The sequence below is a fragment of the Drosophila ficusphila genome, unplaced genomic scaffold (assembly GCF_018152265.1).
Source record: "Drosophila ficusphila isolate 14025-0441.05 unplaced genomic scaffold, ASM1815226v1 contig_771, whole genome shotgun sequence".
Lineage (NCBI taxonomy): Eukaryota > Metazoa > Arthropoda > Insecta > Diptera > Drosophilidae > Drosophila > Drosophila ficusphila.
The window spans coordinates 1-112,972 of NW_025064715.1; the positions used below are offsets into that span (position 1 = coordinate 1).

The 112,972-nt window shown below is 38.7% G+C and overlaps 3 protein-coding genes and 1 long non-coding RNA gene across 5 annotated transcripts; 2 read left to right on the top strand and 2 right to left on the bottom strand.

The window, feature by feature from the left end:
- The first annotated feature begins 225 nt into the window (after positions 1–225).
- Positions 226–1,544, top strand: LOC108098734 (putative gustatory receptor 36a). Its single transcript, XM_043208885.1, has 3 exons — positions 226–493; positions 576–1,330; positions 1,392–1,544. The coding sequence occupies exons 1-3, from the start codon at positions 226–228 to the stop codon at positions 1,542–1,544; spliced, it is 1,176 nt and encodes a 391-aa protein (XP_043064820.1).
- Positions 1,545–23,262: 21,718 nt separating this feature from the next.
- Positions 23,263–96,285, bottom strand: LOC108090587. 2 transcript variants are annotated; one of them, XM_043208884.1, is made up of 7 exons: positions 96,063–96,285; positions 87,347–87,460; positions 32,644–32,855; positions 29,192–29,327; positions 26,426–26,691; positions 25,938–26,073; positions 23,263–25,871 (listed from the first exon to the last, which is right to left on the bottom strand). In XM_043208884.1, exons 2-7 carry the CDS (start codon positions 87,399–87,401, stop codon positions 25,600–25,602), a joined length of 1,077 nt encoding a protein of 358 aa, XP_043064819.1. In that variant the 5' UTR covers positions 87,402–87,460; positions 96,063–96,285; the 3' UTR covers positions 23,263–25,599. The 2 variants fall into 2 exon arrangements, with proteins under 2 accessions (XP_043064819.1, XP_043064818.1); XM_043208883.1 differs by having other exon boundaries at positions 23,263–26,073.
- LOC122320709 lies at positions 59,518–59,819 on the top strand. Its single transcript, XR_006245777.1, has 3 exons — positions 59,518–59,530; positions 59,596–59,634; positions 59,703–59,819. It is a non-coding gene; the product is annotated as an uncharacterized LOC122320709 (long non-coding RNA).
- A 6,919-nt stretch (positions 96,286–103,204) lies between the features above and the next one.
- LOC108090595 lies at positions 103,205–104,924 on the bottom strand. Its single transcript, XM_017189347.1, has one exon. The coding sequence runs from the start codon at positions 104,772–104,774 to the stop codon at positions 103,224–103,226; it is 1,551 nt and encodes a 516-aa protein (XP_017044836.1). The 5' UTR covers positions 104,775–104,924; the 3' UTR covers positions 103,205–103,223.
- Between the last annotated feature and the right edge of the window lie 8,048 nt (positions 104,925–112,972).

Sequence of the window (112,972 nt, forward strand, 5' to 3'; positions counted from 1 at the left end):
AGTTAAAATTAGAAGCTTTGTATATAGTAATTAATTATGTAATTAGGCTTGTTTTCTTGTGAAGTATAAAAATAGTTTTTTTATTTCCATTCTGATTACGCACAATTCGTAATTGAATCTTATCAGTCGATATGTGTCTGCAATCAATACATTAGGTACATTCAATTGGGGAAAATTAACTACCCATAGCGGAGCCAACTCAAGAAGCCATTTTAGTTTGCCAAAATGGTCGAGTGGATCGGTTGGTTATTGAAGGTTGTCTATTTGTATGGACACCTAATCGGGGTTAGGAACTTCGAGTTCGACTGGCGGACAGGACGTGTCTACAAATCCATAAGAAGCACGTTCTATGCCAGCGGCATCCACGCCATAATATTAATTAGCTTAGCTATGATGACATTTAGGCATCTTAATATATGGATGATCTTCGGCAAGTCAAATATGTTGCTAAAATATGTCCTCACCCTTGTTTTCGGATTGAGGATATTAGCAGGTTGGATTATTTGCTTATGTCGTTTTGAATCCTGAAATCCAGAGACTCAAGAAGTAGTAGTAGTACATCTATTTTGTTTCAGGGCTCTCTACAGTTCTCATCAGATGGCCCCAGAGAACCCTGATGATGCAGTTCGCCAGAACAGTTCTTCGTCTGTTTCTGCAAAGACCGCAGGTGATGCAGATGTCCCGCTGGGGAGTTCTGTTCAAGATAATCATTACATCCGTCACTGACTTGTTGCAAGTGATTTCCATCTGGATCGCATGGGATCGTAGGAGATCCGATCAAACCCTGGGGATATTTCTACAGTACTGGATGTCAGCAATTGTGAATTTGGCTATAGCGGAACACTATCTGGCAATCCTTTTCGTTAGGGCTTATTATAATCTCCTTAACACGGAGCTGCGACAGGTGATGGAAGAGTGCCAGAAGTTGAGTAACCATCCCCAGCGAAGGGGTGCTTTCATGACCAGATGTTGCGATCTGGCCGATCAGTTGGACGACATAGCTCAGCTTCAAAGTGAGCTGATCTCAATGGTGACCCAGTTGGGTGAGGCCCTCGGCATTCAGGGGCTAATGGTTTATGGGGGATACTATATATTCTCGATAGCCACTGTTTACCTTTCGTACAGTATCTTTAAAACTGGATATGATAATTTGGATATGACCGTGACATCAATGATTTTGACCTTCATTTGGTGCTCCTTTTACTACCTTGATGCCTTGCTCAATCTGTTTATCACCCTTAATCTGCTTGACGACCACAAGGATATAAAACGTCTATTGGAAGAGCGAACCCTCTTTGCCTCTCGTTTGGATATTCGTCTGGAGGAATCTGTAAGATTCTTTAAGTCACAAACTTAAAATTAACTCAATATATTACTATTTTTAAAAACAGTTTGACAGAATGCAGCTGCAGTTGATACAAAACCCGCTGAAAACCGACATACTCAAAACATTTTCCATCACTCGCGAGTCTTCAATGGCCATGTTGGGATCAGTAATAATGCATTCTATAATACTTATTCAATTTGACTTGGAATTCTTTTAAGTTGTATTTACTTTTTTATTTGCTTCGAAGGAGAAACTAATCTTATTAACGATTTTAAATAGTCATCAGACATTTATACATATTGATACACACAATATTTTTTGTGCAACCTCGAAGGTATATATATAATCAAGAAACCAGTAAATAAAGTCCTTTCGAATCTGATGGGAAAAATTCTGCCATATTTCAATGTCAGTCATCGCAATTTAATTTACTATTCGCTTCACTTAGGTACAGTAACAAAGTCTTTTATAGTCATTTGATCGGCTTAAACAACTTTGTGTTCGACAGCAGAACAGGTCGTGCCTTTTCAACATGGATTAGCACTCTCTATGCCATCACGATCAACGTCTCGATTATTTCTAGTTTTGCCTACTGTTTAACTCAATTCGATTTTAATTGTTTAAGTGGGGAAAACTACTAGACACGTTTGTCTTCATCACTTTGACACTTTTAAGGATAATTGCAGGTATTAAAAACAGATCTAAAGCAGACTTAAATTAATCAAGTTTCAGGTTTCTTTACGATGCTTAATAGATGGGGCCAGCGCAAGGAACTGATGCAGCTCGTTAGAAATCTTCTTCGACTTCATCTCGCTCATCCGAAAGTAAACAGGTTATCCCGCTTCTTGCTTATTTCAAAGATCTTAACAAGCTTTGCTACTGACTTTTCGCGATTCTTACTGGCCCTGATTGTAATACCTGCCCTAAACAGCGATCTAACTATGAATTTACATATAACTATGTGTACTATTTTATACTTCTGGTCGTTGGCCTTTATCAATATGGCCATGATGCACTATCATCTGCTAATGCTCTTTATAAAGGTACAATATCAGCGTTTAAACAAAAAAACTGCGACAAATTATTCTGGAATGTGAGACCCTGAGTTACCTTCCCCAGAGAAGGGGTATTGTTATGACAAGATGCTGCGATCTTTCGGATCAGTTGGAGGATATTGCTAGAACCCAGAGTCAGCTGCAGTATGTTTTCACGCGCTTTACTGAATTGCTAGGAATACAGAATGCAGTGCTCATATGCGTATCCTACATAACCTCCGCAGTTAGCATATATTTTATGTCCTATGATCTCAAATATAATCAATGGACTCTTACATTGATTTAAAAATTTGCGGCTGTGGCGTATACATCTACCTTTTATTATTCTTGGATATCTCAATGAATATGTGTATTACTTGTTCTCTCCTTGATGAGCACGAAGAGATGAAAAATCTGTTGGGGAAACGAACCTTGTTTGCTTCTCGATTGGATGAACGCCTTGATCAATCTGTAAGCCTCAACATCTAATCTGTTCCTATTATTTAATATTTAATTTTTGTTTTGGTTCGAGAGCTTCGAGTTACAGCTGGTACGAAACCCACTAAAAGTTGAAGTTTGAAGCTCCACATTTGCCATGTTTGGCTCTGCTATAATTCATTCAACACTCCTCTTTCAATATGATTTGGAACACATGGACAACAAGTGAATGTAACAACTTATTTACTTGATCAAAAACAAGCTGAAGCTTATATACCCTTGCAGTCACTAAATATGTCGAGCAAAATATATAAAGGCTAAACAACATCGAAGCTGCGAGGATATTTCTATTAATTTTTCATACTTTCGACTATTTTTATGAAGTTCAATTCGTTATTCAAGAGTCGTTAGAAAACTCTATATTCCAAAATCATGATTTTCTGATGAGAAATAACGATGTTATCATTTTATTTCCGTTAATTCTATATAGATTTTTCGATCTTTCCTATGGCAGCTATATGATATAGTTGTCCGATTTTTATGAAATTTAACCCGAAGTTCAATAGTAACTAGAAAACGCCATGTGGAAGAAATCAAGACGATCTGATCAAAAACAACGGCGTTAGAATTTTGTATTTCAATCTCTTGTATGGGAGCTATCCTATATAGTCGCCCGATCCGGCCCGTTCCGACTTATATACTGCGTGCAATAACTACACACCTTTTGGAAAAGTTTCAGCAAGATAGCTTTAAAACTGAGAGACTAGTTTGGGCAGAAACGGACAGGAGGACAGACGGACAGACGTACAGACGTATTTCGATTCAGATGGTGATGCTGATCAAGAACATATATACTTATTGGGGTGTGAGTTGTCTCCTTCACTGCGTTGCAAAGTTCTGACTGAAATTATTATACCCTTTTGCTCTGCAAGGGTATAATAAAGCGAACTTTTTAAGCGTTAAATTTCATAAATGATTACTAAAGTTTTTAATCTATAGAGGACAACGAACGCTTCTTTGAGATTGAACTGGGGTTATGCCATATGGGATATGTGTTTAAAGGAATCTGTGGGATGCTTTCAACCAAACTCATCCCAAGCCAGCTCCCAACCGAGATATCTTGAAATCGGCAATAACGATTTCCAACATCCTTAACTATATGAAACTTAAATTCTAAAAAGCCTCATTTTATTTGCAGATATTCAGGAATTAGATGCATTAAATAATTAAAGCCTGTACGATTTATTTGTCATCGCGCACATGCATTTTATGCCTCATATGGTTGCAGCGACCACAAAAAGCCTGGGAACGTCGATGGAAGAATGGAGTGATGGCATCGACTGGCTGGATAGCGGTTGAGATTAAGGAAGCGAGATATATTACAAAAGCAAGCCTTAATAATTATCTAAGATATATGTATTCTTTTTATCAATAAACGTAATGGCAAATACATCTTCGCCATAAACTGATGCAACTTACTAGTCAAATCATTCGGCTTACAATGGCAGACCCCCGGTGACAGAGTTATCCCGCTTCTGGCTTATTTCAAAGATCTTCGTCGGCTTTGCTGCTGTTCTCTCCCATCTCATGCTAGCCGTGATTGTATTCGGTGGTGTGAGAAGAAATCTAATTATGAATTGATATGTGTATTTCTGGTCTTTGGCCATTAACAACATGGCCATAATGCAATTTCACATTTTTGTGCTCTTCTTAGACAATATGGAAAATTGATATGTATTTTGTTCGACATATTTAATGACTACCAGGGTATAAAAGCTTTGGCTTGCCAATTTATTTTTGGTTTCACATTGAAATTAGCATATAACTGCTAATCAAGTAATTAAATTTTGTAATTAGGCTTGTTTTCTAGTGAAGTATATAAATAGTTTGTTTATTATTTTCTGCCTCTCTGTTTTATTGTCCTCCACCTTATTGATTTGCATTCTGATTACGTACAATTCGAAATTTAATCTTATCGGTAGATCTATGCCTGCAATCAATACATTAGGTAAATACATTCGATTGAGCCAAATTAATTACCCACAACGGAGCTGACATTACACATTCAACAAGGCTTTTTAGTTAGCCAAAATGGTCGAATGGATCGGTTGGTTATTAAAGGTTGTCTACTTATATGGACACCTAATCGGAATTAGGAACTTCGAGTTCGACTGGCGGAAAGGTCGCGTTTTCACATCCACAAGAAGCACATTCTATGCCAGTGGCATTCACGCCATAATATTAATTATCTTGATTATAATGTCATTAAAGCAACTTAATGTATGGACGTTTTTCGGCAAGTCAAATATGTTGCTAAAATATGTTCTCGTCATTGTTTTCGGACTGAGGATATTAGCAGGTTGGATTATGCGTATCTTGACAATGTTTTGAATTTGGAAATCCAGAGATTCTAAAGAAATTAAGTAGTACATCTGTTTTGTTTCAGGGCTCTCTACAGTTCTCATCAGATGGCCCCAGAGAACCCTGATGATGCAGTTCGCCAGAACAGTTCTTCATCTGCTTCTGCAAAGACCGCAGGTGATGCAGATGTCCCGCTGGGGAGTTCTGTTCAAGATAATCATTACATCTGTCACTGACTTGTTGCAAATGATATCCATCTGGATTGAATGGGAACGAAGGAAGCCCGATCAAGCTTTGGGGATGTTTCTACAGTTCTGGATGTCAGCAATTCTTAATCTGGCCATAACGGAACATTATCTGGCAGTCCTTTTCGTTAGGGCTTATTATAATCTCCTTAATACGGAGCTGCGACAGGTGATCGAGGAGTGCAAAAAGTTGAGTAACCATCCCCAGCGAAGGGGTGCTTTCATGACCAGATGTTGCGATCTGGCCGATCAGTTGGACGACATAGCTCAGCTTCAAAGTGAGCTGATCTCAATGGTGACCCAGTTGGGTGAGGCCCTCGGCATTCAAGGACTAATGGTTTATGGGGGATACTATATATTCTCTATAGCTACCGTTTACCTTTCGTACAGTATCTTTAAAACTGGATATGATAATCTGGATATGTCCCTGCCGACAATGATCATGGCCTGCATTTGGTGTTTTTTTTTTTACTTTGATGCCTTTCTCAATCTATTTATTACTCTTAATCTACTTGACGACCACAAAAAGCTAAAACGTCTATTGGGGGAGCGAACCGTCTTTGCCTCTCGTTTGGACATTCGTCTGGAAGAATCTGTAAGATGCTCTAAGTCACAATCGAAATTTAAACCACAATTTAATTTTTTTATATAAACAGTTTGAGAAAATGCAGCTGCAGTTGATACGAAACCCGCTTAAAATCGACATACTCAAGACATATTCCATCACTCGCGAGACTTCAACGGCGATGTTCGGATCAATAGTATTGCATTCTATAATACTTATTCAATTTGACTTGGAATTCTTTTGAGTTGTATTTACTATTTTTATTTACTTCGAAAGAGAAACTAATGTTAATAATGAGCTTACAAAGTCACCCGCCATTTATTACACATATTGATACACGCAATATTTTTTGTGCAACCTCGAAGGTATATATATCTAAACAAGAAACCTGTAAATAAAGTCCGTTCGAATCTGATGGGAAAAATTCTGCCATATTTCAATGTCAGTCCTCGCAATTTAATTTACTATTCGCTTCACATAGGTACAGTAACAAAGTCTGTTTTAGTTCTACAAAATGGTCGATTGTGTTCGTTTGCTGCTGAGGACAGTCAACTTTTATAGTCATTTGATCGGCTTAAACAACTTTGTGTTCGACAGTAGAACAGGTCGCGTTTTCACGTCATGGATTAGTACTCTTTATGCTATGACCATCAATATCGCGGTTATTACTAGCTTTACTTATTTTTGCACCCATCAATTTGACTTCGATATCCTATTTGAAAATGAAAACAAACTACGCGCGTTTGTAGTCGTCGCTATGACACTTCTGGCGAATATTACAGGTATTAAAAACGAAGCAAGAGACAAACTATAATAAAATTAATTTTAGGCCTTCTTACGATATTCAATAGATGGCGCCAGCGCAAGCAACTGATGCAGCTCATTAAAAAAATCATTCGCTTTTATCTGGCCCATCCGACAGTAACTAATATATCTCCCTTTTGGGTTACTTCAAAAATCTTCGCCAGCTTTGCTACTGACCTCATTCGTCTCCTAATAATCATGTTTGTATGGGGTCGCACAAGGAGCGAGCTTGTTATGAAGTCATATGCGCACATGTGGTGTTTGGCCATTGGGAATCTGGCTATATTGCAATATCATCTTTTGGTGCTCTTCGTACAGGCACAATATCAGCTCTTAAATAACAAACTCCGACAAATAATAGAAGAAAGTGAGATGCTGAGTTACCTTTCTCCGAAAAGGGGTACTGTGATTACCAGATGCTGCGACCTTTCGGATCAGTTGGAGGATATTGCTAAAACCCAGAGCCAGCTGCAATTTGTGATCACGCGTTTCGGTGAAGTGCTTGGAATACAGAATGCAGTGGTCTTTTGCCAAAACTTTATTATATCCGTGGTCAGCATTTATCTCTTTTACTATGATCTCAAATATGGTCAATGGATTATGGGCATATCAATTAGAACCATTTGTGTCTTCTTTTTCCTCTTGGATGCCTCAATCAATACGTTTATTATTTTTTCCTTCATTGATGAGCACAAGGATATGAAAAATCTGTTGGAGAAACGAACCTTGTTTGCCCCTCGATTAGATGAACGCCTCGAGCAATCTGTGAGCTCAATTAAGCTAATATAGATTTATTATTCTGATTTTTTTTTTTTTAGTTCGAAAGCCTACAGTTGCAGCTGGTACGAAACCCTCTAAAAGTTGAAATCATGGGAGTATTCGAGTTCTGTCCTAACTCATTTTTTACCATGATTGGCTCTATTATGATGCATGTAATACTCCTTATTCAGTATGACTTGGAACACTTTTAAGAATATTTATTGTAAATACTTATGTAATTTGTTAATAAAGCACAAACAAATAAAAAATTAAACTGAGCTTCGAAACCTGGAACCATATTTAAAAACGTTTTTTTGTTAAATTTGAATACTTTTAAGAAACATTTTAATTTTAAGAATTTTAATAATTAAAATAATAAATTATTTAGTAACTTAAATTGACTGGGTAATCGAAGCCATTTAATTACGCAAAAAGAGTTTGATAACATATTTGTATACCCGTTTAGTTATTTCCTCGACCATTTTTTGTTATCTATCCGTTTGCAACAAGAAAATTAAACAATTGTTGGAAGCAAACTGTTTCTGCCCATTGAAAATATATTTGTTTGAAGGAATTATCAAGTTAACTCAGACTAAAAAATTTTCAATAGGGTTAAGGAGCAAAATCGAAATACTTAAAACATCGTCTAACACTAAATAGTCTTCATCGCCTGGTTGGGATCGCCAATAACGCATTCAACAATTCTTAATCAAGTTGACATTGATTACCTAAAATTAACATTTTTATTTAAATAACTGCAGTAATTCGAAGAAAAAATATTCCAATGGATTGGGCGAATCACTTAGTCATGAGCAAATGTTTTACCCCCGGAACGTTTAGCGGTTATCGTAATATGCATATATTTAAGCCCGTTATAATGTTTTTGCAACCCCAGAAGGTACAGCTATTCAAAAATACAAACAGCACAGCCCATTAAAAAATTATGGGAATACTTTCGGAATTGGTGCCATATTTCAATGTCAGTCCCCGCAATTTAATTAAAAGTTCGCTTCGCTCAGGAAATGAAACGAAGTCTCTTTCAGTTTTACAAAATGGTCGATTGTGGTCGATTTCTGCTGAGCGCGGTTAACTCATATAGTTATTTGATCGGCTTAAATAACTTTGTGTACGACACGAGAACAGGTCGCGTTTTCACAACATGGTTTGGCACTCTCTACGCAATCGCGATCAACGTCGTGATTTTTATTAGCTTCATCTATTGTTTAGCTCAATTCGATTTTGTTGTTTTCTTTAAAAGCGCAAATAAACTGTACGTGTTGGTCCTCACCACTTTGGTTTTTATTTGTGTAATTGCAGGTATTAGCAGAAAATTAAGCTTGTTTCGGCTAGCCGAAGCTTATATACACTTGCAGTTGGAACTTAAGTTGATAAGATTATTTGACTAATAACAAATCGATAGTATCACAGTTTTCCTATTGTAAGTCCGATCCATAAAAAGTAGAAATAGGGTGTTAAGTATTCCGATCTTTACGCAATACACTCGTATACATTCCACCACCAATAGCTTCAAGGCTTTTGCAGAATTTTCAGCGGGATAGTTTTCCGGATGAGCGACTACTTTGGGCCACCGACTTAGACAGTGAATAAATATATTTATATATAATATTCTGCAAGGGTATACAAATAATTTAAAACAAAGACTTATAAAAAGCAATTTTCAGGGTTCCTTACGGTTATCAATAAATGGCGCCAGCGCAAGCAACTGATGCAGCTCACTAGAAAACTTATCTGCCTTCATTTGGCTCTTCCGCAAGTAAAGGGATTACAATGCTTCTGGCTTTTATCAAAAATCTCCGTCGGCTTGGCTTCGGACTTCTTTCGTCTCTTACTAGCCATGAATATTTTGGGTCACGTAAGCCGCGAACACATTATGAAAGTTTTTCTGTTTTCGTGGTCTGTGGCCATTTTAAATCTGGCCATAATGCACTTTCATCTGTTGATTCTCTACATACAGGCACAGTATCAGCATTTAAACAAGAAATTGCGACAAATAATTCTGGAATGTGAGACCTTGAGTTACCTACCCCAGAGAAGGGGTACTGTTATGACAAGATGCTGCGATCTTTCGGATCAGTTGGAGGACATTGCTAGAACCCAGAGCCAGCTGCAATATGTTTTCATGCGTTTCAGTGAATTGCTGGGCATACAGAGTGCAGTGGTCATATGCGTATCCTATATATCCTTCGTGCTCAACATATACCTCTTCTACTATGATATTAAATATGGGCAATGGACTCTAAGTACAACATTTAAATTTATGGCTTTGGCGTATACCTGTCGATTTTTACAATTTTTGGAGTTCTCTATTAACTTGTTCAGTACTTTTTCCTTCATTGATGAGCACAAGAAGATGAAAAATCTATTGGAGAAACGAACATTAATTGCTTCTCGATTGGATGAACGGCTCGAGCAATCTGTAAGCATTAATAAGCTCAATAATTTTCCTTAATCAAAAAATAAATATTTTCCCTAGTTCGAGAGTATGCAGTTGCAGCTTGTACAAAACCCCCCTAAAATTTGAGGTCATGGGATTGTTCGACATCTGTCGCAGCTCTACCTTTGAAATGTTCGGCTCAGTTATAATGCATTCAATACTCCTTATTCAATGTGACTTGGAATACTTTTAATAAAAATTAATGTAAAATTTATCTTATTTACGGCGAGCACAAACCGATCAAAATATTATATTAAACCGAACTTTCGTTTTGTTTAATATCAGCAAAATCGCTAAAGTAAATTTAATTGGTAGGTACTGCATTTTGATTTTTGGGCTTAACAAACTCTTTTGAATAGTAGAAAGTTTAAGGGTGAACGTTGAAACTGTTCATCTTAGTAGCGCTTATCTGATAGTCGAGGCACTCTACTAAAATGACCCCATAGTTTAAATTTATTCCCTATCAAGATCCTTTCCCAAACAACATGAAACTCTTCCCCTCACAAGTCTAATCGAAAGAATTAAGTAAGTGCCATATTTCAAAGTCAGTCGCTGCAATTTAATTTAATTTTCGCTTCGGTGAGGAAACGAAACGAGTTTTTTTTCAGCTCTACAAAATGGACGAATGTGTTCATTTGCTGCTGAGGGTAATCTACTTATATAGTCATTTAATCGGCTTAAGCAACTTTGTGCTCGAAAGAACAGGTCGCATTTTCACAACGTGGATTAGTACTCTCTACACCATGACGATCAACGTCGTTGTTATGACTAGCTGTGTCTATTGTTTAACTCAATTCGATTTTGATATTTCCTTTAAAAGAGGAAATCAAGTACACACGTTTGTCCTCATCAGTTTGACAATTTTAAGGATAATTGCAGGTATTAAGAAAATATTGAAGCCAGACAAAACTAATACAAGTTCCAGGTTTTTTTACCATGCTTAATAGATGGCGCCACTGCATGGAACTGATGCAGCTCATTAAAAATCTCCTTCGACTTAATCTGGCTCATCCGAAAGTAAACAGATTATCACACGGCTGGCTTATTTCAAAGGTCGTAACAAGCTTAGTTACTGACTTTTTACGATTATTTCTGGCCCTGATTGTAGTAACGGCCGTTAACACCGATCTAACTATGAATTTACTTATAATTATGTGTTCTATTTTGTATTTCTGGTCTTTGGCCTCTATCAATATGGCCATAATGCACTATCATCTGCTAATGCTCTTTATAAAGGTACAATATCAGCATTTAAACAAGAAACTTCGACAAATTATTCTGGAATGTGAGACCCTGAGTTACCTTCCCCAGAGAAGGGGTACTGTTATGACAAGTTGCTGCGACCTTTCGGATCAGTTGGAGGATATTGCTAGAACCCAGAGCCAGTTGCAATATGTTTTCATGCGTATCACTGAATTGCTTCGAATACAGAATGCAGTGGTCATATGCGTATCCTTCATAACCTCCATAGCCGCCATATTTCTTATATTCTATGATCTCAAATATGGTCAATGGACTCTTACAGTGATATTAAAATATTCGGCTCTGGCGTATATTACTACCTTTTATACTACTTGGATATGTCTACGAATCATTTTATTTCTTTTTCTTTCCTTGATGAGCACGAAGAGATGAAAAATCTGTTGGGGAAACGAACCTTGTTTGCTTCTCGATTGGATGAACGCCTTGAACAATCTGTAAGCTTCAATAATCTAATATGTTCCTATAAATTAAAATTTTATATTTTTTTAGTTTGAAAGCGTGCAGTTGCAGCTGATACGAAACCCTTTAAAAATTGAAATCCTGGGATTGTTCGATTTTTGTCACAGCTCCACCTTTGCCTCGTTTGGCTCAATTATAATGCACTCTATACTCCTAATTCAATATGACTTAAAACACTATTAAACAAAAATTAAGGTTTAATGTAGCACAAACAGATTTATATATTAAACGCACCTTTCATTTATTTAATACCAGTAAAATTACTTATCTACTAGACGATAACAAAAAGATTAAACGCTTTTCGGACGTGAAATCTCTACTTAATGGGATTATTTGTTTAAAGGAATTATCAAGTTAACACTTATTGAAAAATTTTCAATTGAATTTGAGAGTATACAACTGGTGGTTATTAGAAAACGTTCCCAAAATAGAAATACCTAAAACATAGTCTGTCACTCGTCCGTCTTCAACGGCCATATTGGGATTGATAGTAATGCATTCGACAATTCTTAATCAATTTTACTTTAAATATTTTACAATCACATTTTAAATTTAATAAGCACGGTAATTCAAACCATAAATATTTCAATATATTGGAGCCTGTACAAATCATAAGTCATCAGTATTTTTTTAACAGAACAAGCTTAAAGGGATATACTTATATTAGGTGCAGCTATCAAAAAACACAAAACTGTAGCCCATTAAAATCTGTTGGGAATACACCGGGAATTGGTGTCATATTTCAATGTCATAACTGCAATTTAATTAAATTTTCCCTTCGTTGCGGCACTGAAACGAAGTCTTTTTCAGTTTTACAAAATGGTCGATTGTGTTCGTTTGCTGCTAAGGGCAGTTAACTTATATAGTCATTTCATCGGCTTAAACAACTTTGTGTTCGACGCCAGAACAGGTCGCTCCTTCACGACATGGTTTGGTACTCTCTACGCAATCGCGATCAACGTCGTGATTTTTACTAGCTTTGTCTATTGTTTAATTGAATTTGATTCCGACTTTTTTATGAAAAGTCCAAATAAACTGCACGCGTTCGTCCTCACCGCTATGATACTATTATGGATAGTGACAGGTATTATAAATAAATTAAAAGCAGACTGAAATAAAACAATTTTCAGGGTTTCTTACGATAATCAATAGATGGCTCCAGCGCAAACAACTGATGCAGCTTACTAGAAAAGTCATTCGGCTTCAACTGGCTTTCCCCCAGGTGACAGAGTTATCCCGCTTCTGGCTTATTTCAAAGATCTTCGTCGGCTTTGCTGCTGACCTCTCCCATCTCATACTAGCTATGATTGTATTAGGTGGTGTGAGCAGAAATCTGGTTATGAATTTGTATGTGTATATTTGGTGTTTAGCCGTTAACAACATGGCCCAAATTCAATTTCACATTTTGGTGCTCTTCGTAAAGGCACACTATCAGATCTTAAATCAAAAACTGCAACAAATTATTCAGGAAAGTGAGACCTTGAGTTACCTTCCCCAGAGAAGGGGTACTGTTATGACAAGATGCTGTGACCTTTCGGATCAAGTGGACGAAATTGCTAAAACCCAGAGCCAGTTGCAATATGTTTTCACACGTTTCATTGCATCGCTTGGCATACAGGGTGCAGTGATCATATGCGTATCCTACATATCCTCCGTGATCAGTATATATCTCTTCTACTATGACCTTAAATATGGGCAATGGAGTCTGCGGACAACATTTAAACATACAGTTCTGGTTTATACTTGTATTTTTGTTCACTTCTTGGATGGCTCTTTTAAGCTGTTCAGTACTTTATCTTTCATTGATGAGCACAAGAAGACGATAAAACTACTGAAAAACAGAACATTATTTGCTTCTCAACTGGATGGGCGCCTCGAGCAAACTGTAAGCTTTAAAAAGCCCATGTATTTATTTTTAATTTTAATAAATTTGAATTTTTTTAGTTGGAGAGCCTCCAGTTGCAGTTGGTTCGTAACCCTCTAAAAGTTGAAGTCGTAGGGATGTTCCACATCTGTCGCAGCTCAATTTTTTACCATGGCTGGCTCTATAATAATGCATTCATTAATCCTCATTCAATATGACTTGGAACACTTTTAAAAAGAATATATGTCAATACTTATGTTTTGTATTTTAGCACAATAAAATAATAAACTGAACTTCAATATCGTTAATTTTAATTAATAACAGTGGATTATTTGGTGAAATCTACATCTAAAATATTAATGTAGAGGTTGTTTAGCATTTTAAACATGGTTCTAAGAACTTCAAGGGTTGGTGGAAGAGGACGTTTGAAAAAATTGTCTAAACTTTTGAAATTGTTCATCCTAGTTGCGCGTATCTGATGGTCGCGGCACTCCACTAAAGAGATCCCATAAGGTAAATTTATTATTTATCAAGATGCACTTCCAATTAATATGAAACTCTACCCCTTTCAAAATTGTATCGAGCTAATTTCAGAATTAGGGCCACATTTCAATGTCAGTCCCCGCAATTTAATTTAAATTTCGCTTCGTTGGAGGAAAAAATGACTTATCTTTCAGTTCTACAAAATGGTGGATTGGGTTCGTTTGCTGCTGAGGACAGTCAACTTATATAGTCATTTTATAGGCCTAAACAACTTTGTGTTCGACGGCAGAACAGGTCGCGTCTTAACAACATGGATTACTACTCTCTTTGCCATAACGATCAACGTCGTGATTTTTATTAGCTTTATCTATTCTTTAACTCAATTCGATTTTGATTTTTTCATTAAAAGTGGAAAACAACTAAACACGATTGTCCTCATCACTTTGACATTTTTAAGGATAATTGCAGGTATTAAGAAAAGATTTAAAGCAGACTAAAATTAATAAGGTTTCAGGCTTTTTACGATGATTAATAGATGGCGCCACCGCAAGGAACTGATGCAGCTCGTTAAAAATCTCCTTCGCCTTTATCTCGCTCATCCGGAAGCAAACCGACTGTCCCGCTTCTGGCTTATTTCAAAAATTTTAACCAGCTTTGCTGCTGACTTATCACGATTCTTAGTAGCCATGGTTTTTTTAAGTGGCCTAAGAAACGATCTAACTATGAATTTATATGTAGTTATGTTTATGATTTTGTATTTCTGGTCGTTGGCATTCACCAATATGGCCATAATGCACTATCATCTGTTGATGCTCTTCGAAAAGGTACAATACCAGCTTTTAAACAAGAAATTCCGACAAATTATTCTGGAATGTGAGACCTTGAGTTACCTTCCTCAGAGAAGGGGTACTGTTATGACAAGATGCTGCGATCTTTCGGATCAGTTAGAGGATATTGCTAGAACCCAGAGCCAGCTGCAATATGTTTTTACGCGTCTCACTGAATTGCTTGGAATACAGAATGCACTTATCTTTTGCGTATCGTACATAAATTCCGTAGCCATCTTATATTTTTTGTACTATGATCTCAAATATGGTCAATGGATGATATTTAAATTTGCGGCTCTGGCGTATATCTCTAGAATTTTATACTGCCTGGATAACTCTTTGAATATGTTTATTACTTTTTTTCTTCTTGATGAGCACAATGAGTTGAAAAGTCTGCTGGGGAAACGAACCCTGTTTGCTTCTCGATTGGATGAACGCCTTGAGCAATCTGTAAGCTGCGATAATATAATATTTTTTTATAAATTAAAATTTGATATTTTTTATAGTTTGAAAGCTTCCAGTTACAGCTGGTACGAAACCCTCTAAAACTTGAAGTCATGGGAATTTTTGAGGTCTGTCGCAGCTCAATGATTACCATGCTTGGCTCTATTATAATGCATTCAATACTCCTCATTCAGTATGACTTGGAACACGTTTAAGAAAAATTAAAGTAAAAACTTATCATATATACCTTATTTATTACGAGTACAAACACTTTTAAAAATTAACCGAACCTTGAAAACGGTAAATTTTATAAAATATTACTTAAGACAAAGTCTATTTCGGTTAATACTTATAAACATCATTTTATTTCAAAGGTTAAAAAATAGATGTTGGAATAAATTAAAGCTGTACGAATCACTAAGTCATCAGCACATATTTTTACAACGGGCAATGCACTTGTGGCAATATTAAGCAACAATTAATCTTGTATCGAAGGGAGATTTTCCGTTAAAATGTACATATTATTTATCCGATATGTAATAAATTCTTCCTACCCACCTAAGCTACAAAATTAGATATATTTTAGTCAACTCCGTAAGGAATTGGTACCATATGTTAATGTCAGGAAAATGTAGATATAGCTGTGTCCTCTAAGCTTTAGATCCGAATATAGAACACTTTCAGTTGTACAAAATGAAGGACGTGGTCGGGTCATCGTTGAGGGCCGTCTACTTATATAATCACCTTATCGGGTTAAACAACTTTGAATATGACCCGCGAACTGGTCGCGTCTTTAAAACCTGGAGGAGTACTTTGTTCGCCTCCACAATCAGTGTATTGGCTTTTGGTGGCCTTATCTATATGTACTCTTTGCATTTTGACTTTGATACGATTTTGGAAAGGCATAACAAGATGCGCTTATATTTTTTATCACTATAAGCAATTTCAGAATATTTGCAGGTAGGACATATGTATACCAAAAAAAAAAAAAAAATCTAAAATAAAGCTTTTTTCAGGGTTTACCACTGTGCTCAACAGATGGCTCCAGCGGAAGAAGCTAATGCAGCTCGTCCAGAAATTACTCCAACTGCTGTCGGCCAATGGGCAGGTGAAAAGAATATCCCGTCGGTTGATTCTCGTCAAGATATTGAGTAGTTTTGGGACTGACCTCTTTTATTTTATATTGACATTATCCTTATTGCATCAACACAGCTCCAGAATAGCTATTGGTTTATTTTTGGAGTTTTGGACTATGTCCATTACAAACCAAGCCTTGTTGCAATATTTTTTGGCGACGGTTTGCTTTCGGTCGCAATATCAGCTTTTAAACGAGGAGCTGCGAGAAATTGTCAAGGAGTGCGAGCAGTTGAGTTACCTTCCTCAGCGAAAAGGAGCTTTCATGACCAGATGTTGCTCTTTGTCGGATCAGTTGGACCTTATTGCCCAAAGGCAGAGCGACATGCAGACGATTGTCGCACTGGCCAATGAGGTAGTCGGTATCCAGGGGGTGCTGTTCGTCAGCGGGCACTACTTGACCTCACTGAGCAGCTTGTATTTTACCTACTGTTATATTGAATATGGTTCCAAACATTTGATATTGAATATGAAACTAATAGCCACATTCTACATATGGATCTTCTTGTACTTGTTTGATGCCTTGATCACTATGATAGTTATGTTTTCAGCTTTTGATGATTACCAGAATATGAAACGTCTTTTGGAAAAGAGAACACAGTTTGCTTCTAGTTTGGATATACGCCTCGAGCAATCTGTAAGTTTCATTATGATTAATTATGCCAAATCTTGTAATATTTTTTTCCAGTTTGAAAGCTTTCAGCTGCAACTTCTACGAAACCCTTTGAAATTGGAGTTCTTGGGGCTATTCCGAGTCGATCGGGGCTTACCCGCTGCTTTGTTTGGCTCTGTTATAATGCATTTTCTTTTTCTTGTTCAATTGGACTTGGAGTTATTATTCGAATTGGATTTTTAAACTTCCTTAAAAAAGGCAAGCATGAATAGTGCTAATAAAAAAATTGTTCTTAAATGTAATACTCAAATATAATATAACTAATTTAAATGTCCCAAGTAAAACACGTTGAGAAATTCTTTTACTAATGCAATATTTTTAATTCAATATGACATCTTTAACTCCTGAATCTAAATACTCAATGAATAAATATTTTTGCTCCTATAATAATATAAATTTCTCATTTAAATTTAAAACTACAATTTTTATTCTAATTTTTTTTACAATTTTTATAAAGTATTTTCTGAATAAATTATTGTTGTATTCCAAATTCTTGTTTTTGCATAGTTCTCAGTGAGTGTGTTGCATTTACTCAATGAAATACCTTTCGGGAGGAACACGATACAAAACAATCTAAACAGATAATCTACTTCCGAAATTAGCTTTGATACTGGCCACTCGTTAAGTCATAATGAGCCTTGCCAGGAAAGCAGCAGCGGCAGCAGTTTCAGTTTAATAAAATGGCCAATTGGGTCGGATTGCTGCTTACAGCGGTTAATTTTTACTGTCATTTGATCGGCTTAAGCAACTTTGAATATGACTGGCGAACAGGACAAGTCTTCACTTCTTGGAAAAAAACTCTTTACGCGGCTACAATCAATGCGATGGCTTTTATTTTCCTATGTCTTTTTCTCAGAGATGCCATGAATTTTGGTACGGTCTTTGGAAGTGCAAACAAACTTACCGTTTATGTTAATATAACTCTGACCAGTCTAAGGATAATCGCAGGTAGGAATACATGTTTCAAAGGCACAATATAACAAATAAAATTTCAGGTCTTTTAACAGCGTTAAGTAGATGGAGCAAACGCAAACGGATAATGAACTTCGTCAAAAAGTTTTCCCTCATTTTTCTCGCTAACTACAAAGACACCAAAGTATCCAGCTGGTGGTTTTTCATAAAGATTCTTTCCAGTTTTTGCGTTGACCTCTTCCATTTTGCATTGTCCATAAATATTTTGGGTAGCGTGAACTCCTCATTTGCTCTGGGCTTATGTTTACAGTTTTGGACTTTGTCCATCACAAATCTGGCCATCTTGCAATATTGCCTGACAGTGCTTTCCGTTCGGGCGCAATATAAACGTTTAAGTACGGAGCTACGGCAAATAATGAAAGAATGCGAGGAATTGAGCTTAGTTACCCAGCGAAATGGTGTTTTCATGACCAGATGTTGCTATCTATCGGATCGATTGGAAGAAATGGCTCTACACCAGGATCAACTGCAGTCAATTGTGGTCGAGTTAAATAAAACAATTGGGTCCCAGGGGGTACTGGTTTATAGCGGATACTACATATCAATGGTGTTCTGCTCGTACCTGACCTACAGTCTTATTAAAAATGGCAGGGAGTATTTCAGTTTGTCACTTAAACATGTCATTCTGTCCTACGCTTGGAATTTTTTCTACTACTTCGACGCCTTGATCAACTTTTCTCTAATACTTTCCTTTTTGGATGATCACAAGGAGGTGATTCGTCTTTTGGAGAATAGAACATTGTTTGCTTCTCGATTGGACAATCGCCTGGAAGAATCTGTGAGTAAAACCTATTTAAAGTTCTCTTATTAGCTTCAAATTTTTTGCAGCTTGAAAAGTTTCAATTGCAACTGATCCGAAACCCGTTGAAATTGACCATCATGAACTTGTTTCCCATCAGTCGTAATTGTACGGCTGCCATGTGTGGATCTATTGTAACGCATACAATAGTCCTCATTCAATATGACTTGGAACATTTTTTAAAAATGCAATGATGTAAATGATTATTGCCATAGTTGTAAGCCATTTGAATGAGTTTTATAAATAAACATAAATTACACATTTTTCAATTCCGTACATGCACATGGATAACAATATTTCCTATAAAAATGTTACAGCACACAATTGTATTTGCCACAAATTGCCTTTGGCTAAAATAAAGTAAATTTAATTGCATTGTGATTTATATTTGAATAGGAACGACAATCAAATTATGTAATGCAAAAACAGAGAGAAAGGCGAATTGAATTTATTTTTTGGTCTTTAAATGCGAGATGAGCTAACCAGTCGGGATGCCAATGTCAGAAAAAGTTTATCATTTTCATTGCCCTTTTTTGGATTTGTTTGTTTGAGCTTGAGCTGTGGCCAGCGCACATAAATTTCAATTAACATAAATTTAATGCCAGCACACAAAGTTGGGCCAACAAACTCGGCCAACACGCACACACACAAAAACACACAGACACCAAGCATTTTCAATTATTGTCTGGTGCAGAAAAGTTAGCTTTTCGATCCCTCTGCCCGCCAATAAAGTCTCCGCTTTTCACCCTTCGAGTGCAGCTTTCCCGGATCTAATGCACTTGACTCTGAAGAGGTTAAGGGGTACGGAGTGCTGCTTTAAGCCGCATATAGCAAATGGTCAGAGGCAAAGCAAATTGCTGAAAGGCGCTTATGCAAAGCGATCAAAATGCGAGGCGACATAAACACAGAGCGAAAGGAGAAAATCCAACCTCCAGGCAGTAAAACCAATTTGAAATTGTTATTTTAAGCGAAAGTAAATCGCAAAGAAAGGATTCTGTGTGTGGGAGTAGTCGTAAAAAATCAAATATCGGCTGAGTCTGCCGCTGCTTAAGATGGCATCAGCCATTTGTGGCCAGATAAGCCGGAAACGAGAAAGTTTCCCTTTGTTTAGATATATGAAAATTGCCAAAACACATCTCAACACACCCCCGTGTTTTCGACCATAAAAATTCCAGGTAACGAAATGTATTTCCTGATGAAATCAGCACAAGATGAGGATGCGTGTGCGGGCTCTTGTTTTAAGGTTCGCATCTGAGAGTTGGGTCCGAGCTGCAAATCGTTGGAAGCCAATAAAAATGGCCAATATAATGAGCCCAAGAACTGCCTTCTCGATAAAATGTAAATTGGGAGAACTGATTTTATGGGTTGCCTACATTTTGGGGTCCACCTGGTGGGGTTTTAAGTAGAATTGGAAACAAGGCGGTCAGACTTTAAAGCCTTAAATTGCTGGCAAAAGTTTGGGATTTTAATTTGTTATCTAAATATCGAAAAGCACTTGATTTATTAAGTGTTTTTTATTCTGAATTAACATATATTTACATAAATAATATTTAACATTTGACTTCAACGAATACCCGAAGATTCTGTCAAAAATTAAAGCTGACATGCCGCAATGACATTTCTATATTTTTATTCTGCTTCCGGACTTGCGTTGGTAACACGTAACTGCAATGACACGAAATCATTTCCATTTCCCCGAGCAAAATGGCTTTTAATGGGACAGACCGACGAGCATCTAAAGCCTGCTGTTGCCTGCATGCCAGAAGTGTAGAAATGCTGCCCAGAATCTATATAATTTACGGCGCCAGCAATGTCGAATGATGTGCCAGAAATTGCAGCCGGACCAAGGACGGGCCAACACAGATACCGATGGGGAAGCAGGAATTTATTATTTATTTTTATGAGTAATTTGTTCGTTGCCACGCATTTTTATGGCAATGCAAGAAAGATGATTGTAGCCGTGGCCGCCCCGTCTATGTTTGTTGGGAAAATCACTAGTCAAGAGCGGGACCCTGTATAAAAGGTAAAATGCCAAGGGTACAATGATAAAAAAAAAAAAAACTATTATATATTTCATGAATTATAATTATAAAAAATCTGCTCATAATAATAATAATTATAGGTTTCTGGTAATACTTTTGGATCTGTTGCAGTAAGGAAATCTGACCAGTTTAATTTTTAAAATTGAAAACAAAAATGTAATGTTAAGAAACCTCTTTTGTTGGTGCGCAACTGAAAAATGCGTAAAAATCAAAATGCCAAGGTGTACGAAGATTCGCTGGGATATGAAACCAGAGTAAACAAAAGGCAATTACGTGACTCTGGAAAGGACAATGACGGTGGCAACTCATCCGACAAAGCTAAGGATAAGCTTGGCCAACAAACCCCACACCAAGGACAACAACAACAACAACAAGGACAGCAGCTGAAGTGGCACGTAATCTTCCAATGGGGCGTGGCCAATGGACAGTGGCAGACACTTTTATTGCAAATCATTTCAAATGCTGCAAATGCTAACAACAATACAAGACGACAACAACGAACGGCAGCAAATAATGGCAGCCGGCGACATGGCATTGTGTGAATTGAGTTGCCCCCCATATTTCCCTCGGTTGCCTCGAGTTGCATGGAAATCGATTCAAGGTGCAATCATCCTGTCTGTCTGACACCGATAATTCAACCTGATCGGGTAATGGATAAAGCATGCAGACAGCTGGGGAAAAGATTGGAGATGATTTGGGGAATCTTCACTGATTGAGGCATATTTCAACGATTTCGTATTGGAGTTCCACAATCGTTTTAAATCTTAAAGCCTTACTCAATGTTACTCCCTTTAAGCAAATTGACTGTGCCGAATATCTTTGCAAAAACAATTAGACCAACAAGTCCACCCATTATACCTCTCCCCAGAACCCTTTCAACCAAGAACACCAGCCAACAAAATGTCTCTCAAGCTCACAGTCCAAATGGCATATTCCTTCCAACTGAACGAGCCCAATTAAACTTTCGGGCATATCGGCATAAGTTTTTAACAGCTTTTCCTCTCCCACTTGAGTAACTCAACACCCCCGATTTGTATGAGCAGCTTAACTTATCATTGTGTGTGGGTGTGTGTGTATGTGTGGTGGGCGTGGGGGCAATCAAAAAGTTTACCTGTGCCGCAAATTGATGCCTTCTTATCTGTGCGAAATCAAACATGAAACTTTTAAGCCCCAGACAATTGGGCTTAATATGCTGAAAGTATCTTCCAGATACCAGGCGATGACATCCCGAACTACAGATTAAGTGGAACTGGAATCAAGGTATCCAAAGTAGGGAACTTTTCTGGGTCCTCTATTAGTGTTTCTGTACCAACAAAAAAAATTCCTGGGAAATCCGGCTGTTGTTTTCATTAGGTGACAAATCTGATTTATGTGACATCTGATGGCGAAGATAGCAGGTGGGCCACTTCTTTCCTCGACTCATTTGTGGCTATTTGTCGGCTGGCCAATAAATCTGTGGAGTCATCCTCTGCTGTCCCTGCAGCCCAGCATCCCAGGCACTTATAATTTGTTTGGCTTTGTCCCCGGTATTTATCAAATGTTCTTATTTCGTTGGCAGCTTATTAGTGAAGTCCGACGAGAACGAAGCTAAGGTGTGACTTACGGATAAGCCCGCAGATATTTTCTATTTATTTTCCGGCTTTGTTGGCGGTGAGGAAAAGCGCTTGTCTTGGGGCTTGAGTTTTCGGTTTTGAGGGAAATATAATATGAAAAGAAAAATCTTCAACATTTAAAACTTGCTGAAATGCTTAAATCTTTTTCGCTGAAGTTTTATATTTTTCGTCCAGGGTTTTTTTCTTTTCAGCTCCCAACATAATTTGTTCTTTTCACTGCATTTTCACACCTTTTATAAAGCATGTACGCATATCTCCACTCCACACTGCTACTTTTGTCCATTTTTTTGTTGATTTCTTTTTCTGGTAACTGCTTCTTTTTTACTGCTAAATGTTTTGTGCCCTGCTCGCTCTCTGTCTCGATTACTTTTTTATTTGTCGTCGAAGGTTGTTGTCACGTTCTGCGAGAACATTTTCACGTATTTGAAATATTTTCTTAAAATTACCCAATTTTCTTTGTGTTGCATCTAACAAAAATAAAAAGAACACAGAACAAGTATCTCCCTGCAACTGGACAGGTTAACTTGCCCTAGCTTTTCTATATAATTGAAGTTGGCTTAACGTCGGTGAACATAAATAAGAAGACAAATTTTGGCGGAAGTAAGATAATTTTACTGTCAACAATAAAGTGTAAAAACATTACGTTCTTTAAAAGAATATTCTAACCGTTCTTTAAGACACAAAGAAAAGAAAACAGCTTGTTGATTTTGAAACAAATATGTTTTATTAATGAATTTCCGCTCTTTTACTTCACAATTCTTCGTTTCTTTTTGGATCGCCTGCGAATAAGGTTCGCACATTGAATGAGGCTTAAAGATATTTACAGAGACTTCTCCTCTTCGTCTGGCATTTAAATTCTGTTGAAGTTACTTTATGGCATTTGATTTGAGTTGAGTTGTAAATAATTCCTATTTTCTTAGGTTTGAATTGTTTACGGTTTCACATAAAGTTTATCGTATAGATTCGAATGCATTTCGCTTTTTATTTGCTTGCCGTTTTATACATCTAAAAGTTGTTATTTAAATACACAAATAATTTACACTTACAATTACCACACATTTATGTTTTGTTTTTCGAATTAACTTTAATGCAATTTATAGTTTTTTTTTTTAGTACTTTTGCATTGTTTTATGTTTTTGTATTTAGTAATTTTCCTGTTAATTGCAGTTAATGGCATCGATATTAAATAAGACTTAAAAAACAGTTACAGTTGACAACAATGCAGATTTATATATGTGTGTGTTTAAATTTATACTACATCTATGCTTAAATTCCCATTCGCACACGCAATCACCCTGTCACGCTTTCACAATTGTACTCAATTAGCATTTGAATGTCCGCTCATCGATATTTAAATGTATAATTAATATTTTTTTCTTTGTTTTTCGCTTAATGGTAAAATTGGCTCTGGCTTTTTGTTTTGTTTATGTGATTTTTGTTTTACTGCTACTGCCATCTTAACTTTAATTTAGTTAGCTCATTAATCATATATACACACAGAAATTATGGACACCAATGGGAAAAACAGAATGGAATTCATGGACAAAACGTCGTTCTATTTACACAATAAAATCCATTTCATTTGATTTGATTTTGTTTCATTCCACTTAATTTCATATCTGAATTGAGTTCAACTTTGTTATAAGGCTTCGTCACAATCATTTAGCTATTGTTTAAATTTGTTTTCATTATTTATCCTCTTTTGACTTTTGCTATTTGCTTTAACAATTTGCTAACTAAACGGTTTACATTTCCTTCTGGATGATGGCTAATTCGAACCCGGAATGTTATTTGTTTTTTAGGATGGATCAAACACACACAGAAGCACGCACTCGCTTTTATTTAATACCCATTAAGACTTTGGCAATTCATATAAATGTACGATATGTTTTTGTTAGTTTTAAGACTTTTCCAACAGTCACCAAGTTGTAATTTCTAGCTTTGATTAGTTTTTCTCTCTTTCCATTTCATTTTTTTTTTTTTGTTTTAATTTTAAATTAAGTGCTTTTTGGTTTGCTTTTAATGTGAATTCTTATCCTTAGCATTATTAAAGATTACCTAATTACAATTTCACATTATTAAATGCATGCTCAACGAACAACGAAAGTTTGTAGATAAATCATAGTAGATTAAAATCAACTACAATCATCATTTGTAGTTATTTGTGATGAATTTGTGTATTAGCTTTGCAGTGCATAACAAAAGTATTTATAGGTCCAACCAATTTTATATAGGCCAGACAAGGAAATCGAAATAATTTGATAAGTATCCAAAAAATTTAAATTGATTTGATGCACTTTCCTTATACTGTGGATATAGTTCAGACATACACGTATATCAATTGGTATTAAAATATTTAGAGGTTCATACTTTCGCTACGCACTGTACACACCTCACCTATTTAAGCATGTATATCTGCTTAAAATTGTTTTAACTTTACTCGGCTAGCACAAACTTAGAAGTACTGTTTCTATTATATTTATCCATATTTCTTTCTGTTAAACTCGTATTTTGCATTGACCAACTCTTGTTGTTTTTCATGGTTTTTTTCTTTATTTTTGTGATATTTAAATTCTGTTTCTTTTTTTGTGTGTGAGTGAGCTTAACAATTAATAACATACAATACAGTTACATAAATATATATATATATTAAACATTAACTATTTACAGTTGCTTTTTTGTTTTGACACGGGACTTAACATTTCCGTAGAGAGCTAAAACATTTGCACGCTTTCTCACATCTTTCACAATTTTTCTCGTTTTCACACAATTAAGTTTTAGTATTTGTAATTTATGCTCTAGATAGTTTATGATTTTTGTTAAAAATTAAATTTATGAAAGCTTTTGTTAACGACATAAATAAATTGGCTGCATTCTATTCGTTTTGCTTGATTTACATTTTCTTTTATTAATTGTTTCCTGTTTTTGATTTTTTGTGAGTTTCTTTGTTTGTAATTCTATGCGAAGCGAAGACGGAAAAATCGGTGAAAAGTATGTGTGTTTGTGGAGGGAAAACGCCGTTTTGTGGCTTAATGGAGCTACCGTACAGCAATGGAGCTTTTTGCCAGCTGCGTCGCGGATTCTCCGTTTCTCGTCCTGCAAATTTCCTCCTCGCGGTCGGCCAGCAACTCACTCGCCTGCGGAGTTCCTTTCGCCATTCCTTCAGTGGCGGTCCTCGGATCCATCGATATCTTATCTATATCTACTTCTGTTGCGATCCCTTCCGCCAGGGTTGCCACCACCACCGCCAGCGCCACCAGCAGGAGGACGAAGGGCGCGGATGTTGAAGGAGGCGGGGCCGTGGAACTGGCTGCGTTTGGATGGACGAACAAGAGCGATAAGATTTTGGTCACAAATAATTCCCGGTAAGACGTACCTTGGACGGGATCGGCGCGCGAGTTGCTGGCGTAGACCGTTTCCCTTGACTCGAGCACGGGCGCCTTTTGCGGCCGGTCGCCCTCCACGGACTCCTCGTTGCTCCTCCAGTACAAGGACGACAACTCGGCTATGCACTGCAATATCCAAACGATTTCGGTTAGCTAACTCGAGCTTCAGCGGGTCGAAGTTGGCCAAAAACAATTTCAAAGTCTGACTTAAAACCCTACACAAGCACTCTGATTATTCATATCCAATTAATATGAAGCTTACTTATAAAAAATTAAAACTAATTTAACTGGAAACAAGAAAATATTTTTGCAAAACAAAGATATAAAAAGTTTATTTTTTTAATTTTTTGAAATTAATTAAACTTGTACATATTCAATTGAGTTTTATATCATAATAAACTCTTACTTTATTTAAGTTTGTTTTTTGAAATTGTTTTGAGCCAAAACAGTTCGACGGTGAAATGTACTTTGCACTCACCTTAAGTTTCATGTCACCGTTGCGGAAGTGTTTCTGCTCCACCCGGAATTGCAGTCCCAGCACAGAGGTCTCAAGACCTTCCCGTCCCGATACAATATTGTCATATTTGCGGAGTTTCTGCAGGTCAACGGGCTCTCCATTCACTTGCCAAGATAGCTTTACGGCGGGCTTGGAGCGTCCAGCGGTACAGTTCACTCGAACATAGTCTCCGATTTGGTAACGCGGACGTCCGCCTATGATTTTTGGTGGTCCTTGGTCCGGAAGAGCTAGAAGTCAAATGGAAATAAGTGAAAAAAAAACATCAGTTTTAAGGCTGACAACGAAATCGGACCAGAGAAACTTTCATTTACAGCCGCAGACATTTGGCGGTGACTGTGGAGGGCGAGAGACTGTAACTGAATTTTGCAATAAACCTAATCCACCACAAAAACAACAAGGAAGAAGCCACCGCTCCAAAGGGACAACAAACTCAACGGAGCGCAACCGGAAATTCAATAAAAGTTCCAGCCGCTGATGCACTGTCGGACTTGGGATAAAATTGCAAATGGCTAAAAATAAAAAAATAGTATACAAATAGGATAACCCAATAAAAACTGTCTAGAACTGAAGTGTCAACACCCTGAAATAGGGCTGCAAGATGGATTGAAATTAATTTTCCTTAGGATTAAAGAAAAATGCCTTCAAAAAATGTTTATAAAAAATAGCAGTTTAATTTAAAGTCTAAAGTTTTTAAGTAGATTATGTTCGGTAACCACTTTAAAAGCATAGATTTTTGTTGTTATTAAGAAAATTGAATCTTGTACATTTTTAACCGAATTTTCTTGTTAAACTCAAACACCACGGAGACTCTAGCCCAAAACAAATCTAAGTCTGACCGACCATTTAAAATGGGCATAACGAGGGATCGCTAGGAATCTCTCTGGATATCTGGACTCTGGAAGCGGAAACGGAAATGGTTTCGACTGGCTGTTGCTGGTAGCTTGGCTGTTGTTGTTTGCCAAAGGGACCCCGAAAAATAGCATCTGTGGGTGAATTCCAAAGTGGGTGGACGGTGGGCGGTGAGTTGGGAGCCGTGGGCAGTGGCATATGCCCGACTCGTTCTGCTGCCGAAGCTTTTAAAAACTTTGATTGAAAGCCAAACAGAACCAGTCGGGATGGGACCGCAGTATGAGCAGCAACAAAACAACCGAAAGCCAGAAAACAAAAGCACAACAAAAGCCCCCGGTTAGAACAAAGACACAGTCCACGTTAAACAATAACAGGGAGACAGCCATGGAGAATGGAGGTCGGTGGGTGGTGGGCGTAAGAGGGCGTGTTGGCACGCCCACGCAAAAGTTTTATAATTGAACAAACGAAATGTCAACGCCAGTTCAAAGCGCACCCGCTCCACGTGTAGTTGTAAGTGGGGGCAGAGCAAATGTGTGGTGCACTGCACAAAATTATTTTAAATTAACTCTTAATTAAAAAAAAGAGGTATTTCACCTTAAAATTAGTTATCAATCATTAACTTATTATGTATTTCCGTTACAATCATTATACAAATACATATATTTTGATACTTAAAAAAGTATAAATAATTTTCTATTATACCGATTAATTGTTCTCTGTGCAGAAAAAAGGGTGAGTGGATTATAACTTGCACTTTAAAGTACTCCTCCATTAGTTGTTGTTGTGTTTCAGTTTTGCGGAGGCGTCTTGAGTAAATTTTTGGCATTGCCCCGAAGAAAATTTGGCCAAGACAAGAGCCCATGGACAGACAACTTCCAAAATTGAGTTAAACTGTTAAGCTTTGGCAAGTTTTGCCCGGGGTGAAAATGTAAGTCCGGAGGAAGTTCAGTAAGCTTATTTGGCATTAGAAGCATGAAATCAAATGAAGCCTGTCAAATGCACTGCAAATGCTTTTTGACTAAGTAAACACGATTCCGATAGAATGAAGCTGATTGGGTCGGGCTGCTGGAATCAGGTGAACAGACTACAGTTCGGGGCGAAAATAAATGAACGCGGCCAAGGCCAAGCTCAAGTCAGCGAAATCCTTTGGGTGGCGATTAACGGGGTTAGTGTGTTTACCTGATTAGTTTCTTTGCTTAAAGGAGAACTTTCTCTAAGATTTAACGGCCAATGTGTTAAATGAAGCGAGAAGTTTTCAACTGCGATTTCGTGTAATCCAATTTGTGCAGCTCAGTTTATAAATTAAAGTTTTCCTTTCTTGATTTCAATCAACAGTAACCTACTCTACGCTTTTTAATTACTTTTCTTTTGCCGGATTAACCTTGGATTGACCCTTGCTTCTACAGTTTTTCCAACTTCCTTCAATATTAAAAGATTCTAGAAAGAACATTTTTTTGTAAGCGTGAATCTTCTAAGAACTTAATTAAGTTTTGCTTTACTTTAATTTAAAAACGAATTCCCATTTTTTCATAGTCAGTAAATAAAAAAGCTAACAATGCGTGCAGCACAATTATTAAAATCCGGGAAAGCAAATGTAAATTTGTATTTATAGGGTTAACCCATCACCCGGCAACCCAAGACAAGTTTCAGGAGTGGAAGTCAAAGTCAGCGTCAGTTACCCACCGACACCGACACCACCCCTTTCCCCCTCTCTTAGCCACAGCATCTGGGCCAACAGCAGTCAACGCCAAATGGCCGCAATTTCTAATTAGAGTTATAAGTTTTCGCCCGACTCCCAGTTGGCTATATACATATAGAAGCCGTGGTTGTGGGGTTTGTGGAGTTGGGGATGTATATATATATATGTATGCTACTTACACACAACAATCATGTCGCCGTGCTCGGTGACCGTTTGAAAGGAGGGCGCCTCGCCAGAAACCTCGCACCGGAAGCGGCCCGCCGACTGCAGATTGACGTTCCGCAGCGTAACAATCGCGTCGCTCGAGTTGTGCAACTGCAATTAAAAACGAGAGGGAAAATAACGGTTAAAATGGGGGAAATATCGGATGAGAAATTGTTTTTGGGGGTCGAAGAAATAAGTGCCCTATTCTGAGCATAAAAACCATGAACGTCCTTAGAAAAGTAAACAAGTAAATATTAAAATATTTTTGTTTTACAAAATCAAAAAAAAAAGGAAATAACGAAATTAAAACTAAAAACTTAGGTCTGAATCACAGTAGCTAAAATACTTTAAAGACAATTTTCCCAACCCAGAATTAAATACAAATAAATGCTGGGACGTTTTCCTAATAAAATAAAAATACCTTTAATTAGGGTACAAAAGGAAAGACTTTGTTGAGTCCGAGCGAAATTGTTGAATGATGGCGACGCAGGAGATGGCTGGTTAAAATTAATGTAACGAAAAGTGGGCAAAAAGTTGCAGTGCCCCGAACAAACCCCCCCTTTGCTGTAACTCTTGGCGTTGTCATTGGCAGTTTCAATACCATCAGCCATGGGCGTTGGCAGCGGGGATCGAGGGTATTGAGGGGAATTAGCTCCTGCAGCCACTTTGGACGTTAATGTAACGTAATTGCTTTTGAAAACTGCCGCAGCTTCGCTTGTTTTTCGAGCTGTCCTCCTTTTTCTTGCCCTTCTTGTTTTCGCATTTTTTTTGTTTTGTTTTCCGTAAATGCCTTTTAAATGTCCGAGATGTCCAACGCCTCCTGCTCCTTGAAAGAGCCCCTCGAAGGGTCAGCGAAAAGGGTTAGGCAAATATTTCACTTGAACTTTAAGCCATTAAATCCGAGTCTAAATGGGGCCGGGGATTTGGGGAGGGTTAAGGAGATCAGATGCCTGTTGTTTAACCCTCGGAATCCCCACACCACCCACACTTTGTTATCTGGCCAAGCAGAAAAGTGCACTTTGTTATCTTTTATTGCGCATTCTTTGCCGGCTCAGCCCCTCTCCTTGTTGTTTTAACCTAATTTATAGTTTACCACACAAACACACGGACATCGGAGGGAGTTGGGCCCAGGTAAACCGCACGTCTAAGTCCTGAGTTGGCTGAAGTTACAGCCAACTATTGGCCAACTGCAATAAAACAAGCCAAAACAGCAACAGAGCCCTCTTTCCCACACACATATATCTCCCCGCCGCAGTCACTCAAATCGATTATGCTAAAACAATATCCAGCAAATGGAGCCGGCACACACTCCCAATTGGTTATCGCTAACTGGCATCTCCTGTAACTCCCATCGTACTCCCTCCTCATGCCCAACATCAAAAAGTTTTCCGCCAAGCAGCGAAAAGAACAGCGCACAGTGGGCTATGAAAGTAAATTAAGTACTTAAAATCTGTGTGTTTTTCAAAAGAAGTTAAGAGCTACAGTAAAAAGCTACATAAAGATATTATGTTCTTAAAGCTTTTTTGTCTCAACGCATTGGTAATTTTTTTCTATTGCGACACATTACTATAAAAACTACAATAAATTCCGCTTAATAAGTTTTTCGCTTTTGCTATTTGTATCCAATTTAATCCAATGTATAACAGTTAACGGATTAGCTTTTATTATAACTCCTTTTGAATTTTCAAGTGTAAATCTCATTATCTATCATTCATTTTTTTATCCCACTGTACTCCCGAGCGGAAATCGTTTAGCGGTAACGTGGAGCGTGGATCGTCGAGTGAGGAATCCACTGCGGCAAGGGTAACGCGTTTTATGGACACTCCGTCGACCACGCCCACTACCGCCAGCAAACGCAAAAGCGCAACTTGAAATATTTATTGCACTTAACGAGCGACAGAGACGGACTGAGTTCGAGCGAAATGCATGCATGGGAGAGCAGATTTCACTTTTTCGGTAGCCGATTAGAGGAAAATGCAGGGAAAATGGGGAAGTACTGGGGAAGGAAGAGCGAGCGTGGCATGTCGAATGTAACCATCAACTGACTGCGATTGTCTGCTCACGTGCTTATCTGGAACTGGTTTTTCCACTTCCCCCTTTTCACATTCACCCACAGCATTCCTTTTTCCGCTTTTCCAGCGGTTTGGGGGTTTCGGTGGGTTAACGTCTAGTGCATTGTTACGTGCCAAAGTTTTGGTGGCTAAAATAATGGAGCCACGCCAGAAGAAGTGCCCTACACCCATTCTATTTTTGCGGCCGATTAAGCAGTTCGATCTGCGAATGTTTTATCTTTCTTGGCATATGTTTGACATGCCATCTGTATCTGCTCTTAAAACTCTTATCTTGGCTTGAAGCGTTTTAGGGAGTAAAATAAGACGGAGAGAAACTAAGCCAAAGCGATTTTCTAGCTTAATATCTGAAAACTTTGATGGGTTCCATGAAGTGCATACCTGGCTTATGTGTTGTGTGTTTAGTTAAGAATTGCGACCACAAAAAAAAGCAAGAAGCGGTACGCAGATACCTGAAGATGAAGTTTTGGCATTGAAAAGTTTAAAAACTATTATCTTATGTTCTACGGAAAATAACTGAGCTCCAGGCAGTTTTAAAGACACTGTTGACTTTTAAGTTCTTAACCATTATTATTCTGTTCTTTTCAAATGTGTTGTAAATTCCTGAAAAATTAACTGGATTAATTATATACAAGTTTTATTTTTTTTTAATTTAACCCCTTAGATAATCCAAAGTCTTTCCACTTCACTTAAGGAACTCATTTAGAGTAAGTTTTGTTTTTAAGATCCCAGATTAAGGAAAAGTTTCTTGCGTTGCTAACCAAACTTTAAACTAAGAGGACCCGAAGCTTTGGCTAGAACTTCTTTTGTGTTTTAGTTCATGTCTCGCAGTCTCCACTCAAAAGATATCCCATTGTATACGAGGACAAGGACTCACCTATCCTTGCCCCTGTCTTTCCTTCCTCTCGTAAAACCACCTTTACCCCAGCACAAAACAACTCGACTTTCTTCCCAACATACACGCAAGTCATAAAAGAATGGGGAGGCATAATAATGGGAGGTGTACACTGTACAAATTAACTGTTATAATTCAAAACCAAATTATCTGATAATTAATAACGCAAAGGGTAGATATTTATTTTCTTTAAGGCTTACGAAATATATTTATAGTGAACCTAAAACGTGTGTAAATTGCTTTTGTTAATGTGTAAGTACTTGTTGTTCAAAAAGGGTTTCTTTCTGTGCAGTTATAAAAAGACCTTAAGAGAGTAAGCTGGCGCAATGCATTGTTGTTTCGGCTGGCACCACAAAAGTATGCAACGTTGTTTTTAATGTTTAGTTTTAGTGCGACGCCAACACCAGCGTAAACTTTGCTTTGTTCTTATGCTCGGCTATAAGGAGATATATGCGGTACTCACATCGACGTTAACGCCGGGCAGCAGGAAGGTCTGGGCCGGCGGCATGTCCCGCGGCACATAGCGGTAGAACTCGTTGCCGTCCTTATACCATTTCACCGAGTAGAGGGCCTCCCCGTCCAGATCGTACAGACACTCCAACTGTGCCGCGGAGCCCTTCATCACGTGCATCGGAATGCGAACCTCGGTCAGTTTTAGCCCAGCTACGCTGAAATCTGCAATAAAATTAACGAAAGAAAGATAAACCGATTAAAGCGAAGCTTAACCAAGGAATTGTTCAAGCTTAAGATGTATTGGTATTAAGAACAAGTTTTGTTAGTAAGTTGTTTTAGACTCATTATATCCTTGGAGAAGGCATTTTAATTTCAGTCAGAAGTTCAACTTTTATGACACAACGTTATTGAAGTGTAAAATCTTTGGTATACAAGATTAATTTATATGCACTCACTTATTCTCTTTTAATTCGAGTACCAGTCACTTTGATCATTTTTGATCACATGAAAGTTGTATGACTCAATTAAATATTAATGCCCTCTGGGAAAGTAAATCAAATAAAATTGTACGGATAATCTGGTAAGCGAACAAATCGAAAAATGTAAACCTTTTAAATTTTCGCTTTGTTTTGTTTTTTGCAGGTGCTTAAAAACCGTAATTGAAGGTGGGTGGTCAGATGGTGGCGCCTGATTGATTTATGTAACTGGAAATTTTTAATTAATTACCAAAGTTTATTTTCACTAAAGCCAGTGTCAACCAACCAGCAAAATGAACGATGGACTCGGCCCAAACCCTTCAATGCATAATGTATACTTTTTATAATTTATAAAAAACAATTTACCACTCTCAGCAACTCTTTTCGTTTAACATGTTAAAGTGCTGGTGTGGTTATGTGTTTTATACTTTATTATATAGATTAATAAGTCAATTGCGTTGACAGGAAATGATGTTTTGCTTTGGCAACATGATTGAGGGTATTCGATTCATATATTAAGTTGGCCGGGGTGGACAACTTCTGGTGCTCAATGTGGCTTTGCCCACTTGGCCCGACTCGTCTCGAGTCTTGTAACATTTTATGGCAAACTTGTTTATTGTCAATATTGACAATGATACAAGCTCACACACTGAGGGCGGGCCAGGAATTTAGTGGAGGGATATGGGGGCCATGCACACTTACGCCCACCCACTCTTTTCGGCGTGTCCCACATTATTACACCGCCCGAGGATGAATGCTCTCTTGGCTTTTCCAGACCAGTGTTCTCGTCTGCCTCTGCCACCAATCGTTGCACATTACAAGTGTAATAAAATGTGAGAGGATATTATTGTTCACACAGGCAGGGAAAAGGCAGGACACACACAGGCTCATATCAATCTCTATGGCTACAAATGTATCTATATCCTTATCTTTATCCATATCCTTCGCTATGACTTGCAATTTTTGTCGCTCCAGCTGAGTTAACTTGAGTTGAGTGCAATGTCATGTCCAGTCGGAGGCAGAATATTTTGTGGACCAAAATATCTCATCATACATTTTGACAACACGTGCTTCAGAGATTTTCAATTTCATTATGGATAAGCTTTTTGAAGTGATTGAATTGCTGTAAAATGGCAAACAAAATGCCAGAAGGTTAAAGGTCAGCAAAAAAACGTCTGTAAGAAATCAATTATTGATTGAAATTTATAAAAAAGAGGGGGAGGCTTACAGGAAGAAGAAGATAAAAAATGCCTGCCTTCACATTTTCCTTTCATTTTCAATACTTAATTAAATCATAAATATCCCAAATAAAATGATAGGAAGTATTGATGTTGTGTAATATTTACATTTCATTGTATTAAAGAGATTAGGACCGAAAACTAATTGAGTATTAAATGGATAACAATTAAAAAAAATAAAATGAGCTTTAATTTAAGTTGAAGTTTGCGAGTGGGTTTAAAACAGGACAAAAGGATTACAGGTGTAAGAAGGCTTAAACTAAGTCCAGAAACAAATACCAAAATCAAGATTGCCAATGACACAAGTTGCTTATGTGCCACAATATTCAAACGTATGTATATCTGTATATGTACTTTTATAAATATATCCTTGTTTCCATGGAGAGGCACATACAAACACCCACAGGTGAGAGAGTTAGAAGTACTTTAAGCAGCCACTTGCAGCAAGTACCTTGCCACAATTTGCAGGTAAAGTTGCAACAAATGACAGTCAGCTGGGGAAGAGAAGCCGAGGCAAGGCTGTGAAAGAAGAAATGGGGAACTAAGGGACATTAATGAGACTGCATGGGTGAAGTTTTCGGTAGAGATTCCCCCACAAGCATCATGTCCTCTATGCGAAATGAACTCCTTTGCCGCACTGGCTGGCTGGCCAGCATCCAGAACAAAGAAAAATGTGCACGAGAATACGTAGGTAAAATAAATACAGAAAAACGGAAAACAAACAGAAAAACTTTCATTTTATTTGGTTTTCCAGTGAATTTAGGTTACTGGCTCCCCTCCTTCGTGTGCCGCTCTCATTAATTCTGCTTAAGAGTCGAACTGCAAATGGAACTGTGACGCAGGAGCAGTAGCATAGCCAACTAAAATTTATTACAGTAACGCTCTGATACACAAGAATTACTAATTATGGTATATGACTAAAATAGTCCCGCGCAACTTCAAAATATTTGTATTTCCTGGAGTAATTTTGAACTTACAGAAGTTATTGCTGATAACCTTATGTATATTTAGGCAAGGGTCGGGTATCTCTAAAAAAATGATATTTTAATGCGAAGCTTTACTGTAACCGTCAGTTGGAGCATCTGAGCAGCTGAAGCATCAATAGAGGCAGCAGCAGTTTCACCGAAAGTTTCGCTTTTGGGTAATTTCAGTAACTTTGTCATTTGGGCGCCTTGACACACTCACAAACACACTTAATATACGTTCACACACACACACCAATACCCGCAGCGTACATGCAGAATGTCAACAGGGCACACAATAGCTGTTCTTGTATCCTTTGGCTCTTGCCGAAGTTGAGGTTCGGGTTTGAGTGGAATTAATATGCTCAGGCTGCGACCTTTGCCAAGTCAAAAATCAATTTTCCCATCACACACACTTTGCAAAAAAAGTGTATCCACGCTAATTTGATAAAAATTATATCGTTTGCAAAATGCTTCCCATAAAAAAACTTCCAGCGAAAAATGTCTGTAAGAGATAATCTGTTTATCATTAAATGTACCGATTGATAATATTATGCTTGTCCATAAAATGGAGATCTTGATTATTTTCTCTGCATCTGCTTTGAGAAAAGTGAACTTCGTTTTTCTTCTGCTGCCGCTTTTTTTCTGTCAACTTTTTTGGTGGGCGACAAAAGTTTTCTTTCATACTTCATTGGGGTTAAGTGATTAAATTTGCAAAGGACACAAAAATACCCAGAAATATTCGCCAAAGAAGTAACTAAAAGAGGGTGCGTAACGTGGAGTGGGAAAAAAGACTAAGCGTAGTAAAAGTAAAACAAACTTTTGCACATATGACACAAAAAATATGCGGGATCTACCTCCTCTATGATCACATTCCCTCTTTTTACAGAATGCTGCACGTGCATAATTGCTTACAGGAAACTTTTGGTTGAAAATGGTTTTACTCAAGGCGTTTCAAGACTTTATGTCCGCCCTTTGCTTAAAGCAAGTTTAGTAGACAAGTTTTATCTGAATAACGAAATATTAAATAAGCTCATAGGTTGAACAACAAGGGTAAGCTAAATTTGTTAAATACTTAAAAAAAAAAACATTTTTTTATAATAAATTAATAACTATATAATCTTTTTCTTGTTTTTTTCTTGTAAAAATCAATTTTGATTCCAAACAATAAGACTTTATTTTAAATGTAACCATTAAACCATTTCATAAAATATATTTTATATTTCAAATAATATAGTGTTAAATTTAACAGCAAATATAGTTAACCTCTCCCACTGTGCCTGTTAATAGGCGACAAATCATGTTCGATTCCGTTTCGCCTCCGGGGATTCCCTCAAAAATGTCCCTATCTCAACTGTTGCTGCAGCGCCCCTGGCGGTGCTTGTTTAAGCTGTCATCGGTTTTGGAGGTCCTGAATTTTCCTGACGGCTGATGGGTGAGGGAGGAATGTATGTTGCTTGGGGCAGGTCGCTGTATCGTTACTCTATTGCCGGACATCTTTAATCTTTGGCAAAAGTTAGCCTCGTTAGGGAGTTGGCTTTTTTTCTAAGGCCCAGCCGATTTTTTCCTCCCAGTTTTGCTGCCTTTTCCAGGCCCCTAGGATTCCCTACTATCTTCTTTTTTTTGGATCCTCGGGGCCGGTTCAGGCTTAATATCCGCTGCCAGCGCCATTGTTGTTGCTGGTCGTCTTTGGTTTATTAGTAGTTCGTGCCAGGACACCAAGGATGCCAGGATATGAGGGCAGTAGATGAAAGGAGCCGGCAGCCGAAGCTGTTTGCCTATGTAAATGTCTGCACATGAGCCCGGACTGTGGACCATCCGCATCCGCATTTCCATGCCCCCATTCCCCATTCCCCGTTCCCCATCCTGCGACCCATCCTCTGGCAACCAGGACAAACAATGGCAGTGCGTGTGCATGGTCCTAGCTTGACTCCTCCGTTTTTCCGACTGCGGCCAGTGCCCGAGGTAGCAATATTTGCTTTCTCCGCTCTCATCATTTGCATATAATGGCTCTGTAAAAGTTCATAAGGATCTGGAAGGATACGGCAGTCGGGGATGCGGGGCTATGCCTGCAATTCGATTGCGGAATTTAATAAAAACCCTTGCAGGCTATGCATTCCCTCGGATTGAAAAAATACTACAGTCGATGCCCTGCTGGAGTGAAAATATTTGTTGGATTTGCTATGGATTCGAATTCAATGAAGCAAACTTTTGTTTTGCTTAAAATTTTTATTAAGAATTTTGGACAACCAAAATACTCTTTGAACATCCTTTTTTAAACAATATTTAGAAGACACACAAAACCTAGCTAATGATAATTTATTTGGGATTAATTCTTATTAACGTACGGTTCTAATCGCTGCGTTTCAATTTATGTTACCTATAAAACTTACCATTTAAGGAGTTTTTCTAGAACCCTAAAAAGAGTACTCCGCATACTTGTTCTAAGCTAAATAAGCCGAATCAGAAATAGAAAAGGATTAAACGCCAACAGCAACCAACAATTTTTGCAGCTCAAATATTTTGACCAGCTCAGATTCTGAGTCAGCCATGCTATCTGTTACTGGACCCTCTGGGGATGGGCAAATATTCGCGATTCTCGCTTGGCCTGACTTTAATGTGCCTGGGGGCCGAGGGGCGGTGTCTGCCTTGGGGGCGTGGCAGGCAGCGCAACAATTACTTCAGCCCTCCCCGGGGCAACATCAAAAACTGGGTGGGGCTTGAAAAAAAGCAGAGGCAAAAATTGTATGGAAAATGAAAAGAAAACAAGGCGAAATGATGATTAGGGGGAGGATATCGGGCAAACTGGACCCGGAGCAGGGATTGGGATTCCGCAGGGCCTCGGTGCAAATGGAGGTTAAACTGGACCATGACTGTAAGCCCCATTCCACCCAGTATTCCCCAGCCCCTCGGCTGCAGAATTATTAAATTGCTGAGACAATAAGATAAGAATACGGTCTGGACTTGATTAGGGCCAGAAAATAAAAAGGAAAGGGGCGTGCCGTTCTAAATCCATAATTTCTGAGGAGGAATGGCTTTTAAAATTGCCTACATTTTCGCCGGCTTCTGTTTTTTGACTTTTTTGAAGGTATGAGGAATAGTAGGTAACTATAATTAGTTTGGTATAGAAATCATTCCACCTTTTGTTTTCCTCTTGTATAGGTTATTTCTCGGTAATCCTTGGGTTTTTTTCTTACCTATTGCCCCAGAAAGCCAATCTCATTTCATGGTATAAGTGTCCTGTTCTCCATCATCATTTTTATGCACATCCTCCTCATGAATTTCAATAAACCTAACGCAACACATGAACAACCTATATATTCTTGCCTTTGTCCATATTTATCGATAAACCATGATTTACGCTCATTCTTTGCTTTACCCGCCCACACGTACGGACTGAAAGGACGAGTCTATTTGCAATTGTGTTGGTGCTAAGCAATTTTCTCACACATCAATGCCAACAGCAACTGAATGAGTAGAAGCAACAGAATCAACAAGGAGAACAGCAACTGAAACTGGCCGTCATTTGAGTAACGCCATTATATTCATTAGCAACACACACAATCGCACTGTAGTGCACTGAAAAAATGTAAGGATAGATACATAATATATAACAAAGCAGCAATTAAAATGTAGTTAAAATGTTTTAGTTATGTTAACATTCTTATCAAAATTTTTTAAAATTTCTTGGGTAGGTAAACTATTTTTCCCGCAGTGTATCCAGCTTCTCGATAACCAAATTGTTGCTATTGTCATGCATTGCACATTCCTCTTTCTATATGCCATCTTAGCTCCCCTCTTCCATGAGCGATTATATTTATACACATGTGTGTGAGATGGTTTTTCCTTCCTTTGGCTGTGTTTATTTTGGTGCTTTTCCCTTCCCGAATTTCCCAGCTATCCCATCGCTCAGTTGCTGAAGTTTGTTTGCTGTACTGTGTTTTCCTTTTTTTGTTGCTGTTGTTGTGCTATTTTCGCTGACTGGCGTCAGTAATTTGCTCCTTATTGAGATGTTTGTTTATTTACCGAGCAATTTGTATTCATTGTGCGGCTCAAAGGGGCAGGAGAATTATCCAAGAAAGAGGCGGAGCAGCGGGGGGTTTGTATCCCTCAAGTTTACGATGTGCTTTTGTGTTGGCCTTGGTAAGTTATAGTTTCCGCAACTCATTTGGCCGCTTTGGTTAGCTGGAATTGATTTTTATGCCGCCATCAGCTGGCCGGCAGTCCTTCCTCGTTCCTTTTGGCCAATTTAATTGTTTATTTTGGTGGTTTCTGTGGCCAGAGAGATTTGGTCTGACTACGACCATTAGCCGTCTGAGTTAATTTATTTGCAATTAGTATGATTTTTTCAGGATTTGCTCTGGATGAGCAAATTGGAGTGGTGTGTTGCCCACGAATTACCTACCCGGTATTAGAGATTTAGAAGTTGGGCCTGCAGAATTTATATTATCTAATGTACATATTTTTGCAAGCCATGTCTTATATACACAAATGAGCTTTGAGCCTTGAGGTGAGCTAAAAGTTTTTACTCGAAAGTGACCAACAAAACGGGTTGCAACTCCATGTAATATGCAATTCACATAATACAACACCCAAAACTTTTGTTGCACTTGAACTTTGGTTGGTGTGGGAAAGGGACAGCATTACGGTGCCGAAAGAGAAAGGGATGGTGGAGCATATGTAGAGGGGGAGGGGAATGCTGCACACGTCGCCTCTGGGCTGAAACTGAAACATTTTGCTAATGGAGCTTAAAATTTATGTAAGCTATTGTCGAGCTACAGCCCAGCATCCTCCGATAAACCCCCCGTTGCCCACCGTCCATGTCATGCATGCATAAGTGCAGTGGAGCAGTGAGAGGGTCGGAAAAGGGGGTCAGCAAAAACATATTGCATACTTTTGTGCATGCAAGCTGAAAATTAAAAGCGCTTACGGTGGCAAAAAAAACAAGAAAGGGTTTTCGGGGGGAGAAAGCCAAAGGAACAGGATGAAACCGAATAACGACAAACGAGAAGCAAATGAAACGAATGCGTAGCCAATGCATCACCCCCTCTTTTTTCACCCCCTTTGCCCCCTTAACAGTAAATGAAGCTGTCTCGCAATGCGATTTTCCACTATCAACCGCTTTTTCCGTTCATCAGGGAAACCGCAGTGGCTGCGAAAAAGGAGAGAATTATAATTCGAGGTTATTAATGTCGGACACCAAGTCAAACCGAAAGGAACCACAGTGATCACTCGATATACTTTAACCGATTAATACAACTAATAGAATATATTTTTTTAAGCCCATCAATTTTGTAGAAATGTTTAACAGATACTCTTCCAACAACTCGCCACTTAACTTAAACTTTGGCTTTACTATTTTCTTACAAAACGAATAATCACAAATTAATTAGAAAATGCGAAAACTTTAATTCTAACGTCCCTTTCCTTTAATGAGCTTATAAAAATTGTAATTAATGTTTGTGAAAATAAGTTCTTGCCTTTAGTGATGAAGCTGTTATAATGAGGGCATCCAGCACAATAAAAACTGAGAAAGATAAATGCAGACTTATAGCAGCTTTTGACTTTGGTCTGTTTTTTCTTCGCCTTTCTGTTTTTCTTATGACTTTTGGCACGAACTGCAGCTGTTGGTGCTGATGATACTGATGCTGATGACGATGCTGACGATAATGCCGCCGATTTGCCACATGAATACAAATACAACAAAGGAGCCGGGGAGACACTGAGCTCATCCCATTTTTCTCAAAGGGCAGGAATAATATAGTGCTTTGTTGGATAAATGTTTCAGTTAAATTTAAGCAATTCGTTGCAGATACAAGAGAAAAATCAAGAGAAGGAGGAAAAAGAAGTCAGCAGCTCGAGACCAGGGAAATTGTTGAATTTTTCATCCCGCTATTCCACTCACACACATACACACACACAGTTACAGATGGACTCACACAAACAAACCTTGGTTATTCCGACATCTCTCTTTTGTTCTGGCTTCTTGTTGTAATTACTCTCCGGATCTGGCTTAAGCCATTTGTTTGACTTAAAATTTATCTGGATATTTGCCTGTTACATTCTTTCCCTCACTCACTTTCCTCTTTTTTTGGCTTGCACAAAAGTTGTGTCTTATTTCAGTTGGGAATTGAATTAAAAGAAGATGCCAAAGAGACGAGAAACAATTATTAATCTATCGGAAGCGACTAATCTGACAGTTCGAAATCGATAAACACTGGAGCGTAAAATTGGGAAGTCAAAATAGTTTTGGTTTTTATTTGATCAATGCGAAATAGTACATTTTGTGAACAACTTGAAATACCTTGAATCTTTCGTTACCCTAATTTAAATTGCACACGCTTTATTTCCTTCTCTATTCAATTTCCGCTGCCTAAACTTTATTAATCTCGATAAAAACTTGTTTGCTCACATAAAACCACTTGGAATTCCATTAAACACAAAACAATCAGAATTGTTGAATCAACTAGATGCGATTAGGATTCCTGTTGCTCAGTGTAAGTGGAGGGCATTTTGCGGTAACCTCATGGCCCCCAGATAGCCATCAGGACTCGGAAAATGGGGCGGGGGCCATCGAGGAAGTGCGTCTTGTCGCTGCCTGCTTATTGAGGCTTAGATCCGATTTGCCAAAAGACAAGCCGCCCATGAAATTGTTTGTTTATTGAAAAATGATTGTAAGGGGAGTCGCAGAAGGACACATTGGGCGGAGAAGGGGGTTTTAGCAGAAGGAGGATTTGTGAAGGAGCCAAAGACAAGAAACCGAAACCAAAACAGAGAACAAAGGCAACAGTAGCAGGAGTCACAGCAACAACAAACAAACGATACATTGCGAGAAATTTACTTTACTACAAATTAATGCTTTTTTGTGTCACACTATAAAATAATGGAATGTTGTGAACTTATACTATTCTGGATAAAATAAATTATAAAATTATAAAATAATGGAATGTTGTGAACTTATACTATTCTGGATAAAATAAATTATAAAATTATAAAATAATGGAATGTTGTAAACTTATACTATTCTGGATAAAATAAATTCCATTTAAAAGATTATATATTTTTTGAACGGACCTCTACTTCACTTATTTAACTCTTATCGGCTTTTGTAGTTATCTTAGTACGCAGACTTGAATATTTTTTTTTGCAGTGCAAGAAGCTCGGTGGCTGGCAAGCGATGCGATTAAACGATAACCCGACAGCGAACCTTAAGCCGCCAAATGGTCTGTGAATGTTGGAATGCTGCCCAGGTCCCCCGATTTCCGATATCCCGCAACGCCCTCTGCTCCTCCAGTTTTTGGCTCTGGGCTTTTGTCGGCTTCTGGGGCCCATTATCATTTTTGAAATCAATCTGTTTACAAGGCATAAAAGTGTATGCCTACAGATGTATATTTCACTCTGGTTCTCTTGCCTTCTGATTGTATTCTGATTGCTTTGTCGCTGTTTGAAAAATCGTTTGTTGATTTTTCCATTTCGGCCTTAGCTGCTTTTTAGTGTTTCTTTGTGTGTGTGAGCTTGTGTTTTTTTTTTGCCCACTTTATCTGTCGCACTATAAATTTGTATTTTTTTTCAGCTGATGAGTGCTTTATGTGTGTGCGTACTGGCGAGAGTATCTGTGTGTTTGAGTCGAGTGTTTGCGGCACAAAAGGCGGCGACTGTTGCTGTTTGTGTGCATTGATTGAGTGCATTGAGTTGTTGAAGTTTGTTGCCAACAGTTTTCCCCCGACCATACCCCTCGGCCCCTCATAAACAACTGTTGGCCAAAAGAGTTTTCTGCCTTTTGCGGTTTTGTGATATGGCCAACAAACAAAAGCACGCAAAAATAGAAAAACCCAGAAATCGAGAGGAGTGGGAAAAAATGTTGACAACAGATTGCACTGGGCTATGTTTAAATGGCTCAAACGAAAATAAAAAGGAGCGGGGAAAGCGATGGAAAAATAGGGCAGAGGAGAAGGGATGAGGTAAATTTCTGCCTGTTGAACATCTGCCTGAAAACTTTGACGAGGGTCGTTAAAAAGTTTTCGTTTCGCAGGAAATACCTACTTATTTATTAGATCGAATCCAAACTTAATTTTGGCAAAAAAATTGATAACCAATTGATTTTTCTTTTTATTTGAAATATGAACTTTACCACTTCTTACGAATTGTTATTTGCTGCAATGTTAAACTTTACTGCTGAACCTCTTCAGTTAAACTTCTCTATGAATATTTCACAAACAAATGCAAGAGAAGTTCTCTTCAAATGTTTGAAACTGTTTCTATAATCGCCAATCCATTTTTCCTGGTTTTTTCCGACAGGTAAGTGTTCAAAATGGTTCAATTGAAATGTTTTCCGCTGTTAATTAAAAAATAACAAAAAGGGAGTTGGGAACACCTACTGAGCTGTAAATACACACCCACCGTCATAAAAAACAAAGGTCACACCCAATGGCAACGACTCTTCCGAAGTCACTCCACCACAATTTGCATCAAAAGTTGAAAAGTCGTGGAAATAAAAGCCCTTAAGGGAGCCCACAGTGTCGGACATTAGGGTAAATGCGTCGCCAAGAGTCTACGATTACCGCAACCCAACTCTGAACCCCTGACCCTCCGATTCCCTTTTTCCTTCCAAAATGACACTCGCTCACCTCTTGACTAATTGTATTAGATAAATTGTGAAACCTTAATCATGTGGACGCCTCCGTCTTTACTTAGCTTTCATCCATCCCCCGATTCTTGTCATCAAGAAAAAGCGAATGGGAGATATATATTTTTATGTGGAATGAATATACATATATACAAGAGGGAAAGGAAGAACAAAGGTTGACTGGCATTATTCCCCAAGAGGTGTTTTGGCTGAAATTGCCGTGTGCATTGAAAATTATATGTCTTTGGGTCTTTTACTAGGAAGGCTTCTTTTTCAACTTAATTCACTTCTGTCTCGTTTTGCCTTTGCCCTTTTGCTGAGAAAGAATGTTTTAGTGGGAAGTTAAAGTGTTCATTACCTATAAACATGTTTAGGAAATAGTTATTGTTAGTCCTCATAATTTAAATTTTATATAAAACAGTAAAAACATTTTCAACAATTCATAACTTTATTATCCATAATGAAATACTTTTCATTATTTTGTTTTATGTCTATCTTTTCTTTCATCCTTTCATAATTTTCTCTTATTTCTGATTCATTTGAGAGGTATCAATGAGTTCTTTTTCTATAATTTATAGCTCCCTGGATCTCTTTGTTTAAAGCTTGTCTTGGTTTTATATTGGAGTCGTCTTGCCTTTGTCCCGTTTTCCACCTGTCCCCCCACCTCCTGCCACGCCCCCCTGCTCCTTTTTCCGCCCATGTTGTGGGCTTTATTCAATTTCAAGTTTCATTTTACTGCTCTCTTCTCCCCATTTCGCTTTGGTTTGGTTCTGGGTTTGTCTTTTCCTGTTTTATATTTAACTTCTCGGTTTACCTTTTTTCTTATTTATTTAATTTCACTGTCTGTCTGTGTGTGAGTGGGCGGTGAGTGGGTGGGTGAGTGGGTCTGCGTGGGTGACAGCGTGTTGGAATGGAAATGGCCAGAAGCCCTTTGGTCTGTACCTGGGAACTCTCTGCTGCGGGTCAAACATTTTATTTAAGCAGTCTCCATTTTTTACTGTCTCTGCGTTCGTCCCTTAATTTTGTACTCTTTAAAATATGTATGTATCTCATAGTTTTCAATTATAGTTTACGTCACCATTCTCCCACATGCGGCAAAATTTTAATTATGAAATAATATTGTCATAAAATCTTATGTAAATTAGTGTAGATGTTTTTTTTACCAGAACCCCTCATTTATCATTAATCGTCAAAAGCTTCGCTTGCGAATATTCAATTTTATGAAATGTAACAGCAAAAACGGCATAAATTATGGAAATTTTTAATGAGCACTAAGAAAAGGATTACGAGTGAGGAGGAGAGGACTTTTCACTGCCAATTAGAGAGTGTCTCAAGGCTTCCGGCTGTCGCAGCTGTGTGGCAGTCGACATCCGCCCACCATTTTGGGGCCACAATTAAAACATAAAAGTCACTCATACGTCATGTTGGCCACCCGCCCATCAACTGCGACAACTTGCGTGTGTGGGTGTGTTTTGTGAGCATTTATGGCATTTGTGCACAGCAGGATACCCGCTGATATGGCACTCCCCCCTTCGTTTCCGCCCCTTCACCAAACAGCGGCCACAGGCGTAACAGAAATTGTTGCCTACTTTTGTGGGCTGCTCACCGTGGAGAAATGGATAGAAAAAACGCAATGCTTGAAAAACGCAACAAATGTCGAATGCAAATAAAGGGGGAGGATACTTAAACAATAAAATTTATGGGTATTTATCCTGCACAAATACTCGCATTTGTATCGTTATATCAACGTGAATTCTAGTGAATGTCATTAGAATTAAAAGTACTTTTTCACTCTGCTAAGATATAATTTTTGTATAACATTTCATGATCCCTCTGCCTTATATACACACCTAATTATTTGTAATTATGCAGTTGAAAAATGTATAGTATTCTAATTAAAAGTCTAACCTTTAAAGTAAAAACTGTTTAAATTATAAGCGGGAATAAGTGTAGCTTTAAATGCATTTACAAGCGAAATGCTTAATAATATAAAAAGTTAATTTTTTTAAACAAACTTGTTACAAACACATGATTACAAATTTTTATAAAATTAATCATTTTTTTTTGTGTCTAACCCGAAAGCCATTTCAATTATACAATTGGGCTTTGTGGGTTTTTAATGCATAATTTAGACTGCTCTCCCATGGTGCCTGTCCCACATTACGATATTTTATTTATATGCCAGCAATTTTTCGTCATTTTTGTTTGTTTATTTGTAATAGCAGCACACGCATGCCCCGCCCCTTCTGTTTTTTTTTTACCCCTCTCACCATTTGTTTGCCTTTGCCTTACAACGAAATATAATTTGCGCATTTCTCTTCCCCTTTCTTCCCTTTTTGTTTGTTGCTGGGGAGCAACAACTTCTTTCACTTCCGCTATGCGACGACACTTTTCCTTGGGAAATGGAAAACGGAGAGCGGGTGTAGTGTGTGTTTTACTATGTAAATGTGTGAAATTGCTACGCGCCGTATGAAAATTCCCACATGAGGCGCCACACGAGACTTGGCTGCCAGTCGGCTCCGCTCGCTCTGTTTGCCTTTTGTTATTATTATTTCTCTTTGCCTTCAACCTTTTCACCTCCCATTGTGGGAGTCGCTGGTTAAAAACCTTCACTGCACTCTAAAAAAAATTCTAACACTAATTTATGATAAGGATAGTTCATACGATTGGATAGCAATACTGTTTGCTACCTGTTTGTTAAATGAGAGCTTTAATAGTTTTTATAGGGAATTGTAAAATTAAGGGCTTGTCCATTAGATTGGTTTAAAGAATTAACTCACTTGTAATTCTCTCTGCAGCGTCGTTAGTTTTATTTCATATTTTTTTCGCTTCCTTGTTCACCTCGCTTCTGCTTTCTTTGCTTTATGATTATTATTGTTGGCGCTGCTTTTGCACAGAAGTAAATATGAACGTCTCGCCCCCGAGCTAAATATGTTGTAACTATAAAAATGGTCGTTGTTGTCTCACTGCTGTGTTGCTGTTGTTTGTGTGTGAATTATTACTAAGGCAAACTTTTTGCAGTCACTGTGCCATGGGGGTAAACATCGAAATGCGTTTATGTCGACTGAACGTTGTCCCCGAGCTTCTTAGATCTTAACTCCTTCGCTGGATTATTTTGCCCGTGCAACTGCTTCGAATCCCTTATTTAGTGCATTCTGCTGTAACTTTCAAGCCCTTTTTCCTTGGTTAATGCTCCTTTTTGCTGATCCTGTTCGCCATGGCAGCAGTATAAGCTGTTTAGGTTACAACTGTGGCATTCAAATGAAAGCTGACAACTCGCGACGAGTCAAAGTTCAACAGACTGGGGGGTGGCATGCAGTAGTTTGGGGGCGTGGCGCACTTGCCAGCTCTCACATTACAGCAGGGCAAACAAAAGATGAGGATGAGCAGACACTGCAAATCCCTCAGGAATGTCGCATGGAGCCCAGCGCCAGCCACGCCCACTTGATATCCAGAAAACAGGGGCGACAGTGTCTCAAATACTTTCCCAACAATTCACCCAATGTGTGCGGAGCAACATCAGCTCATCAAGTGTCTAAAAGAGAGCAGAGTGAAGTGCCGGAGCCAAAAACAAAAAGCAAAGAATACAGAATAAAGGAAAAGATGGGCGAGCTGGGAGCACAAAACGCTGCAGGGCGGCATGAAAATGTTCAAGTGTGTAAAATGTTGAAATTGCATAATATTTTTTCATACACACACACTCGTAAAAACAAACGAAAGGATAGACAAGGATCTGGCTGCCTTATTGTCGCCAGGCGCTTATCGGGTTAAGAAAAGTAATCCCATCGTGTTCTATGTAAGGAATCTGGAATATTTGATACCCTGAGAACTTCTATTACAATTAGTGAAGCTATTATTTACGGAAAGCAATGTAATCCTAAACAAAACTAGAAAATGTGTTAATCAAAAGGTTATATAAAATAGTATAATACTTCCTTGAAGAAATCAATTACTTTAACTAAAGTAGGATGTTTACGACTTTATCTAGATATTGTTTCCTTTAATATCTTGCCAATACCTTTAATAAATTGATTGCTCTAATTTAAGGTTTTGTTGTATAGGATCCACTTGTTTACCCATATACCCTTTAGTTCCTTCAAGTGACAATGGATGACTGAGGGGAAAGCAAAACAACTTGCCAGATCCAAGTATCGCTGCGAGCAGTGCGACATAATCAGACGACGCCGACAAAGGGGCGGGATCAAGGGGGGCAGCAAAGTACTGGGCGAGGGGAAAGTGGAGGGGCAGCTGGAGCTCAAGAGCGAAATTGCAGTAAAAAGGCAACTCAAGTGCGCAGCCCTTAAATGAGGAAAGTTTAATGCTTTCATAAGCACAACAAATCCTAAAACAAACCCCCCGCTAACTCGCTTTTTAAACCCCCTTCCCTCCACACCTCTGAGCTCTAGGCTTCAAGCTCCCTAGTTTTTTTTCCCCCAGAACCGACAAAGTGAAAAATAGTCGAACGCTGCGTGGCGCCTTTTTCCAGGCATATCTTGGCGTTTTATGAGCCAGCTATATCCTTTTAGCTCCGTCTATTTCCCAGTCTCCCCTCTCATTTCCACTTTATTTTTTCACTTGCGGCTGCTGCAGGTATAAAAATCAAGAGTTTGTTGTCTTTGGCTGCGGGGCAATAATTTTTCCTCCGTTTTTGCATTTCTTGCCTCCTTCGAGTCTGTTCCCTCCGTCTTTATTTCACTCCTAGCCCTTGTCTTCATCCTTTTGCAATGAAAGTGCACAAGTTTTGCGCTTAATGGGTCATTTGTCTTTTTTATAGGGCTTACGGGTGGATTTTTGGGGTGGTGAGGTAACGTTAATAGAACGGGGGAGAAGGAATTATTCTTAGGGCACACTGGTTCCGCTCTTCACATCAACCAATTATACATTATGGCTTTCTAAGAAAAATTAGATAGGCATACTTTTAGGATGCGTTCAAATGTATTGTCTGATTGGATTAGTTTCAATACTGAAAGTTTTGAAAACAAATTTTTGGTAAATCATTCATACTTTTGTTAATCATTCTATCATTCTATAAATCATACCGAATGAATAAATTTTTATACCACCAAAAACATAATTTCTCCGCTATATGCTATCAATTAGTTGAACAAGTAAACTTTGTTTTTGGTATATTTTATTTTTGGCATTCATCAGCATACGTTTGCTAGATATTTAATCCATTCACGCTTCAGCGGTTCTATTTCATGGATTTCAATATGGTGGAAAAACAGAAAGCCAAATCAATTAGAATCCAGAGCTCGCCCACCTAGCCACAAACAATTTGGCCACTCTTAATGACCGAAAAGGCGTGGCATTGGCGGTGGGTTGAGTGGGGAGGTTCACTTCCACTCCCCTCAACCACAATTAAACGCACGCAAATTGCGGGGCACACACATAAAACAAAAAATGCTGAGCAGAAATTATGGTCTCAAGTAAAAATTAAAGGCGAGCTTAACGAGCTCTCCTTCCATTTTTTTTTTTTTCTGGCCAAGCTGGAAAATTGATGCAGCTGACAGCACAAGAAAAAGAAGAAACCGAAGAGCACCATTAAAATGCAGGAGAAGGAAAAGTCGGCGGAAGGAAAAGCGGGAAAGACCGAAGTGGTTATTAAAAGTACACGCAGCAAAGAGCAAACGAAATAATCATAATTTCTGCTAATAAATTTTATATATTGCCTCCTTTCCGTAACCCCCGAACAACTGACCAGCTTGAAGTAGGGATACACTTATACTCATATTTATACATATATATCCACAACCTGCTGAATCGGCTCGAATGCCGCCGCTTATGTGGCCATAAAACTTGAAGAGTTTTCCTTCTTTTCCCTCGACATGTGTGTATGTGTCTGAGTCTAAGCTGGGAAAAATGCTAACTGAAAAATTTAAACATTTTTCGTTGGTCTTTTGGTGCAAAATTAACTGCCATGAACAAAAAAATTGGCTGGGAAACAAAAACATTGTACGAAAAAAGCGTCGAAAAAATTAAGAGCAAATAGGACACAAAATAAGAAGAACAGGGAACTGGAAAGAAGTTTATGCGGCTGAAAACCTTGTAAATGTTGGGTTCTTAAAATATTTCTGTAGGAAAAATGAAAAATTAAAAGTTAGTTTTGAAAATCCAATACCTAATAAACCAATCTCACATTAATTAGGATTAAAAATATTCAAGTAAACCAAGATTGAATCTTTAATTTATAGTTCATAATTAAATATATTATATTTTTTTTTGTTCTTTATTTAGGAATATTTCCATGACATGATAGTCAGAGCTCATCTTTCTGCTACTGACAGTGATCGACACATTGTTTTAGAACTGCCAGAGTTTAAACTTTCCGAACTTGTTGGTGGGCTAGTGTGCTAGTATGTGTTTATGCTAATGTATTTGTGTACATCGGTGTGCGTTGTGCCTTGGTGCACGCCCAAATGCAAAATGTTACGTTTCATAAATTCCGTTGCTTTAATTACAAAATTTGACTTTGGCTGCTGCTGTTGCACAGATCTCCCATCTCCTGTCTCCCCGCCCCTTAAAAAAAAGCAGGGAATCCCACGCAGACAGCGGCTCGAGGGGGAAAGGAGGGGGGTGCTGGGGGGGTTAGAGACTCCTCGGCACTTGGCTGGGCATTCACTCTAACGGCATGTAATTAGTGTGGCTCTATTAAAAGGCACCGCCTGTGCAGCAGCAGAAAAGGAGGGATATACTACGTTTTTGCTTCGTTTCATGGAAATTAGTGTTTTAATGTATGCTAAATGCGGCCATTATCCTGTCATGTCCTCCGCCAGCAATCCTCAACAACAACTGGCTAGCAGTTCCAATGACATTGGGGATTCCGAGGGAATATTGCAAATCCCAGTAACATTATAAATCCACTAGATGGGCCTCTAGTTATCCTGCACTAAGAGAGCATTAATCCCAGCACTCATTATAAATAATTTTCAATTAGCAGGTACTTCTCCATCGCTCTCGAAGGCAATTGCCTGGTAATTGACTAAGGTGGGCGTGGCATCTACTAATTAACTCAGCCATTGTTGGGGGCCAATTGTCTATTGATTAGGCCGCCAAAGTCAAGAGTCACCGCTTCTTGTGGCTTAATGCCGCAACTCAATGTGGTTACTACGGCCCAAGCTGTGGTTTAGCTATGAAGCGCATATCCTAACAGGCAATCATTACGTTTTATGAAATTTTCAACATGTTCGAGCTTAATTCCATAATTTTAGCTTAAAAGCTAATTTGCCTTTGGCACATTCTTTAGTAATACAAACTCAATGATTATGCAAATCAATTTAAATTGAAGCACGTGTTTTTTGTTGCATTGCTTAATCCCCTGAAAATCTCAATGGAATTCCCGTTGAATGTCAATGCACATTGCAAATTCAGTGAATTCCGAATTATCTCTGAGTCTGTTGCTCTATGAAAATGTCACAAAAGAATTTCTCTCTTATTTTATGCCAACGTATGACAAGTTGCAAGCCCGCAACAAGCTGCAACAATTGGAGAAGGAATTCGGATAGAGGTCCTCCAAGGATTCAGAGGGAAATTGTTCTCTCAATGGGATCCGACGAGTCGAGGATGAAAATAGAGGACACACTGTCTGAGCTTGGAAGATGCCCAACTAGCGATAAGCCAGAAAAATCAAGAGGAAAAGCAGGATAGTAGGAAAAGTGTGCAGCGTGGTGGCGGTTGTGCTAAATGAAATATTTATGGAAATGGCCAAAGCAGGAGCGAATGAGGAATGTGTGTGTCTCCAGCAAAATCGAGATATCCACTGCAGTGTGCAGTGGCTCCCTATTTATGGGCAGTGCCATGCCACACAGATGCTGCCACAACAAAATGCCGAGCAACAATTTTATTTATGAGCCAAAAGTGCCAAACAAAATTATGGACACTTGGCAGAGCGCTTCTGAGACGAGGCAATTGGCCAATAGCTGTCAATATTTAAATGCGACGGGGGTGCAGAAATAGACTGCTGAGAATAGCTGCACTGAAAACAAAACCACAACTTAACGATACTTGATAAAACCTATGTATTCATAAGAATTATTATTCAGCAGTTGAACTGATTTAGGTAGCTAACAAAAGTAAATACGAATTCTTCTTACCTTTAAAATATTTATTTTATTATTTTGAAATACTAAAATACATAAATTTATTTATGAATATATTTCAGTGCAATAACAATGCACTTGCGACCCTGGCTTTTCCTCTGATTCCGATTCCGCCTCCGAATTTTCAGTTCTCCGTTCCGAATTCTCCGTTCTTCGCCTTTCATGCTCCGTTTGACTGCCTCGCTGTCTGCTGCAGATAAGATACACTGCACACACACAGATACACACGCACACACATCAGGATTTGGGGGCATCAACTGCGTTCCCTAAGTAGCAAAAACTTCAGCTCGGATCATTTCCAGCTACTTCATTCATTACGGGTAAATACATATTTTTGCGCTGTCTTTTGTCAGTCGAAGAATATCAAGGGAAAAAACGAGAGAAAGAGGAATGAGAGGCAGCCAATTTCTCTTCTTTTTTTTTGTGTTTGTGAAATCAATTTTAATTGATTTATGGCTTAGAGTGTTTTTTTCGACTCGGGTCAGAGTCAAGTGCTTGGCACCGATTGGGGCACTGCAACTGTGGTTCCTTGATTGACAGGCTTCTCTGTGGGGTCCGCGGTCACTTGCTCCACTCACGCACTTCCTCAAGCCCCCGCAGAAAAACCGCCAGAACCCCCCTTCGAACCCCCTTCTCGTACACCCTTGACAGCTGGCTTCCACCGGAGATTAGTGACGCATAAAGTTGCATCTTAATTGCACTCGAGCAGTACGGGTGTTTATACTTGACCTAGGAACGCAGTCGGGGGAAAGATATAGCGACTGCCAGAGATATCGCTTTGAGTCTTAAGTGCTCATCGGCTTGTATCTCCTCAAGTTCAAAAGTGTAAAGAGTCCATTATGATAAGAAAATGTTGAGAATGCTCTTGAGCTTGATTTGGAATCAATCAGATGAGTAAATTTAAAAAGATTGGTGTCTTACAAAAATATAACCATAAACAGTTCAGATAAGAGAAGAGCCAGTTTATTTGCATAATTAGAAACCTTCTCAAGATAGATGTCCGTGTTCTTTACTTTATCTTTACTTTTTCTCTGCTATAACTTCACACTTCCGAAGAGAAATACCGAAAGGTAAAATCTTAATCCCAGGAAAAATTCCAAGGACGAATAATCCCTCAAATTCCTAGCACTTAGTTAGCAAATCTCTCTGACTGGCCTTTTAGCCACCTCTTTCTTTTTCCGGCATTGTATCCTCCCCAAGTTGTCTTAACCCATGTTGGCAGTCAGTTCCATAACTTGCCATTGTCTAGGTAAAAAAACACAGATAGAAATAAGAAAGGAATGGAGAAAAGAAAAGTCGGACATTTCGTCGCATGTTAACTTTGTTGACAACACAAATTAACACTCATAAAAGTTTTTCTCAGCCTGCAAACCAACATAAACAACAAAGAACAACGAGAATTTATGTGAATACTTTTTTGTGCAAAGCAACAAAAGCTTGGGGGAAAACGAAGAACAAGGAAAAGTGGAAAAGGCGTTGCAGCTCTTGCACTTTCCTACATTGCAATTTCGTCTAATTGACGCATTTCGTGGCCTGACAAGCATCCACAAGATACTCGCACACACACGAGCACAAGCACACACACACACACACAAACTGGCACGCAACTTGATTTGGGAAATGTCGGAAAAACTGGGCGAAAAAGGGCTGCGGGAAAGTGTAAGAGGACTGGTGGAAACGGAGGCTGGTTAGCGGTCATGCTGGCAACTGTAATTGAAAATGTCTTACGCTTGTCGAACCGCAAGACAGAATACGCATACAAACACAAACACACACAGACAAGTGAAACGGATAAACACGGATACAAGGCACACACACACATGTAGATACACTCAGGCAAATACAGCTGCACGTACTTGCTTCAGCCATTTGGGGCTTTTGTCGTAAGCCGAGAGAAAAAAATCAAAGAATGGTAAATGGACTCAAGAACTGAAACTTCAAATACCCTGGAACTCTTACTTAGTATTTAACATCCTGAATAACAACCATATAAGTTCTGTCTTAAATCAAAGAGCCTGCAATTCTATGAAAGTTATAATTATTTATCATTCAAGTTTTGAACTATACAATTAAGTAAAATAAAATTTCACTCATAACGTTGTTAGGTAAATCAGGATCAGGAAAAATTGTAAAGTCAATTACAACAAAGTAAAAGATGTAACACAAATTCCTCGGCGAAACCACTCCCTAAAATAACAAAGACCTAATGAAAGGCGAAAATGAGCGTAAAGCTCCAAAATGACAGGTCAGAGGCGGAGATGAGAGGGGAGCCATGCCGCACGCCACTCGCAGGGCTGCCAACTTGTTTATCTGGCGACTGCACATAGCCCCCGGAAAAGCGAAACCAAACCCGAACCCAAAAAAATTTGAGGAAGCCCAATGATGACCCGAACATGGAGTCCGTCGCAGCGTAATTGCCCCATGGTAAGAGACAATCCCAGGACAGAATCAGAAGCGGATACCCAGGAGCAGCTTTGGCAACTTCATTTGCACCGATCCTAAGCCACCAGGACCTCAAATACCCACCATCCCAACCCTGCCCCGCCAGTCACGTCATTTTGATGTCTGCAACAGTTTCTTTCTCTATTTTCCTGCCGGTTCGGGGATGCAGCTGACTTTCAGAGATGAGGTCAACTAGTTGACACTTTTTGCGCCTTCGCCTTGTGGCGTGTTTTGTGGCAATTTCCTGAATTAAAAGAGAAGGGAATCCAGGCCAGCTTGACAGACTTGAGACCGTGCAAATATGCGGAACAGTCAAGCCAAGACACCAAATTGATTTCTATCTTAATAAAGTTGAGACGAAGAAACAAATTGCAGAGAAAGAAATAAATTAAAGGGGCGTCGAATGCGGGACTAACAGAAAAATGGAGGGAATAGTTTATCAGTTGAAAATTCTTCTTTAAATTAACTTAATGGCTCCACCTCCGATTCTATTTTATTATTCCGTGATGGCTAGTTCTCAGAAGAAAATCTAATCATGAATCAACACAAATTTTTCTATATGAACTATACCCTATAGTCGACTTTATAAATGGGTGTATAGTCTCCGCTACCTTTTAATAAAATATAAAAAAAAAAATTTAAAAAAGGTAGCATTTTATAGTTTGTTTAAAACAACTTATATTCTTTTTTATATATTTTTTTTAATCAGTCATTTAGTAGGGTATCATAGTATTTTATACCCATAAACTTAAACTCCCTAAGTTTCTTCCATTGAATTTCATAATTTATTATTAATTGGTTTTGGTCTGTGACCCACAATAGCAATTCATGTGGGAGTTACATGACCAACGAAACCAGTTCAATGAACATTTCAATTAACAGGAACAATTGGAACAAGGAAAGCCAGAGAAAACAAGAGGAACATATTGATCAAATCACAATCAAAAGCAAATAAAAATCGAAATTGCACATAAAATTTGATGCAATTTTATGGCCCAAAATGAAAGTCCCAGAGGAAATAGAAAACGAGAATGAGGAATCCCAGAGATTGGAATTACTGTTGCGTGTGAAAATGAAACAATGAAATGACCGCAGAGGGCACAGAAAACAGGAAAGGGAGTCGGAATAGATTTGACATTTACGCTAAATTCGAGTTGGGAAAATGGTCGGAAAAATGGGAGAACACCGAGTTGTGGGCGCCCAAAACAAACACTGAATTATAGTTTGTAATCGTTTTTCGGTATAATAGCCAAAAGTTCTGGGCTCGCAACGGTAACGGGGAATGGCAGACAGCAGACAGGAATATAGACAAACAGGGTTGCCAACTTCATTTGGAGGGGAGTTTTGCGTGGGGGGTGGCAAATAGTGGCGGTAAATAGAAATGTCCGTTGCATAGGACAGCCGAATAGCATGTCAGTCGATAAATTCCTCGTATTTGATACCCTGAAAATGTTGTTTGAAATGAATTATACCTTTGTATTTTATATTTTGTTTGTTGAAGGTTTTACCTTTTAATTCAAAACAAGAAAATAATTTTGATAGGTAAAATAATCGTGACATATATCGTAATTATCGTAGACAGAAATAAAACAATATTTGGGTATGAATAAACATACTACATTTGAGAGTTAAAAAATAATTGAAAGAAAAAAAAACTGCAAATCGCCAACACTTGGACTGTCTATTAATCTTCGGTGTACAAAGGGTATTCCAATGTGTTCCTCCCCCTTTCCCAACGAAGCATTCAGTTGACATCCTTTGGGCCAGAAAAGCTCTTTGGGGGATTCCCATTTTGGGCCTTAAATGAGTTTGCGTGCCTCTGTGCGTGTTTGTGTTGGTGGGTCTTGCAATAGCGTGTGTGTGTGGGCTAACAAGGTCCAAACGCTAATGTATTTCACGCTTGGCTGGACATCATTCAAAGTGGATAAAGGGGTTTCGACGGGAGCGAGAAGGGGGAGCTGCTGGCCAGCCAAATAAAGAGAGCAATTAAAGCGTATTGACCATGAGGAATTTATAATTGAAATACAAAGGCGAAAGCCAAATAAGTCGCAGCCCAAATCTGGTCGGAAGGTCAGCAATTAAGGGAAATCGGAGAGGAGGGGAGAATTCGATCTGCCTCCGAATTTCCCCCGCCCTTTTCACTCGGCAGCGGTGTCATCTTCGTCATGGGGGTCACGTGTTTGCTTTATTTAGTCCGACTTCAAATATGTTTCGGTTATGGTCATTCCATCTACCCCCTTGCTCTGTGGACATCCCCTGACCTGTGACCCCTGACCCCTGAGCAGAGCCTTTAATGCTCTTGGAACAGATGTTTTCAATTCGAATTCGATTCCTTCCTTTTGTTCTTTCTAGCCAATACCACATCAGCAGACGTGGGAGGGATGCAATCGAATGACATATTGAGGGCGATGGGAAATTAAGAGCAAATGACTTTATCCGAAGGTCAATTTTATTATTTACAGAAACATTTAGAAGTATTAAGATCTTTCTTACGAAGAAAGTGATGTTTTATTTATAGCAGTAGCATTAGTCAAAACAATTTAATGTTTATCTTAAAGCCTTAAAAGAATGTTAAAATAAATACTTTTGCTACGTCAAGAAATCAATTAATATTCTGTTATGTTATGTTATTCTGTGAAATGCAAACAACTGATCTCAACAATATTCCCCAGGCATATATAAATAAATAAGTGAGTTACTCAATAAATTAGTAAGTCTGTGTTTTTAACCATTTCATACAAGCTTCAATAAACATCGACTCCATCAGACTAGATATTTAATTACCTTCCGTTGCTATAATTTCATAAAATTTACCTAAATAAATCTTTGCTGTTATTCCAAGAAAAGCCAACTGAACTGCACACACAAAGGCAAACCAATATTAGATATATCTGCATGTATAATTGGCCAATCCAGAGTCAAACATTGGCTTCAAACAGCTGCTGTTTGCTTTCCTCCGACCCAGAAGAAGACACCTGGGGAGGTTGCCCAGGTAGCTGCCAACGAATATCAATAAACTAGGGCCTTCTGTCCATATCCTGCTGAGAAAAGCGGGACAGATAAACAAGCAGACGGCCCGAGGCCACGTGCTGATTAATTCATTAAGGATTAATGAGCAGGACACGGAAACAGGTTCGATGCAGTACATATTATACATACATAGTATTGAGGAACAGCTGACTTCTGCCGGGCATATGCTGAGCACCCAAATTTTGTAATGCCCAACTAAATTGTTATTTTATGTGGCATCATCATAATAAGCGCATTACCAAAAGGCAAAGGGAATATTGTCTGTGCATTTGAGGATATACTCGTACATTAGCAGAAGTACACACGTCACAAAATTTCCAGAGCAGTCATATGGAAAACTACGCACGTTCAACTCAACTGAAGGAAAAGGATGTGTGCGAAGGATTCTCGCAGGTCTCAGTTGTAGCTGTCATTGAGACGATACCTCGGGGACATTGAACCCTCCTCATTTTGTTCAAATGCCAAGTAATTCTTATCTTCGGGTGTAGTGATGTCAGTTACAGAAATCAGAAAATAGCTACTATGAAAGATAAACGGCAACCCCAATTTGCTAAGAGTTAATTTCAGAATAGTAAAATGAGATATGGTTAGAGCATGTATATAAAATTGTTATTAAGGTAGCTGCAAAACTTACAAAATAAGGCTCACAAAAAATACAAAAAGACAGAGTATGTCATAGCTAGAATAGCTAAAGCCAAGTTATCATCACAGTTTAAGTAACTTCATTGAAACGCGTGCCGGGAGTTCCCAGGCTCAAAGGTGCAGACGTGCGGCTCAACCGAAAATAGATACTTATATATATCTCAAAGCGAAGCCAAACTTCGACCCTTCGCTAGTCGAGCATCAAAAATTATAAACATTTTTTAAAACACTTGCCAGGGAATTTATAGCCCCAGCTACGTGCTGCGGTCACGCATCAATTTTCTAGTAGCTTCATCATCCTGCGAAGACAGTTGGGTTTTAATAAACTCTTCTTGTGTCAGTTTCAATAAAAGCGGTCAAAGTTCACCGTTCGTGTCAAGTTTTTGTGGTCAAAATATTGAAAGGAGAGCGTTTAAGCTTAAAGTATTTATGTTTCCGCTTATCTTTAAGGTTATTCTACAAATGCAAATATTCTTATATTGCCATATTACCGTTTAGGTTTTATATTTTCTTTTTAATATTTCCATTGTTTAAAGCGGGTCAACAGGATTCTCCACAGATTACACATCATTACATGAAATCGATGGCTCAGAATGGATCATGGTCCCGGCTCAGGTTTATTTACATTAAAACATCATCAACATGTTTATATCAACATCAAACTCATTTTACGCATCACCAAACTTTGCGTAATCCTTTGATCCTATGAGGAGCCCGGCATCGGCAAAAAAAGGTCGCAAAAATGAAATCAGAACCAATCCGAAGCCAAAGGCTCACATGGCACCAAAGGATGAGGGCGGGGCCAGCTGGCTGGAAAAAGGGTTTTATATGTCCCGACGACCTCCGGTTGTTGTCACAAATCCGAAATAAATCAGTTAACTTCCCGAGTCGAGGGCTTGTTAATTTGAAATTTATACGAAAAACAATTTAAGCATTTCAACCGAAAACGTTGCCCAGAAATAGGATATGGGACCCAATCTATTGCCTTTTCCATTTTCCCATTCGGTGGGTCCTTGTGTGTGACCTTGAGTGGTGTAAAGTGTTGGGATAGGTCTAGCTCTGATTGGAATCTATTCCTTCAGATACTTGAGATCTCAGATTAAGTGGATGCCCTGCAGTTCTGGATGTCCACTGTGGACTTTTTGCAATTAGGCAATCAGTGTGTAGGAAAGGAAAAGGGATATTCCTAAGTGTTCCTCTCTTTCTCACTCTTATAACACGAATCGTTGCTTGCACCCGACGGCGGCCCGACTCCAAATTTGTCTTCTATTCTTTCGATCGGAGAAAAATGAAACTGCGTCATTCTTTTAAGTAGTGCGTCGACTATTGGTTGTGAAATTACTTCACTTGTGCAACTGGCAGCGGAAATGTTTAAAAATCATGTAAGTGTCGTTAATATTACAAAAACATTATGTTTTTTACTACAAACTTATTTAAATCTTTTTAGGATTCAGCCATACATATGTCCCATAAATTCGTTTGAAAGGTAAGTTTGCTTTAGATTAAAAAAAAAGTAATATATAACATGTAATAATAAAAATATTTGTACCATAGATGGACGCAAAACAGCCGATGGCCTGCAAGTACTCCACAGAAGTGGTAAACAAAAACTTTCGAATTTCATATTATTTATGTACTTATTTCTTATATTACAAAATAAGATAAATTAATAAAATAAAAAGAATTAAATATATATATATTGTTTTTCATATGAATTTGGGGATGACATTTTTAGGCTTGACATAGATGATTTCGCTCAGGACATCCTCGCAAAAGCCATCGTTGAAAACTTCGCCTCCACGTCAGCTACGAAAGCAACAATGGCTTATACGAATTTTCTCCATACAAAATTCGTATAAGCCACCGACGACTTGTTCGATGAAACGGACAAAAAAGTCATCGAGAGCGACATGTATCCCGAAGACGGCGGTGCCATATAAAATGTCTCTATAAACTCGCGCCGCTGCGGCTAAGGCTGCTACCCCCGCTGTCGTCGGTGCGGCTTCGCACACTTCTTCGACGACAAAGCAATTTTGGAACTGCAGGGTGGTGTTGAAAGTGTGTTTAAATTTGTTGGCTGCTTGGTTGATTTGTTTTATTGGGGGAAAACATGTATGGTAAAAACTTTAAAATATTTTATTAATTATTATTATGAATGGAAAAATATAAATACAGATTTACTAAACTGAATTTTACTTTCTATGATTATCTCTGCAGTTTTGTTTCGAGTTTAGTGAAAGCCAAGCAATCTCCGGAGTTTGACGTTGAAGAAAACTTCTTGATGATTAAAGGAAAATATTTTACCCGCACACCGCACTTACAACTGGATTCTCCGAAAAATGTCAAACTTTTGCTCAACCATTTATCTATGGCATTGCACTTCGGAGAAATTGTGGATGTTACCAACTCCCTCCCCGCACATTTCCCTAATGAACCGACCCCAAAACCCCCGGCTGCAAATATTTATCTAAGAGATGCCAGACGCGCACATACATGACTTGACATTCTGGGAGACGAAGTTTCGACGCACCTGCAAGTGACTAGAGCCACAAACAGAGCAAACTTGACAGTTTCAATTAGCTCAGCCGTCTCTTTCTGCCTTTCGTTGGCTGCAAGGATTCCACAGTCTTATTACGAAATATTTAATCATATTTTATAACATGAATTGCACAGCCACAGCACCGAACAATGCAAACAAATGTGCAAAACCTCAGCCATCAGATGCAAGGATTCGGGGTGACGGGCACTCAGGGATGCAGAGATACAAAGATACAGATGCTAAGATACACGAGTACAACTGAAATGGTTCAAGTGTATTTGCCAGTTGGCAATAATATCAAATTGCACTCGACTCGGCTTCCCCGAGGAAAGTGTATCCAGGGGATACACAAATATCCTGCAAATGCCAACAAATGTGCAAACACCCCCGCTGCCCCCCGCCCCTGGCAAACATTATCCAAGACTTTTTGCAGTCGGGTTAAGCTCTCCCCCACTTTTCTCCACTCCTCAATTTCAGCTTGACATTCTCCTCCTGGCTCAGCATTTTTCTCCACTCGTGTTGACAAAGTTTGTTTCTTGTTATTTGATATGCTGCGCGGTTATTTGATAATAACAGCTGTCTGCGGAGGCGGCGAAGGGGGCGGGGCAATCGGAGGAAGGGATCCCCCTGAATAGCTGTCCCATAATATCAATCGAAGTCCTTTGCCTGCTGATGAGGCATTCAATTGTTTGCCAACTGATTGTGCGACTGACTTTGAGTGCGGAAATTCCGCGCGAGAATGTAAATGGAATGGTTACAATGAATGGGGAAAGTTGTGTGGATGAAAAACAAGAAAAATATAATTCTTAGTTGTCTGTGCTTGTAAAAGGAAGAGGTGTCCCTTTATCAGCAATTTTTTTAACACTTCTTGAAGGTTTTCAAACAATATTTGTTCGATATCCGCTCTTGTTTCATTTTTTCTGTCCCTAGAAGAGATCTGATTTTATAAATAGAGTGACTTAATATTGAGTACTTTCAATTTAAAAGGGTTTCTTATTTATAGCGAGTGAATAATATCAACTCTAAAAACAAAACCAATTAGGTTTATTTTTATCTAAGATTAGTTTTGAAAGCATCTCAAATTAGTAATATATCACTCTCAATTTCGAAACACCTCTTGTCTGCAATTAGGTTTAATTGAAATCAATTTAAGGTTGAATCTCAACATTTTCATTTTAAATAAGACCCTCTGAGAACCGAAGAGCACTTGAGCCCCGTCTTAAAGCAAATATAGGACCGAATCAGGGGCAAAGGCATTGCCCCGACCGAAATCAATAGGACTGAGCCAAAGCTTGACTTGTCTTGGCCACCATCAGAAATATCCGTTGATGTCCGATGACCGGCAACAAATTCGTTCTGCTTCGCAGTGAAAGCCAAATCTCATTTGCACTTTCTGTTTTTCTACTGTCGCAACATTAGGAATGCATTTGGGTGGCTTGGTATGTAAATAATTCATGGCTACCACAGGCCAACATACATTTGTGCCTTCAGCTTAGCATATATGTCTGGGGACAGTGAAATCTCCCCAGGTGGACAATTCAGGTTACCAGACTAATCATTTGTCGGGGACATTAGGTTCAATTGTTCGTGAATTCCATTTATTTTATAGTTAACTTTAAATTCGCTTTTGTGGTTTTAGGAAAACATTATTGCACACTATAATTTTTTTTTTCGTGGAACAATTTAAATTAAAAAAATTATTTCCCCAGTATTTTCCCTGTTTTCAGTCTACACTTTGCAGTTTATGTTTCACCCCAGATCTTTCTTTCCCTTCGCCACTCAATGTTCTTTCTTTCTGCCATCGATTGACATAGTTCCACTTCTAATGGATTTTTTCACGCCAACGACAACGACACAGTTGTGCACGGGGCACAAAGAAGTTGAGTGTTTTCCTTGTTTACCTTATTTCGGAAGATGGTAGAAGTCGATGGGTGGGCGGTCGGAAAAGTTCTCGTCGACTTACCTGAAAGACAAAGAAAGGGAAAGAATAAGAGAAATGTTGATTAAAGTTGCAGCTAAACTCAAAGTTAGGAATTACATTTAAAGTTTTAGATTAAGTTTGAGTCCCCTTCATTATATTTAAGAACGTAAAAAATTGTAAACGAAATGTAATATCGGTATATTAATTAAAACTACTATTTTATTATTCTTTTTATTACATTCTTATGTACTTCCATTCTTTATTCAAACTGAAGGCTGATGAATAATAAATCTGTTAAGCCCAATTACATCGGATTATTATAAGGCGAGTTCCTTAACTCATTTCATCGTCACATTTTCTTTACCATTTCTATTTGTGTCTGCCACATACTTTGATATATTTATGGGCTAGCTGAAATACGAAAAGTCATATTTTAAATAAAATGGCTTATCAGCTTTGGCTTTGCTGTGAATAATAATTTCTAATTGTAAATGAAACTGAAATACAAATACTTAAGTATGGAAATTCAAGTTTATCGCAGCTGTAATCTGTCAGATGAAAAAGTCAGTTTGGGTCGCCCCGTGATGGCTGAGTCGCTTCAAGAAATACAGCCAAGTGGAGTGCACTTCTCTATCTTTCGGTTTCCCTAGTTGTTCCTCTCGATTTGTTATTAAAACCGACAGTTTTATTTGTCAGCAGCACGCCCGTCTCGTTACGAAGAGTTGGGATGCCCTTCCCGTTCTTATGACATTTTTTTTCACTACGCACATATATTTTATTTTACATTTTCCCCGCTCTCCTTCTGTTTTTGACACATGTCATCTGTTTGCTTCGCCCTCAGGGCAAAAAGAGTGGAGTTCGGGATGGTTCAGATGCACAAGTGTGTAAGACAATTGATTTTTTGTTGTCTGCCCTCGAATCTATAAAAATAAACTCCGATTTCACTTCCTGGGAAAGGGGGAAAGTGCATTGCGGGAAAAGAACACGGTGGTTGGCAAAGAAAAGGGGGAAAAAGTGTTGAAAATTGAGTTGAAGTGTTTTCGATGGAGGTTTTGACATTGGCATTTGCAGTGCGATCAATCTTTTAGCAGTAGTTTTCAGGAAAGTCTTTCAAGTTGAAAACAAAAAATGTTTTCCCCCTTTTTGTTGCCACTTATGTACATATATTAACTCAATTTAATTGAATTTATATACAAAATGAATAAAGGTATTGTAAATAAAAACTTATGCAACTTGACAGTGACACCTATTTATTTGCCCTTTTTATTTCCTAAGTTCCCCTGCCTTTCTTACAAATGAATTTTGCTCTTAATTAAAGTCAAGGCTGTCATTGAGGGATTTTCTTGTTTCAAACGGGCCAGCAGAAAAATAAGTGCATGAATCAGAGCAGTTATACACCCACTTTTCTAGACCCTCCTCCACTTAGGTTCCCCCCTTGTTTTTATTGTCAGTTTTATGAGAGAAGGCGGACGCCTCTGGGCGGCTGCTTCAGTTTTTAAATGCTCTCACCGATCAACGTTTAATGCCGGCGGGAAAATTGGGGAACTTTTCGGAGAGGGAAAGCACTTTTTTCACCTTCTCGTTTCATTTGGTTTTATTTTTGTCTCCCTTCGTTTCGCTTTTCTTTTGGCTTTTTCTTTTTGGGTCACTTGTGGCCCTTGCCTATTAACTTTTTGTGGTCGACGACATCCGACGAACGTTGACAAAATTAGAATCACGTGGGCGGGGTCTTGACTTTGTGTCAAATGAATTAATAACATAAAAATGTCAATCCTTAATTATCATAAATAGGCAAATGACAACAAATATTAGACGACCCATTTGTTTTTCCTTTTTTTAAATGCGAAAATGAAGATTCTCCTCCTCTCAGTTACAAGCCTAATTGTATATATGTAGATTTCTGTATATCTTTTTAATGGCCGCTCATTAGTTGGAATTGGCCTGACACTAATTCGCTGGCGTGACAATCAAATTTATGAAATTACAACGCCTCACGTTCTATCCCCAATTTCCGACCTCTTGTTTTTCCGCTCGGTGGGCTCTTAATTAATTTGTTGGCCTTTCCATGAATTAATTAATAATGTGAAATCAAACGAGGCTGATTGTTGTTCTTTTGGTTTCGGAAGGTGTTACAAATTGAAATTATTGTTTTTTGTGGTATTTATGCGCTTCAATGAAGGGCAAAATGTTGTTTTCATTTTGCTTGAATAAAAAAAAATAACTTATTATTTTTTTTTATATTTGTAAGTATTTAAAACTTTTTGGAATAAGGTTGAGTTACGATTGTTTTGTAATGTAACCTTCTGACTTTAATTACACAATATTATAACAATAACATTTTTGTTTATATAATAATAAATAACATATTTGTAATATTATTTATGAAGTGTAAAGTTTGCTCCCAAATGTGAATTCGGTTGGTGCAGCTTCCGCTATGTTTTAATCATTAAAATTCACTTTGCGCCTGCTTTAAAATCAAATTTTGGGAACCGTAACAAGAAGTGATGGAGGGTTGGGGATCCGAAGGCGTGGTGCCGTAGTAGTGGAGCATATGCTGGCCGTTCCAACAGAATTATGTGGCGCAAAATAATAAAAGATGAAACTAACGCAAGCAAATTTATGCGTTGTGAAAAGTTTTTTCTTTGCAGTCGCCTGCCAGAAGACACAGCATACTTATGGCACCCACTGTCCAGGCTTTGAATTGAGTTTTTTTCGGATTTTTTTTTTTTGGGAGGCCGGCAAATAAATTTTTTCGGCCCCGCTTTGCCTTTTATTCTCGACTCCAGGGTAAAATGAGGCGCAACGAAGCGTATGACAAACAGATTTTTCTCAAACACAAATCTGTGCGCTGAAAAGAAAAGAAAAGGCGCTGGCAAAGGCAAGAAAAAGTGCAGGAATTTCCATAAAATTAGAATAACAGCAGCCGGAGCTGTGACGTCGGCGGAGGCAGTGATTCTTTACTGCCGACGGACAGACTGGAAATTTATGAGCAGCGCCGAAAAAAATGCAAGGAGCAAAAACAACAACGGCGATCAGGCGAACAAAAAAGTGTGCGAAGGCTGGGAATCACACGGTTATAATTATAAGTAAATTATTAAAAAAATCACAACAATTAGTATTCATTTTTGTTCTCTAGAACCAATTCAGTATTCATTAAACTCAACATAATGCTTTTTATTAAAATGAATGTTGTGTAAAATTCTTAAATTATATAATTATTTTCTGAATAATTAAAACTGTTTACAATTTTAAAGCATAACAAGAGTTAAAAAATATATATTGAAATCATTATTCCCTATAATTTGTTCTCTGTGCACCGCGCTGCGCCGAAAAAGACTAGAAAATTGTGTAAAAAATAATTGAAGTCGAAGCTGCGACAAATTTTACACACGCACGACTGTTGAAAAAATCTAGGATGGTGGGGGCTGGCTGCCAAATAAAATATTAGGGCAAAGGCGAAACCCTTTTTTTTGTCAAGTCCGCCATTCCTGCCTTCTCCATTCTAGTAGTTTTGTCCCCAGAGGATTTTTCATTCGCGAAATGTTGAATTTTTTATTTTTCAATTTGTTCAGCGCCAAGTTTTGTGGGAGAACTTACGGTAAGTAATTTATCTTGACAGTGGCGGCTAAATCAAGTGTTTGTATGTCCGCTTCTGTCTAGCAGAGAATTTAATTTCATATTAATTTGCAACTTTTAAAGACATTATCATTTCCAAGAATTTCTCAATTTGTATCACTAAGTTCCCATTTTATTAGTATTTACGGTTTGTATTTATTCTAGATTTTGTATGCTAACTTTATACTTTTTTAGAAATATTATGGAAGTGTAAATTTGAATATAAAATCCTAATTAAGAAATCTATACCTGTAAAAAAAAAAGTTGTTACACGTTTTCACTTTACATTTCGGTGATAGAAATATATTTGTATATTCGACTAGTCAGAAAATAGTTTTGTTGAGAACGTTATCTTTGGCGTCCCATTTATTGGTTTTTCTTTTCTCCAATTCAACGCTGCACTATTTTTTCCCCACAACGTGGCTTTCACTCGGTTTTCGATTTATTATTTGGCTTTTTTTCCAAAGGTTTTGTTTTTGTTATAGTGCAACGTCGTTTGTGGTATTTTTTTGGTGATATTTGCTGTGGCACAACTATTTCCCCTCTCTCTATCTTTTTTTGCACTGAATTGGAATTACAAATTTTTTATTACTTTGCGGGCGACTCTTTTTCTCGGTTTTTTAGTTGGTTTCTACGTGTGTGTGTTTTTTCATAAATCTCCAAATTGAGATTTATGTTAGTTTTGCATATTTTAGCCATGTCCGAGAGCGGTTAGCGTGGCCCGCAAAAGGACGAAGCCAAAAGCTTTAAAACTTTTAGTTTTCGCAGTGAGGTGAAGTGGAAGGGGATTAATAAATTAGTTTGCGGTCGAATTGTCGCTCTTCTGGCTCTTAACTTTTTGATTGCCGTTGGCGGTTAGCTGACAGATGGCCAGCAATTAGCTATTTCGGGAGTCAAAAGTTAGCGAAACAGTGCATTTCAAATTTTAAGTGAAAAAGTTAGGGATATTTTGTGAAAACAGTATTTGTAGGTAAGCTTTTATACACACAATTATTATTATCCCGAACTAGAAAACCTGACCAATTAATAATCTAATTTAGCCTTTAAATTTGAACATTTTCCTTACATCTCTTAGAATATTTTCTGAGGTTTGTGTTATGTGTTAAATGTGGCTCTGCAATCCAAACAATTTCCCTCTCAATAATTTTGATTTCCACTTGATGATTTAGACATTCAATATTTATGCAAAACCTTAATCCACTGTCAGAATTTGAGCTCATCGCATAAACATAAGTATTTCTATTGGGACACGCCCACTTCCCTGGCAAATCCATAAAATCCTCCAAAAGCTGCCAGATGTTTTCCTGACGCAATGGAAGGCGAGAAAGAGGGAAATGCGGAGTGAGAGGCCTAATAATCTGTACGATTTGCCTTTTCGCCTTTTGCCAAGAGATTTATTACCGCCTCGTTGCGGATAAGAGAAGTGCAAAGACGGGCAGAGATCGGGGGGACTTTATAAGATATATACGACTCGGAGACTTGTCTCCTTGTTTATGAAATTCTGCTGTCGCATCCACTGCAATGAAGTAATTTTTGGGACACTTCTGTTTCGGCTGCTGCCGCCTCTGCTGATTTGGTTATTTATCATTATTTCTTTTACGACGCCATGTGATACAATATTTATGTGCTGCGAGGGCTGGCCAAAGAGTTATGGCCGGCATTTGACATTGACATAGTTGCATAAATCAGGGGGATACTGGGAGATCCAACCCTTTATCAATTACTGCAGAGAAAAATTCAATCTCATTATGAGCTGTCAGTTACGCAGACCAATCAACGATGCCATTCGGATCTAATTTGATGAGAAACCCACAATCACTTATCCCCCTCTCTATATTCTTATCGCTTCTTTGCCGGATTGATTTGAATTTGGGGAAGGGAAAAGCGAGAGGCAGGCATAAGACAGCTTGACAAATTCGTTGGGAGCTCGAAAAACTATTAGCATACGGGGGGCTTACATGTGTGAGCGGTCCCTCGGTAACACCCCATCCCCCATCCATCCAAAAAGCCCCCAAGGCGCTGACAAAAAACTTTCAGACAAGTTAATCATTTGCGGGATATTATCAATCCATTTTGGGTTTTACCCAAACGTTTTTCACTACCCTTAGACAACAATGGGGTAGAAACGAATTCGTAATTCAATTTGTTTGGCATTGTGTAATGTAATGAATAAAAGATAACAATAGTGTGGAGCTTTGGTTGCAAGGTACACAAAAGTTATTTAGCTTTGAACAAATTACAATTTCATTTAAAGCTTAAAGAGTGTCTGTTCATCGACTTATAAATCTAAGAAAGTGTTAACCAATTTCTTTGTTTTACCCAAACTCTCCAATCCGAACACTCTCATTCCTGCAGATGGAATTTGGATTATAGTTTGCCTCTGCGTGTGCGGGATTTGGGCACATCATTACAGAAACTCCCAGACGTAAGCTCGTGCTTGGGACCGACCTTTCTTTCTATATGTGGTATATGTTGGGGGGTAAAACAAAATTCACAGGACCGAGGGCGAAAAAGAGGAGGATGCTGCCATGGCAAGCATAATAAAGCTTATAACACTTTGCATTTACTACACTAATGCAAATACAATAGAACGATGTGAGCAATGTGAGTATAATGCTGGAGTTTTCACTTGAAACAAATTGTTTTAAGAATAGATAAATAAGTATCAATAGTGAACTAAAAAAATAAAACAAAAAAATTATTAAATTAATAAAAATAGTAACCTTTGCGTCTTTCATTACTTACAAAGTATGTATTTTTAAGATTAAAAATAATATTTTTACTAATCTTTATTACTTTTTGGTTGCCCGAATATAACATCCACTTTTGCTGCAGTGGATCTCCAGTAAGCGTGCTTTCTGCATCCCATTTCGACTTCAATTATGCCCACATATGTCGGTCGAGGCACAAAATTTGTTTAAGCTTCACTCTGGGATTAAAATTTGCAACTCAACGAGCCGGGCGAAGGATCAGGGCTATGGCCAGGACCCAGGAACCCAGGACTGAGGTCCAGGACCCCTGGCTGTGCCCGAGTGTGTGTGTTGGCTTAGATAGCTCCGGTTGGCTTGAGCCGTTTGGTTACTGCGGTCTCAGAAGTTTACAACGGTTTGACTCAACGTTTCGGGTCAGGATATTCGGGGCGTTTGGGGGGTGGGATTTCCTACGAGGACCTTCTGACCTCATGCAACGAGAATTGAACTCATTACGGCTTAGGGGATTTCGACTGAAGCGGAAGCCTGGGGCCGGCCTATTGCTTATTAGCTTATTGTTAACGGCCAATCAACAGTTTCCAGGCAAACTAAAAATTAACTGAATCAGTTCGGAAAATCTGAGGTATGTTGCAGTATTGTTCAAGCTTATAATTAGAGAAATACAGAATTAACACGATATTTGTATTTATTCCACTTTTTCCACTTTTTCCTATTAATCTTTGATAAGTTAAATTTGAGACTTATATCCTAGTTTAGTTTCAAAAAAAATACTTTAATTTTAGTTGCACTAGTTTGTATGCTCAAACTTCTTCGTCTCGTTTTTTAAGTTAGCGCCCCACATTTTTTACGGTCCTCCCACTCGAAAGCATGAAATATATAATAATGTGATTTGAATTTGCCACCGTATGCTTGGCACATTTTGTTTAACCCCTCGGTGCCCCTTTAACCCCCTTCAGGCAGCATTTTGTGCTGATTTAACACTTTAAGCCTTTGCCACAGTGTGGCACTCAACAAGATGATTTATGGCTGGCAAACGAGAGAACAAGAAACGGGGAAAAGAACGGCAGCTCGCAAAAGTATGCAACATACAGAAATGGGTTATAAGTGGGTGTGAGTGGGTGCGCAAAAGGGGGGTATACTCAGAAAAAAATGGTATATACATATATCATAAAGTTTTAATATACATATTTAAAATCTTTTTTTGGTTTTCCTATAAGTTCAACACTATAGAGATTCTTTTTAAATAAGTGAAGTACACGTAATGCTCCTGAAATCAATACAAATACTTATTTGACATTGAAAAAAATTCTTCCTTGTGTAGTAGTCGGTGGAATGTCGACAGCAAGTCACTTAAAAATGGCTGAGAAGAAGGTGAAACACACAAACAGCTGCGGACATGGCCGAAACGCACTTAAAATGCAGGGCAGAAAAGCAGAGAGAATGCAACATCAACTGGAACAACAACAGAGCAAACAGCATCAACAGGAAAAACAACAAAAATTAAGGCAACACGGAAAGAAGAAAAAGCAGTAGCAACAGCAAAAACATAAGAAAATTGGTTGGGAAATAAGGAGCCATCAGCAACATGGCTGCAAGTTCCCCTGAAGCGGCAACAGTGACAGCTAAAAAAAACAGCAACAAGGCCAAGGGGAATTTATAAAAAAATCAAAAATGCATTCCAGAAGGAGTAAGAACAAGACAGCGAGAATGCACCCTCAGCTGTGGATACAAAAAATAAAAGAAAAAGTATGTAGGAAAAAAATAAATTACTTTAAAAACTTCAACCTGAAAGCGGCCAAACTAAACTTAAGTGCTATATATATTTTCCGTGTGTTGGTGTTGGCTGCCCGCGTGATTATGTATGTGTGTGTGAGAGAGTTTGGAGTGCCATAAGCAAACACTTTCAAGTGCATTTAAAGTGCGGCACAAACAGCAACAGCAGCTACTTCAGCGCTCCCCCGGCTTTTCCGACTTTTCCCGACCTCTCCATGAACTGTTAGGCACAGACACCCACTTCAGCCGCCCATTGTCAGCCTGCCACGCCCCCCACTGCCCACAAACCTGCTTTTCCACTTTCAGTGTTTGTTGCCAATAATATTTACACTAAAAAATGTGCAGTGCTGCCGCACACAAAAAAAGAGAAGAGAAGTGCATAAGAAAAGTGCAACAGTTTTCTGCTTCAGACAGAAAAGCGAAAAGCGGGCCACGAAAAGTAGGCAAAAATCCCGGAAACGGATTCCGGCTGTGCCAAGTTTTGTACTCGAGCAACAGTTAGCTGGCATTTTGTGCCTAAATATTTCCCAGCTAAAAGATTTCCGGAAAAGCTGTTACTATCTCCATGGCACAACCACTTTAACCCCGATCCTGTTGCTGCTGAAAAACTCTCTCCTCCGCAAAGCTGGCTAATTTTGAGACCTAATTTGTGTCATCCTGTTTGGAAAAGTTTACTATCCCTCTGCCTCTCCACTTCTATTTCACTCTCTGTATCTTTGTCTTCTTCTGGTTGAGTGGATTTTGTCTCATGTGGTTAGCCAAGGGAAATCTCGCCATTGTGTGTGGAAATGGAAATGAAAACCAGTTGAGGAAGATAGTAATTATCCCATCTACTGGGATGTATTACACAGATTAACCCCAAGGAAAAGGACATGTGGAGTCGTGATTATTATTACTTATTTAAATAAGCACATTTCTTTTTATTAATATTGTCCTTATATTATTTTACCATACATTTTCTCTTTTAATGGAATCTATATCCTTAAAAAAATACTAATTGATAGTGTAAACGGTTTCATGACAAACACAAATTTTCCTTTCCCTCCTTAGAATATATTTATTCTTTCTTATTTTATCTCTTCATAAAACAACTGACATATGTCCCGTATTTTTTGCATATAGGATTCGTTTATTTTGATATATGTTTGCGATATGACTTGCTCCGATTTCATGGCAACTCATAACGAAATAAAAAGCTCCCCCGAATTTTTCACACGCCATTCGTTTTCAATAAGTTGCAACTCTTGGAATTAGGGGAGCCGCCCAAACACATTGATGCATATGTGTTGGGGGGAAAATATTTTTTTATAAATGTAAATAATGCGAGCACAACCCCCAACTGGAAAGTCACGCTGACTTTCACTATCCCACCGAAAAAGTTTGCGTAATGCGAGGCGTAAATTGTTCGCAGTCAGCTATGAATATCCAACATTCCCCAGCCATTTTTTTTTTTGTTTTTGCCACCCCCTTAGCTAACGAATTGAACTACCAGACAACTCCACCTTTTTCGCGTTTCGGATTCCGGAGCAGCCTCAACAGATTGCGGCAACTTTGTGACGTTGCGGAAAGGCAAAAAATAAGGATCCGAAAAAAATCATGCAAGCTGGAAAAACCCGAAGGAAGGTGAAAAAGTTGAGGAAGTATAAGTAAAGTATTCGCCATATATGTAAAGCTCAGCTTCATGTGTGCATGTGTGTGTGTGTGCGGGAAGATGTTGGCCGCTATAAAAATTACTTTGTTTGCCAGCTCCTTCGTCGTGCAATTTTATTGAGCCTCGAACACTGGATGCCAAAAGTTTGCAACGACAGCGCAGAGGGGGAATCCCAGTCAGTTTGGGACTGAGATTTCTCAGTTGTATTGGGCTAGTTTCCCATATTATTTTTCCTCTTTATTGCCATATATACTTATATGTGAGTATATAAACCAAAATCGTAAAAGTGATTTTGTGACGATTCAGCGATTTCTCGGTACAGGTAAAAGTACAGTCGTCTTTGATGGTAAACTGGGTGGAGTCTTGTTAGTTGGGAAAAATGGCTCACCTACCACCAGGTGATTGAAGAGAAACGATGCTATGGGGATTGCGGGGTGTGTTTTTCGAGTCTCGAATAGCTTACCTTAAAGTGTTGCTAGTTGGGGAGAAATGGCGGTCATAAAACTGAGATTTTGGAATAGCAAAGTTTGGAGAGTGAGATAAGATATTTGGATGAACCTTTTCTTTAATTTTAGCTAGAAAAGTAAAAGATATTAATGCAAAGGAATTTTTTGTTACACATTCGTTTTGGTTTTTTTGATGTCGGAGGTTAACCAAAATTATTTACGGAAATTGAAAAATGCTAGTAAGTTTTGAACCATTGTTCTTTTCTCTTTACTTGGACTCTTTGTTTTATTGTACTTTTCGCAATACTTTTCTGACCTTGACTGGTTTCATTTCAGCTGCCATTCGCCATCTGACTTCGCCACGGACTTCTAATTAACCCATTCGGGGTTAAGTAAACTTCAACTTAACACAACCCGACTCTTTTACTCCCCCTTTTTTCCCAACTTTCCCTCTTTCCTCTCAGCGTTTTTCACTCTTTTGCCTTGGGTCATGGCACATATGTTTTTAATTATAACTTCTGCACTCGCTCCTCGTCGAACCAACTCAGACATTGCCGAATGCTCCTTGTTTGACTCACTCTTTTTTATGGCTTCTGGGCCCGAGGCTTTGTTCTACATTTTACCCTTTCTCCGGCTTTTTTTTCAGCGGCCTTTCTTTCGCCCAGCCATAATTTTTTGCAAATTTATGTTGCGTTGCATTCGCAACAAACGAGACATTTTATAGCAGATCATCAATCAATTTGTCAGCTTTTCTGGGGAAGTCTCTTGCTGGCACTCTTAATCAGGGTCTGGACCACGCCCTACTTATAATTAAACATTTGGCCCTGCATCCATGCGACCATAAACTTATTTATAATACGGCCGGGAGCAGCAGCCGGAATATGCTATAAAGTATAATTTTATGGTAGTGAAAACCACGGGCGCCTCGAGCCAAAAAAAAATTAAAGAAATGTCAAAAACTTTCGACGATGGGGTAGAAAATACGGGAACAGCTCGCTGCAGTTGCCATGCGTTGGCAAACTTTTGCCACATTAATTTCAGCAGCAAAAATACATCTCGTTGACGGAGTCTGTCAATGTTGCTGTGCTGTGCATGTTGCATGCTGCATGTTGCCGCCGTGACAAAGGCAAATAAAGCGAGTTCGTGGTGCTGCCGCAGAATGAAGACAAATGGCAGCCTGCTGAAAGCTGTGTAAAGTGTGTGCCGAGTGTAATTAGACAAACATTTGGTCGGGCCAAGAGCGAGGCCAATTGCTAATTGCCTCAATCAACAAAAGTTTTCATATTTACGCTTGCGACAAACTTGACAAAAAGTGGTTTTTAATATTTAGCAGAGAGAAAAAATCTGTAAAGGTAAATGATGATAAATATTTCTTTAAAATTTTTTTCTTTTTCAAACATCTCTTATTTCCAATTAACATGGAGGAATTGCACTTATAATCTTAACACATTATTTGAAGTTTGAAAACATGAAACTTCTTTAACTGCAATTTTTGAGTATAATTTTCTTTCATATTTAACTTGTGATTGGCAATGTACATTTTCGATTTTGTCTCTTCTCTCTAATTCTCTAATACCAAGTTAATGTTGAAGACGATATTTTTTTCTGTGCAGTAAAAATTGCACACTTGTCTCCTTCCGTGTTGCTGCTGCTGATCATTTTTGTCGCATTCTGCGTTAATGACAACCGACAAGCGACGAAGCGCGGCTGTTTCTAATTGTTTTAGCACTCCCGTTGGCTGGAAAATCGGGGAAATTAGAAGGAAATTGGGGAGCAGCAGCCATTGTTAATGGATATCTGCCTCGTCTGCGGCCGGGCAAGTTCAATTTTTCGGTAAAGTGTTAATTACGCCAGCCAACGACAAATTTTGAAAGATTCCTCTATGCAAGCTGACAAATCATTTGTTGTGGCTCGGGAAATTGATGAGGGCGAGGCAGTTGAGGTCCAGAGTCTGCGGTTTTAGCCACCGGAGAGCAGCAACTTTTGACAAATGCGGACAGACATGGCCCGGGAAATCGAGAGAACGGAGTCGGGGAAAGCGGGAATAATGTTGGGGAAATGGGGTGAAAATGCCTCCGAGAAGGAAGCAATGAAATTTCTCGGCCAGCTGCTGATGGAGATGTTGATGAGCTTGTTGCTAGTGTGCTAATGCTATTTATGTTGCTGGTGTTCCTGCAACAGTTGCTGCGGTGTTCGTTGGTAATGCCATTGATTAGATTGCTGTCCGATGTTTTCGACAACATTTCAGTAGACTTGGGTAATTTTGCACTTGCTTTAGGCCCAGAGTGACTAAGACTATTTCTACTAATTCAAAATTATTGAAGTTCACAAAAAAAATAAAGATTTAAAAAACTTCAAAACAAGTTTATTCTGATTTCAACAGACTTTCTTTTTGTTTATGATTCCTCAGATATTTGCACAATATTTACGTCTCTCACAGCCATTTCAACTATAACTGACCATAAAACTTATGAAACGCATTCGGTCACATTTTCTGTCTGGTTATTCACTCAATACCAAGCAGCTTGAAGTGGCCTCAAATCGTAGTCACGTTGCCAACATTGCGATAATTGCGTCTAATAACTTTTGATGGCTGTAATTAATCCCCAGTGGCGACCTGCCTCCGACCTCCTCGCTCCCAATCCATCACCAAAGGATGTCAACGATGAGGAAGAGCGGCGCATCATCATCTCCGGCGATTCTGTCAGCCGTGAAATTGACACGTCTTTGGTATTAAGTGGCACATTGAATAGTCCAAATTAATACCCGTGCTTCATGGCTGTTATCCGCGTTGTTCAACCATGTTCCACAGTTGGGGTGTTGTCGATGGTTGTCTAGAGCGAAGTCAAGTGGAGTCCTCAAAGGGGCATATGCCATGGCGATAACAGAGGCCAGTTTCAAAAGCTTGATTAGGAAGAGCAGTTTATGGTCTTTGTCCAGAAGAATCCCAGAAGAAATTTATAATTTCGAATGCAGTTTCTTTACAAATGGTACCACAAACGTTTAGAGGTATGCGGCTTTGAAATTGGATGAAAATTGGCAAAGTTATGGGCTGTGAATCTGAATTTCAAGGGACTGCACTAAACTTGATCTTCAAAGAATATGATTTTTGATACACATGTGCATGTTGGAAACCGGGTGTCAATACTCATTTCTAGACGATAGAAAACCGATTCACTGTTTCGCTTATAATTAATCTTAAAGACCCAAAGATCTTCAAAGACTCCTGGGCATTCTTCTTTTCCATTGTCTTGTAATTTCTGCACTTTCCGAAGCAATCAAATCGAGGGCGCAACCTTCTCGTGGAGCACAAGGAAGGGGGTGACTAGATGGGTGGGTGGTGCCTTCATCTGGGCAAAAGAAATGAACATAAAGTGAGCAAATGTGCCATAAATTAAAACTAAATGCCGACCGTTGCTGTCAAAGGCAGAAAAACGTGAAGACGAGCGGCGACTGCAGTCTCAGTTAAGATTAACGCACACTCGCATCCGCCACGCCCACAGAGAGGGGCGTTGACACCCACAACACGCACACATAGATACACACACCCATACAGAGAATCTCTCATAGATGTCAAGCATTGGCCGCAATGATTTACGGTTTCACATAGGGGAAAATTGCGCATACGCCGCGTGGCCGCCACGAAGAATTTGTTTGCCCATTTTTTTTTCTTGTCGTTCGCTGCTGCTGCCTTGGCTCATAAATTGTACGCAGGAAAAGTATTTCAATGCAAACGAGAGGTGACGCTTTGAAAAGGATTCGCTCCATTAAATACCCTTGCGAGCAAAAACATCCCTTTTAAAAAATAGTTAACTCTTCTAAACCACAAATTAATGCACATTAAAAATGTATTTTAAAATGTTTTTTTTATGTGTACTTCTGTTGGCAGTGTTTTTTAGGTGTTTAGTATAAATTTATAGACTTGGATTTTAAAGATATATGCCTTTCTTTTCACATTGGGTTTTTAAAAAGCAATAAGAAGTGCAAAATGGCTGCAGAAAACCTAGGAATGTGGACGTAAACTATGAAGACACATTGCTGCTTGGAATTAAATTCAGCCTACGTGGAAAACTTCGTCGCTTTGGGTGGTCGCATGCGGCACTTTGTCTCCGTTTTTGGTGGCACTTGGCAGACGTTTGGTCATTTGTTGGCACAGCTTGTTGCTCGCTGCAAAGTGAGGAAAACTACGGAAAAACCAGGGAGACGCTAGAAAAAAGTTTGCGCCACATCATCTTGTTAGCATTTTGTCAGCCAAGTTGTCACATTCGCTTCAGCTAGAGATCTTCACTGTTTCGCCAGCAACAAGTTGACAACAACTACAATGGGGGAAAACGTTTGGGAAAAGGGGAAAAGTGGGGGGCTGAGAAAAATCGGAAAGGGGGCAGGAAGAACTGGCGAGGAGACTTACGCTGCAATGGTTTTCCTTTACACACTTTCACCCCTATCCCGCATGCACTTTACGCCTCACTTGACTTACATTCGGGGCAACGACAACCAGAGATGAAAACGCCTCCGCCTTGTTTTCCCCCTTTTCCGGCCCCCTTTAACCCCTTCAACTCCTCCCCCTCCTCACACTGTCGCGCAAAATCTTTAATTGTCGCGCAATTTTCCAGTTACTGCATTTGTCGCCTCGCCCGCACTTCTCACATTTCTCTTGCCTTGCGCCCTCCTTAAAATTGCCAAGGAATCCATGTATTCATTCATTTGTCCAACGAAACGAACAGTGGGCTTGAATGCACTCGACACTTGCTAAAAACTGAACAATTTTTAATTGTTTAAAGATTTATTAATTATAAAAAGATTCAGCAGTTTCCTAAATTCATCATTTAATTTTATTCTAACTGTTCCTTAAAAATGTATCTCAGGTAAATGGTTTATGCTGTTCCCAACATAAAATTCCCATAATATTTAAATATATTTTTATAGCTTCTAATCACTGTTGGCCCACTGAGAGATTTTAATTTTATGCTTTTCCTTGTGGAATGTGGCAATCACCTGGCATGTGTTCCAATCTTAATGGGCCGAAAGTTTAATATAAATTGGAACTGAAATTCTTAAGAAAAGAATTTCATTCCAAAGAGAATATAAAATTCAGGGGATTATTTTTTAATAATTCCGCATGAATTCCAGCCATCCACTGTGCCCATTCGCTCAGCTTCATTCATTCTCGATTCCCATTCGGGATTCTCATCTTTCGCAACTCGCTCTTCGCTTTCTGCTGGTTGCTTTCTTTTGGGGCGCCACTTTCCGATGCAAGTGATATGTCCCCTGACCCCGTACCCGCCTTTTTGTGGCCACGCCCACTGCAACTACCAATTAGGTGGGCAGAAGGCGGTTGCAATTTCAATTAAGAGAATTAATTGCGTGTGCGGCAGTCAGTTTGAAGAGTCTCCAATGGGAGAACAACTGGCGAAGAATGAGGATTCTTAGCTGGGTTGCTCAGATAAGTGACACTTATCTAAATACATATTTACCTGCGGGGCTGGGAAAAGTGTGGAATAGAAGGAAAAATCGAGCCGGAGGGTTGGGAAAACTTTGTATGCAGCCCGCATATTGTCAAAAGCGGAAATTGCAGGAAGCTGCAGATTTTTATCGATGCAAGTTGACAGGCGCCACTAGCAGCACTCGAAGGAAGTTTGAGCAAGCACTATGTATACAAACCCACCCAACCAACCACCTAACCACCTGCACCACCCAAAAAATTCAAGAGAAACCAGAAGGGCTTTCCTAACCATTGCTTCCGTTGATTCTCAAATGCAGTGTCGAAACCGGAACAAAAACTCCATGAGAATTCCAATTAGGGAGAGATCAAACGATCCAGAAATCGGAAATATAAAGCCAGCATAAACATAAGCAAAGTGGTGAAAGAGTCTCAAGTGGGGGTGCTATACTAACGGAAAGCCATTAAATTTAGTCAATCGATAAACGAAGTCACAAGTTTTTCATCATCGGTGGTGCAACCAACGGGCAGACCAAAAAACAATTCCTAAAAAGCCTTGCGCCATAAAAAATACATTTTACGATCCTCACGCAAACTATATAGCTAAAACGGGGGACAGAGATAGCATCGGTAAATGAAAGAGAGGAGCAGAATACTATATAGGGGCCCAGAGACAGCGACACGATGTGAGTGTCAATGCTGATGTAAAGTGTCACTTAAAACGCGCTCAATATTTGATGGCCCGAAGACGAAATTGAGCCACCTCCGCAATGCAAATGAAAAAGAGATATACCGCGGTACACGCCGTGACATGAGTATAAAAACACTTTGGCAGCAGAAAGATTTTGGAAATCAGATTGCTTTGAAAAACAAAAATTTATTTTAAACACAAGTAAGTAGTTTTATTTGGTAAGTAAAATTATTTGTTTTTAAGAAGCCTTTTAGTGATATTAAATTCGAAACGCACTGTTCGTAACTGAGTTACATTGTGGAGAACCTACCCAAATCATCGATTCCCTCGCCAGCTAAGAAAAAATCCTCTAAACGATCTTCGGGCAAACAACGTGAACGCATTATAAAAATGTTTTACGATGCTGAACCCAAAACGGGAGAACAGAAAAACAAAACAACAGAATAAATGCTGAAAAACCGAAGCAGAGCGAGTTTTATTATGTCGTCGAACGTTGGCGAGATAAGGTCAGTTTGGGGGCGGGGTGGAAAAGTGGGTGTGGGGAGTGGGATGGGGAGTCCAGAAGGGGGAGTGGCAGGGGGCGGAGGGACTAAGGCCAAAGAGCAGGGGCCCAGTGGATTGACCGCTTTGCATGTCGCGCGCTGCATTAAGCGAAACCAAAAACGAAGCCGATGACAGCAGGGGGAAAAGTAAGGGAAAGAATAGTGCACTGGGAAAAATCAGATTATTAAAATACTAATTTGCAGTTATTGTTGTTATTTGCATTAATATCATCAATCCGGTTCTGTTTTTAAAAGTATAATGGGAGAACAGTCAGTATATAATATCAAAATTATTTTTAGTTGGATCTCTTGAGTTATGCTCTGTTCAGAAAAAATATCATTTTAAGAATACATTTAATGTTTATAATTAAAAAAAAATTTAGGAACCCTTTTTTTAATAGAAATTATTTTTCAGTGTACTTTTAAATAAGGAGGGGAACTTAGCAAAAAGGCGACGTCTGGACATGAGCGCGAACATGAATCGCTGACGGCGGCAGCTTAATGGATATGGATATGTTGTATATGGATGTGTATTCCATGTGGATCTGCAGACTTCCAGCTAAAAAATTAAGGAAAGAACAAAGAGCTTGATCTACTCTATTCATTACTTGGCTTTGAGAGTTTCTCAAGGTTGACTTCTAATTGCAAGATTTTTTTAACTAATTTAAAACGAATATGACATTTAAGCCGCGATCAAATAAACCCAGTAGAAAATAATAAACTTTGCTTCATTTATTAATAAACAAAGTGCAGTACAACGGCATGGGTGCTCAATAAATATTGCGCGCATATTTCAAACTAAAATCCATAAATCCATTTTAAATTTGGTTATGCAAAATTGACTTCATAAATATTTCAAAACACAAATGAAGCCAGCAATGAGAAATATTGCAGCGAATGTTTAATTTTGAATTTTCAATAACATTTAAATAATGAATGATTTAGGAATTTTGGAAATCTTTTCCCGTAATTATTAGTTTAACTTTTAAAGGGTATTTTAAAAGTTTGCCTTACTATAACCTCCCATTTGTAATCCCTTTCTATTTCGTTAGTGATTTTATATTTTTTGCACGCTCCTTTTTTTTAAATTTTCCAATTTCATTATCAAGTTTTATGCCCTGACCATCGGTTTACTTATCGGTTGGCCAGACAAAAATAAAAACATAGAGGCTAAGTTCCCCACTGGCGGTGACCTTTTGAAAGGAGCCCGTATGTGAATCGCTTTTAGAGCGTTTTCCATGTTGTTGTTTCAGTTGTTTGTTGGGCAATTCAATTGAATGTTTGCGGCTGGACGACAACTGGCGACTCATCACTGCCACGTCATCATCCTTTTTCCAATGGGCGGCGAGAGGGGTGAAATCAGAAGGGGTTTCAAGGGGTGGAATGTCCACGATTTAACGACGACTGAACATATGCAACGGCAACAACATCACATCGGCAATAAGCAAGTAAAAATAACAATAAACAGCAGACAGCAACATCCACAGTGGCAAATTGAGTTGTTTGTTGTTCTTTTTTTGCAGTGTGGTTCTTTTTGTTTTTGTTTGTATTTTCACATTAAGAACACAACGCAGCTGCTGAAGAAGGTTAATTGTTGTTCTTGCCGCCGACGATGTCATCGATATTGATTATGATATTTTTTTAATGGAAGGCTGAAGATGAAAGACCCCAAGAAATGAAAGAAAGCTTCAGCACGATTGAAACACCATAAAGGAGGGATACATAAGAGTGCGCCCACATTTAATTACCAGGTCAATAAATAATAAAATATTGATAAATAAGGCAGGCAAATTGTTTAAGAAATGCAATCAAGATCCATGTCATTGAATTTAAGACAAAAGAGTTGTGCTGGGATTTTGGTGTTGAATGCCTGGCTTTTATTGAAATTTCAACATTTTTAATATTTATAGATAATGTAATATTAAATTAAAGGCAATAAAACATTATACGAAATTGAATAACTTAATTACTCAAAACATTTTGTAATAAACGAACCGTGCTCGGTTTTGTGATAATTTATATTTACTTTTTATCCTATTTAAGAACTTTTAAACCACTTAGCGCTGAACATGTAAAAAACCTCCAACCTCAAGCCACCAACCACGCCCCTTAGGCGAGCCACCGCCCACTCATTCCATTGACGCGAAGCGTAAGCGCACAACAATTCGCTGGCCAGCAACTTTTAACAGACACACAGCGGGCACACTCACACATAAGCGGCGATAACAACGATAACATTTTAGCACATAAATTACAAATTCATGAAAAATTTTATGCTCTTGTTGTGCACTCGTTTTTTTAACCTCTTTGTCCAGGTTTTCTTTTGCTTTGTTTTTGTTTTTAGTTCTCTGTTTTTGGCGGTAAACGCAACGAATGTTGCTGCTGCTGCTGCCATTTATGTTGCTGTTGTGCCAGCAACATGCAACGCTTGCCGGGAGTCGGGCGCTGGGCAAAGTTGGACAGATATCGCACATATATATACACCTGGAATGGGATTGAGGTTCACCCAGAATTGTCCGCAAAAGGTGGCGGCAAAGGTGCAGTGCGGTCAATGCGTTATTTGCAATTCATTGCAGCCATGGGAATCCAAATGGGAAAAGGCAGGAAAAGTGGGGGTGGAAAAACAGATGGAGCCGGCCAGGCGACAGATCCACACACACACACACACACTAACACACAGGCAGCCCACCGTTCATGGTCCGCTTTCAGCTTTATGGCTTAATTTTTGGTCCTGCTGCAGTTTCTGTTGCTGTTGCTGTTTGTGCCACACATTTCGCAAGCAATTTAAATGCTAATCAATTTGCCGCGTTTCACGCTCCGCCTGCAACATGGCAATGTGCCCCACATGTGAATCACCAATCGCAACAAATCCAATCCAGCCACCCACCAAAACGCAACGTTGCATACAGTTCAAACAAACAAAGTCGCCAAGAATTATGAAAAGGCAGCGAATTTTGCACAGGGCCCAAAGCAGAAGCCCAATGAAATAATAATCACTGGCTAGGGAAATAAATATGAACCAGTAATGGATGAAAGACAGAGGCTTCAATTTTGCAATACAGCTGGCATTTGTTGCCTAACAAGTATGTCTGAAACCAAATTTAAGTTCTGTGTTGCCTTTTAAATTCTGCAATAAAATTTAAATAAACATAAAACTTTTAAAAATATTCGTTTTTTTGTTTTGGTTTTTTTTTCATAAACCATTCTCTATATCAGACCAGAAACAAAAGTGGAATAGAAAAAGGGAGCAAGGGGAAAAATACGCCAAATAGTCGTGGAAAAGTTATGAGCGATGTGCAGGTTGAAAAAATGCAACACGTAGCATTTGAATAAAATTTGTGAGGGAAAATACGAGCGGCCAGAGATCGGGAAATTTCGTGATAAGCGGAACGAGATAACAGCATAAAAAAAATATGTAGAACAAAGTTTGATTTATGGCTTCAGCTTGGAGATTTGTAGATGCAAACGAAAACAAAATCGAAATCAGTCGTACAAAATTTGGGTTTAGATTGGAGTAAAAAATTCAGTGGAGACTGAAAATTTTAAAAAATGAAAATGGAAAAATGCTTACACGCAAATTAAAAATCCTAAAACTTAATAACATTTCCGATAAATTTAAAACCAGCTTTCATCGTTTTTTTACGTGCCCAAAAAAACACGCTCTTTAATACAGATAATAAAAAAAAGACCAGCAGCAGATGGAGCAAGGTAATAGGAAAAAAACAGAGCCAAGATGAAATTGCATTATGTCGATTTTGTGGATTTTTCTATGCAAAGAGAAAAATGCACGGAAAAAATCGAGGAAAAATGAGATAGAAGAGGAAGCTCGACTGGCTGCAAGTGGCTCAAAAAGCGCCTCAAGATGTGGCAACATTGGTTCGGGACAGCAGTTACTTTGCATCTTTTAAGCACTACTCGGTGGACGGGACACAAGAGTAAAAAAAATGCGATGCCAGTGGTAAGATTGGACGTAAAAGGATAAAGAAGTTTTCATTGGTTTCGGCTGCGGGCTGATGAAGCTGAAGCTGCTTCAGGTATTCTCATCCTCCTTTATCCAGGCTCATAAAAATCATTCATTTGCGAAAAGCCAAATTGCTGAAACGCAAGCCAAGAACTGAAGTGATAAGGATTAAATGGAATTTTAGCAATGCCTCTTAAAGTCTAAAATTTCTATACCATTTTGCTGCATCTCTAAACGCCTATTTAGATCATATTCTTAAAAGCTTCAAAGTTTATTACATTTTCACTTTTTATTAATTTTAAAAAAGTTTGTTTCTTCTGGTTTATGGCATATTGATACGTTAACCAATAAAAATGCAATAAAAGTGTCCAATAATTCTTTTGAAGTTGATGAATTATGTCAGAAGAGGCTTTAACATTTTATTGACGAACATTTGACATTTTTTAATCTATAGAAATAACAATTATCAAATTGGGAACGAACTTTAATAGCTGTTTCGAAAAGAGTGAGAGCAAACTGTCCTGATTCTTTAAGCTAATCTAAAATTCTGTCTGATTCCAAACTTCAACTGAAAATACCTTTTGTAAAGTTCTTTCCGCCTGCTGCTTAATTTGCCAACCCCAGCCTGGATTTCGCCACCCCTTCCGCACACTCACCCATCCGAAAACCACGAGAACCCCCTTGGGTTTATCCTCTTAAAATTTGTGTTTATCTGGGCACACGACTCGATTAATTTCTGAAGGGCGAAGGAGCCAAGGCAAAGACGGCTAGGCGTGTTTTTAATTGCCAAGGACAATTAAAAACAATTTTGCAGGCACAAAAGAGTTGGCAATAAATTTAATTGGCCCGCTGCCGTTACGCCCATTGATTATTTTTCGGTGTGGGCGTGGCGGCACAGAGCACTTTCACACCTAGTGACAAGGTGTCCAGGGTTGCCACCGCCCAAGAAATTTGTAGATGGTGGATGGCGTTGGTTCGACTGGCTGCTTGCTTGCTTGGTTGGTTGGTTTTTCCGCCGGAATGGGGCGGCAATTTATGCGGCTGTCAGTTGCAGGGGCAGCTTGGATTTTTATTGGCACCCGGCACGCAGCCAGAACTCGTTCAGCTTCCTCTCAAGTAATTGCATCGAGCACATAAATCAATTGAATTGCATTTTCATGCGACAAGTTTGGCCAACCCTCGATTGTCTGCAAGTGAAGTGAAAGCCAAAAGTAGTTTTCCTCCGGGGTCTGTCTCTCATCTTTTTAGCTGGCCCCTCGAGCGTGGCGTAATCAATTGAAATTGCATGCAATGCGTCACTCGCAGCTCGAGCTAACCCCACAAACTTAAATTCCAAGACTAAGTCCAAGTCAAAGTCAACCAACCCTCTGTGTGGATGGGCGGAGTTGTTGCCCCATTCTCGGCTCACGTAAAAGATTATCGCCAACTTCGTTTATGGCTTATCAAATTAAATGATTAATGTTTCCCTATGTTTCCCCTTTCTTGGGCAGCGCTCGCTCCTGAAAAATGTCATCAGCAGTTTTCATTTCGGCTTTTCGTATTTTATTTTCTTGCCCGAAGTTCAAATGGTTTTCGTGTTGCGGTTGTCGGTTTGGTTTAAGTTTCCTCCAACATTTTATTGGGAAAGTTTTGTTTTTGTGGCGACCTTTATGCTTAGCTGATTTGTGGCTGGGAGAATTGTTTTGAAGCATTTAGTGTCAATAAGATCCGAAGAATTAAAACCAGAGAAGGTGTTGTTTTATGGCTACTTCGATTAGGATTTGCAGCTGAAAGGTAAAATCCGCAAATTTGCTGTTGAATAACAAAAACTTTTTACGAACTTACAGTTTGTATTCAGGTTTTAGTATAGGTTTCAGGTTTAGTATATATTTGGGAATGTATTTGATTGCGTTTTTAAGGCTGTCATAATTCTGGTTCCACATTATCCTTTTCATATCCATCACCCAATCATCCAATCATGACTTACATCCTCTTTCGCCACGCACAAAATTCTCGAAATTCCATCAGCAAAAGTTTTCATCATCCACAGAGCTCATGATCCACACACATCACATTAATCAGTCAGAACAGTAGGACAGACAGACAAATACGCACTCGAAAGTATAACTCATCAGGGCACAAATTACAAAGACAAACGATGACTGACAACCGCAAGGCTTTTTTGGCCCGAAAAGTGGGAGGGCGAGGTGGCACAAAGTGGTGGAAAGTGGAAAGTGGGAAGGGGAGCGAGGTCGGGGTCACCACTTAGCACCCACAATCCACAAAGCTGCAGCTGAAAACTTGGGCAAACCGGGTCCAGGGGCAGGGACATCAGCGTTTTTGTTAATTAAACAAATGCCGCAGTGACATGTGCACATCACGAGAGATGTGATGACTTTGCCGGGGTTTTGGTTTGGGCCGCTGCGGTTTATGCATCTGCATTCGTGATGGGGGGTTGCATATAGGGCCGAAATGCCAGAGAGTTGGGTGGCAAGGGTGATATGGGAGGTTATGGGTGGCCTGGGTGGTTGGGCGATGCTGGATTCAGTACCCACTGACGATTCCGCTTGACAAAAGCGCACACAAATAACGGGCGAAAACGGGCGACATCGCTGACAATGGCTCCGCATGCAATTTAATTTATTTCAATTGCAACGGAATTATTACGACAGACGACAAAGTGCCGTCGCAGAGCAATTTACCAGGCATCCCTTGGCGCTCCCCCAACCCCCCTTGGCATCCGAAAAGCCAGCTTCTTTATCGCTTTTTTAGGGAACTGTTAATAAACAAATTCATGTGCGAAGAAAGTAAGCGCAGCGAGCGTCGATTTCAATTAAACAGACGCGTGGCTCCCGTTGCCCACTCAAGCTGATAATGACCACAGTGGCGGCGGGAGGGGGCTTGGGGAGGGGGCCATTACGGGGCTGAACGCCAAAAACTTGAACAGAATTGCGGTCAGGAAGTTAATAAACTTCATTAAGTTTGTGGGGGGTTAAAACGGTTGAATACTTCAGAAAATGAGACAGAGAGAGACAAAGAATTATTGAAATAATATTTTTATGAAGTTGAACTGGTAAGGACAAGGCTAGTATTCTTGGGGAAATAAATAAAATAAGTATTTTAATATTTATAATCAATCAATTGAGTGTGTCTCATTTGTTTCGAACAATATGTGGTGTCTTATCCTTTGTTTATTATTAGAAAAAAGTGGAAAGTTATTTATGTTTGCACAGATGATACATGTGCTTCGCTTATTTAAGGCCATTATTATAATGCTATTTGCTTATCAATTTCAATGTACTCCTACTCGTAGCTAGTGTAAAATTCCTGTTCAAGATACCCAATTCCCTCTACCAATTCCCGGCTGCAATTTCGCAATTTCGACCCATCGTGGGTGGTTTGAGGCATTCAATTTCGCCACTGTTGAATTCGTTGTTGTTGCGGCAACAAAACACTTTTATTTTTGCTGTTGTTATTGCAGCTTTTGTTGTTGTTTGGCTTGGGCAGTTTCAAGTGTAAATTAATTTATGAGGCACGCCATGGAGCCGGCGCCAGGCTGCGGTCACAGAACCCCCTTACCCACCCATGAAAATCTGGGGACAGGGGAAATGTCAGCCAGAGTGTGAAATTTCATATTTGAATACTCGCCAAAACGATGACAAATGAAGTCTGCATAATTGGCTAACATTTGGTCATGGATGGGAAAGCTTTTAGAAAGATGAATACACAAAGAGAATATATAAGGTAGCTTGCGAGTAAAGCTCAGCCAAATCTAAATTATTCGACTTTAGAATACAAATGGTATTAGATGCCAAATACTTAAAAATAGCCAGGCATCTGTTCTTTTGTTTTATAAAACTCTCGGCAAAACTAATTTTCTTTAGTGTATGTCTGAAAAAGCGTATATGATTTGAGTTGATTTAACTCACCTTTCAGTGTGCCGATGAAAAACAGAGCGGCCAGCAAATTGAGATGGCCAAACATATTGGTTGTTGATTCCTGTCCAATTTTTGATTCAATCGGCTTCCTGCTCCGCTTGATAGCTGCAATGAAAGAACGTAAAAAATGAGAATGTAAATAATTATTTATTGCTCTAGACACGCCTGTGTGAGTCAGTCACTATAAGCGACAGACCAGAAGGCAGCAATTTGTTTGCTTGTTTGGCCGGGCATAATAGAGACATTTTTTTGGGAAGAGGGTGTGTGTGGTTCTATATGCCCAGCCCAGGAAAACAAGTGCGGAAGAGGGCCAGCTGCCGCCCGTGATCTGTTACCTGTTACCAGTTACCAGTCACCGGTTCGCTGTCATCATTCAAATGCCATTTTCCTTGGGGGCGGGCCACAAATTGCCGATTGACACGGCACCTGACGCTAATCAAAACTACACATGCACTTTTGGGGGCTCCCCTTAGTTCATTTCCCCTCCCCTCAGCAATTAAGCCTGGTTTTGTGTGTTTGGGCCGGCTAAATTTTCATTACTATGGCTATTGTCTGGCCGAGGAACTGGGGGAATTTGAATTCGAATTGGAACCCATGGGTAAACCCACCACTCGCCCCAATCGTTCAATGATTGTCATCGTAGGTGTGACTAATTGTTGGTCATTTATCTTCTTTGCTTTCTTCTCGAATTTGATTTTTTTTCTGGTTCTCTCTGGCCTCTCTTTGTTTTTCGGTTTTCCATGGAAGTCATGAATAATTTCCGTTCTAAATGGAAAGGCTGGGCTTTCCCTTTCCCCAACTCTTCGTCTGTGTCTCTAATTGATAGATAATTGAAGGTCTCGGTGAGGAAAGGGCAATGTTGATCAATTGGCTTGGAATAAGGCAGCAGATGATGAATGAATCCCCCTGATTGAGTGGAGGATAAGATGGAGCTCAAAAGGATCATGAATGGAAATTCTTTGAATTGGCAAGCGGTGATGTCAACTTGGTGTTAGTTAGTTTTCATCTGCATATATTTTGTTGACTTTTAATTTATATTGAGCTGACAAGAGTAGTAAACATTTTTATAAATGCCCACAGCTTGAACTTTAGAAATTCATTTAAATCATAGACACCTCGTTCAGTCTGAAGATTAAATAACCATTTAGTTTTTAAAATAAAATAAAACTCATGCATGCACTCCAACAATCAATGTCCTCAAATGGTGATGGAAATTGGTGGCAATGTGTCAGCAATAACGCCTCCTCGCCTACAAAAATCTATCTCAAATCTCCGTCACGAAGTTTTATTTATATATTTCATGTGGGTCACTGAAACTTTTTGATTGACAAATGCAAAAAGACATTTATGGTGCGGATAGAATAAAATCAAATAAATTAGAGCCTCGAATGACTGTCAGAAAGTGTTCGCATGCAGATGTAAACTTGGGCAATTCCACTAAACTAAACTTCAACTAGACTCCGACTATAATGTGACTTGCATATCCGTGTATCTTTTGTATCCTTCCATCTGTACCTCCCATCCGCTCGCTTTGTATCTGTTCGCTGGCACCGTAAACAAGTCAACAAGGACCGACTGCCATGGGCAACAGTCCTCCCACTTTTGCAGGTGGATTTCCCGCCTCCTCGACAGGTGCACAAAACGGAGCCCTAACATCGTCGCACACGTCTCATTTTCTCTTGCCTTTTTTTATTTCTTTTTTTCGGTTGCTGGCAAACTAATTTCAAAGCAAATGCGATACTGTCGCAAGTGACTGAGACGAGGGCTCCCCAGCCTGTTGTTGGGTTTCCTCCAGTGGCTTGGGTTCATTTTTTTTTTGGTGGTTCAGGTGGCTCAGGTTGGAAGAGTGGTGCTCGTATGTCACCCTGTCAGCGATACCTTGGTCCTTAGTGACCTCAAATGGTGGCGAAAGTAGCAATAAGGTCCTCATTTTTAAGGGGTTTGTTCTTAAAGAGGTCCTAAAAAGTATTGGGGTTTTTCGGCTTAAAATCTTTAGCAGCTACAAAATATTTAAAATATTCTTAAAATATTCTTAAAAGAAAAAACTTAAAGATGCATTTAGTTAAATTTTTTAAAGCATTGTTCCCATTTCTTTTTTGCATATTGTCTTATCTGAAAAACATATCTTTAACCTAGCCCCACCTACGTGTTTCTTTATTTTGGCCGCCTCATTTGCATAATTCTGTCGTTAAGTGACGGAAAAATGTAATCCAAGGAACGAGTAGAGCGATACCAGATCCCAAGGGAACCAAGTCCCACAAGTGCACTAGCCACCAGTAATTAGATTGTAAAGTTTACCAATAAAAATTCAAGTCTTATTTTTGCTCAATGAGAACATTGTTGGAAGCCCATAAAAAACACCAATGTGAACTTTTCATTTTGACAAATGGTCATTATGATCAGAAGTCCAAAAAGACAATGGCAAAAGCCTTGCAAGTGAGGAAAATAAGAGAGTGAAACTCGAAAAACTTTCGCTTTTCCCATTGTAGTTCATTGAGTTTTCAGCTGCTTTGTGTCCCCTGTAACAGAAATGTGTGAAAATTCTATGGGGAATGAAATGTTACCAGGGTCTCCGGCTCCATACCATTTTGCCCTTGGCCATTGAAAATTGAAAAGTTATCAATTACCATTCCTTTTGAGTGATTGACTTTCCCCATACCCGCTCTCTTTTTCGACTGAAAGTCTAGCATATGCCAAAAATGTTTTGTTTTTTCGGTTTTCCCTCGCTCATCGCACATTTTCCAAGCTTCTTCAGCTCAGGTTACAATTTCATGACCCGAAGCGTATTGAGGTAATTGGATTTCGGTTTTTGGCCAAGCGGCTGATGAGGTGGGAATAACTGAGGGAGCAGAAATGTTCAAATTACCAAGCGAAGAAATATACAAATTTGGGTAGGCAGATTAAGTTTGTAATTATTTAAAATTGAGCATTTCACTAAAGGTCAAGAGTAATTGGGAACCAACCTTATTCATCAAAATTTGTCGAAAAGCTTTGCTCATATCAATAGTCATAAATCACATTCCATTTATAAAGCTTCATTACAGAAACCCACCATCAAATGCTAATGAAAATTAACCCATAACAGCACCACTTAATTTGATTCACCAACTGAACCCCACTTGGCTTGATTGAAGGCAGATCAAATTGCCCAAATAAAAACCGAAAGAATAACGTTGATGGGAATTAATTAATAAGTCTGGTCCATAAATACCAAAACGTATTTATATATAGATAAATAGAGGAAAGCAAAAATTCTATTGCGAGACGAAGCAAAGAGGAATGTGTTTTTTTAGAATTTATTGGGTTCGTGTGGGAGGGCCACTTGCCGCGTTGCCAAATCTATTTCAAAACTTCATAAACAACACGGGTGAAGAATTTCCCTTCGGTAACATTTGAGAAATCTCCATTCGAACAATAAACTGGGTACAACAAAAACAGCACCGAAATGAATTGAAATTTATAAACAACAAAAATAAGCAGTTTGTGCGCCTTAATTTGTTTATTTTGTGCTAAAGAGCAGCACGCATCGAATGCCATAAAAAATCAACAGGCAGCATAAAAAGTGAAGTGGTGGGGGCAAACTTACAGAATTTATAAACTGTGCAAACTCTGGCCGAGGGGCAGCCATAAAAAAAGGCGAAAACTGAGCCGAAAGGGAATATTTATGCAAACGTCAATTGGCCTGCAATTGAATTGAGCCACGAGGCATGGCGCATGAGGAATGAAACATGAGGCATGAGGCACGTACTTTCAGATGCCCCATCCACCATCGGGATCTTTATGGAATACGCTATGGGAATGGGTTGTTGGGATATCTGATCAAATATTTTATGAAAAAAATATAACGTTAGTTATGATGAAAAACTCCAAATTGCAGCAAATTAATAATATTTACTACCTTTTTTGCAGTATTACTTTTTGATTTTTTTGAAAATGAAACTTTTGCTATGAAAAAGTAAATTGAGTTCATTTTAATTGAACTTCCATTAGCCAAATTTTAATTGTATTTTTACTATCTTGCCAGAGCATTTTCGATTCGGTAGACGGCTTCTCTCATTTGTATTTTTTATTAGGCGCCTCTTTTGCAGCCCGCCCAAATTGATATACAAGTCAGACAACGTGACGTATGAGTGATGATGCGTGCGCGCCTCCTTTTCGATTCACTCCCCTTTCGCCGCCCACCGTGTAAACATTCAGCATATGATTGCCATATTTGCCATAGCGCCAGTTCCGAAAAGTGTTCGATAAATGGGAAATTAGGTTGCAACGACGCCGGCGCCAATTCAAAAAGAGGAACAATCGGAAAAGCGAAAAGCGAAAAAGAGTTTCCAGTGGCTTGTTTATGCCCGTAGCAGCCACTTGAGGCTGTTGGAAAATCCGTCCCTGTCACCACCCCTTTTCTCCACTAATTTCCACCGTTTGATTGACTGACGAGCGAACGAGTTGAATGATTGCCCGCTGCACATATTGATTTGCATCTAGTGGATCGCCCATTTGCCGTAATTTGCCTTACACAATGCCATTATTTATTTGATTGATATGCCATATATGCGCCCTGTGTATATATGTCATCTATATAAATATACATGGCATAAATTTTAAAATTATTTGCCTTGGCTTCTCGCCATTTGTTTGCCGCTAATTTGACTGTCAATCAATCGGTGAATGCAAAAGTTTTTTTCTGTGCCACATAAATATTTCCCGTTCATATAATTCCATTTGTTTGATATAATTCGCTGACGTTCACTTTTTAATACTGGGGCTTAAAAGCAATATTATTCCCCGACAAAATAAATTTATCTCGTAATTTTTTGCCATTCTTTACATGAAATCGATCACTTTGTTTTAGATATTTTTATCCATAAAATATTCATGATATGGTAATTTTCACACGGGCTATAGATGTCAATTGGTTAAAGTCCATAAGGCAGAGTAAATATGGTGGAAATAAGTGTGTAATGAAACAATGTGTTAAAATGTGAAAAGCATTTTTAAGCACGGGCTTACTTTTTTGTTTATTTTAATTAAAATTGTTACTGCTAACACAGATGTGTGAATATGTACTTTTAAATTAATTTAAGGTAACAATAAAGCTGAAACTGCTTCTTGATTACTTCCGAATAGGTGACTAATGAAATCTAATATTACCTTACCAAATGCAGTTTCTTCACTTTCCCCAAATATGGAAAACAGCCAACAGAAATATTTAGGTACATTAGGTCAATTTCAATCAATTCCGGACCAGGCTACTTTTTGCATCAATTTTTCATTGAATTTTTGAGTTTAATATTTATAACAAATTTCAACCGAATTTCCATGGAGAGTTGGAAGCTCAAATTAATTGCCGGTAAGAAATCCAAGAGGTTGAGAAATTTCTTAACAAATTTTCCGGAGAGCACGTAACAAAGGTTTTATTTATCTAGGGCCTAGGTCATCTCAATTGGGAATATGCCATAAATTTGCAGAAAAACGGAAAACAGAGCCAAGGAAAATACGATTTTACTGTGTAAAATATATTTTTGTGTGTCTTCACTTTCTGGCCTGTAACATCGTCGCCATCGTCATCATCGTCTTGGCCATCATTTATTCATGACAATTTTTGCTTCTCACAGCTGCAGCCAGGAAATGTGAAATGAAAATGGAGTCACAACTATGCCGAGTGCTTTGAGGTGAGTTTTCCTGCAAATGAAAAACCCACTCATCGATAATGCAGGCGAGAAACCGCAGGAAAACGGGGGCAAAGGAAATGTAAAGCAATATTCGGCCCATAAATGATGAGGAATTTACTTTTTTGGCCAGACGGTATCCGCAGCACAGTCAGAGTTTAGCTTACACTGTACCCATACCAAAACAAAAAAAAAATGTATTTTTCATAGACTAAGCTAGCTGACAGGAGGAAGCCCAAAATTCAAACTGTGCAAATGAGTTGGCCACAAAATGTCAGTTACAGACACCTCACCCAACTTTATATTCCCCTTTCACGAACCGCAAACGCGTCGAAAATTTTTGGGGGAAAGAAACGCCGGGAAGAAGTGGGTTGAAGTTTTCTTTTTCATTTCGTGCAAATAAAATCAATCAATTTTAGGTCTGGCAAGTGGCAGTGGCAACCAGTGGAAATCAGCAGCTAAAGCAGCGTTCTAAGTGCTCGTCCGACACTGAAATCTATTTGCCAAGGTGTTGACAAAAAGTATGGAGAGAAAGGAAGAAAAATAGAAAAAGGACATTTCAAAAACTTTTACGTTCTCCAAAAAGATTACGAGATAAGCTTGATGTGCTTAAATTGTTTTCTAATAGTTCGGTTAAATGTTTATCGGAGCCCTAATATCAATTCATTATCAAACTCTAAAATGGTTTATTGAATGAAATGTAAACTTTACAAATTTCTGGAAAATATTTTTATGATACTCGATTAAATATAATTTGTATTTGACGGGTGGCATTCTTTTGTGATTTTTTGTTCTAAAATGTTGTTTACGATTAGTAGTGCATTCAAACCACTCTCATCGAGACGAGACTGCTTAACAAGTCATAGATGCCAGGACAAATCCGCACTTGAGTTCGGTTCCGTAATTAATAGAATCAACTGGAGATGCGAACGCTGAAGTGTTGAATGATTTAGCAGCCCCTTCCTTTTTCCATCTAGGGATTTTCTTTCCGAAAGCAGCGGGGAATTTTCATTAACAAAAACCGCAATGGGAATGGGAACACACAATTTCGAGCCCTGTGTCGATTTCTGTGTAATGCCCGAAAATAAAAATCAATCAACACGTTCGCTTAATAGACCATCGGCCCTCTGCTCAGATGTAAATGTATCTGCAAGATACATCTTCGAGTATAAGTATTGCACAAAGACAAATTGCTTTTGTCTCTAATTTTAACACGACTTTGACGGGCTCTTTTTCTCTCGACTTTGCTTTAATTTGTTTGCCGTGGGAGTGAAAAAATGTTCACACGGTTAAGGGTTTTTTTCTACGAGTGTTTTGTGTATTTCTTGAGTTCTGTTTGGAATTGATTGGCGCACGTTTTGCGCGTGGCTAAGCAAAAAAAAACCAAAAACATAAAACAAAAACCAGGAAAAAGTTTACCCAATAACCAAACAACAAGCGAGAGTAAGAGTAAAATTTTTTTATGGGGGCCCACGAAAAATGCATTTTAAAAAAGTTCACATTTACATTTAGGGTTTTCACCGCTCTGCTTTATCTTTCTTGGCTTCTTTTGCTGGTTCAATCTTTATTGAATGTCTGCCCGACGTCTCCAACTTCTGGTTTTTATTTTTTTGGGGCCAGCAGCACTTTGTGGGTGCTTAAAACAGCTGACAGGCCCCACTGACAGATTGATGTATGTTGATTCTCCCTTCTCTCCCTGGTTTCTCTGGTGAATATTTTCCACACTCTTAATGAAAATATTTCTGTTTGTGCTATTTTCATTTGACTTTGCGGCCTGTTCGAAGATTTATGTCTTTGCCGGGATTTTCGCCCGTCTTTAACCTGAGTTAATTTTTATTGGGGGGCTAATAGGGCGCACACCTCTTCGTCCCCTAAATCGCTGACAATTGGACTGTATTTGGGCTGATATACGTATTTACGTTTTGTTTCGGGGACTTTAACTTGGTGTTTTACAAATGTTGGATTTGTTTGGCTGGCGAAAAGGTCAATCTCTGTGTCTTTAAGGCACTCAAAAGCAGAACAACAACTCCAAAAGAGTGATCAACGTCTGAGGATTAAGCTTTATTTTTCTTCTCCGCTCTTCGGGGAACTTTAAGTGCATGCGGGTGTTTTGTGGAAAAGCGCTAAAGGGAAATGGAGGGAAAAAACTAGAGGTTTAGAGCTGGCATCTCACGTGACTGGATCAACATCTCAATGCCTCGGGAGTGCAAGTGTGTGGAGGATTTTCCGTGAGCTTTGTACTGAGTTCACACACACTTACTTTTGTTGATAATAAAATGTCCCAAAGGAGTTCGTTTTTAGAAAGAAATGAAAAACTAGTTCTGGTGATAATTAATATTTTTATTTATCTTTTGGTAATGAAAACCGTTTTAAAAGTCATTAATATCTTTCCATAAAATCATAGGTTTTTATTGTAAGCCTAACTATGTTAACGTTATCAAATATGCTTTCAAAAGAATAATCCTCAAATAACTACAAAGACTTTGTTGATTATCAATTCAAACAGATCATTCTTATCACTCGAGAAAAGTAAATTAAAGCTTCTGATTTAAGCATCCTCCATCCAAACGCTTGCTGAGATTAAACCATTTGGACAGTTGTAAATTTATTTAAATCCATTGGCAGTTGTTTGATATATTCCCGCAAAGGATTTGCCAAATTTTAAACCCATTTTCCCACCCACACAAAAGCAAAAAGCGAAACTTGCCAACGCATAAACAAATATGCCAAAAACAACGCAAAAAATTGTGTGGAAAATCTCGCGCGCTTACAAAAAAAATAAACAAAACAAAGGGAAACCCAAAACAAAAAATGAATTGGTTCCATTTGCTGACCCAAAAACGGGAGTGAAAAAAGGGATAGCCCATGGAGGTGGGCGGTAACTTGTGGGGGCGTGGCGTTTACCCTCATTTTTGTTTATCTTAGTACAATATATTTGTTTATTTATTCAAGTCTTTTTCTTTTGCGCATTGTTTCTTTTTTTTGCATAAATATTTTGATTGATATTGTTTAATTATTCGGGCTGACTTGAATGCACTTACTTTTAAGAATTTTTCGGGGGTTTTGATCTTTTCTTCTTCTCAAATAAACGACTTATTATACCACAGAATTTATTAAGATCGCTTTGTTTTGGTTAAATGCTGTTTTGCAGGCTGTTTATCAGCTGTCTTCGATCATATTTCCATTGATATCGTTTCGAAAATGGCTTTTTCGAACTCTCAACTGTTACACTTATGCACTTTTTTAACCACTCATGCACGAGATGGTTTTTTTTCGGGGTTTAGTGGATGTTTTATTTGTTGTTAATTATTTTTGTTGTTGACCGGTCACACACACGCACACTCACTCACAGCTGACACTGAGGGCAACAGTACCGTTAATCCAAGCGTCCGTGACCTGCGATCCGTTACAATACTCGCGTCGAAAAAGACTGAACGTATCTATGAGATACATTCGCTGTGGCGTTTTTTCGGTCCCAGCCGAAATGTCAAACGACCACGAACATGTTGCCGCAAACATGTTGCAGGAGCTCATGTTGCACGGAAGTAACCTCCTGATTGGTTGGTCTTACTTCGCGAACAAATCTAGTTTCCGGTTAGAAAAATATCATCGTTTTTGAAAAGCGAATGGTCATAATATAAAAAAGGTATGCCATTAGAAAGTTTTTTTCGAAACTATAGTAATAGTTTTTAGACACAAATTTGTTTATTTACATATTTTAGTACATTTTAAACAACAAAACGGGTTTCTTAAAAAAAGTAAAATATCTAGCGAATAACATAAAGCATAAAACCAAAATCAAGTATAAATATTACTTCAAAATTCGTTTAATTTTCTTACTAATTATTTTGTTACTTCGGAAGTTAATCCGATGCCAAAACGACTTCATCCGAAACCGCACGAACTGGCGCCCTCTAGTGGAATTTTGGTGCAACCGCCGTCTTATACGTTCTTAGCAGAGTTCTAACAGCCCAAGTTTGAATGGATTTGTTTGATGAGGAGAAGCGGTTCGAGGTTGCAGGCAGTTCAAAATGAGTTCGAAACCAGCTTCAGTATTAAGGAGAAAAAAAGTGCATAATGATTAAAAGGCAACCGAATATTACGACCAAATCTTAGCGAATGATGGATGGTTAATAAGCTAGCAAAATGGTGGCAACTCCAACAGATTAAAGCCGATTGGCAGTTGGTGGTGTTACGGAAACGTGTAAGTGGTCGTAGATCAAGGATAATGAGGGAATAATGATACGATTGAAGAAGATGGATCTTTCAGTCAAAATAAAAGAACAGTTTTAATAGAAATTCAAGCCATTATAGGGATTTTTTTTTACCAATTTCTATTTCACTTCTGTTAAGTATATCTCATTAAATTCTTATAAGAAATCCAGAAAAAACACTTTCACCAGGCAACGTCAAGAATGAACATGACCAACCAAATTGTTTGTCCTTTAGTTTTATGACCTCTACTGATAAGCAGGTATCTCTGGGGTAGTGTTAAGGGATATGTAGAAATTAGTAGGTAGAAATACTAATGGTGTTGTTTACCAACCCAAACATTGGGTTGAAAACCTTGATGTTGGTAATGTGCTTGGATTGGTAAACAATATTAATGACTTATTTTGTTTAATAAACATTATAGTTCCAAAAACTGATATTTTTGCTTCAAAAAAAAAAAAAATAGGACTAGCTATCAAGAATAAAACTTTAACACCTTATTAACAAGATACCATAGTCACACATCTGTGAATAAACTCAGCCACTTTATGGAGCACCTTTGCATTTTGTGTCCTAAGGTGATTGCCATCTTGCCCCGGATTTCCCATTAAGAAATGCCGCAAGAAAATATCCTGACCATATCTACTTATAATGTAAATAGCGGCACGCCCATAAAACAATTTGCCCCGTCTTACAAAAAACCCCAGAAAGAGGCAGCTACAAATTTAACACTTAATTGTATTAACAGGCCCAGACATACAAAAAGGGAGGGATGTATATGTAGGTATATAAATAAGGGGCATGGGTAATCCCAGGCAAAACCAAATCCGGACGCGTGTCCAGTTTGTGTTGTTGTTTGCTTAGACAGTTTAGGGCCCGCACAAAGGGCCAATACAAAAAGAGGCTATAAGGCCAAGAAAACAACCCGAGGAGGCAGAGATTGAAACGGGAAAAAGATAGGGAGGAGCGCTCCGGTTTGATTGATGATTTTATGACATTGTTTACTCGAGTGATGATGAGAAGAGTAAGCAGATAGCCGGCCGGCCATCCTTTGTGTCCTTTCAAGCCGGTGTCGAGTGAGACCCGCTCCTCGGACGCTCCTAATAATTCCCCAGACCCCCACCCACCATTTCCCTTTTTTATGGGCCTTCCCTGGAATGCTATCAATCTTTTGCTTATTAGGGATAATATTACAATTACTTGTAAGTGAGATAAGCCTTAGGGCAGTCGAGAGTCCTTAGTCGGAGTCGGAGTCGGGATTCGGGCTTATCCGGGGCTCGCCTTGGGTTAAGTGTTCAAGTGGTCGCTTTGATCTCGGAATGTGTGCGAGTGTGTTGTGTAAACAGATATCGGTTCAAGTGAAGAAGTCAAATGATTGACAAGACCTAGCGGAGGAGGGTCTTCTTCCAGAAGAAGAGTTTCCCGTTCGAAGAAGCAAGAATTCGAGGCGCCTCTACTGATTCTTCTAACAAAAACATGCCGACACAGATTTAATTACATGGTAGTGATCGCTGAAACAAGAACTTAAAGTGGAATCTAAAAACTTCAGTTTAACTTATTAAAAAAAATATTAAAATATCCACGTAATATTTTGAACTTATTAGTTGTTGTCAAATACTAGTTCATATTTAATTTTTGTACGCTACTGATCCCATTCTTCACCCACCTTTCTATGCCACATTTAACCACAAAAAAAAACTTCTAGTTCCTTTTTGAGGTCCTCTCACCTGTCTCATCTCAGCTCAACCTGTTTCAATTTAGTCATAAACCCTGGCACATATACCTGCAGCCAGAAACACCCGCAGGTTTCAGTTGAGCGCTGTGTTTTGTGTTCCGTCGGTTTGGTCAGGAAGCCAGCTGGTTCCATGGTCACTACACCGCCGCATGTCCTTTATCCTTTTGTCCTGGCCCGGTTTGATGATAAATTAGACAGAAGGACATGGAGCGAGGCAAGGCAACAGCAGACAGCATTTGCGGCTCTTTAGTTGGCCTCGCCGGCATTTACCTTTCTTTCGCCTTTCTTACTCTGCTCCCTCTATTTTATTACTTTATTATGGTCTTCGAGGCAGAGTCCTGTCTTGTGCCAAGGTCCTCTGTGAAAGTTGATGTGTGCTTGTGTTTGAACTGAAGTAACGAAGCCGATGAGTGGTTACATCACCGGTTAATGGCTCGGTAATTGCCCGTTGAATTTGTCAGCAGTTTCCTATTGGGTTTTCACTTGATTGAATTCAATTTTAAATCGTACTTTAAATTGCCAAATCTTGTTTAATATTTTTTTTTACAAAACTAAATTTTTCATTCAAGAATATTAAATGATTTTTATGGTTTTATTTTATGTATAGAACAGTACATTATAAATGTTATAAAACTTCTAACAATTTTATAAGCATATTTTTTAGGGGAAAAAACGAAAAACAGATTTTCATGACACGTGGCAAGGAGTAACGAACCCCTAGGTGTTTTCCCCCATTTATTCTCGATTTTTCATCAGCTGCTCTTTTCCCCAGCAATAAAAAAAAATAGATCAACCTTGAACCGCAGAACAATAAAAATTAAAACACGTTTTCGATCCGTGGAAGGACTTTTCCTTTTCGAAAAGGGGATGGATTTGGTATTTGAACACATGTCAAGCTGTCAATGTTTATCTATTTTGGGGGTAAGGTGCCTATTTCCCCCCTCTCCGTCTCCTTCTCACTTTCAACTCTCCACGTGAAGTGGCAGCCGTGAATTGAGGATTATCGGGCGTCTTGTTGATTTATGGCCAGGCAAACACACACAAAATGTACCAAAATTCGAGTCAAAATGTGATTGAAAACTGATAAGCCACACAGGATTGCCTCTGGGGGTGTGGCCTCAAAGGGGCGGGGGGTGTTGTATAGGTGTAACTGGGTTGTAAAGGGGGTTATTAGTGTAAATGTCAGCTGGGCGAAAGTGTTGAGTGCACGTCCATCAAACTTGGTCTGCGGTCAGTGGACTGGGATTGCGATTGGGGATTTCACAGAGAGACACTGCCACGTTCCCTGGAGTTTGTCATGTTTTGTTGCGAATCTACACAGGCAAAAAGTGAGCTTAAACTAATCACAGACTACCAAGAATATGGCATTGTTTACCTTATCATCCTAAGTATTGCTTGAAAAGTTAAGACAGAAAATTAAACTCTAAGGAGTTCTTTTAAAAATATGCGGGAAAAGAAAAACCAATCCAAACTAGAATTCCTTTATTTCAAAATAAGAAAGGGAATTAGAATTCGAGTGTAGAAATCAATAGAATCCTTTTGCAATGCACCGAGTGGATAAGCAATGCTGATGCCTTAATTTACCACTAATTTGTGCTTATCTCGCCCAACTCCCCTGACAACTTTGTGCCACATGCTACGCCCGACTTGGGCGGCACTTGCCTCACTTGCCTCAGAGGCCTGGGAACGGGGAGTTCCGTGGGGAAGCTCAACTTGCAACCGAGGCAAATCGCTTTAGCGACGCCTGTTTATGGGAAGTTGCACTCGGGCTGGCAATCTGAAAGCCGACCAAGCTCCAAGTTTAAAACTGGTCATCACTCATGCATTTATCAGGCATTGGTCCGTTGTGGCAAGGAATTTGGTTTCTGAGAAGCCGACTGCTTTATAAAGAGCTTTGTTTTGATAAAGAAACTCCTCTAAGTATTATTAAAAGCATTAGTATTAGCAATACTAAAAGCGTTGAATGAACCGGCATTGTAAAGTATAGGAAATTAGTGGAAAAACTGTTAAATTTTTAACTATAAATAAAACAGACTTGCTAAATTGTACATCAAACAAATAAATGGCTTTACAACTCATTTAATTAGCTTCTACCTAATAATGTTTTCTGAGATTTCTGACAAAATAATAGGATTATAACAAGTTGCACTTAAAACGAACCGTAAGCAAACACTTAAAAGTATTTGAGAATATACATAAGTGTCTTTGTTTAGTTTTCTGTGTAAGCCTTTTAATCAACTTTATTAATATTAATAAAGCCAGAGAACAGGCAAAAAGGAGAGGCGAGAAACAATGCTAAAACATTCGTCAACAATTATACAATTACACTCCAGGCCAAATTGCCCGGAGAGAAGCTGAGAAACGGAGCTCTTAATGGTAATTCACTTAAATAATCATTAGTCAAACAATTTCAGGGGCCAGCAACAAGAACCCTTTCTCCAGCAACCGCAAAAAGTGGAATAATGTGGGGAATAATGTATTCTTTCTGTTCGTCTTGTTGTTGTGCTTCTTATTTATAGCTCGAAATTCGGCCAGGAATTGTATTTTACTCCCTTGGGGGTTGGTTTCTGGTCGTAAGCTTTGGTTTGATGTCGAGTTTTGGGCTTGAGTTTTGCTCTGCCGAGACCACTCCAATTGAAATTCAAGTGCTCACTTCATTTCCACTTAATTTATAACGCTGCGACGCGTTGGACTCAATCAAAATACAAAAATTAAAGGTAAAACTTCCTGATCCTGTTGTAACCCTTCCTCGTTGATACATACAAAACTCATTGTTATTATTACGTTGTAAAATAAGTTCATATTTATGGCAAGAATGATTTTTATCTGAAGTATATTTACAAGAAGTTTTCAGTAATTTATGACTGTCTGATTGTTAAAATCTTTGGGTGCAGCACATATCAAAAACCCAACATGCAATCATTTCGCCATGAGTAACAAAATACTTTTTCCTCAATTTTCTTCATGCAGCAATTATTCAATTATTTCGAAAAGCCATAACCAACCCCGACAAAAGCTCTTTTGTTCTCATTATCATCAGCTTTGGACCCAAACCGATTCCTGGCAGCCAGACAAACACTTTTCCTTTCCTCGATTGTGTGCATTCGCCTGCCCACTTCCCACTTCCCGATTTCCACTACCACTCGCTCTCCCCCTTTGCCACCGCACCCCCTCAAGGACACTCACACACACACATATGGGCTGACTAACCACAGGCACGCCCACAATTGTAACCGCTTCCCTCACCCCATTTTACAGAGCCAGAGGCACGCGACAGACCAAATGACTCAGCAATTGCAAAGTTCAACAAACCTGGGACTGACCGTAAACTATAAAAATACAAAAATACAACAAAAAACCATAGTGAGGAATGGTAAAACCGGAATCTAAATAGTGGCAAACATGCATTGGGAATTGACATTTATGACCCGGCATAAAAACCATATTTGTGCCGACCTGGCCATGTGCTGTGGGCCAGCTTGACTTTCGGCTTGGCTTGATTCCTCGTCCTGGTCACGAGTCTGTCTGAATTTCCCTCCCCTTTGGTCCCAGTTAGTCCCTGTGGCAGACAGCCTTCGATGAAAGCGAAAAATATGCTCAAGTATAAGCAGAAAGTAATAGTTTTAATACGTAGTGTTTATACCCTGGAAAATTATATAGTCACTACATACATTTTAAGCCTTCTAACAAGCAACAAACGGCTTAAAGATATTTATTACCTAATATGTATGTTAAATTTTTTATATTATTTTATTTTTATTCTCTGTAAACCAGTATTCCCGATATTTTAACCACATACATATGTATGTGTATATGGCCCAGCATGTAAGTTTGTGTACAAGCGAGGCCAAAAAAACATGGTCATGCACTCTCTAGAGAAAACCCTCTGTACAGTAACAAAAATACCCCCATTCCGTTTCTGAACGCTTAGAATTTTTAAGTTTCTTGAGCTGCAAAATTCAATCTTAGCTCTCCCTTATCGATGGTAGCAAAAAAAACTTGGTTTTAAATAGAGTTCTAAGTTGTGACCTAATTTGATAAATAAGTCCAGTATTAGCCAAATCGATCAAATATGTAGTTTTACAATATTACTACAGGGCCTTATTAAGGGGTGTGCTCTGAAAAAAGATTCTTTTAATCTTGGAAGAAATCAAATTAAACTTTTTTTTTTTTTCATTCAAAAAATGTCATTGAAATTTACATAAAAAGTATTACTTATTCGTAGATATTATATTTACAGGATCCTCCCATCATTTTACGGTAAAAGGTTTGGTGTTAAGGTGTGATTATAACGATGTGATAAATCCATTATTAAAAGAAAGGTGTTCTGCGACTGCTGCAGCAATGCCTCTGTCGCCGCTTGGGTATTGAAGGCCTCCACCGTAGCTTCCTTAAAAGTGTTGGGCGCATTTGCCACCCCGTGGGCGGCGCCTGCGGCAGCTGCTGCGGCTGCGCGCTGCTTCATAATATGTTGTTGCTGCGCGGTAGCCGCAGCTATCGCCGAAGCGTGTTGTTGTAGCTGTTGTGACTTCGAGGACACCTGTTGGCCGCTCGCCGAATTCGAGGATGAACTTGAGTTCTGGCCCAAGCCGTTGCCACCGCTCGAGGAGGACGAAGAGCCCGATGTTCCGGATGATCCCGTATTCGTTACCTTCGGTGGTGGCGCCGGTGGTTGACGGGTCCAGTTGACAGAGTTGTTGACATTCGCCCGGTTGCCAATCAGCAAATTCGAGTCCACCAGCTTGCTGGGCCAATAATCCTCGAAGGTGACGTTGGGGAAGTAACTCTTGATGTCAGTCAGCGATATCACGGGGACGTTTTCGCTGGAGAAGAGCTCGTTGCGAATGCCCTGCACCTTGCAGACGAACTTTAAATAGGCCAAATCCCAGCCATTGAGCAACTCCGCCTTGGTCTTCAAATTCTCAGTTTCGCCTTCGAAGTAGAAGAGCGGCACAACCTGCTGGTTATTGTGCACTGTGTAGGGCACCACGGACTCCTTGTTGATGCAAATGAATCCACATTTCTCCGAAGAGGTCTTGCTACCCGACACCAATTTGCAGTAGCAGGTGTCAAGGAACTGATAGAATTCGGAGGCATCGCTCAGTCTTACCACCAGGTCCTTCTGGTTGAATATGTCCCGACCGAATTCCCCATCGCAGTGCTTGTGATTAATCTCTATAAAGAGACGCGCCTCGGCGTCGGTGATGTAAAAGCTTCGAACGCCGGTGCAACTGGAGTAGATGTCCGGGTGCAGGCCGTTGAGGTATTTTCCCAGCAGCTTCAGCTCGATCATCCGCACGGAGCAGTACTTCTCCGACTGCCTGAAGATGTAGGGTATCGACACCTTGCCGAACTGCGCCCAGCCAAAGTGCCCGTTGATGGATTCCTCGTCACAGGATCCCGCTGAGGACTTCTTATCCGATCCCGAATCGCTGATGGCTCCGTTCGATCGACCATTCGGGGCCAAAGCGGGCACCACCCGCATGGTGCCATTGGGTAGTTTTTGGTGTCGGGTTAGGTAGCTCATGATGTTGGTCTGACCATTGCCATTTGTGATTGGAGGCTGCATGTTACCGCCGGCGGCTCCATTGCTGCCTCCATTCGAGTGTTGCAGGGCCGCCTGACGGGATGCCTGTTGCTTATGTTGCTCCTTCATTTTAGCCGCCAGCTCGCAGATCTCGGCGTCATCGGGACGCATCTGTTTGACGGGCGGACCCAAGGGACCGCCCAAACTGTTGCCGTGCAGCGGTAAACTCTGCCCATTGGCATCGATGACGCTGATGATCTGCACATCCTCGCTGGCCATCGCTTCGCTTTCGCTTTCCCTCTTAAATGCTCACTCGCTCGGTTTTGTATACTTTACTTCAATATATATCCTTTCCTTTTTTGTCCAAGCTTGGGATTTCTTAGTTTGATTGTGTTTAACGTTTCAGGAGCTGAATTACACGAACGGAAAAGATTTATTTTATTATGTTGACAATAAGTTTGAAATTGGTCAATAACCTTTTCACACGAAAAGAGTTGCCATCTGAGTTTCTGATACTTTTCGAAGTACCAATTAAATACTTTTAAGGGTAGCCAGAACAAAAAAAAAAAAAACATGGAAAACTCAGTTGACAACTGTGTCCGCGCAAGTTGGCCTTAGGCATTACAAGTATACGTTTTTCAGTGGTGGGTTCTGGACCCGGGCTTTATGTTTTCCACGATTCCAGTAAAATTTCACGTAAATCACTTATCAAAATATTTTAAACTAAGGTTGGTCGAAATTTTTTTTAAGTAGTTGACAACCATAGATAAAGAAAAGATACCGAACGCCAAAACGGTCACACTGGTCGGTTTTTCCTTGTGTGCGTGTGCCAATGCGCCCACTTTAATTTGCAGTTGTTTTTTCAGGTGTAATACTTTAAAAGTACACATATTCCACACAAATTATAGTCGTTTTAGGTATATATTATAAATATTACACTTACACAAACTTTGTACTTTTCGTTATTCGCTGTAGCGCTTTTCCGCTTTCGACGCCGACGTATGTACGTCCGCCAGTACCTTAAAAAACAGCAACACAATTCATATTTAAGCAGAACCCCAACAATGGAACAGACTTAAAAAAAACCGAGGACAGACTAACTGCAAATTGTGTGGGTGACTGAAAGGAGCGAGCGAGAGGGTCAGTTGGGGTGAAAGGGTGGGGGATATGACGCGCCGACAGGGTGTGTTATGTCTCTGTCTCCCTCCACCGCCATCTGCCCTCCCGCTCGCTCTGCTGCAGTTGTCATGGCATTGCAGACTTAATTAATTTCAGCACGCAAAAAGCTGCAACTGCCACTCAAAAGTTATTCATAATAATCCAAATGATTCATGACAATAAAATGCACAAATTGAACCGTAATTTTTTCTCGACTTTTCTCATTGTGGTTTTCACTTGGGGAAAAGTGTAAGTACATATGTAAAAAGTGGTGAAAGTAAATTAGCAGGCATTGTTTCGTTTCTATAGCATTTTTAAAATTCTTTCTTTAAAAGTTTGTTGAAACGACTGCACTCCAAATGGAATTCCAATAATTTATAAATGCTTGTTTTACCGATAGTTTTTAAAATATTACCACTTAATGCATTATTCCTTACTGAGCCAGATCTGTCATTAACCCAGCCTTAAGTAATATGATATACCACACTTTGGCAAGCATTTCATCCATCATTTCGTATTACACAACATGTGCAAAATTATAAAAAAAATACAAAATTGATCTCATGAGAAGAGGGATCGCATTTTTACGGTAATTTAGTGCAGAGGCCTGACCAGACCCAAAAAAAAAAAACCAAAAAGGTGTTCAACACCCGACATTTGTTCAGCTTCGGTAGCGACGGCAGCTGCCACTGAAATTAAATCCTCCAATCAATTTAAAACGCAGCGAAAACAAGAGAAAAACGTTAAATCCACGAGGGGAACCGGTTCTTATGCAAAGCAGCTTGCATGTCGACGGCTCCCGGGATACCCCTCTTCCTCTTCCCGCTGACCTGTCGTCTCCCTTTCAGTGGAGACCCTGTCTCAGTGTCTCTGTGTCGGTGGCAAAAGGTGTTCGTGTGTCGACAACGGCAACAATAAAAACCAATCATGGCCAACAACACAAGCTGAACAACAATTGGCAAGCGGAGCTGGGATACATTTGTGCACCTGATGATCCGTGGCCAAGACTCGTGCCAAATGTGACAACAAAGGACTCGAATGCACATCGATGCTTGTCTGCTGAAAGTGGGGGCCAAACCAATAAACGAGGTAGTAAAGTTGGAGCGCAAAGAAAACTTTAAGAAAGGGGGACGTGTTGGGAACATATGTCTGACTGAAATTGAAAGTCGAACCCTCGGCTGCAGGTTTCCTTGTTCAGAAACAAAAAAATAAAAGCAATACAACCACACAAAACTAGTGTCTGATGATTATTGCCTTTGGGCTGTTAAAGATTTGAGTGCACTTAAATACAGCCACTGAACTTTAAGTAAGATAAAACGTCACTCTCATTAAAACATAAACAAATGCAAGTCTGTAATTAAAATAAGTTGGATAATTAGGATCTTTTCTTAAACAAACATTAACGCATTTTAATTAAAAAACGGCATAGACCAAACAACTTTTCAGTAAAATATAAAATGGAAAATACGTTTTTATAGCAGCCCTTTTTTGTTCGAACTTTATTTTAATGGGTTTGAAATTTGAGTAAAATTAAATTTCTCATTTCATTTTAATTAGTTTCGATTGACAGCTTATCTGCTTGAATAATTGCCCTGAATTTGTGAAAAAAATTAACGATTTCAATTATGCATAAATATTGCTTTTGTCTTCAGTTATGAACTTTTTCAATTGTAATCAATTAGTATATTTTAGTTTTTTAGCTAATCGATTCCAAATTATGTTTATGACCGCAAAAAACAAGCTAAGGAAATGTGACAAAAATAATACCCTGTGTTAGTAATTGATAATAATTTTAATACAATTTTCAACAAAAAACAAGTTTTACGCAATTATTTTTAAGCTAAAAATCTTTTTAAAAAATTTCATAGTTTTTAAAATTATACTTCTTGTTTTAAATTATGTTCCCAAAAAAAGGAAGTAAAATATTATTTTCAATTTGCGTCAGCTAATAAAAGAACGTTAGTTTTGTTTGTGTTATTCCTATGGTTATGACAATATTCGAAATTAATTAATCGGCTGGGGTTTCAATTAATTGCGTTCGCTACCTTTTGGCAACCCACCTGGATATTGTAATAATATTAAAATACATTGCGTATGCACGGCTAGCAGCGATTTGGAGTGAAAAGTTCGCAACATTAACGAACCATTAACAAGTTAGGGCCAATAAATTTTTATTATGGCCAATTAAAAGCGAATAAAATCGGCAACAAGGCGGCATAAAAAATGAGCACAAATGCCCAACAAATTTCGATTAGTCGAGCGGGGCGAGAACTTTTTGTGTGTGTGCGCTTTGGGTTTTGTCGTGTGGCCGGCCACGCCCACTTACCCCACCGCCGCCTCTGCCCCTGGGCACACGCTCATCAACTCCACTTACACATTTGCGCCGCAAAATGTTGCCACTGTTCGCCGCTGCAGCACGTTGCATTGATTTATTGTGGCTGAATTAGAAGTCAGCAGATAACGAGCCACGAGCGGCCCGCCGGAGGAAGAGGAAGAGCGGCTGTCCAGAGCAGGACGGGATAGCAGAGAGGGACGTCAGCATCAGCGGACGGGAAGGGAAGGCATTGGCATTGTTCTAGATACAAAATAGGCACCACTTTTGGAACTGGAAACCGTGGCATCGGCCGGCCAAAATTGGCTTAAAAATAAATCTACTTAAATTCGAAATCAATAAAAAACTTGTCAACACTTGTTTTTATTTTCAGTCAGTTAAAGTTTAATGAAAATTACAAAATTTGTTATTATATGATACTTTAAAGTAAACTAATAAAATATAAACGTTTAAACAACCCAAACATTTTTCTTCTTTTTAGTTAATTTTATTCATAAAGTTTTGAATGAAGAGAATCATTGAAAACTTATATTGATGTTTGTTTTTCCAAAATTCAACTCGTTACCCTTTTATTTTTGCACAGATCCATAGCGATCACACCCATTGTGCTTGACCCGGGACTCGACTCGCTGGCATCGTTGGCCCGAAGCAACTTAATACGCACGCGTAATCGTATATTTATTTAAATTTATTGCCGCCAGCTAGAAATTTAGCTACCGTAGAGCCCGAACTCTCTCAGTCTTTCTGGAAAATGTGGAAAAGGGGAAAACCGGAGAAGAGCTCTGATGGTAAGAGGAACCGGGGAGTTTGGGGGAGATCGTTGCCACTAAAGTGAATTTCTTTTGTGCGCTCTCGACGCGTCTACGTGCAGCATAAGAAATATTCAATTAATCACACTTTATGGTTTAGTTCAACATTTGTTGCAATTTTTCTTGCTTTGCTCTTGACGCTTTATTACAATTGTTATTTGCCCCTCGCCTTGTTCCACCATGTTTCCAACTTGTAAGCAATTAAAGTTGTGCGTATGTGAAGGACCGAAGGATAGGATTGCGAGCATGACTTTCAGCTTTGCTTAATTAATTGCACTCAGAGCAAAGCTTCATCTGGCTGCTTTTGCCGTCTCCTTCCGAGTATCCTTTGGCCAGAGTATCCCTGTCTCATCCTCATGTCCACTTTGGTATTTACTCTGCTCGGTTTTAAGACATTAAGCATTTGCGAGAAATACGATTAGAGCTACTTGTCCGAAGAGGAAAGCTTAGCGAATAGGGACTGCGTGTGGATGGCATTGGGATTGGCCATGAAAGTTGCAGTCTTTTTTCAACTTCTTTATGGCAATCAAGTCCCTGGAAAGATGTTGTTACTGGATTAAAGTTTTCAGAGAGCGAACAGTGGACAGCCCTTAGATTCTTTAATTGTTAAAGGATAAATAAATAAACCTATACTTCTTAAGATTCTTTCATTATTGGTTTTTATTTATCAGAAAATTTTCTACAAATTTTGAAATTCAGTACATAAATTAAGTACATTTTATACACACAAATCGAATAATGAAGAATCGAAAAAGTTTTCGTTTACCCAACGGCTTGTGATGTTGGGGTCAGCATGATGTAAAGAGGGAAAGTAGGGTGTGCCTCATCATTTCCGATCCGACAGCTTGTAAAACTGTCGCGTGAATCACGCTTAACGTGCTAATTTTCCCCATTTTCGCCAGCTGCCAGAGTTCCTCCTTTAGCACTCCAGGATGATTTGCAAATTTTTCGTGAGATTTGCTATATGTTTCTATAATTTTTTTGCGGGTGCTGCCAGACCGCGCCTAATTAGGCCCCTCTAATAGCTGAGTCGCGCAGACTCGACTGCAAGTCACGAAACGCCTATTTAGGCCCAATAACCTCCTGTCCAATTCATTCCCCTTTCTTTCCCCACTCAGTCTGAGTTGGCGTTTTTTTCCCTGCCTCGTAATGTTAGATTTGCATGAAATTTGAGCGCGGTAAAATGGGCAAAAAAAAAAAGAAAAGAGCCCCTGAAAAAGTAAACACAAAAATGTAGCATTTTATGTGGGAGATAAAGGGGAAAGAGTTGGGTGAGATTATAAGCAGATTAAAGGAACTTTACAAAATGAATGGTTGGTAATGTGCTGTTAGCTTAATAACTCAAAAGCGATTTTTTTTATCTAAAAAATTTCGTTAATTAATGCGACTTCTAATATGATAGGATATTATGAAAGATAGAACCAAAAAACCTCACTTGTTAACTATAGGGTGAAATTTATTTTGGTACACATGCTTCCGAGAAAAATTGTTTCGATAATCCTGTATAATTCTTTATGTTTCTTTATGAGCATGTAATTCTGCAAGGAAAAGTTATTTCATTTACTTAGCGTACATTCGTGTCGTTCTTTTAATTAATGCTCTTAATGCACTTTTAATGTGCGGCAAATGGGAAATAATTCAGGCGCTTATCAACACTGATAATGATTAATTTTGGTTGCATTTGCGGCTCCGCCTTTGCAGTCTTTTCGCTGTTGGTTGTTGTAGATTTGTCAATTGTAATTGCAAATTAAAGCCAACAAAAAAGGCTTCATAAAAATAAATGACAAATGAAAGTGGTTATTTTCTCTGTGACTTGCTCTTGTTGTTGGGATATGGAAATATAATTTTGTAATTGTAATTGCCATGCATATTTAAATGGAGGTCAACGTTGGGAAATTGATTCGGGGAGATTAATGATTGAAATACAGAGAAAGAACGACTCTCTGAAAGGAAATATTATGCTTGTTTTATCGAGTTTACTGGGCAATGAATGTTGCAATCGCTTTATGAAATATGCATTCTGATTAATATTGATGAAAGTTGGCCAAGCTTTTTAAGGAATACAAAAAAAGAGATTATCTTTACTATCTGAAACTCTTTGAAGCTCAAAACAAAATTTTTGTTCACTACCGATATTAGAAGATTGACTTTGCTTTATTTTGAGAAAAAAAAACAAGCTAGTTAAACAAAAGTACCTAATCAAAATAAATCACAATATGTACAAAAGAAGTAATATCAACACATTGTTTTTTAATAAGCCAATGACATTTATGTTGTTTGTTAAATCACGATGACAAAAAACTGCTACTTATACCTTTATCAATACTCCCTCCTGCGATTTTCATTATTGATTGGCATTAAACCAATCTCGTCCGCATATTGATATGGTTATACGTATATGATAAGTGGTAAATAGTATATATATATATTTTTTATTTTTGTTTGAATCTATTTACCCTTCGAACGGGTGATTTATGGTAAATTGGTTAAACTTTGACTTTATAATAAAGAAATTAAAAATGGTAAGTATTTTATTAGTATACTATTTGAGATTCAGTAAGTTAGTTTTTAACTGAGATACATTTAAATAAGAGAAAATTTGTTTACACGGATTACAGAGTGTTAAGTGGTTTGCATATCGAAACCATTTTACCTGTGTGTAGTGAAAGATGCCCATTGATTAAAATGCACAAAGTTATTTCGGTTTAAAATATTTATTTGAGAGCTGGAGCAGGCTAGGTCCTACTCCAGGAACATCCGATTTGATTCTCTTCGCTTAAGAAAAAATTGGCCTTGGCTCACAATTCATATAGCTGCGCGAGCAGCGCCGCGGCCGAACGTTATTGTATATAAACATGTATATTAATATAGTGTGCCACTGCAGAGCAGCGGTCAACGCTTATGCATAAGTGTATATGAGCGGCGCAGCAGCGGGCGCGCATGAGAGGGAGATTGTTATGCTCACACTGTAAACGAATGATCGGCCGCGCATGCAGACATGCCGGCTCAGCATTTAGGATGCTCATAACATTGTTGTGTGGGTCGAATTACTCTGCACTTGAAGTGCTGGGGAATATTTGGCCATAACCAAACGCCACAATGTTGCAGTGATATACATAAATTGGTACAGTGTGTACCCGATATGTGAGCATACTACATCTCCCTCCTTTGAAAAATAACGTAATATAATGTAGTTATTTTCATAGTAATTATATTAAGTAAAAATTAAAAAGAGAAATGAAAAAAATTTTGGGAAAAGTATGCGATTATGCGATTATTGTTATTTGGTTTTTTTTTTTTTTTAAATGTATATGTTATTTAATGAGTTAACTATTTAGGGAAGTTATTGGTATTGCTATTTCTTATATTGGTTTTATTGCTTTCCTGTTTTGCCTGGGTTTTTTTTTTCTCAAGTTTTATTTCATATGGTCAATACGGCCATAGATTGGTGTAGAATCCGATGGGGTTACATACGCAGAAGTATGTTATACTTGAAATTATGTTCCTTTCCTAATTCGCAATAAACGTCTTTATTGGATCGTACTTAGAATAAAATTTTCAAATATTGCTTTTGCAACATGTTATACTTGAAATTATGCTCCTTTCCTAATTCGCAATGAACGTCTTCATTGGACCGTACTTAGAATAAAATTTTCAAATATTGCTTGTGCAACAGTATATGCATTTTTATTTCAGACTTAGGCAGTGGACCGATCGGTATCCACGATTACCCTGTCGAAAGCTGTTAGTAGTGTTTCCGTACTGTTAATGGGGTCTTTATGCGTTGTTATTTTTGTTTTGACATTTAGACATTTCCGTATGTACTCTTTAATAAATCGAGTCATACCTTTCAAAAGTAATGTCTTTTGACTTTGGCCAAAGTTTTTCGTAATGTCAGTGTGACCTCCTTCTATTAGTAAAGCGCGTGTCGTAGACAATATAGCTTCTTCATTTAAATTTTGGGTCACCGGGTGAGTAGCTACTCTCATATATATATATTTTATTTTATTGCCCATTAATTAATAATTATCTTTGAACTTGTCCAAAGATACTTGGCACGGTGCCACTTTGAGTTGGCTGGATTCGTGTATACCGGCCTGCATTTCAAGCCTTTGGAAAACTGACCTTAGCCCTGAGTTCCATTAGTATATAAATCGCTAATCTCATATCTTGCAATT

What these genes read in the sequence shown, in the direction of transcription:
- LOC108090587 (XM_043208883.1), bottom strand. Translation starts at nt 87,401, where the DNA reads ATGTTTGGCCATCTCAATTTGCTGGCCGCTCTGTTTTTCATCGGCACA. An exon ending in TTTCATCGGCACACTGAAAG is followed by an intron (nt 32,856 to 87,346) that starts GTGAGTTAAATC and finishes ATTTTATTGCAG; the next exon opens with ATTTCAGCGTAGCTGGGCTA. An exon ending in ACGGTGACATGAAACTTAAG is followed by an intron (nt 26,074 to 26,425) that starts GTGAGTGCAAAG and finishes TGGATATTGCAG; the next exon opens with TGCATAGCCGAGTTGTCGTC.
- LOC108098734 (XM_043208885.1), top strand. Translation starts at nt 226, where the DNA reads ATGGTCGAGTGGATCGGTTGGTTATTGAAGGTTGTCTATTTGTATGGA. An exon ending in CGGATTGAGGATATTAGCAG is followed by an intron (nt 494 to 575) that starts GTTGGATTATTT and finishes ATTTTGTTTCAG; the next exon opens with GGCTCTCTACAGTTCTCATC. An exon ending in ATATTCGTCTGGAGGAATCT is followed by an intron (nt 1,331 to 1,391) that starts GTAAGATTCTTT and finishes TTTTAAAAACAG; the next exon opens with TTTGACAGAATGCAGCTGCA.
- LOC108090595 (XM_017189347.1), bottom strand. Translation starts at nt 104,774, where the DNA reads ATGGCCAGCGAGGATGTGCAGATCATCAGCGTCATCGATGCCAATGGG.